General features: G+C 38.9%; 1 protein-coding gene and 1 long non-coding RNA gene across 2 annotated transcripts; one reads left to right on the top strand and one right to left on the bottom strand.

Annotated features, from left to right (window-relative positions):
* Positions 1 to 35,845: 35,845 nt before the first annotated feature.
* On the bottom strand, positions 35,846 to 142,198 carry LOC131480179 (uncharacterized). The gene is made up of 3 exons (XR_009245300.1): positions 142,102 to 142,198; positions 36,613 to 36,701; positions 35,846 to 36,047 (listed from the first exon to the last, which is right to left on the bottom strand). It is a non-coding gene; the product is annotated as an uncharacterized LOC131480179 (long non-coding RNA).
* Positions 56,183 to 58,808, top strand: FSHB (follicle stimulating hormone subunit beta). Its single transcript, XM_004585437.2, has 3 exons — positions 56,183 to 56,324; positions 56,981 to 57,145; positions 58,578 to 58,808. The coding sequence occupies exons 1-3, from the start codon at positions 56,280 to 56,282 to the stop codon at positions 58,806 to 58,808; spliced, it is 441 nt and encodes a 146-aa protein (XP_004585494.2). The 5' UTR covers positions 56,183 to 56,279.
* Positions 142,199 to 144,179: the final 1,981 nt, after the last annotated feature.

Genomic DNA, 144,179 nt, shown 5'->3' with positions numbered 1-144,179 from the left:
TCTTTTCTTCTCCCAGAGTGCCAAGTATTTCTTTTTCTGCCTTACAATTTTCCCTCTAGCTGGGTTCTTTACCTGAGAACTCCACCTGCAGAACAGCTCACAATGAGCTGCTTCTCATCATTAAAGCATCAACTATAAAGTCACTTTTTAGATATCTCTTTGACTGCTAAATGTAAGGAACCTCCTCCCCTTCCATGCATGGTGGTCTGTCACATTACTCAGTTTATCAAATCATGTCACACTGATACAGGCTATCTGAAATAAACTAATATTATCTTTCTTTCTTAACTACACTGTAAATACCATTACACAGTACATGGTAATCTTGTTTTTCTAGATTTCAGTAGTATTTCCAGCACCCAGATTAGACCTCAGCACAGCAAAAATGCGAATGATACATGAGTATTGAATGAAATTATGAGTTACATTGATTCTAGCTCTTGTCCCTTGTCTTTAGAATGGCTTGAATCCTGAAGTAAGGAAAAGTGATTAGTGACTCCGTAACTATAAGCCAAGCTTGAACCCCCCACCTGGCTTTATCTATTTCAGATACCTTCTTCTTGACAATGGGAGAAACTGTTTTCATAAATTGGTTGCCCTGCTTTACTTCCAAAAAATGTAAATGGAGATATAAAAACTCCAGCTCCACAAAGAATTTTATTTATCCTTTTGTTCCCACAACAAACTTCTAATTTTGTCCACTTCTAACCTAAACCCTCATCTAACAGTGTGTCTGTATACCTCATTACCTCACCTGCAACACAATACTATTTACCCAGAATACAGCTATGGTCAAATTAGGATGGGTTGGATAACCAAGGGAAGCACTGTGATTCCTTGTGATTGCAAAGCTTACGCAGCACTCTACCACAGGGGACACAATTACGGCAGGATATTTCACTATCCGTATTTCTACCTGTCATGTTTACAACCACCTCCCACCAACACATACACCACCACAGTTTTAATGGAATGTTACCCAGATCTCTAATGGCAATAGTCACCCTGGTACAGAGATGTCTTTAGAGTAAAAAAAGACAGAAAAATACACACTTGTCAAATGACAAAATGAAGTAAAGTCCTATTAGTCATTAGCCGATATTTCAGTTGACACAAGTTCTTTATCAACTTCATTATGCTCTTTTAAAAAAAAGTTCCTTCCTTTTCTGAGTATGGTAAAATATTAATCTGTAAACTTATTTATTTAATACATAATACAGAAGGCATTCTGTGATAAGGATGTAGCTTGGGTTTTAAGCTATGGGAAGAAGCATTTGATAACTGTAAAGCATGGACTTTTTTTTATTAATTATTTTGCATTATGTGACAGTTTCATAGGCTCTGGGAATCCCCCCACCCCTCCCGCCTGGTGGATTCCTCCACCTTGATGCAGTATTACAGTTCAAATTCAATCAAGATTCTTTCCTTGCAACGTATACCAAGCACAGAATCCAGCTACTTATTGTCCAGATGGGTTGAACAGTTTCTTGGGGAGACCATTTCTGGTCCGAAGTTAGAAAAGCATGGACTTTTACACAAAAAAACACGGATAGCTAGAACCATCCTGAAGAACAGGAAGTTAGCAGGGGGAATCACAGTTCCGGACCTCTGGACATACTATGGGGCAGTGGTTATCAAAACAGCCTGGTACTGGCACAAAGATAGAGAGGAAGATCAATGGAGCAGAATAGAAACACCAGAAGGAAACCCACACAGATACAGCCAAATAATCTTTGACAAAAAGACAAACGACAATCCAGGCAAATGGGAAGGTTTGTTCAATAAATGCTGTTGGGACAACTGGTTAATAGCCTGCAGAAACAAAAAAATAGATCCACATCTCTCACCATACACTAAGATCAGATCTAAATGGATAACAGATCTAAACCTACATCCAGAAACCTTCAAACTTTTGGAAGAAAATGTTGGAAACACACTGGAACACTTAGGGGTAGGCCCTCACTTCCTAAAAAAGACTCCAAATGCAGTAGAAATCGAGACCAAAATAAACAATTGGGACCTCATCAAACTAAGAAGCTTCTGTACAGCTAGAGAAACAATCAACAAAGTAAAAAGGCAACCCACAGAATGGGAGAAGATCTTCGCACACGACATAGGTGATAGAGGGCTGATCTCCAGAATATACAAAGAGCTACAAAACAACCAAAATGTCAAAACAAACAAGCCACTCAAGAAATGGGCACGGGAAATGGGCAGACACTTCACAAAGGAACAAACCCAAATGGCAAATAAACATATGAAAAAATGCTCAAGTTCCCTGGCAATAAGGGAAATCCAAATTAAAACATCAATGAGGTACCACCTAACGCCAGTAAGACTGGCTCACATGAATAAAAGCACCAACAACACTTGTTGGCGAGGTTGTGGGGAAAAGGGAATCCTACTCCACTGCTGGTGGGGCTGCAGGCTGGTACAGCCTCTATGGAAATCAGTATGGAGAATATTCAAACAACTCAAATTCAACATACCGTATGATCCAGCAATAGCACTCCTAGGAATATATCCAGAACAATTGTTTTATGAGAAACCAACATGCACTCCTATGCTCATAGCAGCACAATCAGTAATTGCAAAAACATGGAAGCAACCAAAATGCCCATCAACAGAGGATTGGATAAGAAAGCTATGGTTCATCTACTCCATGGAATACTACTCAGCTATTAAAAAAAAACAAAATCCAGTTCTTTGTGGCCAAATGGGCCAAACTGGAAACCATAATGCTAAGGGAAATGAGCCAATCCCAAAAGGTTAAATACCACATGTTTGCCTTAATTTAAGATGATATGATGTTATGTATAACATGTTATGTTATGAATGTTATATGTTGTGTATAAACTAAAATTGAAGTATAGGTGAGGTGGTCACAGAAGGTGGCTGGGAACTCGCATTTATCTTTAACATATTGGTTACTCATTACTATGTCAATTAATTCCATAATGATGTAAATTTTTGCTGATGGTATGTTGGAGCTTTCAATTGACTGGGATGATACTCTGCTGGCTCTGTCTTCAGACCAGAGAGGGTATACCTAAGAAGCCGTTGAACTTGACTGGACAATAAGATGTTAGACTCTATGTTTGGTATACGCTTGCAATGGGGGAATCTCAACTGAACTTGAGCTGTGGTTATGCAACAAGGTGGAGGAATCCACCATGGTGGGAGGGTTTGGGGAGGGGTGGGGAGAACCCAAGTATCTATGTAACTGTGTCACATAATACAATGTAATTAATGAAGTTAAATAATAAATAATTAAAAAAAGAAAAGCATGGACTTTTAATCAGCCTGCACATTTGCACTTTTGGAAACAGTTTTTAAGTACAGAACTTAGAATACTGGATTTAATCACAATCCCAACTTCCACTCCATATTATTTGCCACCTTGGGATGACTTTTTACAATTTTACTGTCTCCCTACTTAACATGCAATTTCAAAATCAGTAAAATCAGTGCTGCCAATACAGTTAGCTACATAGACATATTTATTTTTAAATCAAAGAATTCAACCTGAAATGTCCCTTCTAAATCCTTCAGTGGCTCACGTCATGATCCCTATCTTCTGTCTCTCTCTCAGTTTCTCATCATCAACCCAACCTGTGTGACTAGGCCATTTTTCATCCAAATATTTCTCCATGGGAAGCACTCAGGATTCATGCCCTCTCCCTATTACAATAGGTTATCTTGCTCAGTGAACTAAATCTGAGATTTCACAGCTTTCTATCTACAAAGACAGTTTTATTATACTTTCTTAAATGTGTCATATTTTTGTCCTCTTGCAGTTTCCTCTGCCTGAAACAAAATATACCCAACTGTTAGTACAGCTAAACTCTTACCTCTCACGTTCCAACCCACATCCTACGATCTCCATGTGGCCTCTGCTGATCTCCACCTCTCCAACAACTGTCATACTCCATTATCTCCTTATATACTTCCCAAAATAACAGTAAGAGTTACATCATGTTTGAAATTACTTTTGCAATTTCTATGATCTATTCTATAATATAAGTGTTATCAGGTCAGGTGTTATATTTATCTGATTCATCAGTTCATTACGATTTTGTGAATTCAGAACTTTACCTATAAGAAGCTTCTTGGTAAATATTATTTGAATGAATTAATGGAAATCAGAAATGAAAGAAAAAATAAAGAGAATGAATAGGCTTCTCTCAGAGTGTTACCTCCCAGTCAGTTCTTTGGTTTGACCACTACTGAACCACCACCCTGATGTCTGTAGCAGTGAGGGGCAGCATGGTATTATCTGAAAAGACCTATTTTAGACCTATCTACAGCCATTTTCTAACTCTAATATTTAAATAAGCTATCTAGCTAACAAAGCCTGGCTTTCCATATAGAAATATCCTGCAGGGTGACTTTAACAATAAAATGTGATCATGTCTTAAAAAGGATTTTACAGTTATTGTTTTTTACTTCCACTCTTCCCAGCCCCCCACCCCAAGTGTGCCAGTGTTTCTTTAACACTTGGGCTCAAGTGTGGATAAAAACACCTCTTGTTGGTTCTCCTTAGCATTTCTGAGACAGACTGGCACTTGACTAATTGCCAAGAGAAAAACAAAAGGAAATTAAATCTAGAAAACAGCAGCAGTATAAAAGCAGTATGACTTCTCCAGAATAAGGTTTAGTTTCTATTATAGCCACTTGTTTTTCAGACTCAAAGAATGTTTTGTACTCTAAATGGAATCCTTAGACAAAAGTTAGCCTATAAAGGCAACAATTTTCATTAATGCATCTGTTAACACAGTTAGTAAATATTGGATATATGTTCTAATGATCCGGGAGTTAGTTAAGAAACCCAGTTTGTGGTGTACATGGACTGTTAGTGAAAATAAATAAATAAATAAATACCATAGAAAAAAGAAACAAGCACAAACTAATAGCAGTGGGTAAAACTGCAATCCTCAAAATACAGAGGTATGCTTGCTAGATTTTAAGGAGGGAATGGGTGACAAATCAATAACCATATTAAAAATTTCTAACTGTAGTATTTTGCATTTTAAGAGTTTAAGTTGGGCTATTTCAACATCCTAAAAATTCAATGCAAGACACAAGTTAAATAATTAAACACAGAACATGCCTTGTATATACAAGATTCCCAGAATACCTACTGGAAGAAGAACCAATACGTAAAGCCAAGATCTACTTTTTACATGGAATTTGGGAAGAGGTTCAATCCAGGAAGGAGACTTTAATCCTATCTGGACACACCTATGCAAAGAAAGCCAAGGATAACAGAATAAGTAAAAGAACCAGAGATGACTGAAGACAGTAGAGAAGTGAGACTCTAGGTCAGAGACTTGGAACTAGCAGGACCAAAGCAAAATGTCAGCAGAATGGGAGGAGAAAGACAAACCTGTAGGATGAAGAATGGGGTCATAGAGCAGTTCAGTTACCCTCTACAAAACTGACATATTCAAGATATTGAACAGTGGCTGGCAAACACCAGGCAACAGGAGCATGTGCAGCCCTAGAGGGCTTTTTGCCATACATTAACTCTTCTGATTTGCACTCTGGAGAGCTTCAGGAGGTCTGGATAGCATCTACATTAGCCAGGGTACCAGGCATGAGATCATTCAAACAGCTTAGAGTAGAACTATTTGCTCCTGGAAAAGGAGTATTGATATTTTTTTAACAACCTTTAAAATCAGAATTTAACACTTGCCTCAGTCAGTTCTTAGAAGGGTCACTGTATCCACAAGGCTCAGAGACAGAGTATGATAGAGTCTAGAAAAATCATCCTTTAAATCTCGTCAACTTCCCTCACTTCTCTCTCTCCATTTCATGGAGAGGAAATTTATATGGTCCCTACTGGATCAGAAGATCCAATGGAAAAGAGACTAAGCTGAGTAAATATATTAGTAGATATAACATGAAACATTGCATTACTCTAAGAATTTAAGTAATATTAAAGGCCATTTGAATTAAATCATTGATTTTTATCACTTACCATGTGATAGACATAATGCTTTGCCACTGGAAATTAACTAAAATACAAATTTTATATTTCATCTATTGAACACTGTCTTTGTATAGTTTTATGCTGTGTACTGGATTTCAACTGCATTAATTTCTCTGCAAGGGGACATTATTATGCCCATTTTATAGATGAGCTATCAGATTTAAACCATTTAAGTAACTCCAGCAAAATTGTACTGCTGATAAGTGACAGAACCAGGACAGGAACATAGGTTCCATCTGACTTCAAAAAAATTTCAGCTTGAAGGAACCTAACAAAGGAAAAACACATATGCAGTAGAGGTGTGGCAGAGGAGAGCTCCAACACAGGGAGTGCAAGGAGTAGAGGAGCCCAAAAAGAGTACGTGCTCCAGTGTCAAGATTTTTTTTTTTAAGTTTGTGATACAATTTCATAGACTCTGGGATTTCCCTTACCTTCTCCCCAAATTATCCTCCCCTTGAACTGATTTCCCCTATATTATTACAATAGTATAGCACTTCATAAGCAGTCATTACTCCATCATTCTGCTATTTAAGTATATCCTGACATTTTGGGTACGGAAAATGGCAGAAAGTCCAGCATCCTATTGTCAAGATATATTTAACAGTTTCATTGGGAGTTCATCTTTAAGTAGAGATGCATACTGCATTTTATCTTCACATCTGGATATGATAGTCTCTATTACATAGTTATTATACATTTCCTTAAATGAAAAGCCATAAAACAAAATCAGCAACAGGAAGGAAGGTAAAAACTTTACAATGTCATGAAATTAAATGACATGCTACTGAATCACCAATGTGTTGCTGAAGAAATGAAAGGGAAAATAAAAAACCTTCTTGGAGAAAATGATGCTCCTGTTTGATTCTAAGTCACTGAAAAATTTAATGAGAGGAAAGAAACGAAGAAATGAAAATAAAAACAAAAAATATCAATAACCATTAGATGCAGTAAATGCATCTAAATGCATTAGATGCAGTATTGAAAGGGCTCTTGATCCTATATTTTGCCTGAAGGTTGTCTTATATTAGAGAGAATATATGATATTTGTCCTTTTGGGATTGACTTAATTTCACTGAGCATAATGGTATCTAGCAGGGACCATTTAGTTGTAAATGGTAGAATCCATTCTTTTCAATGGCTGAGTAGTATTCCATGAAGTAGATGTACCACAGTTTCTTTATTCACTCCACTTTTGTTGGGCATTCGGGATGTTTTCATGTTTTGACTATTGCAGATTGTGCTGCTGCAAATACAGGATTACATATCCCTTTCTCATGCTGATCTCATTTCCTTTGGATATATTCCCAGCAGTAGGGTAGCTGAGTCATATGGCAGGTTTATTTTCAGTTGTAAAAGCAGCTTTTTAATACATACCAAAGAAGGTGATGTTTCAGTTGGACTTCACTGTGAAATGATTCTCAAATCACTCAAAATAAAAAAGTCAGCAACTACATCCATTAATTAATTTTGTTAAATATACCAAAGGCAAAACATTGAAGAAGTGATTACACCATGGAAGGTTCACAACAAATTGCCAACAAGCCAGACTAACAGGAAAAATGTAAATCTCACCAAACAGCTTAAAAGTATAATTGGGGACATTGTGAGTTTTCCAATTATTATACATCCTGCCGGTGTGATCGATGCTACAGAATGTAATTTTTCCTGAAATACTATTTGCTTTGTCAAAAAGACAATTGGTAGCTGCCACCAGGTAGCTCAGTCTGCCTGACACCCTCTAACAAAAAGGGAGTAGATGCTAATTCACAGATATGGTAAGAATGGTATAACCTATTGAGAAATAGGTAGTTCCCACATAAAGGACACAACTTAGGCATGTTGCTCTTAGATTCCATCGTTCCATTTGACACAGCCTGAAACGTAGATGGTTGAACTGGTTGACAGTTGTCAACAATTGCCTGGTAAGATGACAGCAGAGTGGAATAGAAATAGGGCTTGGAACTCAGAGACTATACTTCCCACTCCAGTTCTCCTATGAGACCATACTATGATCTTAAGCAATTCCCTTAACCTCTCTGGATCTGTTCCTTTCTTCTAAAAAGAATCCAATTCCAGGACTTCATCATTTCTAACACTCTTTCTATCTCAAAATACTGATCTATTCACTACGTCAAAACCAGAGCTAGTATCAAGAGTCATTCAGCAAAGGATCTGACTCTAAGTTTAAAAGATTTTTTCTCCTTTGCTTCCTTACAATGTTGGGGGTCTAATATTTAACTTCTTTTGGGGGCTTTTATTTTCTCAAAGAGATCTCTGACCCATGACTAAATCATAACTGCAGGTACAGGAGAATATTGCTGGGTAGACATGTACCTTTAACAAGACCAAGTTTGCTGATTACTATCAGAAGCTGGTCAACAATTACCTTTTGTAAGGTGCCCCCCTCCCCAAAATGGCATTCCACACCACTTCCAGAGTTTTTAAAACTTCAGTAAACAGAACCAGCAGTAAAACATAAGGAATTGCACATATCTTCATTACCATAAATTGAGGCTAATTGTAAGACAGAGCCCACAGATGTGATGAACCATTTTAGCTTACTAGCTCCTTCCCTTGTCTAAGGAGATGCCCATTGAGGCTGACCTTTCTCTAAAAAAGGGGGAAGGACAGTAGAATGACCTCTATTACAGGACAGAGGGAAGAACAAAACCATGTCAATGACTGGCAGTTTGCAAACACCACAAGGAGAGAGTAGTAAAGATAACAAGACTGCAGGATTGCACCTAGGAAAAATTCCCTCTGTAGACACCAGAAGTGAGAAAAACACACTTCCATCATCCACAGAACATATAAATAAATACAAATATACAAATAAATAAACAAGTAAAAACCAGTTATAGTTAAACTAAGGAGGAAGTGTCCTGACAATGGAAGTCCTCAGACAGCCAACTGTACAGAAGCAGTGAAGGCTGTAAAATCTACTTTTCAACCATGGAATACATCTAGATACATGTCCTTCACATTCATTATGTCCCTGTATAAAACCCTGAGCATTCTGAGGCTCAGACTGGAGGCAAATTTGCTTTGGCTAGCAAAATGGAGGGAGTCACATTAAGGAAAACTATGTCCTCTGGGATGATCGTTCAGCTGAAAAATTACTTGACCAAACACAAGCAGGGTGGCAGCTCCTGCATCTCAAAAGGGAGCCAGCCCCTAATTACTATATCTCTTGGGAAGAATTGTTTCTAACAGTACTTCTGAGTTTTTAGTTGATTAGGTTTCACTCAAATCAATAAAGCTTCCAGGGTTAACTATCTGGGAGACATTGTTTTACAACTATAGGATGTAGAAAAAGTGTTTCTTATCAACATTATCTTGCTTTGGCTTAATTATTTAAGCACTTGTGATTCAAGGGTTCCTTCCTCTCTCCCCAGAAACCAATATGCAAAACTGGTAAACATTTTACAAAGGCCAGATCTATTTCCAATGAACAGAGGAATCATACAGAAAATGCACTTATTTCACAATTACATTAAGCAGCAGCACAACATATTCAATTACTGAGCATTTAACTTGGAACCATGAGGTCTACTATGTATTGAGTGTTAATCAGAAGTCTGGTTCAAGCTAAGTGCTCTGTGGACATTATCTCATTTAATCTCTATAACTCCATTGCAAGAGAAGCATCATCCTTATTTCCAGATGAGAAAGCAAGCCATTTGGTAAGAGAAAGATGCAAGATAAAAATTCCATGCCTATTATTGTCATGGGATGAATTTTATAACCTCTAAATTCATGTATTGAAATCCCTATCATTTCAGAATGAAAGTAACAGAATTAATTACCAAAAGCAATGTTGCAGATATAATTAATGATGTTATGATGAAGTCATATTGAAGTAGTATGGTTCCTAGATGGTTTCTTGCCTAATTGGGGCATATGGATACAGGTATTCCCATAGGGACAACACATGCAGATGAAATCAGAGACTGAGGTGATATTTCTGCAGCACAAGAAGTGCCAAAGAAGGCCAGAAAATCACCAGAAGCTATAAAGGAGATATGAGATTTTTCCTAATAGCCCTCTGGGGAATCAGCCCTGCTGACATTTTTATTTCAGCCTCTAGCTTCCAAAACTCAAAGACAGTAAATTTCTGGTGTTTAAATCATCCAGTTTGTGGACTTTGTAACAACACTTTCAGGAAAAAAAATGATCTAGTTAATGTCCAAAAATCTACACTTTTCCATTGGGCCATATGGTCTGAGCAGGGTTTAAGCAGGCAGGTTTTCGTTTGTTTGTTTGGTTGGTTGGTTGCCTGGTTGGTTAGTTGGTTGGTTGGTTGGTTGGTTTTTGCTGCTATTGAGTTTACCCTCTTGGTACTAACCTTTATTAGAGCTTATTCTAAAACTATGAATATATCCTGGCAATATTTCTAGGAGCTGTGGCTTACTTCCCTGAATCTCATCTTCCCTTGCCTTCATTTCTGTTCAACCTCTCTAATGTCCACGAAATCTACATTACTTCACTCCTTGGGCTAGCAGGCTTCATGCAATTCACCCATTCGACTAAAAAACTTACATGCCAGGTACCTTCCTTGCTCCTACCAGTATCCCATGGAGCTCAACCTAACAGAAGAGCACAATGTCAAGAAAATGATTGCACCTAAAATTATGACAAGCACAGAGCGGATTGCCTTAGTACTCCAGAAAAATTAAGATTATTTTATTCTCTTATCTCAATCTTTCTATGACACCTTTAGAAATAAACAATGATAGATATTTCAGAACACCAGGAGACAGAAACTAAGGGATTACTTCAATGCTTCCTTCACTCTGTGCAAGGTAATGATAAGCAATATTTGATGATTATCTGTACTGATTCTCAGAATTGTCAGTGAGATTTTGTCCCTTTTCAAGTATCCAAGCAGCTCCAAACTTTTTATAGGACAAATTCCTTGATGTAGTACAAGGAGCAGTCTTATTCATCCACAAAAAAAGCAAACAGAACAAAATAATAACCATTTTTGGACCTGGAACAATAAGTTAAGTTATATATAAGTACGATCTATGAGAGAAGGGTTAAAAGGAAGGTGAGAGTCATAATCACCATGTTCTAACTAAAGACATTTTTTTTCGGAATGTGTCGCAGGAAAGGGGAAATGAAGCATAGTGAGGTATTCTTCCAAAGCTAAGACATATTGGTGACCAGAAAAGATGAAGAAGCTGAAATTCATGACTGAATATCAAAAAGAAGAGAGTACCCTAGAGAATAAGCTCCAGAAAACTATTTCCTTGGATGCTAGCTTTTTAAATTGATCAATTATTTATTTAGTTGAAAATCACAAAGACAGACAGACACAAATCTCATCTCCTTCGCTTCACACCCTAAATGCCACCACAGACCGTTAGACCAGGTCAAAATCAGGTGCCAGGAAACTAATCCAGGTCTTCCATGTGGTTGGCAAGGATGCAGCCGCCTGAGAGATCATTGGCTACCTCCCAAGCTTTGCATCCTAGCAGGAAGCAGAGCGTGGATTCAGACCTATGCACTGTGCTATGGGATGTAGGTATTTGCAAAGGTGACCTAATCACTGCACCAAATATCTGGACCATTCCCTTCTCGATCACCCTCTCCCACTCTCCCTCCTCTTCTTTGGTAGCAACAGAAATACAACAAACAGAAAAAGATAACTACAAGATTTCAAGCAAATCAGTATTGCAAACTTATAAGCTAAAAATTCTTCATTGCAAACCCAGATCTGAGAAAAAGCTCAGTTACAACCAGTCAGAATAGAGAAATATGTTGACTTAAAGCAGTCAAGATTCTGGAAGTGTAACTATGTATTAGGAGGGACAGATTACACTGAAGGCTACCCTAGGTCAACTGTAAAATTTAAAGAACAGTAGGAAAAAGGCACTGTAGTGCCAGCATCCCACAGGTGCTGCTTGTAGCCCTTACTGCTCCACTTTTAATCCAACTCCCTGCTAATGTACCTAGAAAAGCAGCTGAAGAAGTCCAAAGTGCTTGGACCCTGTACCCATGTGGAAAACCTAGAAGAAGCTCTTTCTGTAAATCTGCATTTCAAATAAAAATAAATACATCTTTTTTAAAAAGTTCATATTTAGTGATAGGAAATGAAAAGGAGAAAGGGAGGAAAAACAAGCTAAAGCAATATTTTAAGCATAATACCTGAAAATGACTCAATTTTCAACCCATACACCCACAAATGAAGGTTCTTTAAGAAATTCATGATGAGAACAAGGTTTTAAACTGGCATGTTGAACAGTGGCTGGGAACAGGCCCGGTTGGGGAGCTAAGGGGACACCCTAGCTGGGTGGAGGTTCCCACCAAGGCGCGCACAAGATGGAATGGTGCTGCGTTCTAGTCAGGATACAGTTGTAGTCTCCCTTGGCACAAGTGTGGACTTGGCCAGACTGCAACACCTTCTGGTGTTCTGGAGGACCAGGGTGGACATGGGATGGACTAGGCTAGGTCTCAACCCCCAACTGAGCCATGTATGAGCTATATGTGGGTATGGATGAGCCGTGGCTGGGCTGAAACATCCAACAGCAAGAACCAGAATGGGGTGAAGCCCAGTTAGGAAAAGCCACTGTTTCTGCTAGGACAGGAGGTGAACTGAGTAGTGCTGGGTCATGGACCCCCTAGTATGCACGAAATCTGGCACTCAGAGGGGTTCTGATGGAGAAGCCTGGGCAACTCCTCTGGCAGGACACAGACCCTGCAGGTAAGCGCAAGAAGCATGGAAGGAAACAGCCAAGAGGTCATGGAAAGTGTCCCACTGGCATACACTTGGCATGGGTCGGGGGAGGACCAGGCTGAATCAGTTCACGTCATCCACTGGCAAATCTGAGCACCAGAACAGAGTGTGGGTTGAGCCAGGTTCTGTCGCAACAAAAGCAGTACACAACACGGAATGCCAAGGTGAGGTTGCCTGTGCCAGATGTGACCGTAGCACCCAACCAGCACACATGAAGGGAGGGGGCAGAACCAGCAGGGGAATAAGGGGCAGGGAGGTTCCCTTGCTGGACAGCTACTCCCACTGGAGAGTATGAGCTGGAATGGGGGTAGACCAGACTAGGCAGCGCTACAACATCTGTGGGCCTCATGTGGACTAGATCAGGGAAAAACCAGGCTGGGCTGATTATTTCTACCAGTGCAATCTACAATTAGAGTGGGTGAAGGTTTTGGGGGCTTAGCCGCAGCATCAGCTGGCAGAAGCTGGCACTGGGGGCTAGTTCTGTCAAGTCAAACCACAGAACCACCTGGAGAGTGCATAATCTGGGAGTGGGAGTGGCCTGGGAGGGAAATAGTGGGCTCCTCCCTCTTGGTTTACTACCCCCCCATGGGAGGGCACGAAAACCAGGACAGGGGCTGGGGTGGCTAGACAGAGAGGCACTTAACAACATCCGTGAAGGCTGGATAGTTGAGCTGGTTAGATGGAACAAGGTTTTAATACCCATTGACATGTATGAGAACAGAAGGGATGTGGGACAGACTGGACTAGTCTGCCACACATACTGGCAAACCAGGGTAGGGGGCAGGCCTGGTGGGGGTTATTGTGGGTCACTCTGACTAGGCTGCAGCTCCCACTGGTTTATGTGAGGACTGAGTGTGTGCTGGGCAGAATCAGGCTGGACTGAAACACTCATTGGTTCTAGTGGAAGACAGGGCTGGAAGCAGAATCGACCCAGCAATTGCAACCACCAGCTGATCGGGACAATGGACCCTGGTGGGCACTGTGTTTGATAGTACATACAAGAATCTGGTCTGGGAACACCTCAGACAAAGTCTCTTTGGGGATCTCCCCAATCGAAATGGTGGACTCAGAACCCTAACCATCAAAAGACAGAGGACAGAACAAGTCAATCAACCACCTCAGCTATATGTTGGCAATGAAAATACTGGGCAAACGGAGACTCTATGATGGATTATGTCAATCCGTGGATTCTCCAACGACCTCATCGTGCTTGGAGTTGTGAGAGTGGCAGCAATTCAAAACTGTTGAACTATCAAAACCACTTGAGCAAGACCCTAGGAGCATGCCCCACATCTGGGACCTGGGGTGGGTGGGAGACTGGGTGGGGCTTCTCCCTTAAAATCCCCTTTTACATCAGATATATTAAGGAAACAATACAGAACTAATTGTCTTGCCCATCTTCCTGTAGTGCTTGAACCTTTTTACCCTAATTATGTCAAGATCGTCAAAAAAAATTAACAAAAAAAAAGAAGTTCATGATAAGTATTATGAAAAATTATGCTCAAATATTAGGGCTTTTGCATCTAGAGGTATTTATCATTGTATTTGCCACAAATTTTCTCTGCTATCTAACAAACTCATTAAAAACAAAGTAGGATAAAAACCAAAGAAAAATAGTACAAGGTGTGTTCTACATGAAGCTAAATTCAGCAAGAGATACTAAAATTTATGGATAGAGGCAATATTTTGGAAGCAGTCAAAGGGAATAAGGCACATCACATGAGAGGGTATCTATATAGAACTTCAATATTCTCATCAGAAACAAAATGAAGTCCATGATATGTTGAGAAAAAAACACAAACAACAAGCAAAGGAATGAAATTTTCAACCTAGAATTCTGTAAAAAGCAAAACCATCCTTTGAAAATTAAATTGAACTAGGACACTTTTAGTGAGGTTAAAGTCAGGCATTGCTTTACTGGAGAAGCATCATAAAAAGGAATTTTAAACTACTTTAACCAGCCATGAAGAAAATTACAGAATATTTATTTGAAAAGGCAAATAGGTGGGTGATGTAAAAACCTTTTATCCTTTGTTCAGTTTTCACAAAGTATAGTTGAATATTTAGAACAAAAATAATAGGAATGTTTTGGCAAATTTGAAAAATGTAGAGTGAAATAAATGATAATGGTTATGCAAAGATACGTGTGAAGGAAAATGGAAGCATACTGTACTTTATCAATGAAAGATATTATGTGTGAAGAGGAACACTAATATTAGAGGCAAATGTACATATTTTAGTTCTGAAAGTAGATGATAGGCAGATAAAACAAATGCTAAAAATTTAAAGGGAAACAGAAGAAAAGGAAACATGAACAAATAATAGGTTAGACAAACGGCAACATGATGGATATAAAACCAGGAGTTTTGAAAGTTATATTAGTGAGGATTCTGAACATTCTAAACAACAGGAAAAAATCATCACACTCGAATTTTTTTTTTAAAAAATGTGTTTATTTGAAAGGCAGAGATGGAGAGAGAGGTGGGGACAGTGATACTTCCTGCCCCGCCCTCGCACCTGCCTGTGCTCCCATCCATTTGTCTTGCTGCAATGCCATTCTTTTTAGAGTAATCTGTGACATTTTAATCTTTAAGGGAAAACAATACGTTTCTACTTTAAGTATTATCTGGGAAGTCCTGACAGTGCTTTGCTTTTGCCAAAATGTGCTTGTATAAGGGTCAGCAGGATTTTGGAATTGGGGGAGCAAGTTTATTGCACTCTGTTTCACTAGGTTATTATGAACAACACTTAAAATTCGCTGAGGGGTTCTAATTGCTTGATTCTTAGCCCAAGATGCAGTCCACCTTTGTTGTATTTCCTCTTGCTAAAAACCAACCTGCACTAATCACTGTTAGCTGACCATCGCCAATGCAGTAGAGAAAAGGGAAAACTATTTCCATAGAGGCAAAAACAATAACATGAGGTCTACAGACACACTCTCTAAGAACTCTGCTTATCTGGAAGTGAAGGTACTGGGATTTTACACAAGGCTACCTTCCTTAAGGCCTACTTTATCAATATTTTATCTCTGCTATTAACAACCATGGATTCCTTAGCTAACTTTCACAGGATTGTAATTGAGGTTAATCACCATAATATCATTTAGATGCTTGGGTTTGGATTCGATTTGGGTAAAACAAATTCAGAGCAATCTGGATTGATATAAATGAATCAGATTGTAATGTGCCAACTTTGTACTTCAAAAGAGATGGTTGTGTTAGCTTTATGTATTGAAGAATAAACCTGGGCATAGGTACATATCTAATTTCTTTAAGATTTATTTATTTTTATTGAAACGGCAGATTTTCAGAGAGGGAGAGACAGATAGGAAGATCTTCTGTCCGATAATTCATTCCCAACTGGCCATAGTGGCTAGAGCTGAACTGATCCAAAGCCAGGAGCTTATTCTGGGTGTCCCACCTTGGTGCAGTGTCTCAAGTCTTTGTGCGATCCTCAGCTGCCTTCCCAGGTCACAAGCAGGGAGCTGGATGGCAAGTGGAACAGTCTGGATACGAACTGGTGCTCATATGGGATACCACCGCATGCAAGGTAGAGACTACAATGCCGGGCCCACATTTCTAAATTTAAGCAAGGGATATTGTCAATGGTCTCAGAAATTCAATTTCAACAATAAAAGACAGTAGAAATATTACCAAAATAATTTCAAAATCTTATAAAAATGGTAACGCTCAACTATAAAATCCATTCTTTGACAGGTCTGAACACAACTCCACAAGCAGTTTAAAAATAATCTGTAGACTGGTAGAACCAGCCAGAAATTCCATGTCCCTCTTTATGCTATTGAAAAAAATCAAGATGTAGAGGCATTAAAGTTATATTCTCAGAGATTTTTACAATAGATTAAGCAACAAAATGTTTTCCTTTTTTTTTTTCTGTAGCACCTAGGTGACTATGTAAGAAGTTGATAAACTGAAACCTAAAATGGCTACATTTTAGTGAATATAGCTTTTTTGATACTAAAAAAATTCACCAATAAAATTTGGATTACTAGATGATACATGCTTATGCTTTATTGTACAAGAAGTCTTATGTTTTTAAAGCAAATAAAGGTGTTTAAAAAAAATTTGGATTACTGCACATTTTAATATATTTTGGTAGGATTTAGGTCCAGTGGCCAGTTAGGGAAATGAATGAACCAACAGTCACTATACTCCCCCAAAGACATTTATTTTCCATATTGGACAAGTTTAAAAAATGAAGATCTTGATGAAGTCTTCTCATATTAACACTGCTACATGGTATTGTATTAAGAACTCTCCAAATGCACTGGATTTCAGTTGGAGAAGAACCAAAAATGCAATGGAATATTCTGAATCTAAGAATTTCCAAACATATTAAGCAAAATAACAGTAATTAAGCTTGTAGCTTGCATTCCTCTTTTACAGATACATGGAAAACAATGTTCAGAATACCTTTCTGAGCAATGAAACTGATAAAAATAACTTTATACATAAGACAAAATCCTAGAAGTTGATCTTCAGAGAGCAGATATTAGAAAAATCTATATGAAATCTCTGTCTCATTTTTTCTAATCCAAGCAGAAACTACCTTCTACTCTTCCTCCTAAAGGCTTCAGCATCTAATTTGTAAGAATATAGTCAGGTCCAACATCTACGAAACATACAATTTATGAATGAGACTGTGGGAATGCCTGGTTGTGCTCACCATGGATACTGTCTGCTCCCGCACCCAGGGGCCAGGGCAAGTCCCTGCAGCAAGTGTACCAATGACAGCACTGACTGCATCATGTGAGCCTGAGCCCCAGCTACTGCTCCTTCAGTGAAATGAAACAGTAAAGAAGAGGGCACATTTTTGGTCACCTACTCTTTCTAGATGATATCCAAAATGTGTATGTGTCCTGTGCCAGGCTGCAAAACACAGGGATAAGGGAACATTCGATCCCAGGATATTTGCTGGACTGCAGAGGAGAAGCTTCAGCAATTGAGACTGCTGGGGCTACGACTTTATTTTCCATTCAGCCCTGTGTTCCTGTGTGTGGGCGCTATGAGTTTCATTCCATCTGAATTCACGCTCTTAAGTTGTTTCTCATTTTTAAAACATTTAGATTTTTCTTCATTATACAAATGAGAATAATTAGACAATAAGGGAAGAAGCTCTCAAGGGAACACAATCTTCTATCAGATTGTCGTTCTAAATAAACAGGACCAGGGTTGCTTTACTGCTCTGTCTTAAAAGTGATTGAGTCAAGGCAGTGTGTGTGTGTGTGTGTGTATCTGACTGACAGAAGTGGTGGCATTAGTTCTACCTTACTTGCATTTTCACTGACAAAGGAGTTGCTTTTGACCTGTGACGATAGAAGCAGGTGTAGGAATCAGTAAGCTGCAAAGCAGCGCGACCACTTGGAATTTGAAGCCTAAAATGCCAGGTCTTGATCATTTCTATTTTAGAATTGAATTATGAAAGAAGGCCAAAAAAACCATATTAATTTGGATCTCTAGAAACTCAATCACTTAAATTTGAGCAAGAATATTTAGCCTGCTGCAAAAATCCTTCTTAGGCAGTACAGTACAATGCTGCATTGTTGCTGTGCCATTTGGCAGCATCTCCCTCTGCTGGTGGGTTGGGAACCTGAAAGTCCATGAGGCAGCACTTCAGGCCACTCAGCATGCTGAATTAACTTATTTAACTTTTTTTTTTTTCCCGCCATTTAACTTTTTAGGGAAACAGTTCTCATTAAAGGAGTAAATCTGGAGAGAAAGGCTATATTTTCTGGGCTCCATCAACTTTTTCATTTGTGATTATTGAGACCATCCAGGCCTGCTGGGTATCATTTCAGTACTTCCAGCACATGCTATTCTGACAAGTGTGTCCAAGTGCAAAACCAGGATGTACTTGAACTGGCAGGAGTCCCAGAACTAGCATGGTGCAGGAAATAGGAGACTGAACAGAATTTACTACACCACAGCCTGCCTGCCTGCTTTGAGCTTTTGAATGGCAAGAATTAGCCTGTGGGCCCTCTTATCACCTGTGCTGCTCCTGCTCACATGGAGCACACAACTGGCTTCTCAATTGTCTAATGTTTGTTTCCTGATTAGGAGTTTTCAGAATCCAGGTGGCCTTGAAACATGCAAACTTGTATGGCAACCAGACCAACTTCTGCCGTGGCAACTTGGATGACCTGGACCATCTCTCTGGATCCCACACCTCTAGGGGCCCCTTACCCAAACGACGACCCAATTCAGCAGGAAGTAGCCAGAGGACACCTTCACCCCTTTACCCCTACAGAAGTAGGATGTGGGATTTCAAGAGGGGGGACTGAGACCATCCAGGCCTGCTGAGGCCTTGGCCACGCCTTCAGATGGGCGGCACCAGCATTGCCCACCCATTTTCTAATTAATTAAGAGACCACCAATGGGGAACATCTTACCTGTAGGTTCCCCGCCCAACAAGGAGGGGTCAGGGAAGGCATAAAATCCCAAGACCCTTCCTCAAACCTTTGGTGTCTCTCTCCCTCCCCTTTCGAGAGGCACCCCACCTCCGGCTCTTGGGAGGTGCTTTCCCCTTCTTCCTTCCCTGCTCACCTGGTCCCTTCACAAATAAACTTATTTGTTTGCAACAGATTCCCGGCTTTTTATTTCTATACTAAGCAGAGGAAAGAACCTACTGGGCATTTCTGGTAACAATTATTACTCTCTAAATATGCTCCCAAACCCATAATGGCTTTCAGATACACAATGAAAATGTCTCATGCCTTTGACTGCTTTTAAAGATGTTAACTCCTCTTTTCACCCATACTTTGAAACACAAGGTCAAAAGTGTTAGCTACAAAAAATTTCCAATTTTAGATGATTTCTCCAAATTCTTGAGCTACTTGCACATGATACATACATGTGCATTTTTATATTTCTAGTAAGAATATTATTTAAGATCTATTCTAAAAACGCTTCTGTAAATATCTGTGCCTACCTTCATCTTGAACTAGCAGTAAAACCTTGCTAAATTATAGTACTCTTTTTTCCCTTACAAAAGACTGTTTTAGTGAGATTTTCTGTCATTTCTTGATATCATCATTTCCTTAATTTATTTATTCATTTTGCACTCCATCCCCAAAATACGTTAATACAGATTTATCCTCAGAAAACACTTAGTCTATCTTCTTTGTCTGCAGCTCAGACTCAATGGGATGTCTTCCTTACAACCTTTGAAATCTAGTTAAGCACTTGAGGTAATATATTTTTTGCAACACTGGGATGTTGAGATTACTTAATCCAAATGATTTTACTCAATTTAAAATTCTCACTTTATTAAGTCAGTAGTCCTCTCATAAGAATCATCTACCCTGTCCTTCAAGGACATATGATTATACTTTTGATTGTCCAAATATATAAGAACAAAGTAAAAGTTAAATGGCATCATGAAATGAAGAGAGAATTGAAGACCATAAGTTCATGTTGTCATTTACTGAACATTAACCTTGGGGCCCAAGATCATATAAGCTGTTTATAATAGGATCAGAATTAGAATCTTTCATTCCTTATTTATTGTCCCCAATTTGGACCATCATCCATCATGACATGAAAACATTTCACCAGCCAAGTGAGCTCATCTGAATACAGCCATCTGTAATACGCATATGTCACATATATCTGTGTTATTTAAATATTTTATAGCAAAACGAGGCTGCAGCTCTGGTGATTACAAAAATTAACAAAGTAGTAGACAAACGTGGGTCTACTTGGGGTCTAATGTGTTGATTCACTTCTGGGTAAACCTTTGGAACTTAATAGGTGCTAAATTAGTGGGCTAGTAAACTTGAATTGATTCGGAGTAAAAACAATCTTCAAGTTTGTAGCTCCCATTCTTCTTCATTTGCTCAAACCACTCAAAACAGAATTAATCTTTTTTCTGGTTGAGCACCATTTTGATAGAGTTCATTCAACTGTTCTTTGAACAATGCACTTTTCATTCAAGTTCTTCCATAATCCTGATCAATACTCTTTTGTATGCTAAAGGCTTCTATAAAATGTGTAAATTCACAAAACACAGGATTGATGCAGACTCAAGACAGTGAAAATAGAAGACAACAGATTTACATAGGAGGACTATGAAAGCAGAAAATGTCTTACAGTAATGCCCAGGCTACCTAGTTCAGTGCCTGTCACAGTTGACTCCAGTAACTGTGATTAAATGACCTGATAAGAACATTGTTGTACTTCTCTCTTAGCATATCAAGGCTTTTGTGTTAAACCTATGATGAAACGCCATTTGTTTTCATGTGAACTTCATTTTTCTTGCAGCAGCAGCAGCAGCAGTTTGACATCACTAAGGTCAAGTCTTTTGCCCATTGCAAACACAAGCTTTCTTTTTTTTTCCTACTCAATTGATACTACTAGGCAATCTAATTCAATTGCTTCCTCAGCTCAGATGTTATATAATTTAGTACTTAAATTCATTCTTGGTTAAAAAAATAAGGAAAATATTCAGGTCAAGAACCTAAAAAGATAGATGTGGAAAGTGCAATCCTGATGGAACTACAAACATTTTAAAAACTATTAATGCAGACTTTACGTACATCTTGGCGGCCACTCTGAAGAGTACCAAATGCTGATCTGAGAGAACCCAAAATGCTAACAGTCCATAGAGTGGATGATTTTAAGCAGAAATGTGAATCAAAATCCCAGTTTAGTCCTATCTGTGTGCTTCTGGACAAGCTAAGCAACCATTATGATATTGTGCCCTCATTATCAAAATAGAAAGGATTATAATAATTTCACAGTAAAAAGCTGTCATTTATTATAGCAGCCACACTTAGACATGCCCTATTTAGTTATTTATTAAGTCATTTAATTATCCCATTGACCTTTGGAATGGGTATTTTTTTAAGATTTATTTATTTTTATCAGAAAGGCAGATTTACAGAAAGAAGGAGAGACAGAGAAAGATCTTCCATCCACTGGATCACTCCATAAGTAGGCACAATGGCCAGAGCTGACTTGTTCTGAAGCCAGAATCCAGGAGCTTCTTCTAGGTCTCCCATCAGGTGCAGGGCCCAAAGGCTGATGGCCATCCTCGACTGCTTTCTCAGGCCACAAGCAGAGAGCTGGATGGCAAGTGGAGAGCAGCCGGGACACGAACTGATGCCCATATGGGATCCTACACATGCAAGGCAAGGGAGGACTTTAACCACTAGACCACCATGCTAGGCCCTGGAACGGGTATTTGTATTATCTTAATTTAACTGCAGAAGAAACAGGTTCAGAAAAATTGCCTAACAACTTAGGCAGGTCACGTGACTATAAATGATGGAACTGAAATCTAAAGCTGGCAATGAGCTCTAGAATCTCTTCTCAGTGTAAGGATGAATTCCAGAGTACTAAATGTTTTTTCTCCATTGTTATCACTGTCTTCAGTGACAAGAAAGGAGAGCCCTGAGCTAGAAAAAAGTCTGGGAATCAATTCACACCCCACCACTGGCTAGCACTGCAACGTTAGGCAACTTATTAAAGCTACCTGTGCCTCAGCATTCTCATCTGAAGTGAGAATGTTTAGACACCATAAATTCTTGCCCAGATATCCAAAACATGGAACCAAACAGACTAAAGTATTTTTTATGGTACAGAAGCAATTAGCTTCCCAAATCCATAAGCAAATTGCATGAACACTTGGGAAGCATTAAGTAAAACACCAGCTATCACTACTCTTAATTTTTATTGTCCTCTCTCAACTCTTTGTCCTCTCAGAATCAATTGTAGGAAAATTAGAAATTAGTTATCCTCTTTCAGATCCTGGAGATAGCTACAAGAAAACAGCTTTGCAAACATAAAATCAGAGGAAGGCCAACCACCAGCCCATTTATAAGCCTGTTTAGTCTCCCCACAGCCAGACCTTGACCTTCTGGCCAGCTCTGAGCCAGACACATCAAAAGCCCTGTAGATCCAAGTTAATGAACACAGTGTGGTCTGAAAGCAGTCATAACTTACCAATCCACCTAAACCTTTAATTCCCATCTCCCAGTGGACAGGTGCCCATGCAGTATGCCTGCCTCAGCTTTACCCCATAGCATCAGACAGGATTTGAGCAACTGTGCTCCATACACTGAGAAATGGACTCCAAACCCCTCAAAATCATGAATTTACTAATTTCAGAGAAGATGTTCTTGTGAAGATGAATTTGTTAACATGTAAGTTGTTAAATGCAAAGTCCATATGTTTCAATGTGTAATAGAAATGAAATGCATATACTATGGTATTATCTAAAAAGTGACAGAAACGACGGGGCAAGTAGGTTAACCTGAATTAGGTACTGCTTCTCCAGAAAGGCAGGTGGGATCCTTACATGTTCCAGAGTATTAATTCTAATACACCTCCCTATTGTCATTAGTCCCCATGGCAGCAGAAAAAAACAAGAAAGCATTGCTTGGAAGTAACCCAGGAGAACCAGCTTCCCTTCAAGTCTCCTTGAGTAGCTTTGGGATTCTGAACAAGTTACATTTTCTTTCCTTTTGCATATAAGGTCCAAAAAAATTAGAATATACCCAAATGTCATATTATTCAGCCTACCACATCAGCTGAATAATGAAGCTACTTATATTAAAGGACTATCTCTTAGCTTACGTAAAGTCACATGAACCTTTCTTACATATGTGTCTTATTGGCCTCCTATGAGAGACACCACTATGGGAAAGGTATATGAGGCAACTGCCATATGTCCAGGAATGTGCTAGGGGCAGAGAGGAGTACTTATAAAAGATCAAATATTTTCTTCCATATTAAAGGTTTTGGATAGATTTCTGAGAGGACAAGAATTTATAGAGGGTACAGTACTGTAAGAACTCACTGGGCCCAGTGTGATAGCCTAGTGTCCTTGCCTTGCATGGGCCAGGATCCCATATGGACACCAGTTCATGTCCCAACTGTTCTACTTCCCATCTAGCTCTTTGCTTGTGGCCTGAGAAAGTAGTTGATGAGATGCCAAAAGCCTTGGAACACTGCATTCGCATAGGAGACCCACAAGAAAGTCTTGGATCCTGGATCCTGGATCCTGGCTCCTGGCTTCAGATTGGCTCAGCTTCAGCTGTCGTGGCCACTTGGGGAGTCTACAAATGGATGGAAGATCTTCCTCTCTCTCTCTCTCTGTAAATCTGCCTTTCTAATAAAAATAAATAAATCTTAAAAAAAAAAGTACTCACTTTGATGGAAAGATTTTCACTAGAGCTAAGGGAAAAGCAGAAAGTATTAACTGCCCCATACACATACACCCCTCCACCCCTGTAACCTTGTTTTTGAAATAAATAAAACAAATCATTAAAAAAAGAAGGGGAAGCAACAAACTGACATACATATAAATCCCATTTTATTTCTTACGATTCTGACAGTACCTAGGATGAGGATAAATTCCTTGCAAACTCTGAAGGCTTTTAAGAAACCATTCCAGAACTGGGACACAGGAAAATTAACCACCCATAAAAATGTCTTTATTTTGAGAAATTAGGTCAAACATTTCACTTCTATTAAACTGATGTGTGAATTGTGTTGCCTAAGGTGTGTTCTGTTCTCAAGTCCTAAACATGCCAGGTGCTGGGTCTTTCTGAAATAGTTCCTGAAGGATAAGGATCAGAACAAAAAAACAGAAGAAAATAATTTAGTGGAGACTGGCATGGGTGAAAACATTGATTTGAAGCTCTTTGGGAGATCTCAGGGGATGCTACTATGGTCTTTGGTTCAAGCAAGAAACTAATATGGTCTCCCCTAAGAGAAGATTAGGAATTTATTTTAAAGACACAGGGCTGGATGGCTCTTTGTTCTCAAAGGCATTAATGCAGCCAGCCCTTAAGACGGAATTAATTGGCAGCAAAAACATAAAAGCCTGATGCCTCTTCAGGTATCACTACATTCTCTGTGTAGGATATTTCCCAGCCTTGCTTGGTCCCTCCGCATGTACAGTGATTCTATTTTCTTCCTCTGTCAATTATGAGAAAAGATGGTCCTGGTTCAGCCTCCAGTTTTTTTTATGTTACAGACTTCAACTAACTGATTTTGTGGTTTCAAATGTCCATAGACAGAACTGAGTATTTCGAATGCCTATTTTTTGTCTAAGCAAATGCAGTCAGTACATCAAAGAGATACTGAGACTATTTCAGAGAGTTGGCGACTTGTGAGACAGACACTCCAAGGAATGTGAACTACTGGGTTTCAGAAAATATGCCCCTAGTCTTTAATATCCTTTGGCTTATAGCATTGAAGTGTAAGTCTTAGATTAAGGTCATGATACTTCCCAAAGTTTGATGTCAGAATGACAAACTAAGAAAACCAACAAATGAGATGATCACTAGTATAGTAATTAGAAAATGGACTGAGTTAGTTGGTGTAACTATTTTATTTATTTATATAATCAACAAAAATTCATGAGATACCTGTCTTTGCAGTTCTGGATATATTCTCCCCTCTTCTATTTCTGATTAGAACCAATGGAAAAATAAATTCAGTCATAAAATAGAAATCCAAATATCACTTGCATTTTTTAAAAATTTATTTATTTTTATCAGAAAGTCACATACACAAAGAGGAGGAGAGACAGAGAGGAAGATCCTTTGTCAAATGATTCACTTGCCAAGTGGCCACAACCGGCTAAAGCTGAGCCAATCCGAAGCCAGAAGCCAGGAGCTTCTTCTGAGTCTCCCTCATGGCTGCAGGGTCCCAAGCCTTTGGGCCATCTCATCAACTACCTTCCCAGGCCACAATTAGGGACCTGGATGAGAAATGGGGCCACCAGGATTAGAACTGGTATCCATACGGGATCCTGATGCATGCAGGGTGAGGACTTCAGCCGCTAGGCTACTATATGGGCCCTTGCATTTTGACAAAGATAACTAGAAAACATGGTTTTATGTCTGTGATCAAGGTTTAATACTTCTCTGAAGTAAATGATAGGATCCCTGTAGCAACTGATCAGTTTCATTTTATAAGGGACAGGCCACTTACCACATGGTGGAAGGCAGATGGGAACGCAAATGTCCTTCCAGCATTCAGAAGAAGGAAGGAAACAGTCCCAGGTGAAGGTGACTGGTTCCTTTGAGAACGCCAATTATAAAACTAATTTCATTCATCATAGCGAAATGTGTGGGGGAGAAAAAAAGAGAAGCAAGGAAGTTATCAAGAAAAAGACATCCTCTTCTCTATTCTAAAGAAAGAGCAAGGAGAATGATTAGCCCTCCATTGGTGCCAGAGATAGCAGTGTTTAGGTTCTAGGAATATATTGGTGAACCAGATAGACAGATTCAGAACCCAGTCTCGTGAAAGAAGATGACAATAAAGCATTAAACGCATAAATATATAATGTCAGTTGCTAATGGATATTGAATTGCCTGAAGATATGGCAGGAAATAAATTCTCACATCTTTGTATGCTGAATAAGCAGTGTTATTTTCTTCCCCTCAAAATTTGGCAGCTCTTCTAACTTATTTTGCCAAATAGAATAACAAAAGCACCATCCTAAGATTTTCCAACTAAGTTTTGTTTAAGATTTAATTATTTGAGATTGTCTCCCCAACAAGCCGTTGAACTTATCTGGACAATAAGATGCTAGATTCTATGCTTCGTATATGCTTGCAATGAGAGAATCTCAACTGAACTTGAACTGTGGTTATGCAACAAGGTGGAAGAATCCACCATGGAGTAGGGCTTGGGGAGGGGTGGGGAGAATGCCAGTACTTATAAAAATGTATCACATAATGAATGTAATTAATAATATAAAAGATTTAATTATTTGAAAGGCTTAGTTATAGAGAAAAGAAGAGACAGTGAAAGAGATCTTCCTTCTCCTGTTTCATTCTCCAAATGCCACCAACAGACAACCCTGGATGAGTCCAAGCACAAGTGTGGAACTCCATTGTTTTCTCACATGGGTAAAGATGCTTTGGTACTTGAGCTATCTTCCACTACTTTCCCAGGCAAATTAGTAAGGAGTTGGGTGGAAAATGGAGTAGGCAGGACTTCAGCCAGTAGCCGTCTACCAAATGAGTAGCAGAAAGACTAGCTGAAGCCAGCGAATTCACAATGATAAACAGTTGATTTTCAGCCATTACATTTTGGGGTGGTTGAAATGGAGACAGATTTGGTAGAGAATCATTCAGGTTTATAGTCAGGAGAGGGCCTATCAGAAGGTACTGTTTGAAGTGCATGGTAAGCAGGAACTGAACACAAGATCTGGTGGCAGAGAACTAAAGCCAGAAGAAACAGAAAGTGTAGCACTTTTTTGCGCTACAGAAACCATAGAAGGCTGGTATTACCATAAAATAATGGGAGAAGCTGAGTTATGGTCATTTTTGTGTCTCATCTCAAGTTCACAAAAATTTGCCCTGAAATTTGCATTCTATGTGCTGCCAGATCACAACTTTTGTGGAAGCCTGCTTAGTTTAGGAATTATAACTTCTCTAAGTTAAAATTTATTCCTTAACTAGCATAAATGATAAGTAATCTTCGGAAACGCAGATTTATCTATTTTTCAATCATTTTATCTTGGCCAAGACCGAATCACTGCCTGACCACAGCCGCATTTTCTTTACAAATTATAACTGGAATACAACTCATACCTCCTATCATAAGCCATCTTAGGAGAGAGTAGGTGATGTCATAGTGGTTATTTTCTCCACTTTGAGTATTTCTTTGCTTCAATGAGAGATTTACTGACAAAACACATCTCAACTTGTATTCCATCTGTTTTCCTCCAGATAAAAAGCATGACATGTTTGACTGAAGATTCTATCACTGCTCTTCAACTCTATGTCTTCCTGGGAGATGGCCCATAGTCAAAGAACAGGTGTTTTCTATGACTCTCCTGTCATACCTGAGTGTTGGGTTGAAGGGGTCAGTGCTGCCTATGTCTGGATGGCATGCCTCAACTACACAGGGGTGTATGATTACAAAGCCTATTATGACATCAACATAAAGTGTATCTTTCAATTATTTCATCCTGATTTTCCCAAATTTTTATAAAGACACTTAATTTACAAAAGACATTGGGTATTATGTATTTTATGAAAAACACGGGCTGTGAAACCATGTCATAACCTATGTGTTTCCTCAGAAACATCTGTTAAGTCTCTTTCTCCATCCCATGTTTGACTTGTATTTTGGTTTGTTGAAAGTTCTTGTTTAACTCCACATTTATTTTTCTATTAAGGCTAATCTGATTAGTTTCAGTCTTTTATTATGGCTCATAAGATTTAGGGACAATCTTATAATTAAGTGAATTTGGGGTTTGCTCCTGGAAAATTATTAGCTTGATTTTACTTTGTCTTCTTCCAAGCCTTTGGCAGAGACTTCAAGGAGAATAGGCTTAAGCAGAGGATAATGTACGGCTCTGATAATTTTCTAAGTATCTAAGTCAGTGATATCTAACAACCCAAAACAAGTCTCAATAATGATTTGGCAGGAACAGACATTAAAGTAAAAATATTCTCTCAAGTGTTTTGATCGGAAGCTTATGAGGAAGGCATTAACCTTTAACAGAATAAAATATTGGATTTATTACAAATGCTTACCAATAACTTGATAGCTATTAGAGATTTAATTTAAGACAGGAGTCTTAATCTACTTTATTCTGCTCTGATATAACATCTGAGAGCAGGTTGTTTAAGAACAAATTTTGGCTGATGGTTCTTGAGGAATGCCATTTGTTCAGGGTCTTCATGTTGCATCATGAGAAAAGACAGAAAGACAAGCAAAGATGGAGAGTAAGAGGTAGTAAAACTCATTTTATAACAAATCATTTTATAATAAATCTACCCTTGCACTAACCACTTCACTTCTTATTGGATCCCACTTTCCAACAACTTTGCAGTGGGGACTTAGTTCCAACCATATGAACGTTGAGAAACACATTCAAACCAAAGCAACTGATTTGGAGACCACCTCTGGGATCTATGGTATCTGCCACAGATACAAAAAAGAAGAATTGCAATAATTATGTCACAAAGTTGACAGTTCTGCCTAACCGCTTTATTCCAAATCAGAGATAAAGTCTCATCCTTCTACATTGTTTAATGGTAGCCCTCACAAACAATTTGGATCAAAGAGAAGTTTGAAAACTCTAAGGCTTTTTGCTAAAAATCCATTCATGCCTAGAATCAGTCCAAACAACATCTGACTGATTAGCTAGGTTAAAATTTCCTTAACAAAGCATATTTTATACTGACAAAGCAAAATAAAAGTTTAATAAAATTGCCTTAAACCCCAAACCTTCTAATTAAAATTATCAGAATGTGGAGTAAAATCACTCATAAAAAAAAGAAAATCTAGGTGAATATTTTTTTTGCAAAGAGCAATGGAATTCTATTAAAATTCAGTTTATGATTTTATCATTCAAGAGTATTAAGCTTAAATTTTTGCCAAGACCCACTAAAAGCAATATTATATTTTAAAGGATATAATAAAAGTGCTTTTAAAAGAACATTAAGAAACTAAACTGACTTTCTAGCATGTAGGGATTAATAAAACAGGAGGAAGACGGCAGTTCTAAAACATCTGATTTATGAAACAGGCACATTACAACTGCCGTTGCATTCAATAATAAATACCATATTCATGAGTGAAGAGACATCTTGTTCCTGTGCTCTAGACCCATGTTTCTAAGAAATTACCAAAATTTTTCTCTGTAAGTTCACAGAGACAACTAACATCCACTTGTGTTACTGAACTTATCTATATCCCTAAACCAGTTTTCTCCTTATTAGCAGTGTTGGGAAATGACACAACTGCTTCTTCCCACCAAATCAGAAAGTAAGTGTTACCTTAGACACTGTTTTCCTTACAACCAATAGTCAGAAAATCAAATTTCTAAAAAACCAAATAATAAAATTATAATGGTTACTGCATGCTAATAAATACAAAGCCCCATGGTGAGTGCTTCCCATACATTAATCCATGTTTCACCATAAATACTATAACCTCCCCCATAGCCATTCCTGCCCCAGCAGCTCACTGGGCCAGTGGAGCAGTGTAACCCCATGGGGACGTGTGGATGTGGACTAGATAGGGAGAGGGCTGGGGGTATAGCACCAGTGGGCATATGGGGACCTGGGAGCTAACCTCTAGGCAGGTGGAACAAATTTTGGGACATCCACATATACTTGGTCCTGGGTGCAGAGAGGGTAGGAGAGAGCCCCAGGTCAACACACAACCCTGGTGTACTGGTGGATCAGGCCTGGAGAACCTCAATGGGCCTGGATCTTGGGTGTGTGGAGGGGTAAGGCACCAGGTCAGCACATATGCCAGGAGCTTGGGACTCTGGAGGGTGGGGAGAGCTTTGGATCAGCACATCATCTGCTGGATTCTGGAGGCTGGACTGAAGAACCCATGCACTCCTGGGCACAAAGATTGCTGACTGAATAGGGAAAGGAGCAATAGGTTAAGAAGGATCAACATGTAAGTATCTTGCAGGTGAGGAAGGACTAAAGAGGAACTCCCAACAAAAAGGCCACAGTACTTGCAGGTAAGAAAAGGGAGTGAGACCTGGTATTTTGGAGGGGAGAGAACAGAAGACCTTTATGGGTCAGACCAGTGGATCAGCCCACATGAGAGACCTGAGCTAGATTTGTTAGCATGGATCGTTGCTGACCACTACACGCCAGCCCACATAAAAGCTACAGTTGGGGGCCTGCCTGGCAAGGCCAGATCCCAGCGCTTAACAGTGAGTGTCAATACAGGGGACAGGACACAGTAGGTTAGGCCATGACACTAACCAGCATTCAAGAGAACCAGGTCCATGGGATAGATTCTATGGGGGATATGTGGGCAATCTCTGTGGAAATACAAATCCCACTAGTTAGGTTAAGAGTTGGGGTGGTGATGGACTGAGCCAGGCATGACCATGGAACATGCTGACACTCACAGGTACTGGGGCTGGGAACAGGCTGAGTATGTTGAGCTGCAGTACCCACATGGGCACCCTCAAACAGGGTGTGGGGCAGGCCGGGATGCAAAATTCACCAGCCCATACAAAGGCTGAGACAGAGGGGGCAGCCTAAGCCAGGTAAGGGCCTAGCACCTGAGAATGGGCCTAAAGGAGGAAACTCCTCTGGTGGGCCACAGCTCCTACTGGTGAGCATGTGGTCCAAGCCTGGGTGCCCCAGCCGCTAGTAAGTGTGTGGGTTGGTTTTGGAAGGGGGGTAGACTGGGCAGGGTCAAGCAAGCCTTAGACCACTGGTGAGTGATTAAACCAGGCTGGAGTGCAGGTCATGCCAGGCTAGGCTATCACACCTACTGGTTTACATGTGCTAGGGACGGGAGCAGACAGCAGGGCCAGGGTGCAACACCAGCCAACAAGAATTGAGGCTGGAGGCCAGTCATTTTAGGCAGGGCTGCAGCATACAAAGGTAAAGACCTAGATAGGCGAGGGGCTATACCAAGCTGGATCAGAGCAACCACTGGCATGCGCAAATCTGTGGCTGGGAATAAAGGTAGTTGGGAAGCTAAGGGAATGCACTGGATGGATTGTGATTCCCACTGATGAGCCCAAGGGCCAGAGTCAGGGATACAGTCTTGTTTGGACATGGATGTAGTATCCCTCGGCATGGTAGTGAACTGGGTCTGGGATGTGCTAGACTGGACTAGATTGTAGCACTCACTGGCGCTAGAGAGACCAAGGGTAGGTGTAGGACCAGCTGGGATAGGTCTCTGCCCCTGCTGAGCCACATGTGAGCTGTATCTAGGTGTGGACCAGGATTGGCTGAACTGTAGCACCCAACAACGACCAGAATAGGTGAGGGCCAGTCAGGAATGGCCACTGTTCCTGCTAGGACAGGAGGTAGACTAAGTAGGGCTGACCTGTGACCCATCAGGATGTGCAAGATCTGGCATTGAGAGAGATCCTGATGGAGGAGTTTGGGTAACTCCTCTGTAGGGCCACAGTCCCCGCCAGTGAGCAAAAAACTCAAGAGAAGGAGCAGCCCAGACCAGGCCAGGACGTGGTACCTATCGGCATACATTTGGCTCAGATCTGGTGCGAGCCAGGCTGGGCCAGTTCATATCACCTGTTGGCAAATCTGAGAGCCAGAATGTAGTGTGGGTCAGGCCAAGTCAGGCTGCAATACTAGCCAGTCCACATTACAGCCAGGACTGGGGGCTGGTGAGGCTTGGCTAGGCTATAGCCCCCATCAACATGAGGTGGAATTGGGGGCGGGCCTGGCCTGACCAGGCTGCAGCACCCACTGGCAAATGCCAAGGTAAGGCAGGTCATGCCAAACTGGGCTACAGCACCCAACCAGCCCATATGAGACCTGGGCATGGGGGGTGAACCCATTAGGGAGGCTGTACCCCCACACTCCTGCTGGGCCACTACTCCCACTGGTGAGCATGAGAGTGTGACAGCGTGAGACCAGGCCGGGCAAGGCGACAACACCTGGTGGTCTACATGTGAGCTGGATTAGAGGAAAAGCCAGCCTGGGCTGATTGTAACTATGATACAAGCATAAGCTCGAGTGGGCGTGGGTAGGTTGGACTTTGCCACAGCATCAGCTGGCAGATGCTGGCACTGAGGGATAATTCCACTTAGAGAGCACAAGATATGGGAGTGGGCCCGTCCCATTAGAAAAAGAGTGGGTACCTCCCTCCTGAGTAGCCACTCCCTCTGATAAGCATGAGGATCAGCACTAGGGGCAGGCATGGCTAGTCAAATGGTGACAACCACCATGACCAGTGTGGACTGGATAGCAGGGCTGGTTGGGATGAACTGGGCTTCAATGCCCACTGACATGTATAAGAGTTGAATGGGATATGGGACAGACTGGACCAAGCTGCTGTACAGACTGGCAAGAACATGAATCAGGCCAGGGTGTGGGCATGGTGGGGGTTATAGCAGGTTGCTCCCAACTAGGCTATAGCTCCCACTGGTTTGTGTAAAGGCTGAGTGTGTGGTGGGCAGGATCAGGTTGAATGCCTACACCCAATGGTTTGCATAGAAGACAGGGCTGAAAGCAGAACTGACCCAGAAATTGCATCTACCAGTGTGTATATAGGTTGACTGGGGTGATGAACTGTGTCAGACCCTGTATTGGGAAACACACACGAGAATCAGATCTGGGATCACCTCAAATGAGGTTTCTTTGGCGATTCTTCCCCATGGAAACTAAACCACTAGACTCAGAACTCCAACCCTGGAGAAAAGAGTACTGCAGGTTCCATGGTCTGACCATGGGGTGTACCTGTCAGAGCTGAGTCTCTTCAATGGTTTAGATGGAGCAGTAGACAGCATATCCAGGTTCACAAAGAGGATATGGCGGTATATTGGAACCAGCAGGGGATATGTGGCACCATAACAGAGGACAAAGGCCAGAACAAATTGGTCAACTACCCTAGCCAAGCACTGCCAGTGAATCTGGGCAAATGGAGACTCTAAGGTGGACCATGTCAGCCAGTGGATTCTGGAGATATTTCATTGTGATTGGAGTAGTGAGATCGGCAGCAATTCAGAACTGCTGAACTATCAAAATCACTTGAGCGGGACCTTCAGAGCAAGCCCCACATCAGGGACCCTGGGATGGTTGGCTTTGGTTTCTCCCTTTATCTCCTCCTTTCCCCCAGATTCAGCCAGGAAAAAAGAGAATGTGTAAACAATGGTCTCATCCACTTTCCTCTAGTCATTGACCCTTCACACCCTAGTCAACTATAAAAATCATCACAACATAAAATTTAAAAATACATATAATAAGAAATTCATATAACTCAAGAGCAACAAAAATTAATATAACTCAACCCAATTAAATTTTTAAATGAGCAAAAGACCTAAACAAACAATTCTTCAAATAATATTATAAGTGGGCAACAACTGTATGAGCAGATGCCAACATCACTAATCACATGAGAAATGCAAATCTAAACTACAATGAGCTATGACCTCACACCCAACATGATGGCCATTATCCAAAGAAGGAAGCATTACAGGAACTGGCAAGGACACAGAGAACTTGGAACCCTTGTGCTTTCTTAGTGGGAGGACAGCTATTAAGAACAGCATGGATATTCTTAAACATAAAAGTAGAGCTACATACTACACAGCAATTCCACTTTTAAGGGATATATAGAGAATTCCAAGTAAAATCTTGAAGAAGTATTTACACAGCTGTGTTTCTCATAGCATTAGTCACATCAGCCCAAAGGTGGAAGCAACCCAAATGCTCACTGACACTGAATGGATAAAGAAGACATGTTATGTGCCTTGGAAAGAAGGTCATCTTGTCCCATGCTTCACAAAAGATTAACCTTAAGGACTATGCTGAACGAAGCAAGCTGGTCACTAGAAGACACACAGTGTTTGGTTCCTAATGACAGCAAGTCTTGCGAGTTGTCAAAGCTGTAGAAACAGAACGTTGAAAGGTGATTGCCAAGGACTGGGAGGCAAAGGAGGAAATCAGCATTTCCTGAGCCTGGAGTTTTGGTTTTGTGAAATGCAAAAGGCCTGGAGGTCTTTTTCATAATGATGTCAATATACTAATGATGCTGAACAGCATACCTGACGGTGGTTAAGAGGGCACACTTAATGTGTATTTTATATATCAATAAAAATGAAATAAATTGTAAAAAATATATAAGAATATTTTTCTGACTACTCCATTCCCATTGCCAATTTCCTAATTCAAGGACTCATCATTTCTTGAGTCATTGTTTCTCCTTCCAGCCATCCTAGTCAATGGTCTTTCCTGCACAATATGGCAGAAGACATTTCCAAGAAAAAAACAAAATCTTGTCACTTCTCAGTCCAAAAACTCCTACATGTAGTTTTATATGTGATACAATGAAAATTAAACTCCTTGAGGAGGTAATATACAACCCCTCTTTAGTACAACTTCCTTTTACTTTGCACACTGCACTTTATTTATAAATCACATGGACTTCCTAAAGCTTACTAACACCCTCCACACCCACCTTCTTTGCAGAGTGAGATGCCCTTCCTTTCTGCATGTTGTATCATGATTTCCTTCTAGTCCCTCAGTTTCAATTTATACTTTACCATGTCTTTGCAATTTTGGCCTAACTGCAGAGTGCTATCTCTATATTTGTTGAGTTTCTTCATAAATCTGCTTTCCCTGTAATGGTAACTCTGAAAACAAATCAAAACTTTAAATATTTTGAGATCTACAGGGTATGGCCATACAGCCTTTTTTCAAAGATGCAAGGCATATTTTATAGAAGGTGGGACTACATGGCTTACTTTCTAGTATACGAAGATATTCTTCAAAACATAACTAAAGGAAATATTTGCTATTACAGAGATATGAATCCCAGCCATCCTTTTGATGCTCGTCACTGACATTATGAACATAAAAATAGGTACACCAGATTCATTTTTAGAAACTGTCACAACATGATTTTTTTAGCAAGGTGACACTGACACTTTGACCATGGAGAGGGAGATCTGTGTTGTTTCCCGTGAAACCTTGGAGGACTTGGGACTATGGAAGAATTACAATCTATGACCTGCAAGACAAGATCATAAAATGTGACACAACTTCTACCTGGTTCTTTCAAGATGCCCCTTTGTTGGACCACCATGCTGTGCAAATCACCAATGGCCACACTGAGCTGCCCTGTCTTAGTGAAGCCAGTGTGATTCTAGCCTGTCCAGACATGTGAGTGAAGACAATTCATAGGATTCCAGCCAACATTTCAACCAGAGTGCTGCTGATTTTCCAGCTGAGTTTGCAGACTTCAGGGAATAGAAACAACCTGTTCATTCTGTGCCTTTCAAAATCTAAGCTCACAGAATCTTAATTGTAATGCTACGCTGTTGCGTTTATGCCACCATTTAGAGAGGTTTAGTATGGAACAATAGAAAAATGATATAATAGATATTGTTACACCATTATTTTTGTACCAATCCCAGAAAAACCTTAATGCCCAGTTAGAGAACATAAAATTTTCTAAGAGAAAATAAAGGTTTGAATAGGACTGGTAGTTCTGTAGGTACTTATACTTTATTTCCTCCTTAAATACTTTCATTTTCTTAAGAAAAAAAATAATGGTTTTGAGAAGTCCAGAAGCAATAACACAAAGCACTTCTACTGTCAACATAGCAATCCTCAAATGCATTTGACAATGGACTGTTTTTTTCATAACGCGCAAAATGTTCCCAAAGAAAGCACTCTTCATAAAACTGCCTAAAATACTAACCTATATTAAACTCACCAAACCAAACAACCTCAAATGTTGTTCTATCATTTTGTTGCTAAGGCCCTGCACTCAGGAACAGTAGCCTCAATAGCATAAACCAGTCCATTTTGGTTAGAAAGCCTGTCAGCACACTGTGCCTCCTTTGGTAGTTATTATAGGAATGTTGCATCTTTGGGGTAAAACGAAGACAAAGGAGAGGCCTTTTGAGAAGACCAAATATATCCAGCTTCCTTAATAAATGATACAGACCTCCACTCTGCTGAACTAATAGAAACATGGTAATAAATGACAGCCGTGAGTACATTCAAGAAAGGGAAGGAAGGAAAAATCGAGACACCTACTCAACAAGGGGAGACTACATATCCAAGTGGTGAAAACCCTTGTTTTTCCTATGTAGATAGTTTTTATTTCAATATAAAAAGGAATTACAAGCCAGGGCAGGAAAGCACTCCTCTGATGGCTCAAATCCTCTTGGCTGTCCATAGGGATGGTGTCATTGAAATTGGTAAGTCTGTAATGCTTGCAGCTTCAGACTAACGTGGTATTTTCATTTCTCAGATTTCACACGCACTTGTATTATTAATGTTCTGCACCAAAACATCAGAGCCTTGCTCTTTCAGTGTGATTTGATACGAATCAGAGGCAAGATAGGCCACAGGTTTATCCACTGTCTCAAACCTATGGGGCTGGCTCACAGTAAATATTACCTGAGGAGGGGAGAGAAAGAGACCCACCTAGTGACAGCTTTCCTGACAATCAAGCCCCTCTCAAATTTTCTGAGCAAAATCCATCCTGACAGTTGAGAGAGAGTTAAGATGAAATTCTACAGGTTAAAAGGGACAAAGTAAAATAACATCAGTTTAATCTCAGACATTAGTTGACTATCACCTCAAGATTACCTTTCATTTAAAAATTAAGAGACAAGTTAGAAGACAGAAAGCTCCTATAATTAGTCTAAACAGATGTGAATTTGATGGTTTTTTTTTTTTTTTTAATGTCTCATGAGAGGTATGGGTACCCCTTACTTTATTTTTTTTTTAATTATTTATTATTTAACTTCAGTAATTACATTGTATTATGTGACACAGTTACATAGATACTTGGGTTCTCCCCACCCCTCCCCAAACCCTCCCACCATGGTGGATTCCTCCACCTTGCTGCATAACCACAGCTCAAGTTCAGTTGAGATTTCCCCATTGCAAGCGTATACCAAACATAGAGTCCAGCATCTTATTGTCCCGTCAAGTTCAACGGCTTCTTAGGTATACCCTCTCTGGTCTGATGACAGAGCCAGCAGAGTATCATCCCAGTCAATTGAAAGCTCCAACATACCATCAGCAAAAATTTACATCATTATGGAATTAATTGACATAGTAATGAATAACCAATATGTTAAAAGTAAATGCGGGTTCCCAGCCACCTTCTGTGACCACCTCACCTATACTTCAATTTTAGTTTATACACAACATATAACATTCAAAACATAACATGTTATAGGTGTGATTCTGAGCAAATCAGTGCACCTCTCAGAGACTGTATTAAAATTAAAGGCAATTTCATTAAAGTTTACTATAAGTTACTATGTACATGTAACTTATGTATAGTTGTGTATATGCATACACAAGTAAACATACATATTGACGTGTATGTATACATATTTGTATGTATTCCCATATGATATCGATATTACAAAATGTTTGGCTTTTATAGTCAGCAAGTTAATATTTTCAGGATGTCTATAACGTGTAAAGAAAAAATAGTTATGTTCAACATGTTACTCTACTAATGTAACTGCATAATTTTGTCCACATTTTTAAAAGTTACAATCTTACCTAGCACCCACAACTAGTTCCCATGAATTACATCTGTGACTTATGTATTATTTTCCCTTATTATAGGATGAGAAAGTTATGACTTATTAAGGACAAATCACTTACTCACAGTTTCTAGTAATAAATAGTGGGGTATGATTCTATTCTAGTAAGTTGGAGTCCAAAAACCACATTTTGAGAGATATGATCCTTTTAAGAGTCTATATTAGAGCATCCTAGGCTGTGAAAATAATTGCGAAAACTTAACGAGAGTTCAGAAACCATCAGCGAACAAGTATTTGTGTTCTGGGATCCATAGAAATTCTTCAGTTGTTCTGGCCACCTCACTCAGCTATCTTCCCATTCTGCATCAATGATTTGCTGCCACAATAATATTTAGTAACAAATGAAAGCAAATTCCCCCCTCTCTCGCACACACACACACACACACACACATGCACGCACAAGCATTTGTTGCTCACATGTCTGAAGTTATCTCACTTTTGAGTTGGTAGTTCTATTGATCTACCTGTGCATCTGACTGAAAAAAGAATGGTATTGGCTTGAACATAGTGACCCAAGTGTTTATGAGCAGGCAGTGTGTCAATGTTCCTGGTATTCTTGTCTCTAGCAGTCTATCTGAGGTGTATTTATAAACAAGAGACGAAGCTCAAAAGCAAAAGCAAGTCCAATTACACATTTCTTTTGCTTGCCTCATATTTGCCAATATCCAACTGGCAAAACTGATTCACAAGATTGAATTCAGTGGCAAAGGGGGATATGAAAACAGGAAAATATAAAATCTTCTCTATCTTTCCCCTTTGGAATGGTCAATGCCTCCTGGTTAGTGATTTTTTTTTTTTTTTCAAAAGACTAGAAACTAGGTTGAGTCCCAAGTGAAATGTGAATCCCACTTCCCAAATCTCTCAGAGAATGCAAAGGGCCTTTCCACAAGCTATCTTTGATCAAATCAAAAAGCCAATCCCCATCTCTGAGTCTCCATTTTATTATGAGAAAGCAAGAAGACAGTACGCTGAGATATCTGCCTATCAAAGAGGGGGAGGAAGAGGCTACTTATCACTTTTCTGATGGCTATCTGTCTTGGGCAAGCTAGACAGGATTAGAATCCCAGCCCACGATTGTGACCTGCTGTTGTAGTTTTTTTCTTTTCTTTTTCTTCTCCCTTAAAATTGTGCTTAAAAAGCACTCCTTCTTTTTGTTTATTTTTTTTATTTTATAATACAATTCAATAGGCTCTGGAATTTTCTTTTTCCCCTCCACACTGATGTCTTCTAGATTATTAGTATATCTCCCATCTATTATAGTAGTATAGTCCTTACTAAGCAGAAAGACAGCACTTCTATAATTTTCTTGGGACTTTCTGTCTTGAAAGCCCCCTTTCTGATGCTGTGGCAGAAAGTTTCTATGTTTAATATCTTGAATAAATTTTGCTTTGCTCACTGAAATGGCCAGCATTAAAATTTTTCTTTCATTTTTGTCTTTTCCCATGGAATTCCCAGTAACATAATCATTGTGTTGTTTTCAATAGCATATGACTGCTGAATGGACAATTTAATCAAGCAAGATAAAATACAGTCTAAGACCAGACTACAGCAATAACTCAAGAAAAAATGATATTGGTTTGGAAACAAAGTTTATAATTTCAATATACACAAATGTATAAAAAATTTGAAGAAACTATAATTAAAAGATCAATTTATTTGTTGAAAAGTTTTGGAATCTCTGCATATATAGGACTTGATAAAGTTCATGGAAAATACATGTTATGAAAAAGAAAACTATGTGAATTTCAAAATTCCTACGCCCAAATAAATTTATCTCTTAATTTCATTTCCACAAAATTTTTAAGCATTCTTGTGCTAAAAAAAGAAATACATTTACAAAGAAATATATTGTAAAATGAGAAAATTATTTAATGAATCGATTGTAAAAAATCATACTTGTCAAAAATGCATATTGTTTCATGATGGAAATTTAAGAAAGACATAAATGTGTATATATATATATATATACATACATACACACACACAATAGGATTTCAGGTGACTTTTTTTTCTAAAGGCTTTTCTATATAATTTTTATTTTTATGTATTCTTGTTTCCCCATTGATCAGGCATTCTCCCTTTCAAACCCAGTACTCTTTATGGTGAATCCAAATATCCTTCACACATCTGACTGTCCTGAAAGAGCTCTAATGACACTTGGTAAATTGGAATTTCAGCCATGTAATGCCTGATTTTCAGTGACGAATGGGGAGGGAGATTGTAGTGTTTCACTTTAGGAAAATTACTTGTGATGTATCTATATTAATTTTCCACACCCATCAGCTATTTTACACAACCAGAAATTAATTTTTTTCTAAAATTCTAAAAACTAGAAATTTGAATTCAAACTGTCAGTAGGGTTGGTCTGTTCTAAAGTGTGTCTCTTTGACTGGTAGACAACAGTCTCTGTGTCTTAATGTGGTCTTTCGTAATGGTGTGTGTGTATTCTGATCACTTCTTTAAAAATTCTGTAATAGATTCTTCTGGCCAACTCATGACTTCATTTTAACTTAACTACCACTTTAAATAACTTATACCTGTCAGGATTAATTAAGAAGAAGCTTTATGGAGAAATTATTTTATTATTCTAAACCTTGGCCATCATCCACACTTTCAGGATGATGCCCTTTATTTGAGAATACAGAGACTTTTATACCCCAAAAGAACGCAGATATCACACAAAGGCTTTCATTAATTCTTATCTTATGCTAGAAATTCTTAGAATAATTGTTCTTATGTTAGTAAAGCTAAAAAAAAAGTAAGAGAGAAAATATTGACATAGCGTCTTGCTATGCTTTGGTCTGTTATTTACAACTCAAGGAAAGCACAAGAAGAGATAGTGTTGAAGCCAGGGATGCTCTCTTCTGTTATTTTTAACCAGAGAGAGGCACAAAGGAAAGATAGCACCATGGATTTTGGTCTGCCACTTGGTGATCCAAGGTTAGACACAAGCCCAGGTGTTCCTGCCTTGTGAATAGCTCCCTTGTCCACTGATGCACTCAGCTCCTTCAGATCTACAAATGTAATTACATTCAGATTTAGAAAGAATTATTAGGACTTCAATACATGAATAGGGTGGAAGGAATAATTTAGACCATAACAATATTTCTCTTGGTAGCGATTTTCGAGATTGTTACAAATGTGGCTGTGGTCCAGTTGACATACTGGTAATGACACAAATATTTGGGGGTCTTTCCTAAATAAATGTGTGTGAATGTGCTTACCTGAGAAGAACTTGTAAAGTTTGAGGAGTCCAAGATAGAGGGAGGTAGAAGAGAAAGAGCCTAAGAAAACAGTCAAAAGCAGGCAAGACATGGCCCAAGAAATGGGAAGAAAATCAGAAAATGGTTTGAAAATTCCAAGGATGGTTATCAACAGTACCAAACGGTAGGTCCCAAAATGTGTCCTACAATCCTCCTCAGACTCATCTCAGATTTTTACCTCTAACCTTCAGTCAAGTCCCACTCTGAACCACCATGAATCCCACCTGTAATCACAGAAAATAGCTGCTCAACTCTACTACAAGGTTTCCCAGAATTTGACACCAACCCCATTCAAACTTTGGAGTGTCCTTTCATGCCTCTTAAAACTCCTTAGGAATAATGACATAGCCCTTGCATACTGTCCCAAAACTTGGTGGCCTTCTTTTTTGCACGTTATGGCTTCAGAGGGATTTCCTTCCCATTTACCCTGCCCATCTGATTCCAGATCATTGCAAAGACAATGTCACCCTTGGCAAATTTTCTAGAAGACGCTGATTTCTATAAGTTTATCTACTGAATGGGGCTGCATATTCTTTAGCAAAAATCTTAAATCCTTTTATTTATCTTTGGTGTTCTGCCATGGTTTCTGGTATATAGCAGATGTTTTTAAAAAGGCTTTTTGAATGAATTAACTAATGCTGTTTTGCAGCAAACAAAATTAAGTAAGAATTCAGCAACTGACATTTCAAAATGTCGATGCTGCTGACTCATCAGTTTGGGGGAAGAAATGAGTTTCTTTGATGACTTAGTGGATTTCACAGCTGTCAGATGTGTTGTATTCTCTTTAATGTAATCATTTATTACAAGGAGAGACAGTTGCTTAGGATTCAGGTATTTGTGTACAGTTGGATTATTATGTCTAGACATTAATATTGCTCTGTCTGTTGATATTTTATTTCAGGGTCACCAGGAAAATAACCATCATCATGCCCCATTTGTGCTTAATTTGAACATTTGGCAGAATAATTACTTGCACCACACAGTGTTTTTTGAAGTTTTAGGACTAATTTGTTTGATTTTTGACACCAAAGATATTTTTCAAATATATTAACATCCAACAAATTATTACTTCATATTTTAATCCTTTTAACATTCTTAACATTTTGTTAGTCTCTGAATCTTGATGATGTATCGTAGCTTGAAGGCTTATAGCATGTAAAATTTTTCTAAATGTTTTATTATAGTTAGGTGTACAAATGATGCATGGTATGGCTTTTTTCCAGACTTCCATCAAGGATAAATTGAAATTTTATTATGAAGTAGGGTGTTAAGGCATTCATTACATAACAACTCCCTGGAGAGATCATGAAACATCTCTACTATGAAAAATGTGCACGTTTCAATTTTTTGAACTAAAATAAACATTTTAACTTCACTTTTTACATGAAATTTTTGAATTACTCTTATAAATCATACTTTTCAAAATTTATGTATGCCTCTCAACTAGGATGATTCCTACTGAAACACTCAAACACAAAGATCATTTTCAATGACACATCAAATGCTGTCAGATCCAATGTAAGAACAAGCCTCATTTCCTCAATTAGGAGATCTGGACTCTAACTGCAGGCATTCAAATCTTGATTATATTTAGTTACTTGATCATTAAAAAGTCCTCTATGCCTTTTTCTATATTCAAAATAAATACAGAGGCAGGCAAGCAGCATCGTGACTTAGACCCTACATTCCATATGGGAGTGCCTGCACTTGAGTACCGGTTCTATTTCTGAGCCCAACTTCCTACTACTATGTATACCAGGAGGCAGATGATGTGGACCTGTGCAGGTGGATCCCTGAAACTCACATACGAGACCTAGATGGAGGTTCTGATTTCTCAGTTCATCTTGGCCTAGTCCCAACTGTTGTGGACATTTGGTGAATAAAGCAGTGGACAGAAAAGATGCCTTTCTCTCTCTTTCTCTCACTCTTTCAAATAGTTAATCTTCACCAAGAAAAAATAAAAATAAATAAGAAAGAGCAACCAGAATTGTGGTGTGGTAGAGTCACCACCTGTGAGGCTGGTATCACATACAGGTACTGGTTTGAGTACTGAGTGCTTCACTTTCAATCCAGTTCCCTGTGAGTGTGGCTAGTGAAGTAGCACAGGATGGCCTACATGCATGCCACCACCCATGTGAGAAGCCTAAAAGTCCCTGGCTCCTGGATCCAGCCTGCCCCAGCCTGGGTTGTTGTCGCCATTTGGGGAATGAACCAGCAGATTAAATACCTCTTTCTCTGCATCTCTTATCAATCTCTCTCTCTGTATCTCTCTCTCTCTCTCTAAATTTGCTTTTCAAATAAAGAAAAATAAGTATTAAAAACAAAGAAAATGAATATGAATTGAAAATAGGCTAGAGAAGCTATGTCTCCAGCCTACCGAGTATAAATGGCTGGGCCTTTACACTGTAAGATCTAATCAAGCACCGGAACGGCACCAGATGAGAAAGGCCTTGGAGGACCAAAGAGCTGAAACCTCTTAGCAGCTGTACACCTGAAACTAGAAGGCAAGTCCTTCCATAAACATAGACCTAAGAAAGCATCTCCACATTTGTCACAGTGGTCATTGTGTCGATAGGCTAAGGAGGAGCTTGGCTCAGAAGGATTCTGAGAAAGTGTTGGATTTCAAACAAGCTGAGGAGAGGTGTCAATACTACTGAATTATCCACGAGTCTTGAACAAGGAGATGAGGCCTACCTGTCAGAAGTTTGTTCTACAGGGTTATAGTGCTTATTGCAATGGTTCCCCAACTCTGACAACTGGTTCTTTATTTCTTCTTTAACAATTTCTTTCAGGCAGGAGGGCACCACCCTCAGGATTCTACTGCTTTCTAAACACTGTGTTCTCTGCACCATGTTTTTTTTATAAAGGAAGAAAGTTGTGAACTGTTCAGAAGTCCCATTTTCACAGAATCATAAATGCCTCACCTACCAGACTATTCTCACTTAAGATTCTGGGCATCCTTCCCAGAACTTTAAATCCACATTTTTCCCAGGGGCAGAATATAGTCTAGACCAAGAAGAGTGAGAGCGGGATTTAGAGAGAACCACTAATCATGTACACACACATTATTTCAAAACGGCTTTACAGAATCTTAAAACAAATTAATGTGGCCAACTTCTGCTAAGAGATTTTATCTAAATAATAGTATGCGATGAAGAGTAATACAATATAGACAGCACAATTGTACCAAAGGTTTTGCAAAAAGGAAAAAAAAGAAAAACGAGTCTTTGGAAAAGAGTAATGTGCTTTCAGGGGACAAAATGAGAGTTACCATTCCAAACAGGTAATGGATCATTTAGCATTTAGGTGTTTCCTTGTTTTGCAACTGTGCTCTCAGCGGTAGCAATCTGTGATTTAGTAATAGGGCTCATTTTTGCTGTCCAGCGCATTTCATTTATGGGTAAGCACAGTGAAAATTCAGACTGTGTTCAGCTGCACCTGTCACAGAGCAGGAAGGCTGAGCAGCTGATGGCAGTATCTAGTGTCATCTCTCACCTGGTGGCAGCCACCTGTGGTGAAGTAAATCTCCTAGGAAGAAGCTGAAGGTCTCAACTGTGATTTTAAAGTCCTGAATGCATAAAAGAAATAGTTTAGGATGGTGACATCTGAATTTCTGATTTCAAATGTCAGCTTATACTTTATCTTCATGAGGCGTAACCCTCATGCTCATGAGTAGTGCCTAGGACAGAGTTGGGTTGTCAGTTCTATAAATGCTTGTTTAAAAAGGCAAAATTGCTCTTTTTGTTGTTTTTGACCTTGAAGGTCATCCAAAACAGTCACCATATTTAAGATCAATACATCCGGCTGGTGCAGTAGATTCACAGGCTAATCTTCTGCCTAAAGTGCCACCATCCCCTTTAGGCACCAATTTGAGTCCTAGCTGCTCCACTTTTGACCCAACTCCCTGCATATAGCTGATGAAAATAGCAGGGGATGTCACAAGTTCTTGCACCTCTGCACACATTTGGGAGACCTGGAAGAAGCTTCTAGCGCCTCACTTCAGATCAGCTCAGTTATTGCCACTATGGCTGCTTTGGGAGTGAACCAGCAGATGCAAGATCTTTCTCTTTTCATTTCTCCTTCTCTATGCATCTGCTTTTCCAATAAAAATAAAACAAATCTTTTTTAGAAAAATCTTAATAAGAAAAAGAACATCATGCTCCATAAATTAAATGTTCTTTTTTTTTTTTAAAGATTTATTCATTTTATTACAGCCAGATATACACAGAGGAGGAGAGACAGAGAGGAAGATCTTCCGTCCGATGATTGACTCCCCAAGTGAGCCGCAACGGGCCGATGCGCGCCGATCCGATGCGGAATCTGGAACCTCTTCCGGGTCTCCAACGTGGGTGCAGTGTCCCAATGCATTGGGCCGTCCTCAACTGCTTTCCCAGGCCACAAGCAGGGAGCTGGATGGGAAGTGGAGCTGCCGGGATTAGAACCGGCGCCCATATGGGATCCCGGGGCTTTCAAGGCGAGGACTTTAGCCGCTAGACCACGCCGCCGGGCCCAAATTAAATCTTCTTGATCCTGATTCCCAACAGCCCATAAGAACAATCTAAGTCAGCCAAAACAAAGGTATCCAGCAGGGTCTCTATGTAACGTTTCCCAACTCAGAACTTTAGAAAGCTATTCAGTTCATAGCTTAAGAATGTCAGATAATCCTTACGACAATTCCAAACAGTCAATTGGATTCTTTCAAATGACACATACATATTCAGCAATACCTTCTCATTTCCAGGCAAGAAAAAAACAAGGAATGCTTACTGACTACAACGCCAGCAGATAGTCTGAGGCCACCTGGGCTCTGGAGGTTGAACAACTGAGGTCTGTGTTCTGTGATTTACTCAGCAGAGCTCTTTGCACAGCCAATAAGAACTTGGCATTAGACATTTTGATATTAGGAAACCTGGGTTTGAAGGCCCTCCAGAATCATGATTCACTATCTATTGTGGTCTACTATCACAATTCATCTCTTATCTTAACATATATTCTATGTACCTATCAGAAAATGCCTATAAACATATTCTAAGACTGTTCTGACCCCAGGGATTAGTTGTTATTGGACATACTGTAGCCTATATCACATTGCAGTACTGTTCGTCTTCCAATTGTTTGTCTACCTTGACGGATTGTGAGATTCCTGAGGTCAAGCAAATATTACTCATCTTAACATGTCACACAAGAGGCTATTTGAATTAAAGTTTAGCTCCTTTGCATTAACTTCTTAAAAGGAAATGATAAAGGGAAACACTGTTCGGATATTAAAATATGAAGAGCATTTCTTAAAGATAGAACTCTTTCATTCATATTTAACTGAGAAAATTAGATAAACAAGTCACCAAAAATGTTAATAGAAACAGAAAATGTCCAATTTCAACAATAATTAGGAAGGAAAATACAAACTAATTAACAATTTTGGGACTGGCAATACATACACACACACACACACACACACACACACACACACACGTTTGTTGAGACCATATAAACAACCACTCCCACAGAGTATTGGCAATTTACATTGAAAATCTTCAGAGAGTGCATACATATGAATCTATATGTATATATGTACACATGCCTCTATATGTGTATGTGTGTTCATTTTTATTAAAAATATCCCCTAGATGTGGGTAGGGATATATATATATTTGCTTTCATAATCCTACCTCTAGTAAAAAAAAAAGTCAGAAATGCAGGTGAAATTACGTATTTCTGAAATATTCCATATAAAATTGGAAAACAAATGAAAAAAGTTTGTTTAATGACAGAAGAGTGATTACATCAGTCATAGATCATTATAAAACTGAAAACAAGTTTTATAAAAATATTTAATGTCATGGTGAAAGGTCTGGATAAGTACTAAACAGGAAAACATACAAAAATTATTTTTAAACAGAGTAGTCAGTATTACTACTGACTTGGAAGTTGGAAGTTACACAAGATAAAACGTGTGAATAGCATATTAATCTAGCAATTTAGAAGCTGGAATTGATCTTGAGCAAAAGTAATTTTTACTCATATATTTTCTTTGAAAACAAATACTTTTCAAAGTTCTCTGAAAGCTAATAGCTGTGAGATGCAGCACAATGGTGCCGAGTTCAGGTTTAAGTCCTGGCTCCACTGTATGTTATCTTTGAAACATTAAACACTTTTATTCAGATTGGTACTCAGCTCATCATCTGTAAAATGGACACAATAGCTATAAAGATTCCAGCAGAATAACTGAGACATTGTAGGAGCAGGATTGTAACACAGCACATTAAGACATCTCTTATTATGTGTATATTCTGTATTGGAGTGCCTATTTTGAGTCTCAATGACTCTGCACTTCAATCCAGCTTTCCATTAGTGGCTTAGGATAATGGCTAACAGATAGTGATAAGAGTGCCTGCGTTACTGCTACCCATGTGGGAGTCTCACATGGAGTTCCTGGCTCTTGGCTTGGCTTACTTAGATTTAACTCTTGTTGGCATTTGGACAACAAACCAGTACATGGAAGATAATTTCCCTCTCTCTCTTTCTTTCAATTTTTTTCTTTTTCTAATAGAAATCAAATACAAAAGTTAAAAAGTTTTAAAAATACATGTTTGAAAAAAAAGTACTGGCCACAACTATTCTTCGTTCTTGTATATTGAATATCTTTATTATTACCTATTCCATACTTAACTACTGATAACTGGACATTAAGCAGATGACCCTTATACTTGATCTTAACTGATGGGGACAGGTTAACAGACTCTAGAGCAATTCCATGCCGTAACTGAATTGATTTAATAAAAACCTTTGTGAGCTAAAAATCTGAATGATGAACAAAGAAAGAAAAGTTCTAATAATTAGACAAAGTAGAATGAAAAGATCAGGATGTAGACTTGGAGCAGATAGCATAGAGTCCTGTACAGCATTATTTGCAGTAAAGGCCAAGTAAAACAGAAGCAGCAGACAGGAAAGGAGAGGATACTTATAGTTACTCGTCTGCTACTTCTGCTATAACAAATTATTCAAGTGTGGTGACTAAAATCAACACCGAGATACTATCTTGCAGTTCTGAAAGTCAGAAGTCTGAAAGGAGTTTCATTCACTGTGCTAAAAATGAAAGTGGTTTGAATCTTCAGGAGGCACAAGAAAGAATCACTCATCTTCTCTAACTTTTATCCATTTGTATTCCTTTCCTGTGGTGCTCTTCCAGCTATAGCATAGTTAACCTTTATTTCCACTACTGTTTCTCTCCCTCTATTTCTGGGGCTGTGTGGCCCTCCATATTATATCATTTTATGATCTTCATGCCTCCTTTTCACAGTGGCCTCACAACCCACCCAGGTAATCCAGGAAAATATCTCCCACTTCAAGATCCTTTATCATAATTTCAAAATCCCTGTGATAATGTAAGGCAATTTAGAAGGTGCCAGGAATCAAGATGCACGTATTCTTCAACGGGCCATTGTTTAGTAACAATGCAGCCTGGGTGTCATCTCCAGCCTGACTGGATATGTTGTTGATTGTAGTCTTGTTTGAGAGTCACTGCTATAAGCAAATTCCAGACTTGACACGCAGGCTAAGCCATTGCTTGTGACACTGGCATCTCACATCAGATCGGAATTTCAGGCCCCAGCTGCTCTGCACACTACCCAGTTTACTGCTGGTACTCCTGGGAACGTAGTGGCGAATGTATTTGTCTTTTTACCACACATGTGGGGGATTAGGACAGGCTACTTTACTGATTACTATTATAATTCACTAATTATTATGGTTTTTTTCTCTACCATGTCTGCCAGGTTCATTCAGGTTGTCAAAAGTGATAAAGTTTTCTTCTTTATAAAGTCTAAACAGCAGTATAATTGCTTATATGTGCCAAATTTTGTCTATCCATTTATTTACTGATGGAAACCTAGGTTGTTTTCCTATCTTGGCTCTTATGAATAATGTTGCAGTGAACATGCAAGCGGAGATGTCTGTTTGAGATGCTGGTTACTATTACTCATGTGTCCCGAAATAACAGCTATTTGTTATCAAGTATCTCCATTGACAGAACTGAAAGTTTTATCGCAACACAATAACACTTTTTAAAAAGTACTAAAAGATGTATTTATATTTGTGTGTGTATACACAAATGCACTAACAGAGAGGGTAACAGCTTGAACAAAATCTAAGCAGTTTCTGATGATGCACACACTTTTTTGATTACTTACTACATATCTGCACAAGATACAAATCAAAATGGGCTTTTATGTTTTTATCATTTTATAATCAATCGTGCTATTAAAACTAAACTGCTTCTCATTTACCAGAAGGGTACATATGACTGATATTATAAGATCATTCCATGTACTTCAAATATGCCAACACATACTATTTTCTTTTACTATTCTTTCCAGGCTATATCTTTTTAAAAAGTGGTGTCTTCAGGAATGGCACATCAAAAGAAATTCCTGAGACAGAAGTAATGAACTGAAAGTTTCTTTATTACTATATTGAAGGAAATTTGCCAGTTTGAAAATTAAAAGAGCATTAATACTGAATAAAACACTTTGGTGCAACAAGGGAAGTTTTTCACATTATTTTCCCTATAAAAATCCCATCTGGTATTTTAAAACTCTAAGGAGTTTTAGTACAGACTAAATTCAAGATCTTTCTGTGTTTAAAAGTGAAAACTGAAAAACTACATACACACTTCAAATTTGCTTTCACTGAGCTAAACTCATACTAACTTACTACAACATAGCTGAACATGACCTTGTTTGAGAAATAAAAAAGGACAAGACAGCAGCTTGAAAAGCGCCCCTATCCAAGCAACATTAATTCGGACAAAAGTAAACATGAAATTTATGGTACAGGTTGGCCAAAATAATGGTGATATCACTGGTGCCTAATGAAATGTTTATGAAAACAATACTCCAAGAAATCAGAAATTACAAGTAGATAATTCATTTACAAAAATTGTCTGAAGGCACTGTTACAGAGAAAGACCAAAAGACCTTCCGTGTGCTGGTTTAACTCCCAAACAGCCCCAGTGGCCAGAGCTAAGCCAACAGGAAGCAAGGAGTTTCCTCTGGGTTTCCCACATGGAAACAGGGTCCCAAGGATCTGGGACATTGTCCATTGCCTTCCAAGGCCATTAGCAGGGAGCTGGGTCATAAGTGGAGCATGTGGGATACGAACTGGTAGGCAAATGTGATACCAGCACCAAAGGCAAAAGCCTAGCCTACTACCATGGTACTAACTCCATGCCCTCCATAGACTCTACCAAAAGCAGAAATTGTGAGTATTTGATCAAAAACTGACAGCACTGCTCTCAGATAATGGCTTTTTCCATGAGTATCAGATTAATTCAGCTGAAAGAAATTAAGACTAAAAACAGTAATAGTTCAAACAAAATAGAGGAAATTTATCCTCTCATAAAATTCTAAGGCTATATAGGCTGGGACTGGACTGGTAGCTGTGCTTTTCAATCTCCTCCACAATTTATATGCCCTCCAAATCACTGACTTCTTACCCACAATGACATACACATGTAAGTGTGAATATAGCAAGGACAGAGCAGCAGAGGAGATAAAAGAAGCAGAAGGTACTTGCTACCTGGCTCCAAAAGTTCCTAAAGCTCAGAACACAGCATTTTGCTGCATCTTTGTGGTTGTTGTTGTTGTTGTTGTTGTTGTTGAAAGCTGGCCACTCCTGCTGTGAGCAAGGCAAGGTATTGACTTTTTGTTTTGGGCAGCTGTGTGTGCAGCTAAAACGGAGAGTGACTATCAAAGGATAACTAGCTGCCTCTGCCACAGTGTGCTCTAAAATTGCTACCTTTTTCTATCCTAAAAATAAACTCTGGAGTCACCTAAAATAGAATGCTTTAAATTACATGTTTCCATAAAATGCTGAGCTGGGAGTCAAAGTTCTGTCAGTCTCTGTAACCAGAAGCAAGTCTCTCAGTAGTTTAACGCTCTGCTTTCCTCTGTCTGTCCAGCCACATTAAAAGATTTTTCTGAGGATCAGTGGCAAATCAACTGAGATCATAACAGTGAAAACCACTTTAAAATGGCATACAAATAATTCTCAATGAAAAGTAGAATTAAAACATCAATTATCTTTTGTAGCATGTTTCTAGACATTATGTTCTAGAAATTATGTTTCTAGAAATTATATTCATTCTCCATTGAATTTCTTAAGGAAAGTGGAACATACGTGGCAAGATAGCAAAATCCAGAAAACAAAGCTCTGTATCTTTCTTAGTAATTGCTGATTTGGGACCACTGAATTATAACAAAAAACGAATTTCCTAGAAAGTACCAATAATGATAAAGACTTGTGCGATCGACTTGGGGTATCAACCTTCCTTTATTTAACCGCTATTGGTATAAGATTAGAAATTTAGAGCAGCAGTTATGTTTCTCTGGGTCAAATTCAAAATTCAAGAACTTATGTTATGCAAAGGAGGCAAAGGATTTCCTGTTTCAGGAAGTGGGAAGTTCTTTAAGCAAATAAAAAAAATTTCCTGAATGTTAATATTTTGTTCAAATCTATGTGCATTAATGTCAACATACTAAAACTCCATGTGGGTTTTATTTCTAGAGGGCTTACAATTAAAGGTAGTTATTTTAGTCAGTTAACGATCAGAAAAGCAAAAATCATTCCTAATACACAAAACTGAGGAAATAAATTCAGGAAACTGGTGAAGCTAGAGAGTTGGTTACCCAAGAGTTAATATTGCTGAGAAACCAGAAAGTAATCCAAAGATGAGAATTACAGGAAACCCTATTTGCCTACAACACTGAAGAGACACAGAAGATGAGACCACCTGGTAAGATTTCAGTCTCAACAGGCCTTTTTCTGGGACCCCAAAAGAAATTATTCTAAGAGAGCTAGAGAAAAATGCATTCACTGCCATTAAAGCCATTGGAAAGGAGAGCAATATGTCAACTCTTCCATTCACTTTCCAATTTCCTCTCACATAGCAGGGTGGAAAGGCAGCTTGCAGGTGACCATGTCTAGACTAAACAGACAGAATAGCGAGCAGATCGAAGGAAGCAGCAGCAATGCTTCTGTCAGTAAAGTGGCTATCAGACTAACAGGGATACTACATTCAGAAACACTGAGAACAATGAGTGCTATTTTTCTATTTGATTCAATACAAGTATATTAAATGTCTTCTGTGTTTTAGAACCCTATTTTGTTGGGAAACTCAAAAAATATATAAGTTTTCCATCACCAAAGCATTTTACATATTTGTCAAAAAAAATTTTCAACAGCTCTGATGAAAGTAGCAGCATTAATCCAGAAATACACTAATGACATGAACTATGACACAAGAAGCATGAAATTTAGAGAAATGTCTGGGGATTCTAGACAGGCAAAGGATAGAGTTATTTTAGCAAATGAGGAGTGGGATGAGGCTAGTAGGGAGGTTGTTACATAAACATGGATGAAAATCCAAGTAGAAGAATTTAGAATAGCCATCCAAAGTTTTTGGATGATTTAAAAAAATTATTTTAGTTTTGTTGGAAAGGCAGATTAACAGAAAGAAGGAGAGACAGAGACAAAGATCTTTCATCCACTGGTTTACTCCCCAAGCGGCTGTGACAACCAGAGATGAGCAGACAGGAAATCAGGAGATAGGAGCTTCATCCAGTCTCCCACTTGGGTATAGGGTTTCAAGGCTTTGCACCATCCTCTACTGCTTCCCAGGTCACAAGCAGGGAGCTGGATGGAAGTGGAACAGCTGGGACATGAACTAGCATCCATATGGAATTCCAATGGATGCAAGGCAAAGGTTTAGCCACTAGGCTACCATCTAGGCCTGGATGATTTCCATTTTGTCCCTTGCCAGTTAATATGTTGGGACAGAATTCTAAACCACTGAAATCGGCATGGTTCAAAACGCAGCCTTTTGGCTTTGGAGCCAGACCTCAAGATGAATACCAGTGTTGCTTCTCCCGGGACACATAGTCTTGGAAAAATCATTATATTCCCCCTCCCATCTTCAAAGAGAAACAATAACTTCTTTAAAATATCACTGCAGGTCACACCACAGTAGCCTAGTGGCTAAAGTCCTCACTTTGCATGCCCGGGATCCTACATGGGCACTGGTTTCTATCCTGGTTGTTCTGCCTCCATTCCAGCTCCCTGGTTATGGCCTGGGAAAACAGTCGAGGACGGCCCAAGGTCTTGGAACTCTGCATCTGTACGGGAGACCTAGAAGAAGCTCCTGGTTCCTGGTGGCAGATTGGCTCAGCTCTGGCAGTTGCAGCTACTTGGGGAATGAATCGGGAAATGAAAGATCTTTCTGTTTCTCCTTCACTCTATAAATCTGACTTTCCAAAGATAATTTTAAAAAATCATTGCAAACTTTTTTAAAATTTAATATGCTTACTTACATGTGTGTGGGATACAGGATGTGTTCAATAAAAAGAAGCTGTTAATTACTTATGTTAATATAGATAGAACCAACATAACTACATGTACGTTGGATGCTAACACAGAAATACACATTTACATATACTTCATGAATGTACACAGAAAAAATATATATATTTTTTCATATATATTTTTAAGTTATCACCAACAGTTATAATAGTAGTATTCCTTTGCAAATATTGAAAGAATTATAATTTTTCTAAGGATCAGCAATATCTTATCTAATATCTATTATGTTAAATTTCATTATTCATTCTATGTTTTTGAAAGAATGCTTGCTTACCAATTAGTGATAGATTTCAAAATATTTGTACATTAATGACATTCACTTACATAAACATTGACTTAGTACTTATAATGTCTACTATTGCACTATGTTTTGTCTTTGTCATGCATATTTGATTGACTCATAATCCTAGATAAATCCAACTGTTTTTTCACTCTTGTGCCTGAATCCTTGATACTAAGTCAGACAAAACAAAACTGCACATCTATGCTGAATAGCCTCATGTTAATTTTTTTTGCCATAAATGTCCAGTGGGCTATTTGGAATGTTAGGTAATTATACTCTAACCATTTACTCAGTCCCAGACAACTATTTAAAATATTATCTGTTCTTTTCACAAACCCTCAGCAATTCCCTGATTCTCACACCTATATGAAGACCTTACTTTATACTGTCCCAGAAAAAAAAAATTAATCGCAGGCCAGCTTTCAGATTTGATACCCACACTTGCCCAACAATCAAAACACTTGCCCAACAATCAAAACCTGTTTCGACTTCCTATCTGGTACTGAGATAAGCTCTCCCTGCTTCTTCCTAAAACCAGTATATTAACTTAGTTTAGAAAATCTCTCTAATCTCACCACTTCAAGAACACTCCAGAAATTATTTCTTTCCTTCCAAATCCAACATTTCCCTCCATCCAAATCCCCATTACTACTAAGATATGTGCTTATTTCTCTCAACACAACTAAAAATACAAAACTAGTTATCTTTACTCTACCTCCACATTATACTATTACCCATTTATTTACTTATCTTTCTAACAAAACTGAAAAAAAAAAACTCTAGATTGACTCAAAGTCATTACCAGTACTAATCAGGTTTTGTTTCCCTCATGTGAAAGAAATTTCTCTAGCCATGGATAACAGTAGCCTTTACATTGTCATGTGAACTGGGAAATTTTTATTCCTATTCTTCCTAAATCTTTTAACAGCTTTTGGAATACTTTTCACTTGTTCTACATTTGTTTCTTTTATTATTCTTTTTAGATTTATTCATTTTTATTGGAAACTCAAATATGCAGAGAGAAGGACAGATAGAGAGGAAGATCTTCCATCTGTTGATTCACTCCCCAAGCGGCCACAACAGCCAAAGCTGCATCGATCCGAAGCCAGGAGCCAGGAGCCCAGATCCTCTTCCAGGTCTCCTAGGCAGGTGCAGGGTCCCAAGGCTTTGGGCCATCCTTGACTGCTTTCCCAGGCCACAAGCAGGGAGCTGGAACGGTGGTGAATGCTGAGACTCACAGCAGGTCTACTCAGACTGGGTAGCAGCAACTGCTGGAACACACAAGACCTGGGACTGGGAGTAGGCCTGGTAGCTGGATTTAGGGACTCCCTTGCTCAGCTACTGCTTCCACTGGGGAGTACGTTAGCTGGCACAAGTGTTGGGCCAGTCTGGAGGTAGGCTAGTCTGAGCTAGGCAGTCATTCCTGCTGGTGTACAAGAGAGCCAGAATAGGTACAGGCTACCCAGGCTATGCTATAGCACCAGCTTGCCAGTGCTGGGACTGGGTACAAGTCATATCAGGTCAGACTGCAGTGCCCCCTCGCAGGGGCAGGATCCAAGGCTTGGAACATGCACGGCAGGGCAACCGAGGGCACTCCCTGGCTAGGCTGTACCTATCACTGGTGAGCACAAGAAACCAGGATTTCTGGTAGGCCAGTCTGGACGAGATGACGGCACCCAACACTGTGTGTGACGGCCAAGTCTGAGGGGTGTGTTAGGCTAAACTAAACTGCAGTACCCACAGCTCTACACGAAAGCAGGATAGAATACAAGCTGGGTCAAGTTGGGCCATGGCAAAGACTGCTATGCTCAAAAAAATAGGGCTAGGGATGGGCCTAGTGGGCAGTTGGGAGATACTCCTACAAGTATGCATGAGGATTGGGTCTGTGGTGGGTTGGCAGAGTTGGCCATAGTATTCATCAATTAGTGTGAGATATGGGGCTGAGGCAGAACCAGCGCAGATCATTCTCTCTGTCTCTCCTCCTCCCTGTAGATATGCATTTCCAATAAAAATGAAATAAATATTTAAAAAAAGAAAAGCAGAAAGCTCTTGCTAAATCATCAAAAAATAAAAATTAAGATTGACAGACCTTGATGTGGGAGGTATAGGAATAGATTTCATCATTCAAATAGAGGTCAGATCATGAATTACTTTATATGTGCTTGTTTCTTTTGTCTTGACTTGTAATCTTCTCTGCAGTAATTTATTAACCAAATCTTTTTGCTGTACCTCCTGAACAGAGACAAAGCAATATGTGGAGAGGATTTTCAATTCTCCAAGTTAGAGATACAAAAAAGAGAAACCTGAAATCACATGTAACTGGAGAAGATAAAAGGAGTGGGTGTTCTAGTCTATCAAATTTAATTTCATCATCTTCAGTAACATTATTTTTGGGGGGCTACTGCGTTTAGACTGCATTAATAAGGCTTGATCTCCGCGTCTATCTAAACACTGATTATTTTACAGACAGCATCAGGTTAATGGTGATTATATTAATGCCTGACAGATTCAAAAGGTGTTGATTGCACATGACTTTGTATAAAAGCTGGCTGAATGAGCTAGGACATGCCTCAGTCTTTAGTTTTCTCCAGACAAGGCAGCCAACCACAGGTGAGTTTTGACATTTATGTCTATAAAGTGGTAACAAATATTTTTGAAATTACAGGTTTTTCAGGACATGGAGAAAAAACAGAATGTTTCATCCTAGTTGTGTAGGATTTATGTTTGTCAACCTGGCTCCTGAAATATTGTTCATAGTTATAATCACTTCAACAAATCATTGATTTGTAAAAAATTTTCTTAGTTTCTGATATTTTCTTCTTTTAAACAAATGTAGGCAAATGCTAATAATAATATTCATGATAAACAAAGAATAAAGAAGTAATTTTGTAGTGTAAAATTCTTTTTATGCAAACATGTCTTTAAAAATGCTAATGAAATGAAAAACAAGATGCTCACAATTGTTTCACAGTCACTAGCAATACTGTAGTCCTTAAAGACTGCTCTCCTTCAATCATTATATTGGCATTTTGATCCATAATGTATTTTACTTGAACAAAAAATACAATGAGAAAGAGAAGCAGAGGAAAGGATAATGTCACAAGAAAAAGAGAAGTGCAGAGAAATGAAGAGAAAAAGTGCTGAAGCAAAATGTGATTGGAACAGAAAGAGAAACCAGTGATTTCTGTTCTGATTGGTTACACAGTGAATGATTATAATTCTTTACTTTCTGGGTTTCTAATGGGCTGTAACTATTTGTGTCCCAGACCAGCATGAAGTCAGTCCTGTTTTGCTTCCTCTTCTGTTGCTGGAAGGCAATTTGCTGTAGTAGCTGTGAGCTGACCAACATTACCATTGCAGTGGAGAAAGCAGAGTGCCGCTTTTGCATCAGCGTCAACACCACTTGGTGTGCTGGCTATTGTTTCACCAAGGTGGGTACTGCATTTTGTTGGAGGTGAGATGGTCGAGAGTCTATGGGGCATGGCCAGCTAATTCTCATTTTAGCAACACTGGATGTTTGCCAAGTAAACACCCTTAAGCCTGTGTTTAGGTTAGGGCTGATGGTCACAACATCAGTTAGAGGTTTCAGGTTAGATTTGATTGGGGGAAATTTAAAAAACCTCTGATTTTTACTCAGTTTTCCAAATCAGTGTTTTCAAGTTAAAAAATTTTTCAATGCTAGACTTTACGTGTAGTCAGTTATATATATAATCATAATCATAATAATATAATCATAAAAAAAACATTCAGTATTCCCCAAAGGCAATTTTTACAACTGAGGTCACATCTTTGCCATATACATGCTACCAAAATATGTTTCTAAATCATATAACAATATAAAGGCACATTATTAACAAAGAAAATAAAGTTATCTTCTTGGTCTGCCTGAACACAAATGCTGATAGACTGCCTGAAAACACAAATCAATCCTTGTACATTATTAGAACAAAATGAGTCAGCATAAACACTCCATTCTTTATACTCAAGAGAAAACCAAGACAGCAGTGTGGAATTCAGTCTGAATCTATGTAGCTATTTTTATATTAATATAAGTGAAGAAGGAATTTCCAGATGTTGCTCATTTTCCTCTGTAGCACCTAGTTCCTTTATTCTATAAACTTAAATTGAAAATAACAAATTTTTAAGTAAATATTTTATTGAATGTAAACTACTTATTGTACAGTTTGTTACACCTTCTTAACACAAACACTTGTTAGCACAATATGGAAATAAATCAAGTGCACCTCCAATTTCTTTCCTCAGTGCAAACAATTTTTCCACTGGGAAGTGCTAAAACTATCTGCCTGGAAAAAACATTTGAAATTCAAACAGTGTATCTTTTGAAGTTAAGAGCCCTATAATTTAACATTCAAGGGGCAGGATTGTTTATGAGGCAGTAGAATATTTAATATCTGACATAAGCTTTCATAAACATATTAACTCAGCATTAATATTCATTTTTAAACTGTTTATACATACCACTGTAATGTTTTGGGGAATGTTTTTAGGAAATTAAGATGGTAGTATGGTTTAAAATGATATTAATGTAATTTTCAATTAAGTGCAAAGTGTCAACTCAAAATTCTAAGTCATTGTTTTCACTGTTTTTCATACTGAAATTCAAAGTTGCCTTAATTAATTAATACTTTGATATAGCAATAGGGAATAGGACAAAGAATACATGTATCTTCTAAAAGACTTTAAGTATAATTTAAAAATGAGTTAAATGTTATACACAATAGAACAAGGGTTCTAGTGGGTAAATGTTAGAGCACACAGAATTAAATTACATCTCATTTTAATGAATTAAATAGGAAATTCCAGAATATTGTAACTTAACTCTTTCTTTCCCAAACCCCTCAGGATCTTGTGTATAAGGACCCAGCAAGGCTCAACATCCAGAAGACATGCACGTTCAAGGAGTTGGTATATGAGACAGTGAGGGTGCCTGGCTGTGCTAAGCAAGCTGATTCTCTGTACACATACCCAGTGGCCACTGAATGTCACTGTGGCAAGTGTGACAGTGATAGCACTGACTGCACTGTAAGAGGTCTTGGGCCAAGCTACTGCTCCTTCAGCGAAATGAAAGAGTGAAGAGTGGACATTCCAAGCAACCTGCTCATGTCTGTGTGTGTGCCAGGCTGGAAACCACTGGGCCAGGGGATCATCACACCTCTTCAATTCTTGCTCTAATGGCAGAGGGGAAGCTCCTGGAATTGAGATCCCTGGGGCCAGGATACTTGCCAGTCTGCCCTATACTCTTGGTCCAGTTCTATATGTTATATTAAGTCTCAACTCAATGGATGAGTGGATTGTTCTTCAATAATCTTAGAAATTCTTTCAGGCAGTTCCTGCCTTATAGGAACATGGATTCATAGGGCCCGAGGAAGGAATGATAGTGAGTGAGTGAAACAACTAAATGCAGGACAGTCTTCTGCTAGACCCTGGGGCTTCAAGAACAGGGCAAGCACCCTCTTTATGGTTGTATCTTCAACCGCCACAGCTTTCCAGAACCTAGTGAGGAACTCAACAGTGGTTTTCTAAAGGAAAAGTAAGATGAGGAAAGTAGAAATTAGGACTACATTGAAAAAGGCTGGCTGGTGAGGTTTTCTCTAGCAACATCAGTCTATGGAAGTAGGGACAGGTGTTCCACTGTGGCCCTCCTCTCCTGAGACACAGGGTATTGACACAGGATGTCTTCAGAATAGCTCAGTTCAGATGCCAGGGAGTGACGACACAACTCAAAATTTTCCACTTATTGCTACTAAGCTCTACGGTTAACAGCAGAAACAAGACATGTTAATATGGAACAACGGACACTAAACCACGTCTCTTGTTTACTTTAAGGGAATTATCAAATGCTGTTAGGTGCGCCCAAAATTCATTTTTGTCAAGAAGAAGTAAAACTGTATCACCTTGCCCTCCATAGGTTTTCTTCCATTGAAATGAGGGGGTATTAGGAAGTAGGTGAAAACAACTTGCTAAAAAATTGAAATAATGTAATATCTACAAATATATTTGTATAAAGAAAGTTCTTTCAGAAAAAAAATTAGCCAATAGGGGGATTTACTGTTTTCTAATATCATTCCTTCTTTTTTTTTTAGTGTAATTGAGTTCTGCCAAGTTTACATTTTTTTCTAAAGGGTATTGAAAGTATTTCATGAGTTATTTCAAAGATGTTAAACTTTCAGTTATGTACTTGTTTCACATGGTGTTTTATTTAAATCTTTTTTTTAATAAAGCACAAATCATGGACTCATATTATTTTAAGTATAAACAACTCACATGTGTGTACATTTATAATATTAGTAGAAAACTAAAAATATAATACCTAAGGGTTCTACAAATATCTGTCCTGATTATTTTGGAATAATAAAAATATTCTTATATTTCTAAAAGCATTTTGTCATTTAAATTTCCTGTAAAGTTGAGAAAATAGTTGTGTGTGTGTGAAAGAGAGAGAGAGAGAGATGGAAGGAATTAACAGAGAATCAGAGAGGAAACAAACACAAGAATTTCTCTAGCCCATTTCTTGAATTTCTGAGAAATTAAGCTTCAGTGATGTGAAGTCACAGTCCTAGCCCATTTCTTCTAACATTATCTCAGATCGGGTGATTCTTACTGCTCACAGTTGTGAAGGCTTTGGAAATCTTAGATCAAGGAGGCAGCAGATTTGGTATCTGGTAAGACCCAACTCTACTTAAAAAAAAGTGAGCATAGTCTTTTTTTAAGATTTATTTATTTTTATTGGAAAGGCGGATTTACAAAGAAGAGAAGAGACAGAGAGGAAGATCTTCCATCCAATGGTTCACTCCCCAAGTGACTGCAATGGCTGGAGCTGAGCCAATCTGAAGCCAGGAGCCAGGAGCCAGGAGCTCTTCCGAGTCTCCCACACGGGTGCAGGGTCCCAAGGATTTGGCCCGTCCTCAACTGCTGTCCCAGGCCACAAGCAGGGAGCTGGATGGGAAGCAGGGCCACCGGGATTAGAACTAGTGCCCATATGGGATCCTGGCGCATGCAAGGCGAGGACTTTAACCACTACTCTAATGCGGTGGGCCCGAAGCATATTCTTACAAAGCCAAAACTTGAGAAAACTTTTTCAAGCCTCTTTTATAAGGGTACAGATTTCCTGTTGAGAGGTTTCTGTTCTTATGACCTAATCATTTCTTCAAGGCCCCATATCTTACTGGCAACATGATGTGAATTAGACCTCAACAGATAGATTTTTGAGAGCCACAAGCAATCAGACAATAATAATTACAAACTGTCAATGGAAAAACCAGGATTAATATTCTGGCCATGTACCTATTAACCCAGGTTTCCTTTGACTACTCCAACACACTAAGAAGTCATTTTGCAAAGAAATGAAGAACAACTATAGATATTGAGTGCCAGGATTTACCCACTTACCCCACGGCTTGCCCCCAAGTCTTACGTGTAATGATGGGTACTGCAGCCCATTCTGGCATAACATGCCTCACCTTGCATTTGATGGCAGGTGCTGTAGCCTGACCCAGTCCAGCCTGCACCCAGTCCCAGTTCATGCTGGAGGGTGCTATAGGCTAGCCCAGCCTGGATTGCCCCCAGACTCAGCCCTAATGTGAACAGGCTGGTATTACAGCACTACACAACCTGCCCAGAACCCCATCCTGGTTCTTGTGTCTGCCCAGGCTCAGTTCTCTATGAATTGGCCCAGGCTAGCCTGCCCCCAGATCTGAACCATACATATGCCAAGGGATAGTATAAACTTGCCTGGTATGAACTTCTCCCAACCTTCTTTCTTGCGCTCACCTGCAGGGACTGCATCATGTCAGAAGAGTTAACCAAGTTCCTACATCAGGTTACCTCACAGTTGCAGCTCTCATATACACTGGTGGGTGTTTGACCCAGGCTGACTTGACACAGCCCCTGTCCTGGCAAGAAAAGCAACCTTGCCCAACTGGCCCACACCTACTCCTGCTCTTACTGTTGGGTGTTATAGCCCAGCCATGCCTGGTCCACCTCCAGACTCAGCTTTCAGGTGGCTCTGCAGGTACAGAGACCTGGTCCAGCCCATTCTATGCCCACTCTGGTTCTTACAAGCACCAGTAGGTGCTGGAGTCTAGCCCAGTCTGGTGCATCCCAAACACCGTCCGCATCCATACTGAGGGAGACTGTGGTCATATCCAGCCCAGTTCACTGTCCCCATTCCAGCTCTTATGCTCACTAGGAGGAACCAGCTGGGTGTCCCTTTAACTCCAAGCCAGGCTTGCAACCATATCTTGCACATGTTAATGGTTCATCTAACCCAACCTGGCATAAAGCAACCCCTGACTTGGGCTTTGACTTCAGATGCTGCAGCCTGGCTTGTTCTGGCCCACCCCCCAGTCCCCAGTCCCAACTCTTGCTGGTGGGTGCTACAGCCTAGCTCTGCCATGTCTGGTCCCCATCCCTGGCCTTCATGCAAACTAGCAGGTATGATAACCTAGCCCAGCATGTCCTGCACTCCAGCCTGGCTCCTCTATGTGCCATTGGGTTTAGTTTTGGCCCGGCCCTGCCCATTAGCCTCACTCCTCCCCACTCTCTACCACAAACAAACCCACACACTTGCTGACAAGTGGATCTGCCTTGCCCAGCCTGACCAACACCGAGGCCTGAATCACATGCTCACCAGAGGAAGCCACAGTCCACTAGGGGAGTTACCCAAGTTGGTGCCACCAAGCCCACTCTCAGACCCAGATTTCAGTTGTGTCAGTAAGTGCTAATCCTTTACCTGGTATAGTCTGTCCCCTTTATTTCAACATTTCTGTGTGCTGGTGTATGCTGCAGCTCAGCCTGCCACACAACATATTATTGTGTATTTAAGAATGCTGTAGCCTGGACCAGCTCACACTGCTCCCCACCCCAGTACCCTTGAATATCTTGGGATTCCATGATATGACTACAGTTCCACAGGGGTGAGCCCACATATCCCCCATAGAATACACCTCCATATCTGGTTCTCTCATGTGCTGGTCAGTGTCATGGCCCAGCCTAACGTGCAAGGTCCCCTGTCCTAACACTCTCTGCTGGGTATTTTGATATCTAGCCCTGCCAGGTAGGTCTCCAGACCTAGCTTTATTGTGTACTGGTGGGTGGTGATTGGTGGTGATTAATACTAACTAGCCCAGTTCAGGTCTCCAACATGGGTGGGTGTATCTATCTGACCCAGAAAGGTCCTGCAGCTTCCCTCCTTCAAACCACCTAGTCTCAGCTCCTTGCTTACTTATAAGTACAGTGGCCTTGTTGGTGGAAATTCCCCCAGAAGTCATTCCTCACCTGCAACATACTCCCTCAGTGGTCCTCCCTCCCACACATCCCCATACCCTCTTCCCTGACAATCCACAGTCCCTGCACCCAGGAGTGCATGGGTTCTCCATCCCAGTCCTCTCAAGCCAAGTCATCCCATAGGGTGGCATGCTGGCCTACAGCTCTGCCTGTCCACCAGGGATGCAAGCTCTTGGCATGTGTGCTGGCCTGGGACCCTACTCCTCCACCCACCCAAGATCCAAGCACGTTCTCAGTTCCCCAAACCTGGTCCACCAGCACACAAGGCCAGCATGGTAATCTAGAGCTCTCCACTCCCTGCCACCCTGCCAGTATCAAGCACATGCACAAATCCCTGGCTTGCTCTGCTTGCCTGGGCACAAGCCCCCAGATCCCTGCATGCCCCACCAGCTCCATCCCCCATGTCCCCTGCAAGCCCACACCCCCATACCCCCGGCAGCCTGCTTGTGTTAGCAGAACCCAGGCACTCACGCAAGGCCTACTGAGACTTATTAGCCACAACACAGAGCATTTCTTGCAGAGTTAAATTGTCTCAATCATTTTAACACATTGAATAAGCTATTAAAAACAATGGAACTTAGTATTCTTAGCTATAAAATAGGGCTAATACTATTTTCTACTTTCGAGGGTTGTACAGATTATTAAATGGAATAACACAGGTTTGAATAGAATTTTTTACGTGGCAATTTCTCAACAAATAATAGCATTAATTCCTTGAGGGAGATGATGCGACAAGACAGTAAAGTCAGTCAAGTTAAGCACAAACTGCCCCAGACTCTTCAGGGTAATCCTGAACAACTAACTGCTCTGCATATCAGTCTCCTCATCTTTAAAATGGTGTAGAAGTTGTAACTATTCCACAGGTTGCTGCACACATTCAGAAAGATAACACATGTAAAACACTTGAGAGTTCAACACTGTTTTAATCCCTATGAAAAGAGATCCCTTTACCATTTAGTCAAACACTCAAGATCAAAATGCTAGAAAGAATGCAAAAGTTTAAGGTTGAACAATTCCTAATGCCAAAATACAATATATTTTTTCTGAAGCAGTAAGAATTAAAACATATGAATGCTCCAGTTCTACTCCAAGAAAAGGATCACCCACTTTGGGTTTCATACCATTGACCCAGAGCCCCTAAACTGTACCTGAATGGTGGATACTAGTAACCAATGCACTGAGTTGAGGTAGTTGTGCAGGCAGCCTTGCAAGACTCCAATAACTGGACTCTTAATTTCTTCTTCAATAGATAACACCTTGACAGCTGGTACTGACTCAAAAATCTTTGTTTAGGGAACTTCCAAGTCTGGACAGGAGACCTCCAAGTGCAGGAGAAAAATCACTGAATCCTAGTTGGCCATCATACAAATTTTCCAAATTGTATGATACCATTGACCAACCAGGAACTTGGACACACAGAGAATATGTAACCAGATCAAATAAAGATGGTAACTTCAACCAGCCCCATATTGCTTGGCCAGAGGCCAGTATGCAAATGTAATTATCCTCTGTTCCCCTTACTACTGACTCTACCTTCCCTGTCTCCTTAAAATTCCAACAGCTAGATACTAGTTCTAGAAATGTGAGTCTGATTCCTCTTCATGTACTGATACTTGAAACCCTCTGTTTATCCTAAAATGTTGTCCGCATTATTTTGACTCAGCACCACTAAAAAAGATAAACTTTTTGATAACATTTCTCTTCCTAAACACTATGATGAGGGTCTGTCTTAACTCTGAGAAATCATCACATAAGGTTCGCCTTTGACCATGACTATTAATGAATGGGATTCCCCTTTATTTTCAGAAGTAAAACAAATAAACAAACAAACAAAACCAGCCCTTAGTACTTTAATTCACACATTAGTTCAGTCCTGGTCTCACCTTTCCTTGCCTCTTTACCTTCTTATTTTCTCTTTCCCCCATCTCTAAGTGACTGATAAATCTGAAGAGTGGTGAAGAGGGTGGAGGGATCATTTTTGATCCTTCTGTCCCTGGATGACTTTAACCAGAAGACAATGCTCATTCCAGGAATAATTCAGCTGGCTATGTTAAGAAGCTAGTCAGCAGTACTTGAGTTATAAAACAGTGAGGCCACTACATAAGAAAAAACAAACACTGAGTTCATGATAGTGAAAGAAAAAGAAGACAGGAATTGGGGGAAAGTAAAACTAATTCTATAACTTTTTTCCTACAATAAGCAACAAATATGAATAAGACTACATTTATTGAATCAGGAGAAGGCTATATATAGATGTTTATTGCATTCTTACAGATAAATTTTAAGTGCTTGTTAGCTGACAACAGATGTAAGGGATTTTAATATGCATTGTATATATAATCTTGATTTTTATGCCTACTTTAAGAAAGGTGAATTGGCTCTAAGCCTAGCTAAAACCACACAGCTTATGTACAAAGCTCCAATTATTAATCCACATTTACTAATTAAGCAGAGAATTCAGTGTGCTCACTGTGAAACATACCTTCTGCTTGTTGGCTATAAAGCTGGACTACATGTCTCAGCTTTGCTTATAGCCAAGCATGGTTATACATCAGTCTCCAAAATGTGAACAGAAGTACTTCAAGATATTTCCAAACCTGACTGGTAAAATTGCCTCATAATGTCATCTATTCATTTTTTCTATCAACTGAATATCAATTGAGGTGACCTTGAATGCTTTGCATTGATGATAACAAAGCCAAAATCAGCCTGAATCCCGGAATTTCTGCATGGAAAGGTATGTAACAATACAACCTGCTTTTATGGCAGACTGGGTAGACTCTATGCATCCACAAAGTAAACCTCTATTGGGTTAAGTTACAGACATTTGTAAGTTTAATTCCTGTGAAAAAGCTGCATTATTTTAATATATATTATTTCAGCACATATATAGGTAGATATTTGATGAAAAGTACAGCATTACCAAAAAATTAAACAAAACAAAAAATAAACACATGACATACATGATATTTGTTTAGTGGTTATAAAATAGAAGACAATAAAATCATTTTTTACATATAATCTATAGTTGCTTTTGCAATACAACAGAATGCAGCTATTGTGACAAACACTGTGTAGCCTAAAATGCAAACAGAATATTTACAATTTGGGATTTAACAGAGAAAAGTTTGCTACTCTTTGCTCTAAGAAAAAGATATGCAAAGACTCAGAATTTTAATGGGCTTTTCTTTCTAAATATTCAAAGGATAGCTTGTTTACCAAAATGAAAGGAAATAGTCAAAACATATCTGAAACCTTGCTGGTAAGAAAAAGCCTATTGCTTCCTGATTTCAAACAATGGAATTTGAATAATAAGGGAAGATTTTAAGAACAAGGATCCAATAAAATTCAACTCTGTAGCAAAGACAGATTCAGGATGTGGGCTTTCAGGTCTTTCACCTGAAATAGTATTATGATAGAACTATTAAGTCATGAGGAGCCCTAAATTAAATCATAATTAATAATCATTTAGAAAAAAACTTCAACATGTTTGTAGGCTCTGATAATGAGCTATGCCTTCTATTTTTCCTTTTCATGAATGGAAGTGTCATGTCATTGTGAACATGTTATTGCACGTAAGTGTCCCTACTTGACCAATGAATGCTTTGTAGAGATGAACAAGAAAAGTAATTCCTTTTTTTTTTCTCTGGTCATTCAATAGCATATTATTTAATTTCATGGCATTGTAAATTTTTGTTTTTATTCCTGCTGCTGATTTTATTTTATGGCTTTTCATTTAAGGGAATGTATAGTAACTATGTCATAGAAACTAACATATCCAATGGTGAAGATAAAATGCAGTATGCACTTCTACTTACAGATCAAAGATGGAATCCCAGTGAGACTGTTATATATATCTTAACAATAGGATGCTGGACTTTCTGCCATTGTTTGAACCCACAATGTCAGGATATACTTAAATAGCAGAATGATGGACTTATGACGGCTTATGAAGGACTATATTTCTGTACTAATATATAGGAGGAAATCAGTGGAGGGTAAGGAATTTTGTGAGGGTGTACGGGAAATCCAAGAGCTCACGAAATCATATCATAAAAAGCATTCATGGAAGAATCAAGATGGCAGAATAGGGTAAGGACAGGCTTAAACACACAAAGAAACATGAACCAGGGTGAAGCATAGAGGGCACATTTTAGGAAATAGGAGAATACAGACCGGCAGCAGAGGGGTACATGGAGACTGATGGACATGAGGAAGCAGCAGACACAATGGTGTGGCCTTGCAATGACCAGATACTCCTGTGGCAGTCAGTGAGCAGCAATCTGATATACAGTGGCGGCTGGAGTTTCACCAGAAACTAGGTGGCACAGGGAGTTCACCAGGAGTTCAGGAGGTGAATTCAGGCAAAGAACTGCTTATCCTGCTGGTTTCTTTGACTTGACCAGGAGTAAGAGCAGCAGATTCCAAACTGGTAGTACAGGAACAAAGTGGATTTCACAGCCCAGACCCCCAGTAGAGCCAAATAGGTAAGACAAGACTATAGGACAGGACTGCACAACCACTTTGCTTGGAATGAACTCATTTCTGGCTTAGTGCACTGCAATGACATGGCATCCTACAGGTTCCACCAAAAATAGGTTCAGATAGCCACCAAACCTAACATCCAACAGATCCAGAACTCCACAAGAGGTGCATCAGGCACCATTTTGTACAGTGTGCAAAGGCTTTGAGACTGTAGGGACAATAGTGAGCAGTGAATACACTAAGCTGAAAGAGAACTCAATGAGGTGAGTGAATTGTACTGGTCGCACAAGGAAAATAATACTGACTTTGTCATCCTACAACTCAAAATAGGTCTGTGTGGCCCTCAGACCAAATGGCAAGCAGGGTGCAGCAATATTAGCACCACCACCAACCTAGCTATTTAGGACACCTGGTGTCTCCCTAATTCTGGCATCTATGCAAACTGAAAGTAGGAGAAACACTGTACAGACAACAGCCTCAGTAGGGGATCACAGGAGGTGGAGACTGGTGAGCCAGGAGCTGGGGCTACAGAGATTATTGTGGAAATCTAACATAAAAGCCCAGATCTGAAACTCACTGGGGGGAGTGGCACAAGTCACTGCAAACAAAGAACTGGGTACCAACTGCAATAAGTAAAATCAACTTGTAGACTTGTGGATGGCACAACTTGAGACACCTGAAATAACAAGAATCTGCTAATCAGAAAAGTACAATGACTAAGAGCAAAAGGAGAGACAGAGGCACAATGAATACTACTGAAAACTCCCATGCAAAGGAGCAAATGCTCTTGCCAACCTCAAAGTTAACTGAGAAATACATCAAGAAAATTGAGGATATAGAATGCAGAAAACTCATTATAAATCTTCTTATCAACAATGAGATGCACATACAGGAGTTCAAGGAATCCATGGAGTATGTCACACAAGAAATAGCAACACTGAAACAAAATTAAGCCAAAATTTTTTTTAAATGAAGGATGCAGAAGAACAAATTGAAACTTAAGTGGAAAATCTCAATAATACAATGAAGGAGGCAGAAGAAAGAATCTCAGAATTGGAACATATTTCATATTTCTAGTCACAATGGGGAAAAACATTTAAAAGCTGGGTCAAGCTAAAAAAAAGTATTCAAGTATTAAGGGACACAATTTAAAGGCCAAACATAAGAATTATGGAAGTTACAGAATGCAGAGAAAGAGAAGTTGGGTTTAAAAATATATTTAATGAAATAATAAGAGAAAATTTCCCTAATCTGGAGAAAGAATTGCAAAACAGAATATGGAGTAACATAGTCCAGATTTTAAAAGCAAAAAAAAAAAAATTGTCTACCCAGAATAATATACCCAGCAAAACTTTCCTTTGTCTTGATAATGAAATAAACTTCTTCCACAGTGAAGAAGTTAAAAAAATATGCCTCTTCCAAACAAATGATACTTAAAGATGTTCTCTTGACAGAGAAAACGAATAGTACCCACCAAAACCGAAGGCAAATGTGAAGAATGTCCCAGTAAAATAACAACAGAAGACTAAATCAACGAACAACCCATTGCTAAAATGAAAGGACCAAATTAACACCTATACATATTGACCCTAAATGTACACTTGCTCTTAGCCAAAAGGCCGAGAAGCAATATTATTTACCCTAAATGTAAATGACTTAAATCCACAAATCAAACATCATAGGTTAGTAGATTGGATTACAAATTAAAAAAAAAATCTATTTGTTGCCTAAAGGAGACACATCTCGCCAACAAAGATCAGTGGAAACTATATCTCATGAATTCTGATGGTTTTATTTTCATTTCTTCAAAACAGTTTTTTCTCATTAAATTTTTCACTGACCTATAGATCATAGAGTATCATCATTTTCATGAAGAAGGTTCTTGATTTTCTTTTTCATTTCTTCAGCATCACATTAGTCATTCAGTAGCATGTTGTTTAACTTGATGGCATGATAAATTTTCTATTTTTCTTCTAGTTGCTGATTTTTGTTTTGTGGCTTTTCATTTAAAGGAATATATAGTAACTGTGTAATGCAGACTATCATATTTAGATGTGAGGATACAATACATTATGCATCTCTAATTCCAGATTAAAGATGGACTCCCAATGAAACTGTTAAACATATCTTGACAATACGATGTTCAACTGTTTGCCATTGTCCATGCCCCCAATGATGGACTTATGACTGTTTATGAAGAACTATACTATTATAATAATATAGGGGAATTCAGTGAGGAGGGAGAAAGTTTGGGGAGGGGGTAGAAAAAAATCTCAGGGCCTATGGAACAGTATCACAAAATGATAATAATAATTAATAAATAATAAATTTTTAAAATAAATTCAATTAAAAAGTAGGAAAAAATATAAAATAAGTATTTTCTTTTATTAAATTCGTCAGCAACTCATAGTCATAAGGTAGCATCATTTTCTCCAAGAAGGTTTTTTTATAATTCACCTTTTTTCATAAGTTTAACACTATGAAAAGTGAAATCTGAAAATTATGAATAAAACTTTATGAGTTATCTGTTCCCTCTTAGATGAATGTATGATTACAAAATTAGCTTTTCTTAAGTCAGAGACTTGGGAAATTGTCAATAACAGATAATCATACCTTAAATAATACAGGAAATCACAGTGATTAAGGACTTAGCATGTTTCACACCAACCCAAATGCACAAAAAAATTAATTGCTAAATGTACCCACCTATACACTATGGATCCAACATTTCTGTTCCAAAAACACAATACAAAAATGAAAGGAAACTCAGGAACAACACTGAAAACACTGGTGAAATACCTCCCACAAAAAAATCCAGACAGTGTTTCCTACCTGTTCGCTAATAATGAAAACTCCTGAGGCAATGTAAATAAAAAGCCATGAAGTGTGGATGCTCTAATGACTTCAGAGTCAGTGCATCCACTGTGTGCACCTTCTCCAATGCTCTAATGTTTTCAGGGCTTTTCCACGAAAAAATTTTTGCAGGGTCCTCTTACAAAAACTCCTGTTGCAACATGTGGTTGAGACTTATTTGACTCTCAGTTCACTATCAAGGTTTCAATGGGACAAGGAACATGCATCACATTAATATAAAATATTATTCCAAATGCAATTACTCCAAATCCTCCACTCCTCTTGGAGGTAGATAGTATTTATTAAACCAAATAATAGGAATTAGGAACAGGGATGGTAGTGAAAGTGCAAAGGAGCCAGAGAAGATTTAATGTTACTAAGCAGGGTGTCTTCAAAGGCTCCCTTCTAATTATATTTCTTTCCATTTATATTGGTACAAGTTTTCAAAATCTAGCAGAAAAATGTTTCCACTCCAGCAGAATTTCTTCCTCACTCTCTAGTACAAATGCTGAAAAGATTAATAAATGACAGGCTTGGCGGTGTGGCCTAGTGGCTAAGGTCCTTGCCTTGATCCCATATGGCTGCTGGTTCTAATCCCGGCAGCTCCACTTCCTCTCTGTCTCTCCTCCTCTCAGTGTATCTGACTTTGTAATAAAAATAAAATAAATCTTTAAAAAAAAAGATTAATAAATGACTTAAGTAATAAAATCTATCCTGAGATACTTTGAAGCAATACATGTAATAACCATGTCACAATCTGTGTAAAGGAATTAGGCATTTTACCACAATGAGTTAAGCCATCACTTGGGATTCATATTGGTTCCAGCTACATTATACTTCAGCTCCAAGATTTCATTAATGTACCTGGAAGAGAGCTAATGATGACCAAAGTACTCGGGTTCCTGAAGTCTACATGAGACCCAAATGGAGTTCCTGTCTCCTGGCTTTCCCTTGCCTACTGAGGTGAGCATTTACTGAATTAACAGATTGAAAATTATATCTTTCTCTCTTTCCCAACACCCCTGCCCCATTTTTGTCAGGGATCAAGGTGGTTATTCTTGCTTAAAGACCCTCACACATCATTCCTGATATTTTTCAAATTTATCTCTTTTTATAGTAGCTCCAATCTCATCAGCACTCATTAACAACACAAATTCGATCTCTTATTTTAAAAAGTCCCAAGAGAAATGATGGGAATGGGTCAAACTTCATCATCTGTTGCAGAACTTTTTGTGCAAGGTTATGATCAAAATCAACCTTTAGGAACTCCAGTAGCAGACTTTTAGCTATCTTTGGAAGAATGGTACAACTTTTGTTTATTCAGTGACCTTCAATGAGAAAAGTATCTGATGTTTCTCTGAGCAGAGAAGGAAGTTTAAGAGTGGTTTAATCTAGAAAAGAAGTTAAATATGGCAGGTAGATTGATTGTTGCATTTCAAATAAATGTTTATCTGAAGTCATATACCATTTTAATGACCTTGAGAAGCTATAAGTAGTTGTTTTGCATTTGAAACAAAAAGAGATGATTCATCCTTTCCAAGGGAGTTATACTGATTTGAATGCAGTCCACTTTCTTTATATTGGCTAAAATATATGAATATTATATGCTACCATTATTGGAATGCTGAACAAGCTGGATTCTTGCAGTATAATCTCCAGAGCAACTTCCTTTTGTTCTCCCATTGTCTCTTAATTTTTCTCAGAAACAACTGTTTTGTATTGCAGGATGAGAATGTATGAGATTCTATGGCATCACTGGTCATTCTTCGTAATAAATTTTCCATTATCCTTCACAAACACAATAATAAACAACATTGTTGTATTTCAGTTCACAAAAAATTTCCAATCTGAGTTAATGTTGAGAGTGTTCCATCCTAGAAGTGGAAGCATAACCATTTAAGTCTTTCTGCTGACTGCCTATGATGTCTATTCCCTGTTTTGGGGGTCACCAGTCCCTTTAGTTTGGAATACAGACTGGAGAGAAAAGAAAAGAACAAATTAAAGGGGTGTGTTCTGAAGACATGGTCACTGAGGTTACACACTCCCATGCAAGTATCTGCGCTCTTCAGAGGGACCTCTGACGGGACCGTCCGCCAGAGTTCTGTTGTGCATCTTGGCAGGCAGGCAGGGACTTCTGATCCCCTTCACTTCTTAATTAAACATCACATCTCAAATCTTCATCTAGAGCCTTCCCAAGCAGCACATAGTTTAAAACTGACATTCCTAAGGTTGATTTTCCATTTAGACTCCACAATTCTTATATCGGCTCAGGACTGGAGAAGAGAGAAGTTGCTGTCCAGATTCATTTCTCAACTTTGAAGCCACAGGAAACTTCGGCCAGCTCTTGACTTCAAGCTTTGTCATGTGGGAATTAGTTATCCTCCACTTCATACAACAGCTGCAGGCATTACATACATGTGAGACTCTCTACATGTTCCTACTGAAGCTTCCTTTTTTCTTCTTGCACTGAAATGGGGAACACAGGCCTTTCCTCCTTGCCTCCTCAGAAATAGGATGGGAATTTCATACAAGCTTATCCAAAGTATTCCTCTTCCTAAAATCCTCTCATTTGCAAACACCCATTTGTTTTCCAATTCCTTAGCGAGGGTGAGATTTTCTACAAATGTCGTGACTATATACTCTGCAATTCCTGAAGGATGTTGATCCCCAGATTCAGATTTTGATATCTGAAATGTGATTGCATCTTGATGTCTGAAAAGCTCCATTTTAACACCATGTTGTGCTACCTCAGGCAATATGAGAAATCAATTGAACTAGAGAATGAAACAATATGGTTAAGAATTTAACTTATGTCTTTTCTTCAGATCAATGTAAAAAAAAGTCCCCACCTATACACTAACATGCCGGTAATTCTTATATTACCCATCCCTGATGGTCCTACCAGGAAATGTAATGGAGCCTGTTAGTACATGACACATGCAAGAAACTGAAACATAAATTAACTCCAGATAGGCTCGGGCAGTGCATCTCTATTCAAAAGCTATTTCAACACCTTCAAAATTACATTCACACCACTGCCTTGTCCCTCAAGACCAGTTCACATAACACACCACTTCAGAATGTTCTCAGAATTTAATTTCCTTCTGGGCAAAATGTTACACTCTCATCTAACCCTGAAGATACTTTATTTTTTACTTTAAGCAAAAGTTATGAGGAGACACATGGGTCAGGGAGTAAAAAGGAAGAGGAAAACTAAACAGTGGGTAAAAATTGTCTTCACTGACGTAATACCATAGAATGGGTGTTCTAAATAACAGAAAAAAAATTTTTTTCATAACTCTGGAGAGAAGTCTCAAATGAAGATGTCAGCCAATTTGGTTCATGGTAAGGACACTTTTCCTGACTTCTTTCCTTCATTTATGTTCCTACAAGGTAGGTAGAAAGAAAGAAAGAGGTAGAGTGAGAGAGAGAGGAGGAGAGGAGAGGGAAAGGAAGGAAAGTAAGTGCACAACAACTCTCAAGTTTCTTCTTCTTAGGATACTAAAACCATTCCTCCAACCTCAGTTTCCTCTGTAGAGGTTCTCCCAATGTGGTCAACGCTGGAGGCTGTTATTTAAAGGAATACATTTAAGATGTGGTAGTAGGAAGTAGGGGTGTGGGACAACAACAATTGAACCCTTGACAGGAAGTTATATCATCAGCTAGCTTAACTCCGTGTGCTTTATGTAGGGATAAGATAGCTAGCTGTGCAGCTGGAAACCTAAATGTGAAGACTGAAGAGTGCTGCTCTTCTTGTAATTAGGGCCGTCCAGAATCCTTTGTGGTTATATAACTTACTGTGGCAAGCAAATTACATCCCTAAAGATTCCCATGTTCTGGATTCTGTGAATATATTCCCTTACATGGAAAAAGTGACTTAGTAGATGCAATTAACAAATAAAGAACTTGGGATGAGATTAGCCTGACTTATTTAAGTATCTCCCCCAGAATGACTAAGACCCTTAAAAGTGGAAGAGAGGAGAAGACCATCAGAGATATGCAACTAGCAAAGGAGGTCAAAATAAGCCCATGTGAGAAGAACCGGACTTTCCATGGAGGATTTGAACATGGAAGAAGGATGTCATGAGCCAAGGAACATGATAGCCTCTAGAAGCTAAAGGAAAGGAAACTGATTCTCCCTCAAGACCTCAAAAGAGGATAGAATCAAATTGACATCTTGATTTTAATCCAGTAAGAGTTGTTCTGGATTTCTGCTTGTTAAAACTGTAAGATAGTAAATTTCAGTTGCTTTAACCTAATAAATTTGTAATAACTGGCGATCAAAACAATAGTTGTCAGAAATTTTCATCCTCCCTCCAGTCAAAATAAGTAGCTGAGATTTCTGCTTTATCTGGAATGTGCTTTCAGCCAGCTCTAAACTGGCACCACTGGCTGGACTCATATGACACGGGACTGTCAGGAGACAATTCTGTGTTGGTTTCTGTTGCTATGAATGGACTATAAACAAAAGCATTCATTGGGAATATGTGCTATTGCTTCTTATTTCTAATTTCATCTTTAGAGTCTAGGACTTTAGACATGTGGTAGGTGTCAAAGAAATACTCGTTGAATATGAAATAAAGTAGCAATCACATAATCAAATTGAAATATGGATTGATAAGCCTTAAGATAAGTGAAGATATAATGTAGAATGCACCTCTACTTCCAAATCAAAGATAGACTCCCAATGAAACTGTTGGATATATCTTGACAACAGGATGCTGGACTCTCTGCCACTGTCCATATCTACAATGTCAGGATATAATGAATTGGCAGAATGATGAACTTATGACTATTTATGAAGGACTATATTATTGTAATACTATAAGGGAAATTGGGGGCAGGATGTGGGGAGGGAAATCTCAGAACCAATGGAACTGTATCACAAAATAATAAATACATTAATTAATAAAAGATATTCTATCATGTTTTAACTCAATTTTCTTTTCAATAAAGCTATTCTATTTCTCAATGACTTATTCTTCCTGTTTATAAGAGCTGGAAACCCAAGAAAATGAGGGAATTTGTAATGGGCATAGCTGGAAAAAAAAGGAAGAAGAGAAAGAAAACCAGCATGGTGCCAGTTTCAAGTATTCCTGTATTCCTATTCTGCATAGTTCTCATCATGAGATCCTCAGGATCTACTCCCCACCCTTTGTTTGAAAAAATAGTTCTATTATTAAAGTTGGAAATTTAAAATTAAGCATATAAATTAATAATTTAGATAATTCTATGAATCTTTTCCTCTTAAATTAACTGCTGTTCATAAGAAATGTCACTTACTTACCCGGAGACAACACTGAAATGTGTCCCGCCATTGTATCTAAAAGATCTTTCCCAAGATACACCAATAAAATAAAATTTATCAAATCCACTTGTTTCCCACACTATATAGATTATCAAAATTTATTTTTAAGGAACTAGCATTATGGATTAGTAGGCTATTCCTTCACCTGCAGTGCTAGCATCCTATATGGGTACCATTCTAGTCTTGTCTGCTCCACTTCCAATGCAGGTCCCTGATTATGGCCCTAGGAAAGCTCAGATTCTCAGGTTCCTGCACCCAAACAGGACACCGAGAAGAAGCTTCAGACTCCCCACCTCAGGCCAGCTTAGCTCTGGTTATTGCAGCTAATGAACCAGAAAATGGAACATATCTCTTTCTCTCTTTCTCTTTCTGTCTCTCTCTCTCTCTCTCTCTCTCTCTCTCTGTAACTGACTTTCAAACAAAAATAAATACATCAATCTTTTAAAATTATTTTAAGATGCACTATTGTAATATAAATTTCAAAGTTAATGGGTGAAATTATCTTTCCCCAAGGTTTTCACAAAATGGATACTGGGACAAACATAATAGTTGTATTTATAACATGCTGTATGTAATGCAGCCAGTTGGTTTATTAGTCACCTTGAGTACACGCAACACATTTTCTAAACCAAAATTAAACATAGGCACATCATTTCAAATGATACTTTCAATAATCGTTTGCTTTTTCTCCCTTGTTCTAGAATTAATATACATATAACATCTCCTTTCACATATTAAGATGGATCATTTTAGTGAAGAGCTATGGTTCCTAAAAAGAGAACCACAATTTTTTCTATACATTACAATGTTGGAAATCTGGGCAGACACAGATGAATTGCAGAATGTCAGAGAATGTCTAAACTTAAAACTGACAAGAAATTCTGGAATAAAAGATCATTTTATCTAAAGGAAGAGTTCAAAGGAATGGAGAAACAAGTACAAAATATGGCTTTCCTCCAATCTTTAAGTAGTTTACATATAATTAAGAGTAAAATAATACTTTTCCAAAAGGGAATAAAAAAAAACCCAGAATGAGCAGTTAGGTATGAACAGGGCACAATGAATCCCATAGATGAAAGGAAAAATATATGTCACTTATACTTGAAGTGGTTTTATTCATTTTTTTTCATTTCACAGTCATTCACTGAATAATTTTGGCCAGTTTAGTAACTGGGTTTCTTCTTAAGCAAAAATAATCTGACCACTATTTTTCCCTCTTTCCAAATAACAAACCAAGAGAATGTACCTTTCAGCCTAGTCATTTGGAACACATTCATCTTAAAAATGTATTCAGCAGATTGAAAACTTACATATATTAAAGGAGACATGTTTCTGGAAAGAATGCAACAAATGAAATAAATAACTGCTCATAATAAACAAGGTTTGTTATGTAATCTTCAGGGGGTGAGGTGCAGCATTTTGACCTGCTTAAAAAGTATAGTAAGAAAGCTTTAGTTATGTAAAGCATGACAGGCAAACAAGGAATTTAAATTGTTGTGGGAAAGGTAATTACAGATGACAAGATACAATTTGCAAGGTATGACCAGAAAGGCAAATCAGTGTCTCTCAACTCCAGTAGAGATCAAATCAAGTGAACTCAGTGACGTTAAATCAAGTCACATGGCTAATCTACTTCAAGTGAAAACACTGTTTTAAAAAACAATCTCTTACGTTTGATTTCCAAAATCTCTAGATTTTTCTGTCCCCTGTAGCTTATTTCAAAATAAATATTTCAGTGTTTCAGAATGTTATGGTTAGTATTAGAATAGTTTTTACACATTAATAATTTATTCTTATGATTTCTGCTTATAGATCCTATAAACAATCCCCAAAATTCCCAAATTGAATATACTGACAGAGGCATCAATCTAATAATCATAAGATTTACTTTTCAGGATGAAAAATTATAAGCAGACATTTGAGCCCACAATGGTTAACACTACATTAACCAAAAGTTTACAATTATAAATATTTCCACTTCAAATTTCAAATTGTTATAGAAATGCCACAATTCCTAGAAATTAATCTAATGACTAGAAAAGACAATGAGAATTGCAAGACAGAACTTATCTTCAGTTAGTTCTAGTAATTAACAGGCAAAACCTCATCACTTCTAGCCTGCAAAACAGGACATAGATCAATTTCATCCTACTTCTCTGAGGTAAGCACAACTTACTCTCAGGAAAGAACATAAAAGAAAACCAAACAAGGCTCTAACAGATATTAAACACAAAGTGAGTTTATATGTGATTCTATGAGTAGAGGGATAGCACTATGTCCTACAAACCTCCATTCACCAAAAACAAGCAATTTGAAGCTTTCATAAATGAAGCCTTTGAGAAAGGGCCATCAGTTGGATATAGTTGGGTCTGCACAAACTGGACTCCTGAAAACATAAGAGTCAATCTTCAGGATCTAGGGACAGAAAAAATATTTCTCAGATGACACTGAAAGTATAATCCATAAAAAGCAGATATAATATAAATTTAAAATGTGTATTCTGTGGCCAGCATTGTGGCACAGTAAGCTAAGCTGCAGACTGCAGCATGGGCATCCTATACAGGAGAGCCAGTTCAAATACTGGCTGCTCAATATTTTTTTTAATTCTTTTATTTTGGTAATCTTTACATAGTTGATCAGGGCATGAAGGGTCAAGGGCTACAGGAAAGGGAGTAATACCATTGTTTCCACACTAATATCATTTTTTTTTCTGTATCTGGGGTAAGGAAAGAGATAAAGTGAAAAGCCCCACCCAGCCTCCCACCCACGCCAGGTCCCCAATGTGGGGCATGCTCCAAGGGTCCTGCTCATGTAGTTTTGATAGTTCAACAGGTCTGAATTGCTGCCAATCACCCTGCTCCAAGTGCAATGAAATCTCTTCAGAATCCACTGGCTGGCATAGTCCCTTCATGGTTGGGGTTCTGAGATCAGCAGTTCAGTTGGAGGGATCCCCAGAGAAACCTCGTCTGAGATAATCCCAGACCTGATTCTTGTGTGTGCTTGCCAGTACTGGGTCCGGCACAGTCCATTGCCCCAGTCAGCTCATGCATTTGCTGGTGGTTGCAATTTCTGGGTCAGTTCTGTTTCCAGCCCTGTCTTCTACATGAACCGATGCGTGCTGCAGTCCAGCCCGATCCTGCCCACTTCATACGTGGCTTCCCACAAAAGAGTGGGAGCTGCAGCCTAGTCGGTGCGACTTCCCAAAACCCCCACCAGGCCTGCCCCCTACCTTAGTTCCCATGCTTGCCAGTATGTACCGCAGACTTGTTCAGCCTGTCCCACATCCCATTTAGCTTTCATACATGTCAATGGGCATTAAAGCCTAGGCAACTCAACCTGCTCTATTATCCAGCCCACATACATACCGGTGGGTGGTGTTCCACCCCTGCCTCAATCCTGGTTTTCATGCTCTCCAGTGGGAGTGGTAACCCAAGAGGAAGGTGCCCATTCTTTCCCTCCCAGGCCACTCCCACTCCCAGATTATCCACTCTTCAGGTGGTTCTGCAGTTCAATTTGACAGAATTAGCCTCCAGTGCCAGCCTCTGATGCTGCGGCAAAGCCCAGCCAACCCTCACCTACTCTAATTAATGCTTGCAGCAGTAGGATCAATCAGCCCAACCTGGCTTTTCCCTGATTCAGCTCACATGAGGCCCACAGGTGTTGTAGCCCTGCCTGGTCTGGTCTGCCCCCATCCCAGCTCATGCTCTACAGTGGGAGTAGCTGTCCAGCAGGGGAGCCCTCCACATTCCCCCCTGCCGGTTTTGACCCCTCCCCTCCCTGGTTCTCACCTGTGCTGGTTGGGCACTGCAGCACAGTCTGTTACGGCCCATCTGGCTGTTCAATTTTTGATACAGCTCCTGGTAACGTGCCTGGAGCTTTAGGGTCCAGATTCAGCCTAGTCCACCCAGGGCTATCACAGCCACTGAGGGAGTAAAACAATGGATGAAGAAACACACATTTATTTCTCTCTCTCTCTCTCTCTCTCTCTCTCTCTCTCTCTCTCTGTGTCTCTCTTTCCCTCTCTCTCTTTCTCTATTTGCGTCTTCCTCCCTCTCACTTTCTTTTTGTTATTTATACTTTTCAAATAAACAAATAAAAACATACTACAAAATGTGTACTATGCAAATGATCACTGAGAAAATGAAAAAAAAAGTTACAGTTCATGAGGAAAGGGTTGGATTCATGAATCCAACATTGACCATGTATCTACAATATAGGAATAATGACTGACACTCACTAAGTGCAAGAAAAAACAATAAGCACTGAACAAAATATGTGAACACATACTTCCTAACAGTGCAAATACAGATGGCTAATAAGCACTTGAAAATACATTTATATTAAAATGTATCAGTAAAATGAAAATTAAAAGTACAGTAAGATATGACACATCTATTGCTTATGCAAATATAAAGTATGTAGCCACTTAGCAGTTTCATAAAATACTAAATGTATGACTATCATATTACCTGGTTATATTGCACTTGGGAGAATTTATCCAATGGAAAAATTTTCACATTAACTATATACAGATATTCACAGCAGTCTCATCAACCAGATGTCTTTTAACAAGCAATCATTAAAAAACTGGGAATATACATATCATGAATATTGCATAGCAATAACAAGAAGTTATTGGCACATTCAACAACTTGGATGGATCTCCAGACAATAAGTCTGAGTGAAGAAAGGCCAATCATGAAATAATACATGTTATGTAATTACATTTAAATAGTACTTTTGCAATAACAAAGATTTGTAAGTGGAAAACACATTAGCTATAAAGATAATGATAGAAGGAAAGGGAAGGCTGTTATTAAAGGGAAGCACAAAGCTTGTGGTATTACAAATTACCAGTTTTAATAATGACAGAAGGCATAGAACTTACATGCTTAATACAATGCCATAAAATTAGAACACAAATGCCAAGTGAAGCTTGAGGTTGGCATCATACAAAGAGTTTGGAAGCATTGCCTCACTTTCTATGGTTTCAAATAAGTTTTAGAGGACGGGTAAATTCTTGAAATACTTTATAGAATTCAGTAGCAAAGTAACCTAGTCCTGGGCTTTGCTTTGTTAGAAGGAATTAATTACAGATTCAATCTCGGTCCTGGGAATAGATTATTAAATACCTCATGAGTCAGTTTTGGTAAATTTTATGTGTCCAGAAATCTAATCATTTCTTCTAGGTCTTCCAACTTCCTGCAGCATAATTTCTTGTAATTGTTCCTGATTAAACTATTTATGCTTGAGGTATCCACTGTTATATTTCCTTTGTCATCTCTGATTCTATTGATTCATGTCTTCTCTCTCCATTTTTTTTTTTTACCAGCTGGGCAAGTGAGGCATCTATTATGTAAATTTTCTCAAAGAAACAGTGCTTTGATTCACTGATTTTATATATTGTTCCTGGTTTTTATTTGGTTATTTTCTTCCTTATTTTGACTATTTTTTCCTGCCAATTTCCTGGAATTAGCAGAAATTCCAAACATATGGTTAGTCTGTTTACCCATTGCCTTTCTAGTTTCCTGACATAAGCACTAATTGCAGTGAACCTTCCTATTAGCACTGGCCTGACTGTGTCCCACAGTTTTGATATGCTGTGTTGAACCCTTTATTCATTTCAAGAACTTTTTAATTTCTTCTTTGATCTATTCAATTATCCTTTGTTTATTTAGCAGCATGTTGTTCAGTTTCCAAGTATTTGCATATCTCCTGGGGTATTTTCTTGTGTTGGTCCCAGTTTCACTCTCTGATGGTCTAAGAAAATTCATGGTATAAGTTTGATTTTTAAAAATTCACTGAGGCTAGTTTTGTGGAGTATAATGTGATCAATTCTGGTGCATGTTTCATGAAGAAATGAAAAAAAGTATATTCTGTGCCTGTGGAATGAAAGGTTCTGTACATATCAGTTGTGTCCATTTACTTCAGTGTCTGGGAGAGCCCTGTTATTTCCTTGTTGAGTTTCAGATCATTCTTTCTATAGAAGTTAGTGGGGTGTGCTTCTGTCTTCTTTTGCTCTTGATCATTGTACTTCTGGTAGCAGATTCCTCCCCTTAGGGCCAGTTTCTAAGCTGTGTTGCCCACTGGTCTACAGGTCTATTTTACAGATAATGTTCAGTATCCTTTTCTTCATTTGCAGTCACTTGTGGCTCTCTCACTAGTGAGTTTCAGTGCCAGGCTCTTATGCCAATGATTGAACCATGATCTCCACAATCCCAGCTCCTGGCTCATCACATTCCACCCTCTGTGATCCTGTGCAGTGGCCACAGCAGTGCTTGCACAGCCTTTCTCCCACTCCTCCCATTTTGGGCAGTGCCCAGGTTTAGGGAGATACCAGCTGTCCTAAATCACTGCGTTGTCAGTGATGCTGATCTTGTCAGAACTTGCTCACTGTTAAGTCTGAAGGCCACCTGGATCTATTTTTGGTGGAACCTGTATGATGCCAAGACGATGCTATTTTCCCTGTGAGACCAGTGCAATGGGTTGAGCTGGAAGCGAGTTCACTCCTGGCTCTGCAGATGAGAATCTTGCTGCTATTCTTTCAGTTCCACAGTCTCTTCTCCAACACAAAAAAACTGCTGCCCAATGTGGTATGATGTGGTATGGGTGGAGGTCTGGGCATGCTGGCAATTAGGTCTGGAGGTCAACCTGACCTGTTTTGATTTGAACCTTAGCATGCCAAATCAGTACTGTTTTCCCCAGTGCAATCCATTGTGCTGGGTATGGATTATCTCCCAGCTCAGTGCATGTGGAGCTTGCTGTTGCTCAAGCCCCTCACAGATTTTTCCTAAGTATACAACGTGGCATCCAATATGGCACTCATGGGGTTCTGGGACTGCTGGTCATTAGATCTGGGGACCACCTGGACTTATCTTGGATGGAACCTATAGGATGTCAAGTCAGTACTGTTTACCTGGTGGGACCAGTGCAATACATCAAAGCTGGAAATGAGCTCGGTCCTGGTTTAGCACATACGCACCTTCCTCTAACCCACAGCCTTTTCCTCTGTACACAAAATGGTGCCAATGTGGCACTGGTAGGGGTATGAGCCACGAAACTCACCCTGTTCCTGCACCTGCCTGGCTGGGCTCTGCCACTCTGCTTCTGCTCCTGGTTAAATTAAGCAAAGCAGCAGGACAGGTAGTTATATGCCTTCATTCACCCCTGAGCTCCTGGTGAACTCTCTTTTTCAAATGGCCATTGATGGACTTCAAATCTCTGATCATTGACCACTTCCAGGATATCTGGTCTGTAACACTGCTCTACTATTTTTACTGTTTTCCCATGTCCATGAGTGTCCAGGTGTCCCTCTGTCATCAGCCTGTCCTCTCCTACTTCCTAGGATCGCAGCCTCTCTGTTTCACCCTGGCTAATTCTCCGTCTGTTTAAATGTGCCCTGACCTTATTCTGCCATCTTGTTTCTCCTCTCCAATAGTTTAGCCTCCATGTAAATCTACAATTTCTCAACAAAAATATTAAAATATCATCAGTTTTGGCTGAAAACAATAGGATTTCTCAAAGCAGATGGCCACCATAACTACTTTCGATATACTTAAGCTTAGATGTCTAGAAAGTAATAGCACATTTATAATTATGTACTGATTATATTGTCTTGACAATGTCTGAATTCTTGTCCATAAAGCCAGTCTTGGCCATAAAAATAGCTTTGGTGAATAGAATATGTAAAGAAGTGATCTGTATCACTTCTGGACAAAATCATTAAGACCAGATGTTTGCTTTGGCATCATCTCTTCCTTCTTATAGAACCAGTGATGTGTATGATAGTGGTCACCTGTCAGGTAGTTGCTGATATGTCAATCTAAGTCCCTGGGTGAGGATGATGATGCCTTGAAAAATCTATGCCAGTTCATTTCCAATGGTTTATAATATACAAAAGACATTGATTTTTTTATCCTTTCAAGCTCTGAAACATGGAGAGTCTTCACTCCTGTAGTGTAATCTAACTTCTCCTGATTGTATCACGCTCATTAAAGCTATTGGAGTGAAAAGCCAGAGGAGTTATAGGCCATGTTATCAAGGAAGCCTATGACACAGAAAATCAAATGGCCTGCATAGTAAGAGTCCAAAACTCCTGACACTTCCCTTACAATTTTATTTCTGTGCTTTAGGCTCTTTTGTTCACAATATAATTACAATATAAATGAAAGTTTTGAAGCTAATTTAATTATCAAATTAATCTGCAGGTTGATAAGCCAAAAAAGAAAGACCATATTTTTAAAAATAGGCTTAATGAAATATTGACATTTCTAATTTTCAGAATTAGTTCTGAATCAGCAGACCTTTCAAAGCAAAAAAAAAAGGCACTTGATTCAAATGAGTCATGTTGGAGAAATCCTTGATATTTTGGAAAATCAAATGTCAACAAGCTGCATAATATGAGAAACGAGAGTCTCTGGCTCCATGCATTTGAGAAACTCTATAACTGAATACAAACAAAATACCAATCATATATAATAATCATTAATTAAATATGTTTAGACAATTATAAAAACAGATAACAATAGTGGTCATGAAAATGTGGAGTTAAAAGACAATTTATGAAAATAAGCAGTGTTGGGTGTTTTTTTTCCTACAAAAAGGATTATTTTACCCAGACTGTTTGTGTGTGTGTTTGTGTGTGTGTGTGTGTGTGTGTGTGTACATGCTAAGAATCTGAAAGCTTTCGCACTGTATGTGTTAAAGTTCCAAATTTGATTTAAAGAAGAGGAAAAAAAAAAACCTTAAGTACTAAATCTACTCCAGAATCATTTAAGAAAACAGCCCTGCATTCTCATCTGCTACATGTCACACAAGAAGAAAGAATCTATGTACCCGTCTCCCTACATGACAGCACCTTTTAAAACCTGCCACACAGGCAGTCCTTTAGACATTCAGGCTTACTTCAACTGTTCTGCAAACAATGAGCAGTGAAAACAATTCACTTTGTCTTTGACTAACTATCCCATGTATGATTTCTTGAACTTTTGGTTTTTTCATCTTTAGTTTTAAATCCAAAGATAAATATAGTACACTAATTATGTATACATTGGAAAGTTCAGACAAGAGAACAATAAATGCATATAAGAAATATTTCCTATAATTTCAGAAGAAAGCAGACTAGCTTTATTTTGGTAAATTTGTTGCTTTTTCTCCCTTTTGTTCTGTTCAAATATACTTAAGTAGTTTATTTGTACTTCTGAATACTTCTGAATACTTCTCGTGCCTAATTACCACTATGTAAAAAAAAATCTCTCAAACACTCATTGTTAAAACTCATTTTAATAGGCAATCAAAACTCTATTGTCAGGATAAAGCTTTACTTATGTTGTTCCCTAACATAAAACACTTGATCATTTCTTCCTCTTCACCATCCCAAGAAATCCAAGCTAATTCAATTTTATTCCATAATTTTACTTTTTATTCTTCTGAATTACTTTGTGCTTTTAAAACTTGCATTTTGCTTCAAAGAGACAGAGAAAGAAACATCCATCCTCTGCTCCAATACCCAAATGCCTGCAGTAGATGGGGTTGAATGCAAGAGTTAGAGACTCACTCTAAGTCTTCCATGTGAGTGGTAGCGAACTGTAAACTATCATTGTCTGGGTTAGCAGGAAGCTAGGGTTGGAAGCAGAGCCAGGATTCCAGGTATGTCAATATCATGAGGCATCCCACGCAGCACCTTAACAACTGTGCCAAATGCCTACCACCATACAGGTTTAAAAAAATGACTTAAAATTATTCTTTCCCTTCCTGGCATCTTTATATATCCTGCCTTTACAATTTTTCTTTAATTTGACCTAAGAATCCAGAACAAGAGTCTGTCAGCAGATACACTTCAATACTCAATTACTGCAAATATTTTGTGGCACTTTCATGAGGCAAGTGGTAAAGGATAACAGAATATCAGACATTCACAAGATAAACAAACATGCAGGTAATTGCCTACCCAAAAGTATCCTTTTTTTTTTAATCTGTAGGTTTTTTTTCTTTTGGTGGTGTAGCAAGATAAAAATAGAAAAGCACAGGATACTGTAAATCTACCTCTCTCATATAAGTCACTAAAATACTGGAAGCCTATTTTCTCATTTGCAAAATACAAAACTTAGACATCTCAATTCTTCCACACCTAGTCTTCTCTCACTGCAAATCCTGAAGTGACCTGGCTTTAGCAGACAGGAAGAGTTTTAACATGGGATTTAAAGTTCCACACCTAGTCTTCTCTCACTGCAAATCCTGAAGTGACCTGGCTTTAGCAGATAGGAAGAGTTTTAACATGGGATTTAAAGTTTTACCAAAGTAGGAAGTGTTGGGATACAAGAGTCAGAGGAGTTATGAACTACCTCATCCCGCAGCGCCCATATGATGGTTCTCAACAAAAGAGGCAAACACATATAACAATCTGGTACAACCCTAGGAAGCTCCTTCCATAAATTTGTTCACTCATTCTGCTACCAGACAATAAATCATGATATCTGAGTTCACTTGACAATATTGTGAGTCTCAAGCATCATGTGAGAGTGTCCACCAGCCATTTCGGTCTGTAAGACCAGTGTCAAAATTTGAAAGCTCACTGAGAAGCAGGTTGAAGCTTAAACCTCCTCACACATCTGCCTGAAACTTCCCTGAAACAACACCTTGCTCTTCCACTTCCACTGATGCTCACTACAACCATGGTGACAGAAGCTTGAAAAATGTAATTCACACCTGTGTAAAGTCATAACTTGATTTGCAAAATATTTGTTAGGTAGGCATGTATTTAATCTTTACTACAGATATATTACTAAGCTTGGTACTGTGAAAGGTACCAAGAAATGTAATAGGCATGGTCATTGCCCTTAAGAAATGCAGAACTAATTTGGTGCTATAATAGGTACTTGGCACATTCCACTTAGTGTCACCTGGGAAGTGTACTTTTATTATGTTAAATGTTGCTTACAGAAAAAGAATGATGGGTGAAAATTTAAGACAAACTTATGAAAATGCTTTTCTTGCTTGAGTAACAGAAAAAGGAAAGTAGGATATGAAATCCCATGTTACAGAAACCATAGATTTGTAAAGGGGACTCTCCAAATTGAGTTTTAAGAGCATTATTTATACCTGCTTATTGCTATTGCAATGTTCTAAACAAGGCAAAGTGACATTTTTCCAAAATAACTCCTATGATAACATTCTCAGATATTCAGAAGTGCTTTGTATCCTCAGTGGTGTCATGCCAGAGAGCAAGGAATGAAATAAATATGTCAATTGACTTGTGTCCTTTCCCCATTCATGAGTTGAATTTCTAAGGCCTAGGGCCTCAGAATGTGACTGATTCTGCGAACAGAATGATTCAGTTAAAACATACTAATGCAGATGATGTTCAATGTAATTAACTGCTGTCTTTGTGCAATGAGAAGGCACAGGTGCACACACAGAGGAAAAGAATGTGAGGACTAAAGGCAAAAGGTGGAGAGGCAAGATGGCAGCATAGAATACAGACACATTTGATATGACTGAGAATCTTTAGACAGCGTAAAGTACAATCAGATTACAGGGAAAAACAGGGGTCAGGAAGTAAGCAGCGGGTACCTGGAGACCCCTGCACACAGGGAAGTGGTGGAAGAGCAGTGTTGCAGTGGGCAGAAAAATCTACCAGAGGTCAGCATGGGGCAATTCAGACTCTGGTGATCCAGGCTATGGTGATCCAGGCTCCAGTGGCAGGATCAACATCATGAAAATGACCATATTGCCAAAAGCAATATACAGATTCAACGCAATCCCAGTCAAAATCCTAACAACAGTATTCTCAGAAACAGAAAAGATGATACAAAAGTTCATCTGGGGGCCCGGCGGCGTGGCATAGCGGCTAAAGTCCTCACCTTGAGCGCCCCGGGATCCCATATGGGCGCCGGTTCTAATCCCGGCAGCTCCACTTCCCATCCAGCTCCCTGCTTGTGGCCTGGGAAAGCAGTCGAGGACGGCCCAATGCTTTGGGACCCTGCACCCACGTGGGAGACCCGGAAGAGGTTCCTGGTTCCCGGCTTCGGATTGGCGCGCATCGGCCCGTTGCGGCTCACTTGGGGAGTGAAACATCGGACGGAAGATCTTCCTCTCTGTCTCTCCTCTGTATATATCTGGCTGTAATAAAATGAATAAATCTTTAAAAAAAAAAAGTTCATCTGGAATCACAAAAGACCACGAATACCTAAAGCCATCTTGAAAAACAGAAATCAAGCTGGAAGAATCACAATTTCAGAACTCAAGACATACTACAGAGCAGTGGTTATCAAAGTAGTCTGGTACTGGTTCAGAAACAAAGAACAGTGGAATAGAACAGAAACAGCAGAAGAGAGCCCACACTAGTCTTTGACAAGAAAACTGAAAACAATCCAGGCAAAAATCCTAGTCTATTCAACCAATGCTGTTGGGACAACTGGATAGCAGCTTGCAGAATTAAGAAGCAAGACCCACACCTGTTACATTATATGAAAATCAGCTCTAAATGGATCAAGGACCTAAATCTATACCCAGAAACCATCAAACTCTTAAAGGAAAACACAGGAAACACACTCCGAGATAGAGGAACAGGGAAAGACTTCTTGGAAAAGTCACCAAAAGCAAAGGCAATCAAAGCCAAAATGAACCAATGCGACTACATCAAACTAAAAAGCACAGCAAAAAAAAAAAAATTAACAAAGTCAGGAAGTAGCCTAGAATGGGAGAAAATTTTTGCACACTACACAAGTGATAGGGGACTAATATCCAGGATTTACAAAGAGCTTCAGAAACCCAGGGAGAGCAAAAAAACTGTAACAAAATGGGCAAAGGAAATGAACAGACATTTTTCAAAAGAACAGATTCAAATGGCTAACAGACATGGGAAAAGATGCTCAGGCTCCCTAGCCATCAGAGATGAAAACCATGTTAAGGTACCACCTAACTCCAGTGAGACTGGCCTACATTCAGAACTCAGCCAACAACACCAGCAGGATGTGGGGAGAAAGGTACCCTCCCCTTCACTGCTGGTGGTAATGCAGGCTAGTACAATCACTGTGGACATCAGTACGGAGAGTGCTTGCAGAATTGCAAATTAACCTGCCAAATGACCCAGCTATCCTGCTCCTAGGAACATACCCAATAGAAGTGAAATCTGCATATGAGAAGGGGATCTGATCAGAAATGGAGTGCTCAGGAGGTGGACTGGTGCCCATATGGGATGATGGTGCTGCTGGTTCAGGCCCAGTCTGATATGCTAACAATCATGCCCCTTTTGTAATTTCTAGGTCTGATGCAGTAACCCAGTGGCTAAAGGATCCCCTATCAGCGACAGTTCATATCTTGGTTGCTCCACTTCCCATTCAGCTCTCTGCTTGTGGCCTGGGAAAGCAGTAGAGAATGGCCCAAAGACTTGGGACCCTGCACCCATGAGGGCACCCAGGAGAGGCTCCTGGTTTCAGATCGGCTCAGCTCCAACTATTGTGGCCACTTGGGAAGTGAACTGGCAGGTGGAAGATCTTTCTCTTTGTCTCTCCTCTCTGTAAGTCTGCCTTTCCAATAAAAATAATCAAATCTTCAAAAAAGACTAAAGTACAAAGTCTGTGTCTTGGCTTCTGTCACAGAGCTATTGATGTTCATTGTCAAAGGTCATTGATTTACAAAAGGTAATTTATTTTCTTTTCATTTTTGAGTAATATTCTGTTTCTTGGCTATATTCCAACACCTTCATTCATTCATCCACACATTGAAATATGGGTTGATTAGTTACGGGTCATAATAAATAGTCCTATTAACATTTGGGCACTGATATTTATATGAGTACTTTGTTTTACTCTGAGATAAATTGGTAGAAAACTGTTCAGCTATTGTCTAAGAGGCTATACCATTTTGCATTCACAGCAGCAGGGCAGAGGATTCCAGTTACTTCTCAGCATTACTAATCCTTACGGAGTCTTTTCAGCTATAGTCATTCTACAGACTGTGTTGTGGTATCTAATTGCTTTTCAATAATGAGTAATGATTATGTGAGATTATTTTTCAAAGGCATATTTTATCTCTATATAATTTTTTTTCTGTGAAGTATTTGGGAAATTGTAGCTACTTTTTAAGATTCAGTTGTTTCCTTAACAAGCCGTTGAACTTAACTGGACAATAAGATGCTGGACTGTGGTTATGCAACAAGGTGGAGGAATCCACCATGGGGGGAAGGTTTGGGGAGCGGGTGGGGGAATCCCAGCACCTATAAAACTGTGTCACATAATACAATGTAATTAACAAATAAATTTATTAAAAATATAAAAAAGATTCAGTTGTTTTGCTATTGAGTTTGCTCTTGCATTCTGAGAACAATTTCTTGATCAGAGAAAACTTATAAAAATATTTATTCCCACTGTGTTGCTTAGTTTTCCTTCATTTAGCCTTCCTTAAAAAAACAAGCTTTTAATTCTGAAGAAAGCTAGGTGCTCCATGTTTTATCATCCATGGTTTCTGGGTTTTGATCCATCTTTGATAAGGTGCTGTCTAGTTCAAGAACATGAGATCAAAGATGGCTGAAAAGTGAGAAGCCACATTAACATTATCCACAGTAATAAGCCAGGAAGACAAAGTAAGGATCACATTCCATGGGGGCTATTTAAAATCAATCTTTAGTGGAGAATTAACAGAACAGAACAGAGAGTGTATAGCCATGAGGAGAGAGAATGGATGCAGCTGCTGAGTATGCATCACAAGTCCCTTCTGCATTTTAACAACTGGCATCCAGCTGGGGAAATGTCATCTCTCCATGGCAAGGTGACGATTGACTGCCATGGCTCCAACCACTGGTTCCTTTGGGTGAGGGGGAATTCTGTTTTCTTCATAGCTTTGATTTAACCTGGGGAACTGTCCAGGATTGAAGGGTGACATTGAGCAACTGTTTTCCTCTGTGAAGGGAAGCAAGGTTGTTTCCATTCCCTCCCAAAGTGAATGTGCCAGTTGAGTTTTCTGAGGTTAGACTACAGCTGATCTCTGACCTAAGTTGGGGAAAGGCAAGCAACTCATGCTGGAAATAAAGCAGCTTGCAATGCAACATCCTGTAACTGCAAATCCTGCCCATGATGATAGGCTATGGAGGTAGCAGGAAAGAAGGTTGTGGTTAGTTCCCTGTGTAGGGACCTGAACACAGAAACCCATAGTTTCCTGAATGTTCAGCAAGGTCTTGCAGAGGGCTTTGAGGACACACTACAGAATGGACTGGTTCTCTGTACAATACACCTGCTGGAGTATGTAGAGCATACATGCAGTATGAGTGTACTCTAGGCCATGAATTAGCTAATTCATCTTTGCATAGGTAAGGGATGGGACTATGAAAATATTTACAGATTCAAACATTCCCTCTCCCTACTGACTCTTGAGTTTTTACACCACACCCAATTGAAATCACCCTGGACTCTTATCTCACCCATAAACAATGGCTTTACTAATAAATCATACTAAACTTTGAAGAGAAAAAATAATCTCAATTATTCTTAAATTATTCAAAAAGCTTGAATGGGAGGGAAACCTCCCAAACTCATTTTATGAGGTAAATGCTACCTTCATTACAAATTGGATATACAACAAAAAATGACAGGTATAGACTAATATCCCTGATGACCAAAAGAGACTTATCCCAGTGATACAAGGATAATTCAACATATTCAAGTCAATAAATGTGATCTGTCACATCAACAAAAAGAAGGCTACAGACCATATGGTTACTTTGATAGATACAGAGAAAGCATTAGATTAAATACAACATCTTTAATGATTAAAATAAAACAATTGAATTTGGAAGGAACTTATCCTGAACACAACCAAGGAAAAATATGACAAACCCACAACCAGCATCATATTCAATGTGGAAAAGCTGGAAAAATTTTCAGTAAGATCCAAAACCAGACAAGGATTCTCTCTGATGATAATCCAATATAGTTCTTGAAGTTTTAACCAGAGCCATAAGGCAAGAAAAAGAATGCAACTTTATAACCTATACTAAATCAACTCGTGTCATATAAATTATCTAATCTTAAGAGCTAAAATCAAATTATCAGGGCAAATGCTGCAAATCATTGAGCTAGATAAAGACTTCTTGAATGAGATCCCAGAAACACAGGCAATAAAACAGACAGGTTACATCAAGTGAAAAAGCTCCTACATAGCAAAGGAAATACTTCAAGGTTTAATAAACTCCACAACTACAAAATAAATATCCAGCTAAGAAACTGGTGAAGAATATGAACAGGCACTTTTCAAATGAAGAAATGCAAAAGATCAACAGACACATAAAAAAGAAAAAAAGCTTTCAGGATGTAAGTACATTCAGGAAAATGAAAATTAAAACACATTGTATGTGACATATCACATCATCCAACTTAGAATAGATAACATCAAAAAATCAAAAGTAGCAAATTCTGGTAAGGATCTGGTTCGAAACACACTAATACACTATTAGTGGGAATAGATATTAGTACAACTACAATGGATAAAAACACGTATACTCCTTAAAAGTCTGAAAATTCTTCTACCATCTGAACCAACAAATACATTCCTGGTACTTAACCCAATGAAATTGAAATCATAAAAATGCTACCTGAATTATCATGTTTATAGCAGTTTAATTCACAATAACTAAGACACGGAATCAACCTAGAAGCCCATCAACTGACGACTAGATAAAGAAAATGCTGTGTGTATGTGTTGGTATATATATATATATAGTAGACTACACCACAAGAATGAAGTTGTAACAAAACATATAAAACTGCACACTATTATCATAAATGAAATAAGTCAGACCAAAAAGAAAAACACCACATTTTTTCTTACTTGCATAATTTGTACAGAAGATAACTATGGATGTCATATTTCATACATAGTTTAAACACTGCTTTACATAATTATACTATATGAATGATAGTTTATTTTTATTTTATATGTTTTTTTTAAAGATTTATTCATTTTATTACAAAGTCAGATATACAGAGAGAGGAGGAGAGACAGAGAGGAAGATCTTCTGTCCGATGTTTCACTCCCCAAGTGAGCGCATTGGCCGGTGCTGCACCGATCCGAAGCCGGAAACCAGGAACCTCTTCCGGGATTCCCATGCAGGTGCAGGGTCCCAAAGCTTTGGGCCATCCTCGACTGCCTTCCCAGGCCACAAGCAGGGAGCTGGATGGGAAGTGGAGCTGCCAGGATTAGAACCGGCGCCCATATGGGATCCCAGGGCATTCAAGGTGAGGACTTTAGCCGCTATGCCACGCCGCCGGGCCCTTTATTTTATATGTTTAAAAACTGATGAGGTGTTGGGCTCAATTGGCTATTCCTCCAACTCCACCTGCCAAGATCCCATAAAGGCACCAGTTCATGTTTTGCCTGCTTCACTTCTAATTCACCTCCCTACTTGAGGCCATGGAAAGCAGTAGAGGATGGCACAAAGCGTTGGGACCCAGAACCCACACAGGAGGCCCAAAAGAAGCTCCTGGATCCTGGCTTCAGACAAGCCCAGCTCTGGCTGCTTCTGCTTTATGAGTGAACCAGGGAACGGATGATCTTTCTGTCTCTCCTCTCCATAAATCTGCCTTTCCAATAAACAAATCTTAAAAAAATGGAGAGGTGAGGGAATAGTGAGGACTCTGTGTACTAGAAATGCTTTGTTCTTAATTTGAGTGTTATACATGTGCTCAGGTAACAAAAAAGCCATTTATTTTTATACTTTTACATTTCTTTTATATATTTCTTTTTTCACATTATATATTTTATTATTATTATTTACTGGTTTTTCCCATATCCCAGCCACAATTCCCTGCCCCCGCCTAGCTCCTCTATATCATTACTAAAGTATAGTTCTTCATACACAGTTACATGTCCATCACTGCAGACATGGACAATGGCAAAGAGTCCAACATCCTATTGTCAAGATATAATAGGCAGTTTCATTGTAAGTCCATCTTTGTCTGGAAGTAGAGATGCATACAACATTGTATCATCAACATCTGGATATGTCAGTCCCCATTCCACAGTAACTGTACATCCCCTCAAATCAAAAGTCATAATACAAAATCAACAATAGGAAGAAAAATAAAAATTTACAATGCCATGAAGTTAAATAACATGTTACTAGATATGACAATCTCCATTATACAGCTACTACACATCCCCTTAAATGAAAAGCCACAAAACAAAATCAACATCAGAAAGAAAAAAGAAATTAACAGCACCATGAAGTTAAGTAATATGCTACTGAATGACTAATACGTCGCTGAAGAAATGAAAAAGAAAATCAAGAACCTTCTTGAAGAAAATGATGGTACTGAATGATCTATCAGTCACTGAATAATTTAATCAGAAGAAAGTGTTTTCAAGAGATCAAACTAATAGAAAACATCAAAACCCATGAGATACAGTTTCCACTGATTTTTGTCGGTAAGATGTGTCTCTTCTAGACAACAAATAGATGGGTTTTCTTTTTAATCCAGTCTACTAATCTATGATGCTTGATTGAGCTTAAGCCAATTACTTTCAGGGTTAATATGTATGGGTGGTACTTTGGTCCTGTCATTTTAGGAATGGGTTGCTCATTGGTTTGGTCTTCTGTTGTCATTTTATTGGGATGTTCTTCATATTTGCCTTTGGTTTTGTTGGGTGCTATTCCTCCTTTCTGTCAAGAGAACATCTTGAAGTATCATTTGTAGAGCAGGTTTGGAACAAGCAAATTCTTTTAACTTTTCTTTACCGTGGAAGAATTTCATTTCATTTTCAAAGACAAAACAAAGCCTTGCTGCATATGTTATCCTAGGCCAACAATTTTTTTTTTCTTTTAGAATCTGGAATATGACACTCCATTCTCTTCTTGACTGTAGAGTTTCCTGTGAGAAGTCTCCTGTGAGTTTAATTGGGGTTCCTCTATATGTCAATTGATTTTTTTCATGTGCACATTTAAGGATCTTTCCCTTATGTTTGATTGAAGAGAGCGTGATGATCATGTGTCTTGGTGAAGATCGCTTTTGATCAGGCCTGTTGGGAGTTCTGTGCCCCTCCTGTATGTTGTTTCCCAATTCTTTCTCCACATTAGGGAAATTTTCCCTTATTATTTCATTAAATATACCTTTAATCCAAATTTCTATTTCTGCACCTCTGGGACTCCTATAACTCTTATGTTAGGCCTCTTAATAGTGTCTCAATTCTTGAATACTTTTTTTGGCCTGAGCCAGCTCTGCTTCCAGCTTTTGGTTTGCTTCCCCCGATGACAGGAAATATCTTCCAATTCTGAGATTCTTTCTTCTGCTTGCTTCATCCTATTTTGGAGACTCCCCAACGTACTTTTAATTTGCTCTACTGTGTTCTTAATTTCTGAAATGTCAGCTTTGATTTGCTTTATTGCTGCTATTCCATGTGTAACATATTCCTTAAATACTTTGAACTCTTGTATGTGCTTCTCATTGTTGATTAGAAGCTTTAAAATGAGTTTTCTGAAATCTCTGCCCCCCATTTTCTCGATGTCTTCCTCAGTTAACTCTGAGGTTGGCACAGGGTTTTGCTCCCTTGCAGGGGAGTTTTCAGTAATATTCATTGTGCCTTTGTCTCTTCTTTTGCTCTTGGTCATTGTACTTCTAGTTATCAGATTCTTCTCCTTGGGGCAGGTTTCTAAACTGTGTTACCCACAGGTCTACAGTTTGATTTTACTTACTGCAGTTGGTACACAACTCTTTGCTGCAGACAATTGTGCCACTCCCTCCAGTGAGTTCCAGGTCTGGGTTCTTATGTTATATTTCCACAAAGAAGTCCTCAGCCCCAGTCCCTGGCTCACCAATCTCCAGCTCCTGTGATACCGTACTGAGACTGCACCATTGTCTGTACAACCTTTCTCCCACTTCTGGTTGGAGCAGGTCCCAGGATTAGAGAGACACCAGGTGTCCTACATAGCTAGGTTGTTGTTGGTGCTGATCTTGCCGGAATCTGCTGGACATTAAATCTGGGTGCCACACTGACCTATTTTGACCCATACAGTGCCACAGTCAGTATTATTTTCCTGCGGGACCAGTGCAATCCACAGAACTCAGTGAGTTCTCACGAGCTCAGCACATGCGCAGATCACTCTTGTCCCCTGCAGTCCTAAAACTTTTGCCACACTGTACAAAATGGTGTCTGATGTGCCACTACTAGAGTTCTTGATCTATTAGCTGTCAGGTCTGAGGGCTACTCAGACCTGTCTTGGGTGGAACCCGTAGAATGCCACGTTGATGCAGTTCACTGAGTCGGAAATGAGTTCACTCCCAGCAGAGTGTATGCTCAGTCCTTTCCCTTGCCTTCGCCTCCTTAAGCAAAATGGCAGACAATTTGGCTCTAGGGGACTGACTGGGCTATGAAATCCACCCTGGTCTCACACTGCCCATCTGGGATCTGCTGCTCTGTCTCTGCTCCTGGTCAAATCAAACGGACCAGCAGGACGGACAGTTCTTTGTCTGGGTTCACCTCCCAAGCTCCCAGTGAAAGTCCCTTCCCACCTTGTTGCTGGTAGAGTTCCAGTTGCTGGTGGAGTTCAGATTGCCATTAGCTGAATGCTGCTGGAGTATCAGTCACTGCAACACCACACCGTTGTGTCCACTGCTTTACTATGTCTCTCAGTCTCCAGGTACCCCTGTGTTGTTGTTCTGTTCTCTCCTATTTCCTGGAATGTGTCCTCTCTGCTTCACCCTGAATAAATGTTTCTCCATCCCTTTAAACATATCCTACCCTATTCCTCCATCTTGATTCTCCTCATATTTCTTGAAATGTATAGTGTATATTAAAATGTTTCAAAAACAAAACCTTCAACATTCATGTTTTTGTCTATCAAAAATTTCAATCAATTTTTCTACATAGTATTCATGTATATTTATGTATAGTACACCTGCTGTACTGGGTAGAGCACACATGCAGTATGAGTGTACTCTGGCCATGAATTAGCTAATTCATCTTTGCATAGATAAAGGATGGGACAGTTAAAATATTTACACATTCAAACATTCTCTCTCCCTACTGACACTTCAGAGTTTTTATACCACACTCAATTCAAAATCACCCTGGACTCTTATCCCTAGGCTTATAAATGTATTTATATTCATGTATATTTATGTATTAACTTCTACTTGGTTTTAATAATAACATTTTGATATTTTAAACACATTTACTTATTTGAAAGACAAAGTGACAGAGAGAGAGACACAGGGAGACAGATGTTCCATCCATTGCTTTACTCCCTAAATACCTCAAACATAACAATGGCAGGCTAAGTCAAAGCTGGGAGTTCCATGTTAGTTTCCCACTTGGGTGGCAAAGATCAAAGTCCTTAAGCCATCATGATACTCCTCTGCTAAATTAGCAAGAAACTGAATTAGAAGTGTAGAGTAGCCAAATCTCAAACTATGCATTCCAATATGCAGTGTAGGCATCCCAAGCTGTGGCTTTTTCCACTGAATCACAATGCTGGCCCCATAATATCAGGTTGTACTTTTTTTAAGATTTGTTTTATTGATTTTAATTGTAGAATGACAGAGAGGAAGAGAGAGAGAGAGAGAGAGAGAGATTGAGATTGAGATTTTTCATCACTCGTTCTTTTTCCAATTGGATAGGACTGGGCCAGTCTGTCCAGGGACTGAACAGGGACTCAGAAACTTCACCCAGGTCTCCCCCATGGGTTCAGGAGCCAAACTACTTGGGTCATCTTATGCTGCTTTCCTAGGTATAACAGTAGCTATCTAGAGCAGAAGATGGGCTTGAACCAGCAATTGCAAATGAGATGCCAGCATGACACACAATGGCTTATCCCATTGTGCTACAACACCAGCCCTAGTATCACATTTTAAAAATTATTTTCTGGTTCTGGTGCAGCTAAACATTTACCTTTTAATACCCACATTCCATATGAGCACTGGTTCGTGTCTTGGTTTTCCCACTTCTGTTCTAGCTCCCTGCTTATGGTCTAGCAAAGCAGTAGAGGATGGCACAACACTTTGGACCCTTGTACCTATGTGGGAAACTGGGAAGAAGCTCCTGCGGTTGTGGCCACTTGGGAAATGAAACAATGGATGGAAGGTATCTCTCTCTCTCTTACCTTCTTTCTCTGTAAAGTCTGCCTTTCAAATAAAAATAAATAAATCTTTGAAAATTATTTTGTCATCTTTTATAAACATGAGGAATCTTAAGAAAGTTTGTAGCAAGTACATATTATGAAAGCAATAGGCATGGATATAAAAAATTTTGCAACAGAATAAATATCTTCCAGTTCTACTTTTATGAACTTTTTGAATTACCCACATATATATTAAAGTTTTAGAGATGAAATTATTATTGGAGAGTGTGTAAGAGATGTAATAATGTCAACCAAAATAATTATACTTACTGCTTCTAAGTGATGACTGCATGCAGGCTTGTTAAACTAGTGTCTCACCTTTGTGTATTTGGGTTTTAAAAACATTTGTTTATTTGAAAGAATTATAGAGGAAGGGGGAAAGAAGGGGAGAGGGAGGAAAAGAGATATAGAGAGAAAGATCTTCCATCCTCACACCACTCCCCAAATGGTCAAAATAGCCAGGTCTGGGCCTGGTAGAAACCACAAGCTGGGGAATTAACTCAGGACTCTGAAGTGGGTAGCAGGGACTCAAAGACTTTGACAATTATCTACTGCTTTTTCAGGCACATTATCAGGGAGCTCAGTAGGCAGTGGAATGTCCAGAACTTGAACCAGCATGCATAGATACCACCATTGCAGGCAGCAGCTTAGCTAGCTACATCATAACACCAGCTCCTGCATTTGAATATTTTTAATAAAATAAGTAAGAAGTCTCTTGAAACATGAAGAAACTAAGAGCTGATTAAATACAGTTAAGGATATTTATATATTTTTAATTTATTCCTGGTGAGTCAAGTTTCAATTGAGTCACTTCATTACAGAGACGAAAAATAACCTGAATATATCAAATACATCATAATTATGGCTCACATTCTTAAAATAAAATAACAGATGCTCTATTTTCTAGACTTGTAACACTACACAACTGCACTGTACATCATTTAGTTAGAGTAAAACCTGTGGTTGTGACTAAATCCTTAAGTTAAAAGATTAAAATATCTGACTCCTTCCATTTCAGCCATATCCAAATACCTAGCCAACAATTTCACACGTACTTCACATTGTGAAATCGATTTGAACAGGATTTATTCCCACACTGCTCTGAGGGCCTGTATTAGGTTAGTCTAACACAAGTCTAACAGCATGCTTTTCAAGAAACCAAACCTCAACTTCAGTTTTGTATATCTTACAAAAATCCTGGCACTCTTAATACTTGCAGCCTGAGCAATTTAAACAGCAGCATATATTGGAAGGATTGAATAAGAGAAAAATGATCCTTGCTTTCTTTTTATTTTACAATAGTGACAGGATAGGATAGGATAGGATAGGATAGGATAGGATAGGATAGGATAGAATAGAATAAGAGGTAAACGTTCCAAAGGTTAACTTGACAATCCAAAGAACTAATTTCCATTTCTGGTTACAAAATTAAGGGGAAAGCATAAAGTGTATTACAAGACACTGTTACTCTTTTAAGCTTTTCAATTTGCCTGCTTTATTCATTATAGGATGAAACTAGATGTAGAACCCCATATGCATAAATTCAATACTAAATTTCTCCTTTATTAGAAATCTCTGGAAGCTATAACATCTCTTCTTCTCCTCAGTTGTCAAATGGAATTTAATTACCAATATTTATGGGATACCTGCTGTGTGCCAGAAACTCTTCATTGAAAGAGAGAGAGAAGGAATTCCTCTGCCCAGGTACCCTTCATATGGTATTTGGGTAGTAAAGCAGTTGGTGAGTAAGCCCATAACATAGGATATAAACCTCATATCCAAACCAAATGCCAGCAACAACCAAGAAAGGGTTAGACCTTAGCTTAAGATCCAGAACTCCATCTAGGACGGCTTCATAGTGGGCGGGGCCATAAGCACTTGAACTATCATCAGCTGCCTCCCATGGTACACCTTAGCAGAAGGAGGAATCAAAACAGAAGGTTACTGAAACACAAGCTGTATACTGTGTACCTATGCAGTATACAGTCATCCCACGCAGTGACATAAACTTCATACCAACATGCTTCCCACCATCGCCATATCCTGATAAAAGACTTCTGGTACTGTTCGCTTCCTTGTACATACGTCAAAAGTTTTATATGAAAAATTTCCTTCAGTGTCTGCTGACCAATTTTCTCAGCTTTCATGTTTGAATGATAGTTTTATTGAATATAGACTTTCCAGGTTGATTATTTTCTTCCAGGAATTCAGTGACCATACCTCATTGTTTCCTAGCTTATTTCTTTGTCCTTTATTTGGATAGAAGACTTTGTCCTTTTTGCTGTATAGTTTTTTTCCCCTTTCCACTTATAAAATTTTATAAATCACTGAATTTTAGCAATTTTATTTTGGTGCACTTATTTGTGTCTAATTTACTTGTAGTCTATTGCGTTTCTTTAAGCTTTCTAGTTTCATCTAATTTGGGCATTTTTTCTTCAAGTTGTTTTTTTTTTTTTTTTTTGGTCTTTTATGTTCTTTTCTGGCACTTCAAATAGGTTAATCTTTTTCCCAGTTTATTCAGACCTCTTTTTTGTACTCTTACCCTGATTTTTTCTTAATCTCAGTTTGGATAGATTGTCTTGATACACCTTAAAATACATTGAATTTTTTTTCTTTTTTTGCCTCTTGAGGTGCCTTATTTGCTCTTAATCTCTACCAATAAATGTTTTAGATCATGTATACTTCTACTCCAAGTTCTTTGTTCAAAAACTTTCAATTCCCCTGTCATATTTTTATGTTTTCTATTATATCTTTATAGTATGAGTAGATGCTTTAAAATATCTGATTCATTTAGCATATTTTACAACATGTTGCATTTGGTTAATTTCACGCTCTTGGATGCTTGGTTTCTTTTCAATCTTTATTATTGTTGGATAGTTTTTGGAAAGGCAGCTTATTTAGTGGCTAGTACATAAATCTGGAGAAGAGACAATGTAGCTGAACTTGTTCTGCTTGTCTTCTGATATCAATAGGATCTTTTAACTCCTGTGGAATCTCTATCCATGTTCCTCTGGCGAAAGTGGAAGTGGTTTTTGTGCTTACCTTTTTTCCCTTCTCTGGGATCAGAGTTCTGTGTTGCCTATTAAAGTAGTTAGTTTAAATATTTTATTTACTTGAAAGAGTTACAAATGGGGCAGGAAAGAGAGAGAGAGATCTGCCATCTGCTGGTTCACTCTCCCAAATGCCTGCAAAGGCCAGGGCTGGGCCAGGCCAAAGTCTGGAGTCAGAAGCTTCTTCCAGGTCTCCCATGTGGGTGACAGAAAATGGCCCAAGCACTTGGGTCATCCTCCACTGTTTTTTAAGTCACATTAGCAGCGAACTGGATCATAAGTGGGGCAGTTGGGTGTTGAATCTGTGCCCACACAGGATGTTGGCACTGCAGACAATGATTTAACCTACTACACCACAACACCAGTTCTAATAATAGCTTTGAAAAGTGCTGGGTTATATACAAAATATTACCCAGTTTTCAGACTTTTTAAAGTTGGAGGGCTAAGCTAGTTCATGATGCCCTGAAGTAAAAATCCATCTTATTTTCTTACTATATTGCAAACTATAGTTCCACATTTCAAGAGAGATTTCTTAGAAAAATCATACAAGAACTGTATCTCTAGTACATGAATTTCAGTAACTAATGCTATGGGATCATGAGCTAATCTTTCAGAGCAAGTCCAGGAGGCAAAAAGCTATTTTGGAGCTCTTTGCTGTCTGCTGAGAATCACAAAAGATTGATTTTTTTTGTCTGCAGCTATTTTTGGCTTAGGTCACTGAATTCGGGTCTTTTCTTGTCAGTATTTTTTCTTTAGTTAGCAAAGCAAGTATATTCCACAATTTGGCAAGTGGAACAACCTGCTAACAGGCACTGTCATTTGGTTTGCAACTTTGGTGATGGCACAGAGAAAAAAAACTTTCATCTAGAGTAACCAGATGGAAAATTCAAAGCCAGAAGAAACAGAAAAGACGTAATAAACTGGAGACAAATTTATTTTCCCATTGTTTTTGTCATAGTGAAGAAATGCCATGAGAGGTGTTGGCAGAAGCTTGATGTGGAAAAACTGAGCATAATCATTTCACTGTCTTGGCACAATGAGAGTTGTTGGCTGCACTTGAACATAGAAAGAAATCTTGGAAAAATGCACCAAAAATAATTAAGCAATGAAAATGAATCTATGGCAGAAAAGATTTATGAATTGATAGTGTTTACACTACAAAGAACACTAAGGTGGCTTTGTATATAGATTAGCACGTATTTTGGGAGCACTTTAAAGCCATGATCTGGTTTTACCTTCATAACAACTTATGAACACAGGCTATTATTTCTCCTTTATAGAGACATAGATGGGGATAGAATTTAAGGGATTTGACTAGAGTATCTGAGTCAAACTGATTTAAGAGATCAAACAGAAAAAAAAAAAGCTAGAATAATTCCAATCCAATAGTTAAGAATATACTAGTTAGTGGTTTTCTCTCCACGAAGCAAACCTATAAAAGAAGCCTTAGCAAGTCAGAGCAAAAACACAACAGTATCACAGGAGACATCAGAAGGAATTTCTTATGATTTTCTGATATTCTAAGAAGACAGGAAACTGAACATCTATGTCTACTTTCTATCAAAAACACATTAGAAAGGGCAAACAACTCAAAGTCAACATACCGTATGATCCGGCAATAGCACTCCTAGGAATATATCCAGAACACTTGTTTTATGAGAAACCAACATGCACTCCTATGCTCATAGCAGCACAATCAGTAATTGCAAAAACATGGAAACAACCAAAATGCCCATCAACAGAGGATTGGATAAGAAAGCTATGGTTCATCTACTCCATGGAATACTACTCAGCTATTAAAAAAAACAAAATGCAGTTCTTTGTGGCCAAATGGGCCAAACTGGAAACCATAATGCTAAGGGAAATGAGCCAATCCCAAAAGGTTAAATACCACATGTTTGCCTTAATTTAAGATGACACGATGTTATGTATAACATGTTATGTTAGGTTTCTTATATGTTGTGTATAAACTAAAATTGAAATGTCAATGAGATGGTCACAGAAGGTGGTTAAGAACTCGCATTTACTTTTACCATATTGGTTACTCATTACTATGTCAATTAATTCCATAATGATGTAAATTTTTGCTGATGGTATGTTGGAGCTTTTATTTGATTGGGATGATACTCTGCTGGCTCTGTCTTCTGACCAGAGAGGGTATACCTAAGAAGCCATTGAACTTGACTGGACAACAAGATGATGGACTCTGTGTTTGGTATATGCTTGTAATGGGGGAATCACAACTGAACTTGAACTGTGGTTATGCAGCAAGGTGGAGGAATCCACCATGGTGGGAGGGTTTGGGGAGGGGTGGGGAGAATCCAAGTACCTATGAAACTGTGTTACATAATACAATGTAATTAATGAATTAAAAATAATAATAATAGAAAAAAAGAAAGGATTTTCTAAGTCAGAAATCAAAGATACATGGAGAGTATGAGAAAAACAAAAAACAGATTGGAAAGATACAAAATAGAAGGAAAGAAACAAATGACTTACATACATACCAGTGGCAACATGCCCTGAAGTTGTCCAAAGTCTCAGAAATTGGACATCTGTGTGAAAATGTGGGTGAAATAGCATGGGCTTTCAATAGGAAATTATCTGAAAATCTAATACTTTCAGATCCCCAACTGGTCTGTATAGCCAAGAAACCAGCAATTCTCCGCTGAAGGTCCTTGCTTCAAAGAAAGTGAGATACTCCCTGTATGTACTGAAGTCACTGAGGACAACTGACCCCAAAGGACACCTTATCAAAAACAGAGGTGATGAGACCACAGGATACTATCAGATCAACTTCACCCTCTGGGTTCTTCTCTGCAGAATACCACAAGCCCTACAGAATGTAAGAATCAGTGTTTCCAAGGAAAGTTTAGAACCAGACAGGAAACGGCCAGCGTGGATTCACATAGGTAGGACACAAAGATTAGTTACTCCTCACTAGGGTATTGAAGATTTCTTTGCACACCCCTCCTAAAACTGTTCTGCACCTCAACTGTTGACAAATGTCTTGTTAGAGTTATAAGCCAGTTTAGACTATCCTAAAATATGCCAAGTTCAGCCAAATTATGCTTCAACAAGTATAAACTGCTAAATACTAAAATGAAAACATACATGAGACAGCTGAGTAGTGCCCTACAGCCATTTTAGCTGTATAGCAGCCGGTTGTGTAAATAAACTAAAATTTAAATGTCAATGAAGCAGTCACAGCATGTGGTCAAGAACTTTTATTTTTTTTAACATATTGGTTACTCAATACCATGTCAATTAATTCCATAATGTTGTAAATTGTTGCTGATGTTCTGTTGGGGCTTTTAATTGATCAGCATGATTTTCTGCCAGCTCTACCTTCAGACCAGAGATGGTCTCCCCAAGAAACCATTGAATTTACCTGGACAATAAGATGCTGGACTCTGTGCTTGGTATATGTTTGCAAAGAAAGCATCTTGACTGAATTTGAACTGTAATACTGCAAAAAGGTGGAGGAATCTACCATGGGGGGAGGGCACGGTGAGGGGTGGGGGAATCCTACAGCCTATGAAACTGTGTTGCATAATGCAACGTAATTAATTAAAAAAAAAAAGAATCAGTGTTTCCAAGTGACTTAGCAAGGGCAATCTATAAGGCAGCTTTCAGTGGACCAGCTCGACTCCTATTTTCCTATTTGCATATTTTTAATTAGCTTTGTTGTCTCTTCTACAAATGGACAAAACAGCATCCAAATTAAACAGTGCAAGATGAGGGTTAAGAGAAGAGGAAGGAATGAGGGAAAAAGAAAAGGAAAGAATATGCAGACAGAAGAATCATGCCCTGCAATAGCCATTCTACCTCCATTCCCACGATCACTGCATAATTTAGGAATACTGGGGGAAAGTCAAACCCACACATTGTTAGTAGGAATAAAATGTGATTTGAAGTGGCTTAAAATCAGCATTACAAGCTACATAATAATAGCAGAATTCTTTCACATTCTTAACAGAGTTTTTTAAAAATTAATATAGAGAACTAATTTCATTTATATCATAGGTAGAGTTCTTTTTTTTTTTTTTTTTTTTTTTTTAAAGATTTATTCATTTTATTACAGCCAGATATACAGAGAGGAGGAGAGACAGAGAGGAAGATCTTCCGTCCGATGATTCACTCCCCAAGTGAGCCGCAACGGGCCGATGCGCGCCGATCCGATGCCGGGAACCAGGAACCTCTTCCGGGTCTCCCACGCGGGTGCAGGGTCCCAATGCATTGGGCCGTCCTCGACTGCTTTCCCAGGCCACAAGCAGGGAGCTGGATGGGAAGTGGAGCTGCCGGGAATAGAACCGGCGCCCATATGGGATCCTGGGGCTTTCAAGGCGAGGACTTTAGCCGCTAGGCCACGCCGCCAGGCCCATAGGTAGAGTTCTAATAAGATATTTCTCCTCCTCCCTCTCTACCCCCTTCTTCCTTCCTTTGTATTTATAATTTTGAAGAAACATAATTTCAATCTACTACATAATCACAGACTTAGCAAAACTTACTTGCAACATAGATTTTAACAAATATCACGACCATTTCAAGATGAAGAAATAAAAATATTTTCCAACATTCATTAAAAATTACTTTTTATGAGAATTATATCATAAAGATGAGAAAAACTCAGAAAGAGACAATGTATTAGCACAGAGAAGATAAAACCAGAATCCACAAATTTCCAAATGGTCAGAACTGTACCAAGTAGAGAAAAAAGCAATTCAATTCTTTCAGTAGACATCAAGGGTACCAGAGAGATTTCTTCAGAAACGTCAAATGGAAACATTTATGTAGTGAATATATTCACAGTATTTTAAAGAATAATGCTGAGTCTACAACTGGATTAATAAGCACATAGAAAATCAAGCAAATAAGCAAAGGAAACAAATACTAAAGTGTTGTAAGAGGAAACTACTTCTTACATTGCTAAACTAAGATTGGAGAATAAAACCAAATGCCACACACACTGAATATATTAAACCAAACTTAGTGTGCCATATAGTGGAAGCATAGATGATACAAAGTTTGTATATAAATGGTAAGATAAGGGAAAAAATCATCCTTGTCTCTAATAGAAACAAATGTTAGAAAAATGTCAGTGAAAATGAAAATATGCTTTCTAGAGGCACTCAGGATACACTGAAGTAAATGCTGAACAGAGAAAACTATCAGTTCCCAGTTTTACAGAGAAACACAGAGCCCATCCACCCTCCACATCATCAAAAAGGCAAACCATCATGTGAGTTGAACAAACACAGATTCTAACTCCACTGTCGAAGAACAGTGGAGTTAACAAGTTTATCATAGACAAGTTTCTTACTGGCTCCCTTTATATATTCAGCCCCTCACCTGTCCTGGCCTCTGCCTTAGACACTGTGGCTTAGCATCCCTGACTCACACAGACCAGTAGGTGCAAGACCCTAGCTCAGCATGACCTGTGCTTCATCCTGGTTTCTAGTTTCGTTTGTAGGCTAAGGTTTGCTCAGTCCTGGACAACTCCTCTGGCAAGACACAGACCTGGCAGGTAAGCGCAAGCACAATAGGAAACAGCCCAGAACAGGCCATGGAAAGTTTCCCACTGGCATACACTTGGCATGGGTCGGGGGCAGAAGAGGCTGAATCACTTCACATCACTCACTGGCAAATCCGAGCACCAGAACAGAGTGTGGGTCAAGCCAGGTTCGGTTACGACTAAAAGCAGTCCACAATATGGAATGCCAAGATGAGGTTGCCTGTGCCGGATGTGACTGCAGCGCCCATTCAGCATGCGTGAGAACTAGGAAGGGAGAGGACGGAGCATGAGCTGGGATGGGGGTAGACCAGACTAGGCAGGGCTACAACACCTGTGGGCCTCATGTGGACTAGATCAGGGAAGTCTGGCTGGGCTGATTGATCCTACTGGTGCAATCTACAATTACAGTGAATGAGGGTTGTTGGGGCTTAGCCACAGCATCAGCTGGCAGAAGCTGGCACTGGGGGCTAATTGTTAAGTCAAACCACAGAACCACCTGGAGAGTGCATAATCTGGGAGTAAGAGAGACCTGGGAGGGAAATAGTGGGCTCCTCCCTCTTGGGTTACCACTCCCAAGGGAGGGTACAAAAACTAGGATGGGGGCGGGGTGGCTAGACAGAGAGGCACTCAACAACATCTGTGAGGGCTGGATAGTTGAGCTGGTTAGATGAAACTAAGCTTCAATACGAGAGCCAAATGGGATGGGGGACAGACTGGACTAGTCTGCAACACACACTGGCAAACCAGGGCAGGGGGCAGGCCTGGTGGGGGTTATTGTGGGTCGCTCTGACGGGGCTGCAGCACCCACTGGTTTATGCGAGGGCCGAGTGTGTGCTGGGCAGAACCAGGCTAGACTGCAACACCCATTGGTTCCAGTGGAAGTCGGGGCTGAAAGCAGAACCAACCCAGCAATTGCAACCACTAGCTGATCGGGGTGATGGACTGTGCTGGGCCCTGTATGTGCTAGTACATACAAGAATCTCGTCTGGGAATACCTCAAAGTTTCTTTGGGGATCTCCCCAATCAAAATGCCGGACTCAGAACCCTAACCAAAAAAACACGGAACACAGAACAGGTCAATCAACCACCTCAGCTATATGTTGGCAGCGAAATACTGGACAAATGGAGACTTTATGAAGGACTATGTCAATCAGTGGATTCTGCAACGACCTCACCGTGCTTGGAGTGTCGAGACTGGCAGCGATTCATAACTGGTGAACTATCAAAACAACTTGAGCAAGTATCTCAGACCATGCCCCACATCCGGGACCTAGGGTGGGTGGGAGACTGGGTGGGGCTTCTCCCTTAATATCCCCTAAACCTCTTATATATGGAGGAAACAATATGGAAATAATAGTCTGACCCATTTTGCTATAGTCCTTGTACCTTTTTACCCAAATTAACTACGTAAAGACTATAAAAATATAATTAAAAAATTAAAATAAATAAATAAATAAATAAATAACATGTTATTAGATATGACAATCTCCATTATACAGCTACTACACATCCCCTTAAATGAAAAGCCACAAAACAAAATCAACATCTGGAAGAAAAAAGAAATTAACAGCACCATGAAGTTAAATAATATGCTACTGAATGACTAATGCGTCGCTGAAGAAACGAAAAAGAAAATCAAGAACCTTCTTGAAGAAAATGATGGTACTGAATGATCTATCAGTCACTGAATAATTTAATCAGAAGAAAGTGTTTTCAAGAGATCAAACTAACAGAAAACATCAAAACCCATGAGATACAGTTTCCACTGATTTTTGTCGGTAAGATGTGTCTCTTCTAGACAACAAATAGATGGGTTTTCTTTTTAATCCAGTCTACTAATCTATGATGCTTGATTGAGCTTAAGCCAATTACTTTCAGGGTTAATATGTATGGGTGGTACTTTGGTCCTGTCATTTTAGGAATGGGTTGCTCATTGGTTTGGTCTTCTGTTGTCATTTTATTGGGATGTTCTTCATATTTGCCTTTGGTTTTGTTGGATGTTATTCCTCCTTTCTGTCAAGAGAACATCTTGAAGTATCATTTGTAGAGCAGGTTTGAAACAAGCAAATTCTTTTAACTTTTCTTTACCGTGGAAGAATTTCATTTCATTTTCAAAGACAAAACAAAGCCTTGCTGCATATGTTATCCTAGGCCAACAATTTTTTTTTTCTTTTAGAATCTGGAATATGACACTCCATTCTCTTCTTGACTGTAGAGTTTCCTGTGAGAAGTCTCCTGTGAGTTTAATTGGGGTTCCTCTATATGTCAATTGATTTTTTTCATGTGCACATTTAAGGATCTTTCCCTTATGTTTGATTGAAGAGAGCGTGATGATCATGTGTCTTGGTGAAGATCGCTTTTGATCAGGCCTGTTGGGAGTTCTGTGCCCCTCCTGTATGTTGTTTCCCAATTCTTTCTCCACATTAGGGAAATTTTCCCTTATTATTTCATTAAATATACCTTTAATCCAAGTTTCTATTTCTGCACCTCTGGGACTCCTATAACTCTTATGTTAGGCCTCTTAATAGTGTCTTTCAATTCTTGAATACTTTTTTTGGCCTGAGCCAGCTCTGCTTCCAGCTTTTGGTTTGCTTCCCCCGATGACAGGAAATATCTTCCAATTCTGAGATTCTTTCTTCTGCTTGCTTCATCCTATTTTGGAGACTCCCCAACGTACTTTTAATTTGCTCTACTGTGTTCTCAATTTCTGAAATGTCAGCTTTGATTTGCTTTATTGCTGCTATTTCTTGTGTAACATATTCCTTAAATACTTTGAACTCTTGTATGTGCTTCTCATTATTTTCCTGCGGGACCAGTGCAATCCACAGAACTCAGTGAGTTCTCACGAGCTCAGCACATGTAGAGTCCTAAAACTTTTGCCACACTGTACAAAATGGTGTCTGATGTGCCACTACTAGAGTTCTTGATCTATTAGCTGTCAGGTCTGAGGGCTACTCAGACCTGTCTTGGGTGGAACCTGTAGAATGCCACGTTGATGCAGTTCACTGAGTCGGAAATGAGTTCACTCCCAGCAGAGTGTATGCTCAGTCCTTTCCCTTGCCTTTGCCTCCTTAAGCAAAATGGCAGACAATTTGGCTCTAGGGGACTGACTGGGCTATGAAATCCACCCTGATCTCACACTGCCCATCTGGGATCTGCTGCTCTGTCTCTGCTCCTGGTCAAATCAAACGGACCAGCAGGACGGACAGTTCTTTGTCTGGGTTCACCTCCCAAGCTCCCAATGAAAGTCCCTTCCCACCTTGTTGCTGGTAGAGTTCCAGTTGCTGGTGGAGTTCAGATTGCCATTAGCTGAATGCTGCTGGAGTATCAGTCACTGCAACACCACACCGTTGTGTCCACTGCTTTACTATGTCTCTCAGTCTCCAGGTACCCCTGTGTTGTTGTTCTGTCCTCTCCTATTTCCTGGAATGTGTCCTCTCTACTTCACCCCGAATAAATGTTTCTCCATTCCTTTAAACATGTCCTTACCTTATTCTGCCATCTTGATTCTCTATTATTATTTTAATTTATTCTTTTAATTTATCTTTAGTGAAAGCTTCCCAAACAATTTCACTGCCATACATCCTGTTCTCAAACATATCCTCCATATTGCTAATGTTACCATTCCTAAAATATGAATTTTATGCCACGTCTGTGTCCATACTTCTATTTTCAATAATTCCTCTAGACCTAATTTAACAAGCAAAAATTCTTTAATATTTTTCCAACAAAGTTTATTGTCAAGTGCATTTTTCTCTAAATTTTTAACTTTTATTAAACTTTTAATAGGCACAAATTATACACATTTATGTTGTGCCAATATTATGTTTCATTATATTTATACTTTTTGAAAAATATTTAAACTTTATTTATTCATTTGAAAGGCAGAATTACAGAAAGACAGTGAGAAATTTTATATCTGCTTATTCACTTCCTAAATGGTCAGATTAGCCAGAGCTGAGCCAGGAAGAAGCCAGCAGCCAGGATTATTATCCAGGTCTCCCAAGTGACTGCAGGGGCCTATGGAATTGGGACATCCTCCATTTTTTCCCAGGCACATTAGCAGTGAATTGGATTGGAAATGGAGTGTTTTGTAGTCAAACTGCTGCTCATATTGGATGCTGGTGTCACAGGGAGCAGTTTAACCTGCCCACTGACCCCATCATGTATGTATGTATGTATACATTCTAGGTAAATGAATTTATCCTTTCAAACACTTAACATTTACATATGGTGAAGACATATAAAAATCTTATTTTCTGGCTTATTTAAATGGAGAAATAATATTCTCTATCTTTACTCTCAATATAATTTTATCACCAATAGAAATTCTTATTCCTATAGCTAAAACCATTAATATTCCTAATCCTTCTTGCCTTCCCCACTCTCTCCAGCCTCTGCCAAAACGATTTTTAACTTTTATAAGATAATATATTTTTGAGACTCCATATATGATTAGGACGATGTGGTATTTATCTTTCTATGCTTGAGAAAGTCAACTCTATAGCATGCCCACTAAATAATCTCATTCCAACCGGTCATAATTTTTTTTGTCCTGTCATTATCCAAAGCTAAACTTTCCAGCAATCTACCATCTGCATGTTAACCAAGGTTATTTCATTCTATTGTCCTTATATACGTTTCATGCTCTTTCTCATTTCTGTGCTTTTACACATGCTATGTATGATTCGATATACTTTTTTCCTTTCCTTTTCTAATTAGAAAATATGTGTTTTTGAATTCTGTTGGCTAGGATTTTGTTGAGAATCTTAGCATCAATGTTCATCAAAGAGATAGGTCTGTAGTTTTCCTTCTCTGTTAGTTCTCTGTCTGGTTTTGGGATTAAGGTAATGTTGGCTTCATAGAATGAGTTTGGAAGGGTTGCCTCTTTTTCTATTGTTTTGAAGAGTTTGTAGAGGATTGGGGTCAGTTCTGTTCGGAATGTTTTGTAGAATTCTGGAGTGAAGCCGTCTGGGCCTGGGCTTTTCCTTGTTGGGAGGTCTTTAATCACTGATTCAATCTCTACTTCAGTTATGGGTTTGTTCAGGTCGTTTGTTGCCTCTGGGCTAAGTTTTGGCAAGTGGTAGAAGTCTAAGAACTTTTCCATTTCTTGGTGATCTTCTGATTTGTTGGAGTACAGTGCTTTGTAGTAATTTCTAATTATGGCCTTAATGGATGCGGTGTCTGTTGTTATGTTGCCTTTTTCATCTTTGATGCTGGTAATTCTTGCCTTCTCTTGTTTTTTCTTTGTCAGTCGGGCCAGTGGAGTGTCTATCTTGTTTATCTTCTCAAAAAACCAGCTTTTTGATTCATTGATTTTGTGTATGGTTTTTTTTATTTCTATCTGGTTGATTTCCTCCCTTGTTTTGATGATTTCTTGTTTCCTATTGTGTGTGGGGCTCTTCTGCTGTTGTTTTTCCAGTTCCTGCAGGTGTGTGTTTAGTTCCTGTATTTGGCGCCTCTCTTGGGCCTTGACATGAGCTCCAATTGCGATGAGTTTACCCCGTAGCACTGCTTTGGCAGTGTCCCACAAATTTTGGAATGTTGTGTCAGAGTTTTCATTGGTTTCCATAAATTTTTTGATCTCATCTTTAATTTCTTCTCTGATCCATTGTTCGTTTAGTAGCATATTGTTCAGCCTCCAAGAGTTTCTGTATTTCCTGGGGCATTTTGAATTGCTGATTTCCAGCTTCATTCCGTGGTGGTCTGAGAGGGTATATGGTATGATTCCTATCTTTTTGAAGTTATTTAGGTTTGCTTTGTGTCCTATCATGTGGTCGATCCTGGAGAAGGTGCCATGCACTGCTGAAAAAAATGTATAATCTGTGGCCTTAGGGTAAAAAATTCTATAAATGTCAACCAAGTCCAGTTGTTCTATTGTTTGTATGAGTTCTGTTGCTTCTTTGTTGAGTTTTTGTTTTGTTGATCTGTCTATAGTTGTTAGTGGGGTGTTAAGATCACCCACTATTATTGTGTGCATACCTATGTCTCCCCTTAAGTCCGTGAGTAATTGCTTCACGTAGCTAGGTGCGTTTGAATTTGGTGCATATATGTTCACAATGGTAATTACTTCCTGATGGATCAGTCCCTTCACCAATATATAATGTCCTTCCCTGTCCTTTTTGATGTGTGTCAGATTGAAGTCCACATCATCTGAAATTAAGACAGCTACCCCAGCCTTTTTTTCTCGTCCATTGGCATGAAATATCTGTTTCCAACCTTTCACTTTCAGCTTCTTCGAATCTCTTCTGGTTAGATGTGTCTCTTGTAGGCAACAGATAGTTGGGTGCTGTTTGATAATCCATTCTGTTAATCTATGCCTTTTGACTGGTGAGTTCAGGCCATTTGTGTTGAGAGTTAAAATTGAGAGGTTGTGATTTTGCCCTGCCATACTTGTTTTTGTGGGTGTTGATATCTGTGTTATTGCCCTTCCTTGTGTGGACTTTAGTGGGGAGACCTTCCTGTTTGCCATCTTTGCTTATGATTCACCTCCTTTTTTTCTGGAATTAGTGCATTTCTAAGGAGATTTTGTAGAGCTGGTTTTGTGCTGGCATATTCTTCTAATTTCTCTTTCTCCACTACTATTCAACATAGTCCTAGAGGTACTCGCTGAGGCCATAAGACAAGAAAAAGAAATCAGAGGAATCCAAATGGGAAACGAAGAAGTCAAGCTCTCACTATACGCAGATGATATGATTCTTTATGTAGAAGAGCCAAGAGACTCAATACAGAGACTGCTAGAACTTGTACGAGAGTTTGGTAGAGTGGCAGGGTACAAAATTAATGAACAAAAATCAACAGCCATAGTGTATGCGAACAGCCCCAAGATGGAAAAAGACTTAACCAGCAAGATACCATTCAAAATAACAGAGAAAAGTGTGAAATATCTGGGAATAAATCTAACCAAAAATGTAGAAGACTTATTTGAAGAAAACTACAAACTGCTTAAAAAAGAAATTGAACAAGACCTCAAAAGATGGAGTAACATCCCATGCTCCTGGATAGGTAAAATCAATATCATTAAAATGTCTATACTGCCAAAAGCAATATATACATTCAACGCAATCCCAATCAAATTGCCCAAAACATTCTTCATGGAACTGGAAACAATGATCCAAAGGTTCATCTGGAAGCACAAAAAACCACGGATAGCTAGAACTATCCTGAAGAACAGGAAGTTAGCAGGGGGAATCACAGTTCCGGACCTCTGGACATACTATAGGGCAGTGGTTATCAAAACAGCGTGGTACTGGCACAAAGATAGAGAGGAAGATCAATGGAGCAGAATAGAAACGCCAGAAGGAAACCCACACAGATACAGCCAAATAATCTTTGACAAAAAGACAAACGACAACCCAGGCAAATGGGAAGGTCTGTTCAATAAATGCTGTTGGGACAACTGGTTGATAGCCTGCAGAAACAAAAAAATAGATCCACATCTCTCACCATACACTAAGATCAGATCTAAATGGATAACAGATCTAAACCTACATCCAGAAACCTTCAAACTTTTGGAAGAAAATGTTGGAAACACACTGGAACACTTAGGGGTAGGCCCTCACTTCCTAAAAAAGACTCCAGATGCAGTAGAAATCAAGACCAAAATAAACAATTGGGACCTCATCAAACTAAGAAGCTTCTGTACAGCTAGAGAAACAATCAACAAAGTAAAAAGGCAACCCACAGAATGGGAGAAGATCTTCGCACACGACATAGGTGATAGAGGGCTGATCTCCAGAATATACAAAGAGCTACAAAACAACCAAAATGTCAAAACAAACAAGCCACTCAAGAAATGGGCACGGGAAATGGGCAAACACTTCACAAAGGAACAAACCCAAATGGCAAATAAACATATGAAAAAATGCTCAAGTTCCCTGGCAATAAGGGAAATCCAAATTAAAACATCAATGAGGTACCACCTAACGCCAGTAAGACTGGCCCACATGAATAAAAGCACCAACGACACTTGTTGGCGAGGTTGCGGGGAAAAGGGAACCCTACTCCACTGCTGGTGGGGCTGCAGGCTGGTACAGCCTCTATGGAAATCAGTATGGAGAATATTCAAACAACTCAAATTCAACATACCGTATGATCCAGCAATAGCACTCCTAGGAATATATCCAGAACACTTGTTCTATGAGAAACCAACATGCACTCCTATGTTCATAGCAGCACAATCAGTAATTGCAAAAACATGGAAACAACCAAAATGCCCATCAACAGAGGATTGGATAAGAAAGCTATGGTTCATCTACTCCATGGAATACTACTCAGCTATTAAAAAAAACAAAATGCAGTTCTTTGTGGCCAAATGGGCCAAACTGGAAACCATAATGCTAAGGGAAATGAGCCAATCCCAAAAGGTTAAATACCACATGTTTGCCTTAATTTAAGATGATATGATGTTATGTATAACATGTTATGTTTTGAATGTTATATGTTGTGTATAAACTAAAATTGAAGTATAGGTGAGGTGGTCACAGAAGGTGGCTGGGAACCCGCATTTACTTTTAACATATTGGTTACTCATTACTATGTCAATTAATTCCATAATGATGTAAATTTTTGCTGATGGTATGTTGGAGCTTTCAATTGACTGGGATGATGCTCTGCTGGCTCTGTCATCAGACCAGAGAGGGTATACCTAAGAAGCCGTTGAACTTGATGGGACAATAAGATGCTGGACTCTATGTTTGGTATACGCTTGCAATGGGGAAATCTCAACTGAACTTGAGCTGTGGTTATGCAATAAGGTGGAGGAATCCACCATGGTGGGAGGGTTTGGGGAGGGGTGGGGAGAACCCAAGTATCTATGTAATTGTGTCACATAATACAATGTAATTACTGAAGTTAAACAATAAATAATTAAAAAAAAAAAAAAGAAATAAAACCCACAAAATTGCCATTAATATAAAAATCTAAAAGAAATACAATATACATATGATTAGACATATATGAGTAGTATATAAATCTAACTTACACATTTTAGAAATAAAGGAAAACAATTTTGAATCTAATAAAAAAAAAAAAAAAAGAAAATATGTTATCCATGAATTATTTTTCTGTTTGCCTAGCTGTAGTGTATTTGCATGAAATCTGTACTGCATTCTTCCTATGGGTTCTGCTAAGCACCAAAGGAACATCAAAACCCTACAATAGTCACCCCCACTCTAGGACCCTGGTGATTATTTCATAGCCCTCCTCCAATAATTAAAGAGTTTCTTACTATTCATATTACAAAAAAGTCCCTTTTTTAAGACTTATTTCTTTCTATTGGAAAGTCAGATTTACAGAGAGAAGGAAAGTCAGAGAGAAAGATCTTCCATCTGCTAGTTTACTCCCTTAGTGGTTGCAATGATTGGAGCTAAGCTGATCAGAAGCCAGGAGCCAGCAGCTTCTTCCAGATCTCCCACATAAATACAGAGTCCCAAGACTTTGGGCCATCCTCTACTTCCTTCCAAAGCTACAAACAGAGAGCTGAAGGGAAGTGGAGTAGGCGGGATACAAACCAGTTCTCACAAGGGATCCTGGTGCATGCAAGGTGTGGACTTTAGGCATTAGGTTACTGCGCTAAGCCCCAAAACATACTTTTTTGAATGAAGTGATCACATATTTAAGATTGATTAATGATAGAGAAATCAACTTTTTTTTACCATTTTATAAATAGAGAAAAGCTTCCACTGTAATTTGTTCATACTTTCCCTAGAAAAGATCCAACTGGTAAGAGACCTGTATCCATTTTCCCAAAGAAATTATGCTTTTCAGGGCAATATTTTCTTTCTTTTTATGTTTTTCCTTAGCCCTCTTTGGATTATCCTACTACTAGGGGAATTCAATCCTACTGATAGTATGTTTGCATTTACCACCACATATCCTTTTATCTCTAAATCTGAGATATCTAGACACACTCAAATAATATAACTATATGTATATACAACAATTCTCTTCATATGCTATTTTACGGCTCACATTTTCCAGGGGAATCTATTGGATGTTCTCATGTCTAGTATAGTCATTCATTTTGCACTGACTATATAATATGTCAACTCAAATTTTTGTGAAAGTTTTACCACTCTCGTTAAAGTGGTATCCTGACTAGTAAGAATAAAACCATAGCAAATTTTCCCTAACAACCAAATGAAAGAAAATTTATTTCTCAAAGTAGTTGCCAACTTCAGATTTCTGCTGGAACTGAAAGAAACACATAAACAGAATCTTGGCTAAATATAATCACTGTGAAAGTCAGGTCAATGATTTATACACAAATGCAGCTAGAAACATATTTACACTGCCTTAGAAATTTGCATTTTCATTCATTTATATTCAGTACAATAAAAACAAGAACTGCAATTTATAAGGTAACCTCTAGGCACTTCATTTGTTAGAAAGATTTATAGTAAATTGCCTTATTGTAGCACAATAAGGAGTAATCTTTGCTATATAACACTAAAAAATTAATCAAGCAATTTAAAATTGAAGTTTCACACAAAAATCTTGTTTTCTTTTATCATATCTAATCATTTACAACCAATAATATGGTTTGTGCTTTTGCCAATACCAACAACAAATTAAAAGTAGAAATTCTGCATTAATTGTAACAGAAACAACCAGCAGTATCTGAAAAATGAGTATGATTTTTTCCTTTGCTGTTGACACAGCAGATGAAATCTGGAAGCAAATGGAGCCTGGTACAATCTTGTGATTGACTTAAAGGCTGTAACACTTCGGGACAATGCAAATGGCTTCTCACATTAAAAACACATTAAGTCACTCAGCAGTTTAGAATGAAAAGCAAACAACTGTTCTCAAATTTTAAAATACATTTCTGTAAAAAATTACCTTAGAGTGATAGGAACCCTGAGGTTATAATGCTGAACCTTCTCATGTGTGTGGTGAGTGATGGTAAGTCTCCTTAGGATTTCCAGGGTTGAGAAAGACAGCAGCAGTGTTCTCAGAAAATTCAAAGTGAGTGATTAATCATGAGCTGTGCCGTAGACATCTGAAGCAGTGAAGACATAGAAACTGAAAAACCAAGTGGCTTTGTGGAGGAGGTGTAATCAACCCTGGATTAATTCTGCTAATGGGAAGCAGTGTTGTGGATAACACAAACATCAATAAATGCCAACTGAAACTCAAGCCTGGGTTGGTTCTAAAAATATAAATTGAATCTGAGGATATAAAATATGTTTTTTACTTTACAAAACAGTGTTATGTCTGGGGGTGGGTCTATAATTTAACCCAACACTATGTTTGAGAGTAACATTTAACCAGGGGAAACACTCAAGATACTCTCAATCTGGAGTAGGAAACATTTCTCTGTGGACTGTTGGTGATGTCACTCTTCAGCCTTTACATAAACGAATAATACAAAAAGCAATGGTCAGAAAAATAAAAATTCTACTGAAATTCCCCAAAGAACGCATGAGTCTGACACAGCAATTTACAGTAACCCAGGTTTGATAACAGTTTTCTTTTCCACATAAACAGATATGACCCCTCTCCAACATAGCCTTGTACCATGGCCGTTATTCAAGCTTCCCACAAGTAATATTAAGCTAGTATTTGCAGTAGTTAACAATATTAAATATGCTGAGAATGGGAGGTAAATAAAATATACATGGTCATTGCTCTTACAGAGCACACAGGAATTCTTAGCATATAGAAATAAGTTTTAACAATTGCATTGTATTTTATGTAACTTGGTTGTTGTGGGAACATCGCAATACGTATTTACACAAACCTAGATGTCATAACGTCATAGTCTAAATACTCAGTATATATGATGTGTTTACCATAAATGTGTGGTGTGTATACATATAGGGTTTTTATAAAGTCATTTGAAATGGAATTACAAGACAAGTTCATTTAGCATAAAAATTTGTGAAATGCATGCATAGTTTTTCATAATTACATTCTGATGGGATTCTAAAGACTCTGATACACACAGATTTTATTTTTTGCACCAAAATAAACTATCTGGGTTCAGGCCTTGGGTTTGGGGGCAAGTGCCACTCCTCACAGTGTGGCGGCTGTGGGGGGTGCCCCTGCCGGGTCGGACCCAATGCTGGGGGCTCACGCCAAAGACACTGCCGCAAGGCAGTGAATGAGTCCTCGGCCTCACCCAGGACCCAAGAGAGCTCTTTCCTCAGGGTAAGTGCGCCATGAGGGAACTTGGGAACTGGGTTAAAATTCCTAGCTCTGGCCAACTGCTAATATCTTGCGGCTAGGTGAGTTTGGGAGGGGTTTGGGCCTTGGGTTTGGGGGCAAGTGCTGCTCCTCACAGTGTGGCGGCTGTGGGGGGTGCCCCTGCTGGGTCGGACCCAATGCTGGGGGCTCACGCCAAAGACACTGCTGCAAGGCAGTGAATGAGTCCTTGGCCTCCCCCAGGGCAGCCAGTGCACCATGTGGTGCCAGGCTTTGCCTACTGGCTGCCCGGCGGCAAACTCTGGGGTTTTTAAAGATATGTTTGCTCCCTGGGACACCCATGACTAAGTCCAATTTTAGTGTAGGTGAGTAGTGAATCTTGGGTGATTCCCAGTGACAGGGTCATGGAAGTTTTAGGCATGTGTGGGGACTGAGACCTGGTGGTTGGGAGGGAAGTACCCAGGAGACAATTATGGTTAGTCAGATACACCAACCCAATTCGGAATACAGAAATGGCCTGTTTGCCTAGAACATCACTGATCATGACACACCAGCCCACACCAATACTATGGTTGGGGGCCTCTTTGGCAGTGATGGGTACCATTACCCAACTGTTTGGTGGAGTGGTGGAGTGGTCACATTTGGCAGGGTCAAGACCGTATCCAGCATGCGAGAGAACTTGGTTTGGGGTTAGACTCTATGGGGTTGTGTGGGCCCAACCCTGTGGAAATACAAGTTCCCCTAGTTGGACACCCTAACAGGGTTGAGGTTCTCACCAAGGGGTGCATGTGCTGGAAAGGGGGCTGCGTTCTATCTAGGAAACAGTTGCAGTCACCCGAGGCACTAGTGTGGGCTGGGATTGGATGCACCAGGCCAGTTCAGACCCCAACACCATCTGGTGTCATGGAGAACCAGGGTAGATGTGGGACAGACTAGGCTGGGTCTCAACCCCCTACTGAGCCATGTGTGAGCTGATGTGGGTATGGACGAGCCATGGCTGGGCTGAAACATTCAACAACAAGAACCAGAATGGGGTGAAAGCCAGCCGGGAAAAGCCACTGTTCCTGCTAGGACAGGAGGTGAACTGAGTAGGGCTAGCTCAAGGACCCACTGGTATGCACAAAATCTGGCACTGGGAGGGGTTCTGATGGAGGAGCCTGGGCAACTCCTTTGGCAGGACACAGTCCCTGCAGGTAAGCGCAAGAAGCATGATAGGAAACAGCCCAGAATAGGCCATGGAAAGTTTCCCACTGGCACACATTCGGCATGGGTCAGGGGCAGACCAGGCTGAATCAGTTCATGTCATCCACTGGCAAATCCGAACACCAGAACAGAGTGAGGGTTGAGCCGGGTTTGGTTGCGACAAAACCAGTACACATTATGGAATGCCAGGGTAAGGTTGCCTGTACTGGATTTGACTGCAGCACCCAACCAGCACACGTGAGATCCAGGAAGGGAGGGACAGAGCTGGCAGGGGGATTAAGGGGCTGGTCCCCTCACCGGACAGCTACTCCCACTGGAGAGCGTGGGCTGGGATGAGGACAGACCAGACTAAGCAAGGCTGCAACACCTGTGCGCTGCATGTGGACTAGATCAGGGAAAAGCCAGGCTGGACTGATTATTCCTGTGGGTGCAAGCATAAATTAGAGCGGGTGAGGGATGTTTGGGCTTGACCGCAGCATCAGCTGGCAGAAGCTGGCACTGGGGACTAATTCTGTCAAGTCAAATCACAGAACCACCTAAAGAGTGCATAAACTGGGACTGAGAGAGACCTAGAAGGGAAAAAGTGGGTTCCCCCTTGCTGGGTCACTAGTCCCGCCGGAGGGCATGAAAACTAGGACAGGGGCTGGGGTGGCTAGATAGAGAGGCACTCAACAACACCCGTGAGGGCTGGATGGTTGAGCTGGTTAGATAGAACTAAGCTTTAATACCCATTGACAAGTGCCAGAGCCTAATGGGATGGGGGACAGACTGGTCTACTGCTACACATACTGGCAAACCAGGGTAAGGGGTGGACCTGATGGGGGTTATTGTGGGTCGCCCCGACTAGGCTGCAGCTCCCACTGGTTGATGTAAGGGCTGAGTATGTGCTGGGCAGAACCAGACTGGACTGCAACACCCATTGGTTCCAGTGCAACTCGGGACTGAAAACAGAATCAACCCAGCAATTGCAACCACCAGCTGATCGGGGTGATGGACTGTGCCGGGCCCTGTGCTTGCTAGAACATACAAGAATCTGGTCTGGGAATACCTCAAAGTTTCTTTGGAGATCTCCCCAATCGAACTGCTGGACTCAGAACTCTAACCAAGAAAAGATAGAAGAAAGAACAGGTCAATCATTCATCTCAGCTATATGTTGGCAGCGAAATATGGGGCAAACGGAGACTTTATGATGGACCATATCAATCAGTGGACGACCTCATCGAGCGAAACTGGCAGCGATTCATAACTGGAGAACTATTAAAACCACTTGAGCAAGTATCTCAGAGCATGCCCCACATCCGGGACTTGGGGTGGGCAGGAAACTGGGTGGGGCTTCTCCCTCAATATCCCCCTTTACCTCAGATACATGATGGAAACAATATGGACATAATAGTATTACCCACTTCCCTATACCCCCTGAACCTTTTTTTTTTTAACCGCAATTAACTATGTAAAGATTGTCAACAACAATACAATAAAATAAAAAAAAAAGATATCATTAAAAAAAAAACTATCTTTTAATTCCCTTTTTTTTTAACATTTATTGATTTTTATTGGAAAGTTAGATTTACAGAGAGAAGGAGTGACAGAATGATCTTCCATCTACTGGCTCACTCTATAAGTGACAAAAACTGGAGCTGAGCTGATCAGAAGCCAGGAGCCAGAAGCTTCTTTTAGGTCTCCCACATGGGTGCAGAGATCCAAGATTTTAGGTCATCATCTACTTTCTTTCCAAGCTACAAGCAGGGAGCTGGAAGGGAAGTGGAACTGCTGGGATACGAACCAGAGCCCGATGGCATTCTGGCACACGCAAGGTGAGGACTTCAGTCATTAGACTTCTGCTTTGGGTCCTTAATTCCATTTTCTTTTTTTGTATGTATTTTTTAAAGATTTATTCATTTTATTACAGCCAGATATACAGAGAGGAGGAGAGACAGAGAGGAAGATCTTCCGTCTAATGATTCACTCCCCAAGTGAGCTGCAATGGGCCGATGCGCGCCGATCCGATGCCGGGAACCAGGAACCTCTTCCAGGTCTCCCACGCGGGTGCAGGGTCCCAATGCACTGGGCCATCCTCGACTGCTTTCCCAGGCCACAAGCAGGGAGTTGGATGGGAAGTGGAGCTGCCGGGATTAGAACCGGCGCCCATATGGGATCCCGGGGCTTTCAAGGTGAGGACTTTCAAGGTGAGGACTTTAGCCGCTAGGCCACGCCGCCAGGCCCCCTTAATTCCATTTTCTGAAAAAAATTTCAAAGTACCTCTATGTGTGTATAGTATGTGTGTGTGTGTGCGTGTTACATTTTGATCCTAGAATCACAAAGAACAGAAAGTACAAGATTAAGTCAAACACAAGAAAAATCATGCAATTAAGGGTGGTGGCAGGCATGGGAGGTATGAATTTGCCACTGGTATAACAAATCATAGTATATTACAGTAGGTTTTTTTTTTTGCAGTCATTTTTTTTCATGTAATTAGAGAAGTATGCTCTGAAATAATGACAGAAGCATAATATCATAATTCAGTGAAAGTTATATATTAGCATGTATTATGTAATACACATAATCACATATGTTATATTTTATAAGTATTTATATCAGCAGAATCACAAACATCACAAACAGATGCATTATCACATTATAATGGCTACACTGTCACTAAGCAGAGCCTGGCATTGTTGCAACTTGAGGAGTCAGGAGCTTCTTTCAGATTTGCCAGGTGAAGGCAGGGCCCTAAGCATTTAGGCTCCCCTCTGCTGTTTTCTGAGACAGATTAGCAGGAAGCTGATCTGAAGTAGACCAGTTGGGACTTGAACTGGCACCCATAGGGGATATGGGTGTCTCAGGTGGCAGTTTAACCAGCCAAGCCACAGCACCAGCACCAGGGACAATTCTTAAAGCTTTTACTGGGTCTTTCATTATTCACATTAACTGGCTGGTTTCATTAGAATAAGAAAAGAACATTAAGATTTTTGATAACCTACTTGCAAATCTGCTTGCCTCTAACATACTATTAGTACAATTTTATTATTTCTTGTTCAGAGCCATGAATATGGAAACTAAATTTTCCGGATTTCCATCATCTGTTATCCTATATCTATAACCTGTTAGAACTGGTTATATTCTAAAAGGCTTAGTTCTCAGTTAAAATAAACACACGGAGTCATTATATTTGTATGTGAATAAACACAATTTAGAACAAAATGTTTTGAGACTCTTCTCTATCTAAATAAACTAAATTTTTAAAAAAAGCTGTACAAAAGCCAGGAATATTCTAATAAGCAAAGTGAGAAATTATAAGCTAGCCTTGATAATTAGATAGGAGAAGACATTGTAGTAATTAGTTTGGGACTGAAAAAGATGCAAGTGAATTAATGGAATGGAACAGAACATTCAAAACATGATACAAACCCATTTAATAAATGGGTATTCAAATATGTGTTCAAAAAGAACAGATCATTCAATAAATAATGTTGAGACAACCAGGTAACCAATGAGGAAAAATAACAAATTTTCTATTTGTTTTGAATAATTAAATAATGTCAAGGGTGATTTCAGATTTACATATTTTAAAAATGAAATTATAGTTGGACCAGCATGATAGCTCAGAGGCTAAATCCTCATATTGCACACTCTGATCCTATATGGGCACTGATTCTTATCCCAATTGTTCCACTTCTAATCCAGCTCCATCCTATAGCCTGGGAAAGCAGTGTAGTGAATGGCCCAAAGCCGTGGGACCCTACACCCAAATGGGAGACTCAGAAGAAGTTCCTGGCTCCTGACTTTTGATGGGTTCAGTCCCAGTCATTCCTGTCACTTTGTGTGAACTAGCGGATGGAAGATCTTTCTCTCTGAATCACGTCTCTGTAAATCTGCCTTCCCAATAAAAATCAATATTTCCTTTAAAAATGAAATTATAGGATCTGGCATTGTAGTGCAACAAGTTAAGCTGCTATTTGGTATGTCAGTTGCCCATTCAGTGTCATTTTGAGTTCTATCTACCCCAGGTCTGTTTCAACTCCCTACTAATATATTCAGGGACACAATGCAAGATGGTCCAAGTATTTGGGCTGCCTCCCATCCATTTAGAAAATCAGGACAGAGTTCCTAATTCTTACTTTTTTTTTCTTTATTTTATGACATATTTCAACAGGCACTGGGGTCTCCTCCCCTCATCCCTGTGTTCCCTTCCCTCCCCATTACTCTCCCCTCCAGTCTTACAATAGGTGTCTTTCGTATACCCTCAGAAGTTCATCATACTGCCATTGAGGTATCTCGCAACGTAGGAGACTATCTTCCGTTTCGCTGTGAGTTCATTCTTGTGCTGCTTGCAGGGGGACATGCTTCTCTCTCTGTTTCTACCTATAAACATGCTTATTTCCACTATGTTTCCATTATACACCCCCTTAGGTTCAGTCCACCATGGGCTGAGAGAAAAAAAAAAGTGGATCTTTATCTCTGACCGACTGCTTCTGATCACATGAGATTGTTAATGCCCATTTTTTATCATTATTATTACTACTATCCATGGGTACTGATTATCTAATCCTTATTGTACTCCCATTAGAGCCACACAAGTCACACATTAGCATTTATTTCTACAGGAAGATGTTGGACACTCTTTTGCAACACCCTAGCATCACATTGATACCTTGTGACAAGTCTGATGACACCATGTGCAACCACTATGGAAATCAATATGGGAATACTCAGGTAACTTAAAATCCACCTACCATATGACCCAACAATACCACTTCTAGGAATATATCCAAAATACTTATTACATGAGAAAGCAACATGCACCAAAATATTCGTAGCAGCACAAACAATAATCGCAAAAATATGGAAGCAACTGAAATGTCCATCAACAGAAGACTGGATTAGCAAACTTTGGTTTATTTACTCTATGGCATACTACTCAGCTCTTTTAAAAAATGAAATACATTTCTTTGTAGACAAATGGACCCAACTGAAGACCATTATGCTAAGGGAAATGAGCCAATCTCAAAAGGTCAGATATCATATCTTTGCCTTAATATAAGATAATATGATATCAAATCTAAAAATTACGCCTGTGAATCTTAACTTATTGCACTTCCTAGTTGTTTGTATCACATGTAATACAATTTTGTGATGTAACCTATTAATTAATAATTCATGAGAGGCCTAGTTCTTACTTTCAACCTGGCCGCAATCTGGTTATTCTGACGATTTGAGGGGTGGGCCAGAAGATAAGAGATTTATCTCTGTCATTTTCTCTTTCTTTTTTTTTTCTCTTCCTCTCCCTCTTCCTGTTTCTCTCAATATAACTTTTTCTGCCTCTTTCCCTTCCTTCTTTCCTTCCTTCTCCATTCTTCTCTCCCTTCCTCCCTCAAAGCCCCCTTTTCCTTCTGCCCACCCTGCATTGCTGGGGTCCGTGCAGTGGGTGTGTATGACACGAAGCTGTGAAGAGAACAGCTCCTCTGTGTGGCAAGGCCCAGGGGAGCTTCCAGCTGTTAGGCAAGGCCCAGCAGATGTCTCTCTGACCACCCTGATGCAGGCTCACCACCTTTTTGCATGGAAACTCAAGCATCCCACTAAGAATTCTGTGATCTACTGAGGCATCGTTTGCCCCTGTGAGATGGCTTTTGCCACCAATTTGAGCTTGAGAGTTAATGTTATTGATAATGTTTTGGTGAGTGGGCCTTTAACTGCTCACAGGACACCTTATTGGGTACTTAACCATTGCCTCAAAATTTGCTCCAGACATGTAGCATTCCTTCTGGGAACGGGTTTGAAAATATCCTAAGTATTAATGCAAGTGATGGCAGTGAGAGCTGAAACTGCTATGGCAGTAAATATAGTTATTGTTATCTCAAAGGCTAGCCTGTCTTTGCAAATTTTGGGGGCATAGAAAACGTAACTGTTTTAGCCACTTTTATAATTTTTAGCTAGAGGAATTAAGGATGCTTTTATTAAAGAAAAAATGCTTTTGATTATTGTCTCATTGTTTATGGGGTTGCAGAGTCTGTAGCTGTAGGGGGGATTTTATATTTGAAACTTCTGTTTTGGATTTTAGGTTTTTTTCTCTTGTAACCTATTTCTCATTAAATGATGGGTAAATTGTAGAAGTAGAAATGTGGTGGGAATGTACTATTAATTAGCAGACAATCGCATGTGCCTTGGCCTTGGAATCCTGGCTATTGCTCCATGGCTACTGTTGAAGAATAAATAATGGCTTGCTTTGAAGAATATGGATACAGTATTTTGCAGAATTATCTTTAGGGACACTTGCTTAGCCTTGAAGTGCAGACCAAGTGACCAAATGTCTGTACATGCCTCCTTAGTCTTAAAGTAAAAATAGAATAATTAGTTGCTTGTGCAGAAGCTTGTGAGGTGTCTGAGTAAATAAAAAGGACAGCTTTTTCTTGGGCTGTTGTGAGAACGCACCAAGTGTCAGTGTCTGTGTCTTTCTTTATCGCCGACTCCACACACCGTTCCCGAGCTCCAAACTCGGCTGGAGCTGGACTCCGGCATACCGTGTTTTCTTTTACTTTTTGTAATTTTTGAACTTTTCACATATAAATATTTGAAAATGAAATTATGAGTGCTCGCAGTTAGTGAATATTTTCAAAATCCCAGAATAAGGAAGACCTAATTTAATACATAATTTATTTACAGTACTAAGAAAACTGACACAGAAAGTTTTACTAACATTCTCAGCTAGTCAATGAAAGCATTAAGAACTTAAAATGTTATAATGCATAGAGAATCCAAAGCTAATCCACATGCTTTGTTTATAAGACAAGTCCTTCAAGAACATTACTAGTACTTCCTTACCCAACTGCTACTACAGGAGTCCAATTTACTACCCATTTAGATTTACTGCAGTGGGCTCCTGAGAACTCATCATGCTTCTACTCTCTATAACCTACTCTCAGAACAATAGCTAAAAAGACTCTCTTAAAACATGAGACATTTCACAAGTCTTCTTTTCACAACTTCCAATACTCCCATCTTTTTATTCAACAGATCTGTTAGCATCTATATAGCGTCCCAAGGAGTAAACCCCAACCAATGTCCTTACCTTCTAGTGTTTACCACTTCCAATCACATTTCTCCTCACCTCGCATATTCCAGATGTGTTAACATCTCTGATGTGCATCACTTGTATCAGATATACCTTTAGACATTATTACAAATTGCTCCCTCTGCCCACAAAGGTTTATTTCTCATGAAACTGCATGCCAACTCCTTCTCGGGTAACCCTTTTTACAAATTATATCTTTTCAATGAAATTTCCTATGGATAGAGTATTAACAATACCCTGTCTTCTCTTCCACAAAATTGACATTGTTTTAACATTTTTACTCTGTTCCCTTGGAAACCCGATAAAGGTGAAAAAGCAACTCTGTAGGAAACTGTGTTTCTGTTACAACAAAACCCCTGAAATGTATACAGAACCACTGGAATGGAAGACATGCTCATGAATTATAAACACCTTGCTGGAATCCATATCTTCAAACTTCTCTGAAAGTGGTAACTTTTGTAACTGAACATGTCTTACACAAACTTAGAATCTGTAACATGAGATACTAGGTAATAATTGAGACACAGGGCTTCCAAGCTAAGTTGGACGTTATACTACTCCAATTAGGACTTTCAGCAGCTGAGCTACAACTAGAGATGGCAGTAAAAGGGGAACAAAAAAACTTGCTTCCGGATGGCTATCTGGATGGTTATAATAACTACTTTCCTTGAGAGAATCATTTGATTGTCCCACTGGTGAGCTAGTTTTCCTGAACCATGGGAGACCAGCCCAAACAAAGACGACCTTGCGGGTGGTAACCATGATAAAACCTGAAGTGTAAATGAGCAAGAAATCTGATATTTGGAAGCTAGCAGCACTGGTGGAGAACTAGAAAGGCTCTGAAAGAACTGAACATGATGTAAACATCCCAGGAAAAGCAGGACACGAGGTTGGGGACTGCAGTCTGCAAAGCACTAAAAAACTACAACTGCAAGTAACTTTGTATCGGCATCAAGTCTCCATAATCATTCCACATTTGGAATTCATCTGTTTAGCTTTCTGGCCTTTTGATGGATCTCATGGACGCCCCACTGCTGTTCTTGCACCTGCAGATGGAATTGGCAATTGTCTGCACCTGGCTAGAGTGAGAGCCAAACAACTCCTGAGAAACTCAACTGACAAAGCATAGTGACTGCCTCAGAGCTATAAACAAATTCAGGCCACCCTATAAATAAGCAACTCTGGTGAGTGAACATCTGGGAAAACTGTAGCTCTAGTTACAGGATACCGAATCCAAACTCAGAATCCATCTCAGACTCATTTCTTTGTTACCTCTACAAACATATCCCTTGTTCAGTTACATTCTTGGCTTGGTCTCTCAACTTATCTAGAAAGCAATTTTTGAAACTATACTGTAAAAACTAACCTTTGAGCTATATTTTGGGGAAAAAAACTAAAATTTCTCAGACATTAGATATGATTATATTTCTATTTCTACTATGAAATAAACTTCATCCAGAAATGTTTTGGCAAGTTTGGTTTCCTAATCAGCCAATGAGCCATGCGTATCACATTTCTAAATAATTTTTGCAGCACAGTTCCTCTGCTTCTTAATCTTTATCAACTCCACTCCCTGTTCCAAACATACCACATTTCTCACCATGATTTAAACACATCAGGCCTTTTCCTATCTCTTGGCCTTGTGCAGAATTATTCCCTCTGACTAGCATAGACTTTTCCATTTCACTTTCCCTGTCTCGCTTGGAAAAGGTCTACAGAGTGACTGAGTCGTTTGACCCAAAGTCATCTTTCCATCTGTTGCCATGCATCCTGCAACCACTTCCTTTCCTTTCCTCTCAGGCCTGTCCATATTTTCAATAAAGTCTTCACAGCATTCAGTTTCTGTGTGTTCCAGCTCTTCACAATTAGCAGTTTGACAAATAACATTACCAAAATATATTGATTTTGATTACTTGTCAATTTCTTCATGAACTTTATACTTTCCTCAGAAGTGGAGACTAAATAATTTTCTCCTATTGCATGTAGTTCAGCAAATATTGACAAATTCCCCTCTATCACAGATTGTACCAGACTCCAGGGACAAAAACACAAGTGAGGTAGATCATGCTCTTTTGGAATTTACTGCTTACTTACCGAAGGCCACTAAAAGTGGTTTTGGATTTTTTTTAAGTTTTGGAAGTTATATTACATCGCATTAAAATTCTAAAATGTCTCAGAAAAAAAATGTTATGAAAAAAACATAATTATGTGTTGTCTTTATTGGATACAAAGGAACTCTGAGTAAAAATTATACATATTAAAAACTTTGAAACAACAAATATTTAGAATGTAATGGAATATTAAAAATACTCAATTTAATGACTAGCATTTATTAATTTGGATTTTATTATTTTCAATTTTAATTTTTTTAGATTACTTTGTCTGCTTGAAAGAAAATACACAGAAATATTTTCCATCTGATGGTTTACTTCCCAACTGACCATGATGGTCAGGGCTAGGCCAAGGCAAAACCAGGAGACAGGAACTCCATTCAGGTCTCCCACATGAGCAGAAGCCCAGTTACTTAGGACATCTTCTGCTGGTTCAATAGCAGGGAGCTAGCTCAGAAATGAAACAGCCAGGACTCAAATCAGTATTCTGATCAGAAATCTGCCATTGCGGGCAGTGCCTTAGCCTGATGCTCCAAAACACCATTTCTATTTTTAAATCCCATATTATATTTTAACTTTGAATTTTCAGCATATTTTCTATTTTAAAGATTTAGGTAAACATAATAAAAATATGTATCAATAGATGATCATTTTCTCCTCTGGACATATGGAAAGCTGTGAATTTCAGTTACTACACTGAAATCAAGTCACAAATCATCCTGCACAATGGAAGGGGAATAGTAAGGCTGAGAAAATACTGTGCTTAATTCTTCAGGTTCTCTCTACCTTGGCCTTGACAATCAGGAAGGCTGTGTTTCTACACGGTGCAGCCAAAAGACTGTAGAGCTATCAGAATGGGTTCATGGGTGATTATTTTTAGCCTAGAACATCTACATTCTCATAATTTACCTGCCATGGATATGCAACATAAGCTGGAAATATTAAACCTCTTTTTATAGTAAGTAAGATTTTGGGAATAATTGCTATTGCAGCACAATCTAACCAGTACTGACACAATTTTAGCTTTTTTTGTTTGTTTTTTAAGGTCTACTGCACTTTCAGAGGCCCCTTTTCTAGGTCTTAGACATAATATCACCACTACCTAAAAAAATTAAATAAATAATAACACTATATCTATTAGGGAAAACAGGAGAATCAATGAAAAATTGAAATGCAATTTAGTAAACATAAGTCATTTAACAAAGATTTGTTGAATTCATATTACACGTATGGAAAGAGGAAAAGGTCAATTTCCTATGGGTCACAGACTGCCTGAGGGTATAGTGGATACTGGCATGGATTCAGAGTTCTCTTAAGTAGGAGAAAGATGAATGGATGTTCTGTAGACAATCATTAGTGTCTGAGACAAGGAAGCAACTTCAAAAGTTAAATGGTCTTCTTAGTCAGGTGAACCCAAATAAAACAAAGGCAAAATATCTGTGAAAATAAAATATAAAGACTGCACCTCTAATGATGACAGACCAAGATACTGCAGTATTTGCTTTAAGAGTACAGGCTATTAATGGAGGTTAAGGAGGAAGAAATTCTACAAGCAAAAAGAGGCCATTCCATCTAAAAGACAACAAAACTTTTATTTCAAGTAGGGTGCTGGGAGAGATGACAGTAATGGGGGAAAGGTAGAAAGAAAGTGTAAGAAAAATCTCTCAAAGCTTCTAATTTAGAATTCTAACCTCTCTAGAATCTCTGGCTGCCAGTAAGTGTGTGGGCGAAACACATGTTGAAGCTGGGCATTTGGACTAGCAGTAAACATATCTGCATCACATATTGGGTGGAGTGCCTCAGCTAGGCTCTAATTCCATCTTCCTGTAAATATACATTCTAAAAGGCAACAGATGATAGCTTAAATATGTGGGACTGTTTCACCTATGTGGGATGCCTGGATTGAGTTCTCAGCCCTGACCTAGCTATGACCATTGCTAGCCTTTGGAGAACAAACCAACAGGTAATAGTTCCGCCGGTCTTTCATTGTCTCTCTTTGTCAATAAATAAATAAATAAATATTTTTTCAAGAACTCTACCTATGATAGTGCTCACTACAAGGCTTATTGGGAATCAACCACTGTTGCTATGTATACTTGAAAAATGTAGTTTCTGTATGCCTCAACAAAATTTGGAGATAACCAATTGCTAAATATTTGTTTATTTAAAAGACAGAATTACAGTGAATTAAATGAGAGAGAAAAAGGAAAAGAGATCCTCCATTCAAGAATCACTTCCCAAATGGATGCAACAAATAAGGTTGGTCAGGCTGAAGCCAGAGCCAGGAAATCCAACTCGGTCTCTCATGTGGGTGAGACATGGTCAGGAATCCTACCATTTCCTCAAGAGGGTGATGGTTTGGAATGGTGTAGAATGGCTGGTTCTAACGCCACTAACAAAGCAACCTACATCCAATTGATGTTAAGTCCCATCTGATTGACACGTTGGATTTCCCTATATGAACTGGATGGACCCTTATCAGAACAGAGCCTGAATATCTGCATGAATATTGATTGAATAAACTCAATATTTCTAAACTCATCTTGCAACGATTCCTATCCTTTTTCAAGTGCCTCTTGCTAGTTTATTAGGTGGAAAGAGCACATGTTGCATCAAGAGATCTCCCTTTCTCCAAGATGCCAGATTCTTAAAATAAATTCTTCCCTTTTAACAAAAATACAGTGTACTTTGTCACTATGCAATACTAATTCTGCTTTGTTTCTAAATACTGCATGTGCCTAAGAAAGAAAGAATCCAGGATATTCTTCATCCCCCTTCCCCAGGATGCTGGGCTTCTCTTCAATCCAGGCAAGAGTAAACAACCATATTGTGTTTTGGAGACAAAAGGAATGACCAGGTAGGAATCAACTACCCTAAAGGAAGGCTCTAAATAGACCTGGCAAGGAAAGAAGTTTCAGAGTATTATCCAGTAGGATGACTGTGATTGACTTTCTAGGATTGCATATATGCCATGGGTATGTAGACTGATCCCAGACAAACTGCCTGTGAGGTGACTACAGACCAAAGAAGCCTAAGACTGGACAAGAATTGCTACACTCTGAGAAGTGGGTTCCTAGGGTTAAACTTGGAGCAGTGGATATGAATTACAAACTTGAGTAATTAACCTCCAATAGACTGCTGTGTTTGCCTCTGGGGACATTGAAAATAACCAAGCAAGAAAACAGAGGCTGTGAAATAAAATGTGTGGTAATGGACTTTTAAGCCATTTTAGCAGATAGCACTAAAATTAGCCTCCTTTAAAGGGATTTCCTCCATGGTTAATCCAGGAATTTTTCTTATCTCTCTACTCTTCTTTCCTTGTTCACATAGCTTTCTATAGCTTTAAATGCCACTTTTACTCACATGCTGATTATTTGTTTTTATATTTAATTAATGCATGTACATAGTAAAACCGTATATACATTCCCTTCAACCACATCTTCTACCTTATTCTTCATTGCACATGTCACTATTTTTAGTTTATTTCTGATTAAGTCTTACCAGTACATTATATATTAGTGAAGATTTGAGTGTTTTTTATTTACCAAATATCCAAGTACATACCAATTTTTCCCAGAGCAAAATTTTTGTAACTGAATAAATTTTATTTTTGATTATTTTTACATATTTGAGTAACGTGCAAGGGGCAAGGGCTAGAGAAAATTGGATGAGACCACTGTTTTGACATTCTCTTTTTTCTTTCCTGAATCTGGGGGAACGGAAGAGATAAGGAGAGAAGCCACACCCACCCTCCCAACCATCCCAGAATCCCAAAGTGGAGCATTCTGTGAGAGCCCTGCTCAAGCGGTTTTGATAGTTCAACAGTTCTGTATTGCTGCCAATCTTGACACTAAAATCACGATGGAATTGTTTCAGCCTCCACTGGTTCACACAGTCCATCTTAGTGTCTCTGTTTGCCCAAGTATTCACTGCCAACTATTCACTGGGGTAATCGATTTATTCTGTACTCTGTCCTCCCAGAGTAAATCCTGAGACAGAGTAAGTGATTAATAAACATTTGTTGAATGAATGACTAAATAAATGAGTTTAATTTAAATTTATTGTATAATTCAAATTTATTGTATAGAAAAACAAAACATTTCTCAAAGTTCTCTATTAGTCCTGTCATCCCAGTCTCTTTATTAATAATCCTGGAATATGGATCTTTGTGTTCTTTATCTCCTCATTTTCCACTCCAAAGCTGGATGCACAGAGCACCTTCTTCAATTGCTGCAACCATGCTTAACCTATGACTGAAGTGAAAAATTTGCTTTCCCTAAAGACTATCCACTGAAGAAAAGAAATAAGTAAGTTCCTAGTTCAACAAATTGGCCATATTTCAACGGGGGTATGGAAAAGAGAGAGAATAGGACAGACTGGATTAATAAAAGGACAGAGGGGAAGAGATTTTTTAAAAATGAAGGTATCTTTTGGTGCTGATCTGATGCTCATCCTGTCTGGACTAACAAGCGACCTAGTAGAAAAGGAAAGAAATATTTCCTATCATTCTCAGAACCTACAATATACTTGTTACAAGTCAGTCATTAGACCAGAGGCTTCCATATAGTATCTGACTCTTCAAATCTTTCTAGATTGTTATCATTCAAAATAAATCCTGATTCTCAATAAAATAGAATAATCCCTCAACTAGCAATTTGCTAAGATAGCACTTTGGCTCTGCATAACCACATCATAAGTTCTCATTATTATACTTTAGACTGGAATAAAACACCACAAAAAGTGGAATAGCTAGAAGAGCCTGTGTAAAGGAGACTAGGAACTAAGAAGAAACAAGATGAGGTAGACATTGTGGCACAGCATCCTATATGAGTGCCAACTTGCCTCCTGATTTCTCCACTTCCCATCCAGCTCCCTGGAAATGCACCTGGGAAAACAGCAGAAGATGATCCAAGAGCATGGAAGACCTTGATGGAGTTTTCGGCCCTTGGTTTCAGGTTAGTCCAGTCTGGACCATTACAGACATTCTGGGAGTGAATCAGCAAATGGAGGACACTTCTCCAGCCTGTTTGTGTGTATATGTATATGTGTGCATGTATGCATATGTAGCTTTACCTCTCAAATAAATATGTTTTTAAAAGCAACAGCAACAACAATGGATAGTTTAGAATACACAATTAAGCAAGGAGCAGGGTAGAAGAGCATTTCAGTCCTCTGCATTTTTCCGTGTTGGGTCAGGGAAATTTCTACCCAGCTAGAAAGTAAACAAAAATAACAGTTTCTACTTGGCTCCGTCTGGTACACTATGCTTAAAATAGCTATTACAGGTAACGAATGTCACAATATTACTAATTAATTTAAATGAATAGTCCCTATCTATTATTTTTTTTCCAGGCCTGCCCTCCCAGCTAAATTTTGTCTAAAGCAAAGAACACGCTGCTGGTCACCAGACTACCACTAACACTGGTAGATTTTGCTCTTTAAAATGATTTTAGAGTCTCTCTGTACAATAAGCATGCCATATTATCACTATTTCTATTTTTATTTCTTTGGGCTACCACCTAGGAAGGCTGCATTGGATTACTGCAAGTAGTTCTGCAGCAGAATCTTCCAAAGCTGCTGTTAGTTTGAAGAACAAGTGGGAATGACAATGAATATTTTAAAGTCAATCAGACTTGGATTCTCCTAAAGGAAATTACATAACCATGCTGAATCTCGACTTTCATATCAGTAAAGTTGAAATCAAAATAAAACCATGTATTCCAGATTCCAGGACAGAAAGGAAAATTCAGTGATGAACAGAGATATGGCCTCTGTGCTAGTGATATGTTCCAGAATGGAGGGCACAACATACTATTGGATAGGAATTAAAACGGTAGATATACAAAGTTATGACACTAAAACTTTACTCTTCTTACTGAGAGAATATTTGTTCCATGTGCACTTCCTTTCTCCCAGGGTTTTGGGTGACAGAGCATAGGATAAACACAGAAGTAAGAAGGAACTATGGAAAAATACTCAAGCCAATGTAATCCATTTGTACACCTGTATGACCACATAAACTGTCCAATGACTCTTCATCACATTCAGGGAAAAGGTCAAGTCCTTAAATTGAGATGTCCCTCTTCATCCCACTCTCTCTCATTTCATGTTTCAATATAATGTAACTGCTTGTATTTTTGTTTTTTATGTCTCTGTGCTTTTCCTCATGCTACCTAGGAAATGCTTTTTTTTTACACTTTTCTCTGCTTTGGTAATTATTCACATCAGTTGAGAGATCTTGTGTCTAAGCAAAGAAAGCCCTTTCAAATTAGTTTAAGAAAAACGAAAAGTTATAGTCTAAGGATAGCAGGTTGTCTCATGAAATAATCAACAGTGTAGGTAACAATAAAATTGCATTCTCAGGAAGATTCTGGGAAAGTATATTTTCTTCACAGCTTGGCTTTTGCTTCTCCCTGCGCATGTAAGTATAATTCATATTGTTGTTCCTTTATGAAGTAGTCAAACAAAATAAAACAAACAGGCAGTTAACAGCCGTCAAGCTTCACTGAGTCCATGCTGAAAATCCCTAGGGAGGACACTGATTGTCCCAGCATGTTTCATTTGCCTTCTCATAGACCAAAATTTGCGACCTTGGGATACCATGTATTGGTGTATGAATGACTACTCTTAGCATAATTATGTTGATAGGGGAAAAAAAATCCCTGCGGAAGCAGAAGAAGTGGTACAAGGTTAACTACACAGTACTTTAAATATAACATATTCCTGTTCATTCATTCTTCATGACAAACTTGAGGTGACTCCAGCAAGCACTCCAGATTCCTTTTATGGGATTGGTTCGCATTGTTCCACACACCCTTCCTGAACTACAAAATATTAAGCACTACTATCAACAAAATTTTCAACAATCTATTTCTGTGGGAACTCACTAAGCGTAATATTATATCATTTCACTATTGTATCTGAACCACTAAAAATATAAAAATAATTCAATGATGAATGCATAAACATACTGAAAGCTTTTGGAAACACAAGCAATTATTTGTACAAACGAACCTTTGAACTTCATTTCTAATAAAATTTTCTATCCATAAAAAGGCAGAACTTATAATTTTCTTTGGAGTCATATGTACTTGTACTCTTAAGAAGTAAAATCAAGTGAATAACAAAAAATCCCAAACCTTATTATTATATTGTCTCCTTCTGAAAGAATTATTAGGAATCAAATAATCTAACTTATTTTATCTAATTGAAAATAGATTTTGTCTATTGAAAATAATTTTGTACAGTAATACGTGAAAAGCATGTGAAAGTCACATAAATAAACTCCCATTATGCTTATAAACTTTCCTATAACACAGTTCATTTGAAAACCTCATCAGCCGGGCCTGGCAGCGTGGCCTAGCGACTAAAGTCCTCACCTTGAACGCCCCGGGATCCCATATGGGCGCCGGTTCTAATCCCGGCAGCTCCACTTCCCATCCAGCTCCCTGCCTGTGGCCTGGGAAAGCAGTCAAGGACGGCCCAATGCATTGGGACCCTGCACCCGCGTGGGAGACCTGGAGGAGGTTCCTGGTTCCCGGCATCGGATCGGCGTGTACCGGCTGTTGTGGCTCACTTGGGGAGTGAATCATCGGACGGAAGATCTTCCTCTCTGTCTCTCCTCCTCTCTGTATATCTGACTTTGTAATAAAAATAAATCTTTAAAAAAAAAAAAAAAAAAAACCTCATCAGCCAACAAGTAGAACTTCAATTCAACGAAAAATGCATTTTCTACCCTTCCCAAAAACGCAGGAAAGAACAGCATTTTCCTTAGCACTTTTAGGAATATAGTAAATGTGTTGAAAAAAAATTAACAACATGTGCATAATGAGGAGATGGTTAAAATTATCAAAGCAATGTTTTGTTCTCCCTCTGCTGGTTCTTAGGCAGTACTGCTCTTTGAGTGACCCAGAAGAAACTCTCACAGATCTGCAAAAACATTGCACCCATGGCAACAAGTTCTAATGAAGTCAGAGCATACCTCTCAAAGTCATCAGCATTTTCTCTCCCTATCACTACCAATGACCCTTACAGAAAAATAGAACACATAGAACTGGAAGACCTGACTAGTTTTCCAAGAGCAATTCAAAAGAATATGTATACTACAATATACATAATTGTTATTATTTATAATATGGTTTTCTTATATGATCTCTATAAGTTGAGATGCAGCCTGAAGGAATAAAGAAAACAATGCATTTTAAATAAAAGATCTGGCTATGAGTTTTGACTTTCCTTGTAAATCAGGTAATCCTTATTATCTACTATTACTTACATATCAGTTAGACAATATCACCATTTATGGAGCTGAGTTTCATCAACCTCTAAATGAAGAAGCCATGCAACAGAATGGCTGGATCTTTTTGTTTTAATATTTTATAACTCTAAGTGTTGCTGATTTATAAAATGTTAATGATTTATTTCTATTTTTTCTTCATACCATCTTCATACCATTTGAATGTTTCTCAGAATAAGCAAAATGGGTGAAAATCATCTTGCAGTTGTCCACCTCCTTCCTTGATATAGTGCCAAACACACTGTGGACACCCAGATGAATCTTAATTGATACAATAATGATTGTGATGGCAATGAAAAGCCCTGGAATTTTAACTGGAGCCAAATTCTGCTCTGGTTATATGGCTAGTATTTTGAGTAGCAGCTGTGGACAAATCTGTTTTCTCTTCCCCACACCACCCCCACAACAGTCTGAAAGTTTTTCTTCAAATAAAAAATATCAGAAGCTAAAAATGAAATTTCAATCTGTTCTGTCCACTTACTAATTAAATTTTCTATACCACATTTAAGTCAACTGAGCCTTAAATATTGTTATAAGGAAGCAGATGACAAGATGAGTGAGGGGGAAACCAGGGGAACAATTTAGAACCACAACTACATTTCTCAGTTTGATGTGTATCTTTTAAAATTTGCAGACTAAGATGAGCATGTCCTAAATAAGAGTATGTGTGCTGTCACCCATCATTTCTAGACGTAACCAGTGATTCATAAATAGTGGCAAAAATATACTTACCAGTTGCTGAGAGTTCGCTATGTCACATAAGCTATGTCACATATATATTAGAATGCAACATCATTCTATTTCCATATAATTGTTTACATACATGCAAGCACACACATGAATACATTTTCCCCACAGTATATATATCTACATCTATATCTATAGATATAGATGTAGATATATATATAAATTTTTTTTCTACAGGAGACCTATCAGGGACTTGCTATTTTCCTTATTTTGAAGATGAGTATTACAGTTTAGGGAAGTAAACTAATGTCCACAGGTTATCCCATTAACTGGTTGACAAGTCAATATTTGTAACAGACTACGAAATTTCAGATCCCAGTTAGAATTTTTTTGTACCCCTGTGGACCATTAAAGTAGCTGAGCATTCAAACAGCAGTTACTGGGACTTGTATTGTGGGGCAGCATGCTAAGCTGCAGCTCCCATCACAGCACTCCATATGAGTGCCATCTGAGTCCCAGCTGCTCTGCTTTTAACCTCTCTCTCATAATGTACATGGCAAAGTGCCCAAAAATGGCCCAAATGTTTGGTTTCTTTGCATCCATATAGGAGACCCAAATAAAGTTCAAGCCCCCTAATTTCAACCTGACCAATCCCTGACTATTGTGGCCATTTGATGAGTGAGCCAGCTCATGGAAGATCTCTGTTTCTTCCTCTCTGTAACTCTCTTTAATATAAATAAAATAAATATTTTTGCTTTAAAAAATATAAATTGTTCCTCTCCAGGATAGCTATGTTCCCCTTCAGAAGAGCCAAATTGATAATGATTAATTGATAATTTCAAATGTTTATAATAATGAGTAGGAACATAAAAAGATGTCTGGAAAATTCTTTGGCAGTATCCACTCAAGATGAACACATAAATCACCTACAAGCCAAGAATTCCACACTCTATCACATACCAAAGTGTACATTTGTGTGCACCGAAAGAATAGTCTTAGCAGTATTATTTGCAAAAGTACCCATACAAATGAACCCAAGGCCTTCAACAGTAAAATAGTTGCAGTAATTTTTTTCATTTACATGTAAAAGAAATGTAATTGAGAAATGACAAATAACTAGTGCTATGCACAACGTGGCTAAATGTCAAATATAATATTGTGTAACAGAAACCAGATAAAAGAGTACATACACACAATTCCAAAGTTCAAAATTCAAAAACAGTCAAAACTAATATATACGCAAATAAATAACAGTGGTTGTCCTTGACAACAGGTGTAACTAAACAAGGAGACTACGAGGATACAAGGATTTATTGACCTAGTTATGATCATACACACATAAAATCCCATTGCACTCTATACTTCTGTGTAATTCTCTGTGGTAAATTAAAATTCAAAATGTAAGTTCACCCCCAAAAAACAAAATTTATAAGAACACATCTTACTTTATCTTACTTATAGAGGACCATGTCATTTTTTCCAAAGTTGGGACCCCTGGCATTCTAATGTTTTACACTCGTCCTAAGTGTCAATTACTTTCCATATCCTTACATAGTTTTGATGAGAAGCTGAGACTTGTCCTCACAGGGAACTGCATGATCAGTTGACATCTTCAACTCCTGTTTAGGGGCTAGCAAGCTAATACTCCAACCTGTACCACTATCAACTAATATGGGCACCAGTTCTAGTCCCAACTGCTCTACTTCTGATCCAGCTCCCTGTTATGGATAGGGAAAGCACTAGGGGATGGCCCATAGTCTTGGATCCTTGCACGCATTCAGGAAGCCAGAAAGAAGCTCCTGGGTTCAGACTGGCTCAGTTCAGGCCATTGTGACCATTTGGGGAGTTAACCATTGCATTTAAGTTCACTTGCTCTCTATCTCTCCTTCTGTATGCAAATCTTCCTTTCATATAAATATGAAAACTCCAGTTCAACTCTCTGACCACAACCCATATTCTTCTAATGTGAATACTGACTTCACCTTTATAACTTCTTTTTTGATTTTGAGAGCTCCTGATCTCTTCATTGTCACAATTGCTTCCATTTTGCTTATTAGTTTGTAAAGATTCATCATTTTGACCATACTATTCATTCAACCAAGAGTGTCAGGATCTCTAAATTCTATAGTGAACCATATCAACACGATATCTCTCATGATTCTGACTATCCAGTGACTTCTTGAACAATACCATAAACCCTGTCCATCCTCTTTTATATGCATCTGATTCATAATTTCTATGTTTTAAATAAGTTAATTTTTCTGCCTTCACCTTCACCAGTCCCACCCAACACCATTTATACACCAAAACAAAAACTGTTTTGTGTCTCTGAATGTCATGATCTCTAAATGGGCCCTAAGTGCTCTTCTTAATGTATGTCCTTTATTAGTTAGGTCTTCATTTTTCCTAGTCCATAAATGAAAATATAGCATATCAATTATGTAGAAATTAAAGCAACACACTGCATGTAATTAGTAGTGCCCATTGGTACTTTTAAGTTCTAATAACATTTTCTACATTGCTTCATTTTTTTTTCAACAATGAAAATCACAGGAGGATTTGGCACAGTAATTTGAACTACAACTTGAGCTGTTGAAATTCCCGTAGCAAAATCCTTGGATTTGAACTATGAATCTGCTTTCCATTTAAACTTTCTGTTAATGCAACCCTGAGAAGCAGCAGGGGATGGCTTAACCCCTGCCAGCAATGTGAAAGACCTAGATTGAGTTCCAAGTTCTTGGCTTTGGCTTCGACCAGCCTTAACTATCAAGGGGACTTGGAGAATGAATCAACATGTGGGAGATCTATTTTCTCTTTGCACTTCTCTACCTTTTGAAAAGAATAACAACTCAAAATTAAACGAAATATTTCTGTAATGGTATACTATGATTTTTATAGATACTGCAAAATATTATACCCATTACTGCTTTGAAATTTGGCCATTTTTAAAAATGATACCAAACTATGCTACTAAATGTATTAGTACCTTTTTACAACGCATCTGTCAATTTCTAGAATCTCCTTCCATCAAGAGGTGGCAATGCTCCCTTCACTTATTCTGGGGCCAAACATAATAATTCCAACAAAATCAACCAAGTACAGCAGAAGAAACTGACATTACATGACTGCAGAGACTAAGTCATAAGAGACAAATTAGCATTCACCTTCCTTATTGAACATAGGCTCTGGGAGCCATGAACCACCAGGCAGGAAATTCAGCTACCCTGCAGCTATCATGTTGTAAAATAGACCAAAGTAGCCTTCCTAACCCATAGAGACCACCTAGAGAAATGAATGAGGCTAGGAATGTAGAAAGTAAGAGAAAAAGGAAAAAGAGGAAAGAGGGAAAAGAAGAAAAGGGGGACATGGGCGAAGAGGCCTACACAGACTGTTATTTTCATTGGTAGAGACTAATGAATGCTTATCATAAGGCCTCTCTATTATAGCTGATGGAAACATACATTATTCCCAGCCCTTTATAAGGGGACTTCAAAAAGTTCATGGTGAACTGAAATTAAAAGGTAATTTTTCTTTGATACAGAACAATTTTGAATTCTAGCATAATTTTTTAGTAATACATATTTTTATGAACTTTTTGAAGACTCTTCATTAGCATGGGTTTCAATATTTTTTTACTCTGAAAATGAATGTATCTTTTATTTCCATTTCCCATGATTTTTAATCATATGTATATTTGAAAGTCAAAGTGACATAGAGAAAGGGAGAGAAAGATGAAGTCTGGATGAGCTGTACCAAAACTAGGAACCAGGAACTCCATCCAGGTCTCCCGGATGAGTGGCTGGACCCAAACAACTGCGCTATTCTCTGCTGCTTTTCCAGGAACATTAACAGGGAGCTGGATTGAAAGCACAGCAGCTAGGACTTGAATTGGCACTCTAATATAGAATGAGAGACAACTAAATCCAGTGTGCCACAGCTCTAGCCCCCCTATCAATGTTTCTGACGTACACTAATGTAAGTTATACAAACTGGCTTTTTGATTGCCCCCCAACTCGACTCACAGAATTTGACACTTCTTGCACAGATCACTATTCAAACAAAGATGTAAGGGAGCACTTTTTGTCTAATATTCTCTCAGTGAGTCTACTCATTGGCCTTCCAGCTCCCCACCTCTAGCTGGTTCATTAAGTGAAAACACTGATCTCTACATGGGGACCTACATTAGTCAGCTTTTTGTTACTGTACCTAAAATAACTGAGAGAAGCTATTTATGAAGGAAGAAGCTCACGTTTTGGAGGCTCACAGTCCAAGATCACAGCACCCCATTTTGGTCTGGCTTCTGAAGAGGGCAATAGATGGTGGAAGGTCTACCGATGAAGGATCACCTGGCAAGACAAGAAGCATATTAGTTTCTGTGCTCTTTCTTGATAAACCACCATGATTAAATCATGGGCACTGCCCTACTGACCCAATCCAATCATTCCAAGGTCTTTTTTCATACAATATGATTTCATCTGGTTCTTTTCTTAATTCAATAACATAAGACAGTGAGGATCAAGTCTCTAAATATAGACCTGTTACATTCTAACACATATTCAATCCATATAATCAGACCACTTAATTTTTTTCTTTTTAATTTTACAATGTTTCAAAATAATTTGCTATTCATTTCAAATGTAAACATTATATATGCAAAAATATGTGCTTTTCTTGAAAACAGATATATTAATAGCACACAGGTGTTCATGATCATAAAGTGAGGAAAGAAGCTATAATACTTTTGAATTAGTTATTTCTTTGAAAAGTAGAGCTTGAGGGAGAGACTGAATCTTTCATACAGTTGTTTACTTCCCCAAACAGCAACAATGGCCAAACCTTGGCCATACTGAACAGATTAGACTTAAGTCAGGAGCCAGAAGCTTCATCCAATGTCCTCCTGCGTGAGCACAGGGATCCAAGTACTGGGCCATCATCTAATACATCGACAAGTACAGTAGTACAAAGTTGGATCACACGTGAAGAAGCTGAGACATGAACTGGTGCCCTTACGGAATGTTAACTTTGCAGATGGTAGCTTTAGCCACTATACCACAATGCTAGCCCCATGTGTTATCATTTATATGATCTCTTCAAGAAGTGTTTGCCTAAGCCAAAGTCTTACAGCATTTTCCATATTTATTCATTAACTTGATCATTTCAGGGCTTGGGTTTACATTCTTGGTCCACTACGAATTTATTTTTATGTGAGGTGTAAGACAGAAGTCTTGTTTCAAACATCTGCATGTGGAAATCCAATTTTCTCAACATCATTTGTTTAAGAGAGTGTTCTTTCGGGCCTGGCGTCATGGCTAAAGTCCTAGCCTTGAAGGCGCCAGGATCCCATATGGGCGCCAGTTCTGGTCCCGGCAGCTCCACTTCCCATCCAGCTCCCTGCTTGTGGCCTGGGAAAGCAGTCGAGGACAGCCCAAAGCTTTCGGATCTTGCACCCGTGTGGGAGACCCGAAGAGCTCTCTGTATATCTGACTTTGTAATGAAAGTAAAATAAATCTTTAAAAAAAAAAACAGTGTTCTGTCGCTGTTCCGCAGCGATGGACTTGGTGCACGGAGCCAATAATAACACACGTGGACCCTGACTGATGGTCAAAAGCCATTGTTTATTAGTGGCATCAAACTTTATACACTGAGGGCCATACAGGATAAGGGAGGAAGTATTGAGCTCATCAACAAAACCATCAATGCTTTTGTTTGGAACTCTTTCGTCTTGTATATTCCACCAGGTGTTCTCATATAAATACTCTCCACTCAACTGTTCTTATGCAAATGATATCCAATAAGGTATACAAAAGGTAGCCATTTGGTTATTCTCCTCCAAATATTATCCAACCAACTGTAATCCTGTGCTCACTGACCTTCTAGTGTCACAATGTCCTACAGTGTTCTTTCAGGAATGAGTTTAGCTCATTTGTCAAAGATTAGTTGGCTACAGAAGTGATTTCTGGGGTTCTTCTGTTGCAATGATCTACATGTTTATTTTTGTACCAGCTCAGCCACAGCAAACTTAGTTTGGTACTTTGATAATGGGATGGGTAGAGGGAGCAAAGTAATTATACTGACCCCTTACCAGTTCTCCAGGCTAGACTTGAAGTCAGCAATAACTGCAATTCTGTATTGGATGCCTTGGCACTTTCTCCCTACCTTACCTGGGCAATATGGCATTTCCCAAATGAGAGCCAGAGAGATAGAAGTATGGACAGCAGCTGCAATGTATCTGTCTCCTTTCCTTGCATTGGGTCTCTGCTCTGCCCTTTCCCTTTTCCACTAATTATTTTCCTCCAATCAGCCTTCTGCAAAGAACTAGCTAGCTGG

The sequence above is a fragment of the Ochotona princeps genome, chromosome 4 (assembly GCF_030435755.1).
Source record: "Ochotona princeps isolate mOchPri1 chromosome 4, mOchPri1.hap1, whole genome shotgun sequence".
NCBI classification, from domain to species: Eukaryota; Metazoa; Chordata; class Mammalia; order Lagomorpha; family Ochotonidae; genus Ochotona; species Ochotona princeps.
Note: the sequence above shows the minus strand (reverse complement) of the source record. Positions and strands in the feature narration are given on the sequence as shown.

Coding starts and splice junctions, on each gene's coding strand:
- FSHB (XM_004585437.2), top strand. CDS start 56,280: ATGCCTCAGTCTTTAGTTTTCTCCAGACAAGGCAGCCAACCACAG. Junction 56,325..56,980: donor GACAAGGCAGCCAACCACAG/GTGAGTTTTGAC, acceptor TTTGTGTCCCAG/ACCAGCATGAAGTCAGTCCT. Junction 57,146..58,577: donor CTGGCTATTGTTTCACCAAG/GTGGGTACTGCA, acceptor CAAACCCCTCAG/GATCTTGTGTATAAGGACCC.